This window comes from Capsicum annuum, chromosome 9 (genome assembly GCF_002878395.1).
Source record: "Capsicum annuum cultivar UCD-10X-F1 chromosome 9, UCD10Xv1.1, whole genome shotgun sequence".
Classification (NCBI taxonomy): Eukaryota; Viridiplantae; Streptophyta; class Magnoliopsida; order Solanales; family Solanaceae; genus Capsicum; species Capsicum annuum.
In genome coordinates this window covers 132,315,844-132,447,933 of record NC_061119.1, presented here as the reverse complement: position 1 = coordinate 132,447,933, position 132,090 = coordinate 132,315,844, and the positions used below count along the sequence as shown (strand labels likewise).

The 132,090-nt window shown below is 35.0% G+C and overlaps 1 protein-coding gene and 2 long non-coding RNA genes across 3 annotated transcripts; 2 read left to right on the top strand and 1 right to left on the bottom strand.

Annotated features, from left to right (window-relative positions):
- The first annotated feature begins 47,028 nt into the window (after positions 1 to 47,028).
- Positions 47,029 to 101,808, top strand: LOC124887378. Its single transcript, XR_007044994.1, has 6 exons — positions 47,029 to 47,285; positions 47,507 to 47,546; positions 47,640 to 47,683; positions 97,799 to 97,939; positions 98,782 to 98,838; positions 100,829 to 101,808. It is a non-coding gene; the product is annotated as an uncharacterized LOC124887378 (long non-coding RNA).
- LOC124887379 lies at positions 57,237 to 70,935 on the top strand. The gene is made up of 3 exons (XR_007044995.1): positions 57,237 to 58,603; positions 58,803 to 58,876; positions 70,895 to 70,935. It is a non-coding gene; the product is annotated as an uncharacterized LOC124887379 (long non-coding RNA).
- An 11,742-nt stretch (positions 101,809 to 113,550) lies between the features above and the next one.
- Positions 113,551 to 116,186, bottom strand: LOC107842625 (U-box domain-containing protein 9-like). The gene is made up of 3 exons (XM_016686567.2): positions 115,761 to 116,186; positions 115,398 to 115,686; positions 113,551 to 114,838 (listed from the first exon to the last, which is right to left on the bottom strand). The coding sequence occupies exons 2-3, from the start codon at positions 115,674 to 115,676 to the stop codon at positions 113,759 to 113,761; spliced, it is 1,359 nt and encodes a 452-aa protein (XP_016542053.2). The 5' UTR covers positions 115,677 to 115,686; positions 115,761 to 116,186; the 3' UTR covers positions 113,551 to 113,758.
- Between the last annotated feature and the right edge of the window lie 15,904 nt (positions 116,187 to 132,090).

Here is a 132,090-nt window from a genome sequence, read left to right as displayed (position 1 = left end):
ATCATGCAATTGCAATGACTCAATTGAAATTGTAGTTGACCCTATGAACTCATCCCTAGTTCTAGAAAAATAAATTTAGATATTTCAAACAATGGCTTGATATGAATTATTTCAACTAAGATTAATCGATTGATGACTCGAGCACATTATGCAATTACAATGACTTAACTGAAATTGTAGTTGACCTCATGAACTCATCCCTAGTTTTAGCAAAATAAATTTAGGTATGAAGTTGAACCTATGAACTCAATTGAAATTATATTAAAAATAGAAGTTTAACCTATTGCAACAGATGAATTATCTGTTAGAAATTTTCAAATAGATAAAGAAATATGTTGTAATAGATGACTTATCTGTTTTAAGATCTTTTTTTATTTTAAAGCTATTTTCTGTCCGAAATAAAAAAGATAAATACTAAGGCGGTAAAAAATATTTCTTGGATAACACAAAAATCTCCTCCTTGAATTGTCATATCTTGCTTTTTCAATGTCACCCATCTCTCATGCCCCACAAAATTAGTAATGAATATTTAAACCCATCTCTAGAATTATCTCTCTTTTATCTATAAATTAATTTATCTTTCTTCTTTTTCTTTCTCTCCTCTTTAGGGTAGTCACAACCGTCTCCCTTTTTTCTCTCTTTTCTCTACTCTTTTGCATGAGGATACTTTCGGATCTCAACTGATCTATATCTTTTATCAATTGAAAATTGGTGTTTTGCTCTCCTTGCTTTTGACATTGTAAGTATGGTTCACAATTGCTCTTTTCTTTTCATATTCTTCTTTGCATGTTATTTAAATTAGATATTTACATCTGTTGTTTTTATTTATTTACCTATTACCCATATCCTATTTATTGAGGAAATTGAAAGAAAAGTGACTTTTAAGTCTTGAATAAACAAACCATTGTTTCTATAAAAATATGCAAAAAAGTCATCTGTTGGGAGAACATAAAAAGCCTTGTTGGCAGTGTTATTTTTTGGCAAATGGTTTTATGGACCCTTGTACTACGTCGGTTTGGTAAGTTGGACATTTCTACTTACATGTTTGTCATCTAGACCCCTGAACCCATTAAAAAGCAACATTTTAAATACCTTTTCGGTGAGTGTAACACACTCGCCCCACGCCAGCCGCCACATCAGTTACCACGTTATTTTTCTATATAAATAATATTAAATATTAAAATAAATAAATAAACAAGCCCCCCTCTTTTCTCTCTCTTCCCTTTTTTCTTTCTTTTCCCGTTCTTCTTTTTTCTTTATGCCTTTCTTCTTCTTTTTTTCTTATTCTTCTTTCTCCTCTTCTCAGTCTTCTTTTCCTTTATGATCTTTATCTTCTTATTTTTCTTGCTCTATGAAAAATTAAAAAGTGAGGGGAAAAAATTTAAGAAGTATGAAAAGAAGAGATTTTTGGAGATTTTTGTGATTCAAGAAACTTGAAATTCAATGTAAAAGCTCAATTTTTATGCTTTCTTCAAACTTTTTGTGATTTGGGTAATCCAATAAAGTTCAAAATTCTTGAAATTCAATGTAAAAACTCATTTTTTATGGATTTTTTGTGATTTGGGTAATTCAAGAAAGTTGAAAATTCTTGAAATTCCAAGTAAAGATTCAATTTTTTATTTTTCTTGGGATTTCTTGTGATTTGGGTAATTCAAGAATGTTGGGAATTCTTGAAGTTCAATGTGAATATTTTGTGAATTGGTTGAATGAAGGTTTCTTTGTCGGGGAAATGGTGGGGGCAGCGGGGAAAAGAAGGTTGCAGAAATGGTGGGGGGCAGCGAGGGTGAAGGCTAAGGTGGGGTAGGGGGCCTGGATAGGGGCTAGGGTGGGGTAGGGAGGGGCTGAACGGGGGGGGGGGGGGGGGAAATTTTTTTTTTTTTAAAAAAAGATTATTATTTTTAAAAATATTTTTAAACTAAAAAAATAGAGGAAAAAAAGACCTTTTTTATTTTTTCAATTTTAATATTATTTTTAATATTTTTTAAAATTATTTTAATATAAAATTGATCAAAAATTGACCCCGCTCGCAGCCTAGGCACGTGCCTACACGTGCCTCATCCTAGTCAGTACTTTTGATGCAACATAAGCCCGATCAACGGTCAAAGGGCTTGAAATATTGCTTTTTAATGGGTTCAGGGGTCCAAATGTCAAACATGTAAGTAGAAGTGTCCAACTTATAAAACCGACATAGTACAAGGGTCTATCGAACAATTTTGCCTCATTTTTTTGTATCTCTTTTGTTTGTTTCTCTGTTCTTGATGGTATATTAATGTTATTGGTGGGGTTGGTGTTATTGGAACGTGTGGTATTGGTTTTGTTGATGGTGTTGGAATATATAGTGTTGTTTTTTGTTGTTGATGTTGTTGTTAGAGGTGTTGCAAGAAATTCTCCAACTGTTGCTACTAATGAATCAGCTATTGGAATAAATCCAACAGCTCTTCCAAGAGATGACCCATCTATTACTATTGCAACAGAAGGATCAACCGTTGGAATAAATCAAATCACTATCAAGGCTAGTTTGATTTATTCAAATAGATGACCCATATGTTGCAACATGTCGAACATCTGTTGCAACAGATACATAGCCTATTACATTAGATTGCTCATTTCTTGATCAGAATGGGTAATCTATTGCGACAGATAGGTCATTTATTGAACGTTTGTTGTAATATGTTGTATTTATTCAATTTTGTGTTACCCTTTTTAAAAATATGTAGACATCAATTGTAATGTTCTTTTTGTTCTTCTCTTAGACATCAATTATTTTTCTCTTATTTATAGATATAAGGAAGTAAAAGTTGATCAACTTTTGCCCGACCTACACAAAAGGCTAGAGTAAAGATGGGCTCAGAGGAATAAGCTACTTGCAGATGGAACCACTTCATATATGGAAGGTATGTATTACTAATCATATTATCATGAAAACACACACAGAGTACACTGATTTTATGAATGTTGTTTTTTACTGATTAGGCATTGATCATTCAAATAAGATATCTGTAAATTTATAGTTAGGTTTGATGGGTCCGAATTGATAAGGATGAGGGACCTTGTAGGTGGTGTCGATATCCTGTTACGATTTAATGATAGGTTTGATAATGTTTATGTGTCAAGTTTGGTGAATAAATCAAGTTTTGTTGGCATTTTAAAATGATTCAATAGTGATTGGACTGATTTTTAGGGTTCAATGGACTTTTGAAAGGCCTTTGAAGCATCACACTGCTGCAACCAAGAATGTAAATCAATGTAGTTATTATCTTAGCCCAAATTTATATGGTTGGGTTGCTAGGGGTAATGATTATACAATAGAAGGTGCGGAAGGAGAATAAATGCGAGAGAAAGGGGAGTTGATAAATATTATTTCATCTAAGACCTTACTAAAGAAGAATCTCAGGGTAAAGAAACGTGTAGAGAATCTGGCCGATGAAATTTACTTAAAACATGGAAGTGTATCAAAAAATGAAAATCCGTCAGTCATTTTTCTGAAAAAAAAATAGTGCAACTGGCCACTTTGCTAGATAACTGCAATTGGCGTTCTATTATTTTCTCTGTAAGTGATTCTTTTTATCACGCTAACTAGTTGCAGTTCCCTAGAAAAGTTTCCAGCTGTAGTATTTTTCTTTGAGAGAGACGACTGACAGATTTTTATTTCTGGATATACTTTGATATTTTCACTTGATTCAAATTTCTCATGTTTTAAGTCAATTTAATTGGCCAGATTTGCTAGAAGTTCTTTGCTTGCTACCTTATGTTTTCTCTTCAATTAGGTCTCAGATGATATAGTTGATCTTGGGCGTATTTATATGTCTAATCACCAATATTCACCCGTGCTAGGACTTTTTTGAGGGGCTAAAATGTGTCAATGCATAAGAAATGTATTGTAGATCTTTCACTTATGTTTCCTATTGAGAAGATTGATGTGAAGGATTCCTTATTATATGAAGAAGAACCCATTTCTATACTAGATCGGTAGGTTAGGAAGTTGATAAGTAAGGATATAGCTTTGGTTAAAGTGTTGTAGAAGAATCATAGAGTTTAGGAAGCTACTTGGAACTCAGAGCATGATATACATGCAAGATACCTATCACTCTTTGAATTTGAGGATGATGATATGAAAGGTATTATCATATCTTACTCTTTTCTAGTGCATGTAATTCTTTAAATCATACTTAACATGTCTCGAACTATCATTCGGGGATGAATGATCTCAAGGGGGATATTCATATTTAACATATTTGGGGATGAATGATCTCAAGGGGGATATTCATATAGAGAGGGTGTTTTCTTATTTGTAAAATGTTAAATATGATGAGAATTGCATGAGTTTTCTTTGTCCCTGGAAAAAGAATCTTCCTATGTTGCCTAATTTCTCTTAGGGGAAATTGATATGATCTTGAATAAGAAAGGGGTATTATAAGTTACGATATGATATGGCTTGCAAGTCTTGGTATAATGATTCCTAATTATGAAGTTCCTTCAATATGAAACAAAGGTATATTCTAAGCATATAATATGATCATGATTTTTCAAAATTAAAAATAGGCTCAAGAGAGTTAGGTGGTTACTCGAAGAAAGCATGAGTCCAAGTAACTCATAGCTGGAAATCATATTTTATCAAAGCAGTTTTTTATGATATGATATGCTAGTAAGGAGGTATATCTCTTTATATAATGGTGCATGAGTAAGGAGGCACACTCTTCAATAACCTAGTTTCTCAGTAAGGAGATATGCTTTGTCTTATTACGTACTCTAATCCTTGTAGAAAACTTGGATTGGAGGCTTGGTCGCCGAGTTAAGGACGGATCTCATATAGCCCACAAGATTACAGACATATAGGGTGTACCATCTAGCTCGGGACTATAACACAGAATGGTGATTTACAAGTTACATGCATAGTTTTGAACTCTTCATATTATTTCCATGTGTTTTCAACTACTTTATGCTAAACTATTTATAAAATGCTCTCACTTATGTTTTATAATTATATGTTATTTTGGATTGTTATACGTACCAGTACCTTGTGTATTGACCCTCCCAGTCCCATGGTCTCGCTTATTGGTAGATCGTTATCAGACATTTAGAGTTGGCGAGCCTCCCTTATTTTAGAAGGCCTTCTTCTCATGTGTTGATTTCATTTGATTTTAGTTCATGGTTTGACTGGGGGCCTTGTCCCGGATTCAGATAGATTATTGTTTTCAGTTTAGTAGAGACTTCGTAGACTTGTTATAGATGGTTATAGGTTTTCTTATGGACTAATGTCCCGCATTGCTAAGTTGAAATAAATAAACCACCATGTTTCCAGTTTACTTTCGCATTATTATAATAGATGGGTTATGCTTATGATGACAAGCTAAGGAATCTCTCGGTCCTTCATGGTTTAGGATGTCCATTGCAGCCAGGGCCTCAGCTTGGGTTATGACACTATCATAGTTTATTATTAGATTATCGTTTGGGTTGTTCTTAATATTTTGTGTTTACATTTTGATGAATGGCCACCATTAGAATAAACCTATATTCCTATGTGAATTTGGGAGGGAATCATAGGATAGAACGAAGAGATTAAGGAGCAAGGTTCTCATTCTTTATAAAATAAGGGATGTGAATTAGTATCTAGGATAGGGATATACCTAGAAGCCTTGTTTGATTCGCTTGCAGGAAGATAGCTTCATACATCTAGTTAGATTATTGCATCCCCGCTCAATGATTTAGTTATAATGTCCAATTTAGGTAGAAGATTAGAGGTTGGGAGACCATGATCATACTATAAACCCTGCAAATCAATGACCCGGTAATTAACTAAACTACAATAAGACTAAAGATTTGTAAGATTGTCAAAAGTGTCTCAACCCTGGAATTCTCATCAATATTGTTTACAACACCTGCTTACATTGTTGTTTTCACATATTATTATTTCCTAATTATATTTTACTTTGAATTTTCACAATCATCTTGATACCTTTAAACACTTAATACATTTTTCTGAAAAACTAAAGTTGGTTGAATTGCTAGTTGCATAGTCCTCGTGGGTATGATATCTGACTATTCTCGTCTCTATATTACTTGCATGATCACATACACTTGTGTTTGCATTAGAACACAACAATTTTTTGGCGTCGTTGCTAAGGACTATTATAGTTAGAAATTCGATAATTTTTTGGTTTTTGATAATTAGTTTAAGTGTTAATGACTTGATCTTAGTGGATGACTTTTGCAGGATTAGCTGAATACAGGACTGGCGAGAGATAGAGAGTAGAGCCTTATTCAAAACCAGAACTGGTATTTCAATAGAGACAAAGAGCTTATTGTCCAATTCAACATGTTCAAATGGAATAACAAAGAGATCCTAATCTTGTTGATCCAATTGATCCAACTGTCGGACATGTTACAGCTTCGATAATTCTAGTTGCTTCTATTCAAGCAACTGCCAGACCTATTTGTGAAGTGGAAATCTCACTTACGAACCATGCTACTAATAGCATCCGCAAGATAGAGCCTGGTGGTCGATTTGAATTAAAGAAAAATATGGTGCAGTTGATGAATTCGACTGGGCAATTTGATAGATTTTCATATGAAGACCCACAACAGCACATACAGACCTTCTTAGAAATTAGCAATACCTATATTTCTGTAGGGGGTGTCTACTAATTATGTCATACTGGCTCTCTTCCCCTTTTTTAATAGGGGAAGCAAAAAGACAGTTACATGCTGAACCACCACTCTTTATTACTTCCTAGGATGATCTAGCTTGGAAGTTTTTGATTTGATTCTTTTTATTAGGGAAGACCATGTATTTTGAGTTTCAGACAGAAAAAAGAAGAAAATCTCTACCAAGCTTGGAGAGATTCAAGTGGATGATATGAAATTGCCCTCACCATCATCAGTCTAATGATGTTCTTATTCATACTTTCATGGAGGGGTTGGATCCAAATACCAAGATTATCATAGATTTAGTAGCTTGGGGGCTAGCTATTGAGAAAACATATAATGAAATATATACACTTCTGAATCGAATTTCACAAGGGAATCCTGAATGGCATGCTGACTCAAAAATTTCTCCTAAGAAGGTTGTAGGTATATTAGATATAGATCAGTTCACTATGTTATCAACTCAATATTCTGTACTACAAAATCAGATTACTATCAGTTTAGCAGCATAAAGTTAGGGGTTGCACAGCCTGCAGCAACAACAAATGTAGTTCAATAGGCAAATGCGTGGTGTGAAGTTTGTGGTAGTAGTGAGCATAAAACAAATTCATGTGTGGTTAATCCAGATTCTGTTAATTATATGGGGAATGATAATCGTTAGGGATAACAAAACTCTGGTAACACCTATAATCCAAACTGGAGAACCATCCTAATTTATCATGGGGTAGAAATCAAGCATAAAACAACAATCAATATAAGAGACTGGTACAACAAAATCAATAATAAGTTCAAAGTAATTAGGCCATAACTCAAATGAGCAACTTAAAGGAGATGATGACGCAGCTTCTAGCATCTCATGCATAGTTGCCAGTAGATATGAAGAATCATCAGTTGATTATGAAGAATCTGGAGCTGTAAATTGGTCAGATTGTAGAAGCGCAAAACACTAGACCTCAAGGAAGTCTACCTAGTGATACTGAGGTAAATCCAACATAGGTAAATACAGTTACTACTAGGAGTGATTTGCAACTAAAGGAGTAGGAACCTGAGTATAAGTACAGCGACTACCAATGATGATACTAAAAAGACTGAGAAGAAAATGGTTGAAGAAAAAGCTACAGGTAATGAAACTAAAATGGAAAAGAAGATTCTGCCTCTACCTTTTCCTCAAAGTCTTCTTAATCACCAAGAGGAGACCAATTACAAGAAGTTTTTAGAGATTTGATGTAGGTTCATGTTAATCTCCCTCTTGTTGATATTTTTCAAAGTGTGTCGAAGTATGCAAAGTATGTGAAAACATAGTGGCAAACAAGAATTATTTGATCGAATATGCTACAGTAGAACTTATTGAGGAGTGCACATCTATGATTCAGAACAAGTTGAACACAAAGATAAAATATCCAGGTAGTTTTACTCAACAGATCACCATCAGGAAAGCTATCAGTTCTCGGTGGTTATGTGACTTAGGGATGAGTATAAATCTCATGCGCACATCTTAGTTCTGGAAGATGGGTCTTAGCAATCCCAAACCCGCTACTATTGTTTTACAGTTAGCTGATAGATCCCTTTCTAGGCCTAACAGAATCATTGAAGATATATTGGTACAAGTATGAACACCTACCTTCCTAGTGGATTTTGTGATTCTTGATTTTAGAGCTGATCTGGTTGTTCAATTTATTTTGGGATGCCCATTTCTAGCAACAGAACAGTCACTTATTAATGTAGCTGTAGGAAAGATGACTATAAGAGCTCATGATAAGGTCGAGGTATTCGATGTGTACAAGGTAATGGAGTTACCTACTATATATGAAGAATTGTCTTCTATATTAGTTATTGACCTGGAGTCTGAGCTCTATCTCTTATTGGATGATGACCCAATCGAGCGAGCTTTGATGGAACATGATCTTTATGGTAATGTAGAGGAGCTCGAATTAGTTCAAGTCATAGATTTAGTCGTGACTGATTCTACAGTGGTCCCTTTTAAGCCATTAAATAGACTAGTTGGCCCATCTCCCAAAGCATCTATTGATGAAGCATCGAAACTAGAACTCAAGGATTTTTCTCCTTATTTAAAAGATGTCTTCCTTGGTGAAAATGATACTTTGCCTGTGATTTTGTCTGTAGGTTTGTCTGATATACAAGTGAGAGAAGCATTGGCAGTTTTGAAAAGAAGAAAGAAGGCAATTGGATGATAGATGTCGGATATCACAGAGATTAATCCAACTTTTTATATACACAATATATATATATATGAAAGACGTCTACAAATCAAGTGTGAAGTAAGAATGAAGATAGAATCCTATAATGAAGGAAGTGGTACGAAAAAAAATTATTAAGTGGCTTAATACTGGGATTTTCTATCCCATATCCGATAACAAATAGGTCAGCCCTGTGCACTGCATCCGAAAGAAAGGTGAGATGACTGTGGTGACCAACAAATCTAATGAGATGATTCCTACTCGCATGGTAACTGGTTAAAGGATTTGCATTGATTACTAAAAGCTAAATGAAGCTAACAGAAAAGATCATTATCCTATCCCGTTCATTGGTTAAATGCTAGATAGGTTGGCAGGGCAGGAATACTATTTCTTTTTGGATGGATACTCAGGGTATAATTAGATCACAATAGTTCTAGAAGATCAAGAAAAGACCATCTTTACCTTTCCATATAACACATATGCGTTCAGATGAATGACTTTTGGCCTTTACAATGCACCCTCAACGTTTTAGATATGCATGATGTCAATTTTCTACAACATAGTGGAAGAATTTATCGAGGTATTTATGGATGAATTCTCTGTTTATGGTAACTTGTTTGATGTTTGCTTACAAAATCTAGATTGAGTCTTAGCTCATTATGAGGAGACAAACCTTATACTTAACTGGGAGAAATGCCACTTTTTGGTTAAGAAAGAAATAGTCCTCAGTCATAAGATGTCATGTAGAGGACTTGAAGTAGATAGAGCCAAAGTTGAAGTCATTAAAAAGCTACCATATCCTATAATAGTGAAGGGAGTGAGAAGTTTTCTCGGGCATACAGGATTTTATAGGTAGTTTATCAAAGACTTTTCAAAGATAGAAGGTTCAATGTGTAAGATGTTAGAAAATAATCTAAATTTGATTTTAGGGATGAGTGTTAGGAATCTTTTGAGTTCCTGAAGAAAAGACTGACAGAAGCACCCATCTTGATTTCTCCTAATTAGACATTACCATTTGATTGATGTGTGATGCTATGTGACGGTTGGAGCATTTTTGGGGAAGCAAAAAGACAAGGTATTTCATTCTATTTATTATGCAAGTATAGTCTTGAATGATGCCTGGATGAATTACATAGTCATAGAAAATAAGATGCTAGCACTCATCTATGTGTTTGACAAATTCAAATCATACTTGGTGGGCACCATGGTAATTTTTCACGCAAACCATACTGCCATCAGGTATTTGTTCAACAAAAAAATGCAAAGACACGGTTGATCAGGTGGATTCTATTAATCCAAGAATTTGATCTAAAAGTGTGTGATAGAAAAGGAGCAGAAAATCAAGCGGCGGATCATCTATCGAGGATAGAGAATTGTGATCACATTACTAATGATATACTTTGCATCCGGGAAGAGTTTCCAGATGAGAAATTATTGGATCTCAATGTGTGTGAGATTCCTTAGTATGTAGACATTGTAACTTTGTTAGTGTGTGGATTTTACACTCCCAAAGCTATCAGTCAACAGAGGAAGAAATTGTTACATGATTCTCGCGCATACATATGGGATGTGACCTATCTCTTCAAATAGGGTACTGATGGGATTATGTACAGATATGTTTCTAAAGCTGAACCTAAACAGGTGCTATAAAAGTGCTATTCATCTCCTTATGAAGGCCATCATAGGGGTGAACGAACAGCTAGAAAGGTGTTATAATCAGGTTTCTTTTGGCCAACATTGTTCAAAGATGAAGTTGCCTTTATCAGAAGGTGTAATCAATGTCAGCGATTGGGTACAATATCAAAGCTCCATGAGATATCCCTGAACAACATTCTTGAGGTTGAGGTATTTAATATTTGGGGGATAGATTCTATGGGACCATTTCCACCATTTTATGACAATTTGTATATCTTAGTGGCAGTCGATTATGTATCTAAGTAGTTAGAAGTTTCTGCCTTCCCCATGAATGATGCGAGAGTTGTGATGAGTTTATGAAGAAACACATCTTCTCTCATTTTGGCATACCTAGAGCTATTATTAGTGATGGAGTTACGCATTTTGTTAACACTTAGTTTAAAAATATGTTGGCTAAATATGGTGTTAGGCAAAAGGTGGCCACCACGTACTACCCACAAATGAGTTGCTAAGTAGAGGTATCTAATAGAGAGATCACGCAGACATGCAAAAGACAATAAAAGGATCAACATAAGGATTGGTCAAAAAAACTAGATAATGCACTGTGGGTATATAAGATAGCCTACAACTTTCCCATTGGCACCTTTCCTTACTTGGTTTATGGGAAAGCTTTCCACTTGCTTATGGAGCTTGAGCATCAAGCTTATTATACTGTGAAGAAATTGAATCTCGATATGAAGGCTGCCAGTGAGAGGAGGTTGTTGAAACTGCATTAACTTAATGATTTTCGTCTCCATGCTTACAAGAATGCTAAATTGTACAAATAGAAGACAAAACAATTGAATGATAAGGAAGTTCTAAATTGAGTTTTTGAACCTAGACAACTTGTTTTGCTATTCAATTTAAGATTTAAGTTTTTTCCAGGTAATGTAAGATCTAAGTGGTCTGGGCCATTTGTAGTGAGGATGACATCTCATGGAGCTGTTGAGCTGTGGAACAAGGAGAAAACTAAAAAATTTATGGTGAATGGACAGAGAGTGAAGCATTATTGGGAAGATCACAGGGATCAGCATAATACGTCCATCACCTTTGCAAATGAATGAATTGAGTTATGTCGTGCCATGATGTTAACTAAGGCACTGTCCGGGAGGCAACCCACGAATTTAATGTAATAGGGTAGTTTGTTTCTTAATTGTTGAAATAAAAATAAAAAAATATAGAAAAAAAATTAAAAAATACAAAAAGATGTGTTGTGCCACGACCAAAACTAAGGCGTTAAGTGGAAGGAAACCCATTTTTTCTTATGTTATTTTTGTTTAGTGTGTAGGACTGAGAGACTTCAAGGAAAAATGGTGAGAATTAAAAGCAAGTGAATTTCACGCAAAAGGAAGCAATCAGGTTTGTAAAAGATACATGCAAGTGAGGGATGGAAAAAAGGTAAGAAAAGAGGGATAGAATTTATCCCAGGTGTGGTTTCCAGTGGATAATCGAGATTAGACCGCGTCTTAGAGCTAGATGCAAAAAACTAGCCCCGCATTATGGTGACAGTAATCTTTTAGAAAAATTTAGTTAGAATGTCGAGTTTAACCTGACCCGACCCTATTTGTTTATACACCTTTATTAATACCCCCTCCCTAATTTTACCTAATCCTCATTTGCAAACCCTAGTGTGCCACCCCCCACTTCTCTTAAAATCTATTTTTTTTATTTCTTTACACGTAAATGATTTGCACGACAAGGTCCTTTCCCTACTCCAATTTAATTCAGGTAAGTGTTTAACTTTTTGTCCATTCTTTTTAGTTTGTTGGTAACTTTGAAATTATTATCATGCTTTTGGTGTGAATTTGAATAGATTGAAATATTGTCATGCTTGGGTTAAACATGTGAAGTAATTTCTATGTATTTAATGTTATGAACATATGTGTAGGTTTGTGTTTTGTGTGGCCGGACGAATGTGCTTCCCTCATTTGATAGTGGTTGAACTAGATTAATAATTGTGCTTTAGGGCGTAAATTAAACTGTTATTAATAATATCAGCTAAATTGAATTTTGATCATAATTTAGTGTGCATTGTTAAATCTTACTAAATATAGGGGGTGTGAGTACCTTTCTTGGAAAATATGCATGCCTTAGTTAGCAACTAAGTTTGGGGTAGTCTTAAACCTTGTTGCCACTAAGTTATTGTTGACTTCCTTATGGATGTGAGAGTATGGACCAAATGATATGCATACTGGGGTGAATAGTTATAATTGGGTATTGTCTGGAATGCTAACTCAAGTGATTTATATGGTGTAAAGTACAATGTGTTTCACTAATGAACTTGATTGTGGATAATCATTATCATACTCGATTCGAGTAGATGAGTGCTTAAAGCCCGAGTGAACTCCTATGTCTTTGGTTTATTATATCTATAAGGTGCTTACACTGAAAATAAGTAAATTTTGAACAAGGGCAAGTCTGAGTACCGCATTCGTATATGTGTGTACCTATTCTAGCAATTAAGTATGGGGTGTCCTTAACACTTGTCTGAACTTAGTATAAGCTAGTACATTCAAGGACCATGTATTACTAGTTTGCTGTATATTCTGACTAACAGGTACTATGGATCATCATCAGCAGAAAGGCAAAGATAAAACTGGGCCATCTGAGCCCCCAAAGAAAAGAAACAGGTAGGCTGACAGGGTACCGAGAGCTCCGGCATCCTTGTGGTTAGGTACGGTGATATGGATATAGGTGGATCACCAAAGCTGGAAAGAAATAGTACTCAAAACATATTGAAACAAAGTACATCCTAGAAATATTTATCAACAAGGAAAGCTTATAGCATGAGTATATCCAAGCATGGTTAACCAGTTGGAGCAATTGCACATGACCTTTGTGTTCGAGCAGCCCACAGAGTGCAACTTGTACCTCGTAAGGTAATTTTATGCTAACTGGGATCCCAAGGACCCAGACCATTAGGTGAAGATTTGTGTAAAAGTGGTGACCTTTATAGCTAAGGACTTGAATAAATTGTTAAGTGTTCTCGAGGATGATGCAGAGCCATTAAGGCAGCTGAATATTACCCTTCCATATGCCCACGTTCAACATATATTATGTGGAACCATATCAGCTGCTAGATAGACTCGACAATGAGACACTGTCCTCCATTCAATATTTTCTTATGCTCAAATAAACTGAGAGGCACGCATGTGGGGGAGGAATGTCTATTATTGCCTCATTCAAGGCAAACATATGGCTGATGTCACACGTGATAGGGTATGTTTCATTTATTCTCTTATGCATAATGATATTGATATCAATGTAGGTGCTGCCATTTTTTCTATGATGAAAAAGTTGTGATACCATGAGGGATGCCAATATGGGTTTGGTGGATTTCTTACTAAATTCTTGAGAAAGCCTAGGGTTAAAGAAGAAGGCCTGGATTACAAGCCTATTGTGGATACACATCCAATTGATATGATAAGAGTTAGGAGTTTAGATGTGGATCATATGCTGATACTCACCATGATAGAGAGTCAGGCTCAAAATAATAAGATTACAGCTAAGATGTATAGATGTAGATACTAAAACTACCAGTAAGGGCAGACCAACAACAGAATAGAAAACTTATGCAGTGAATCTGGATTACCCGTTGGGTTACCATACCAGGACTTTATTGAGGATAGGCCCAGAATTTGTTGAGCCTATTAATGATGATGTGCCCACTGATAAGGAGAGACAGTTGCGAGATTTTGACATTGAGTCCAAGGACGAAGACCATCCTGATATAGAAGCTGAGGAGCATGGTCCAGATGATAAAACAAATGATGATGACATGGATGAGGCCTGATCAAGGAGTTATACGCCACTTCATTACTTGGTCTTATTTATAAGCAATGGGATAGTGCTTCAGATTAAGTGTGGGGTTGTGGTATCCTCATATCTCATTCTCATTCCTTGTACTTTGTTTTTATTTTGTTGGATATTTTTATTTGGATGTTTTTATTTTTTTTTTGTTCTGGATTCATTCTAACTATTTGGAATGATACAGTCTGTAATAGTTAGATTAAAGGGATTTTAGTAGTTGTGTTTCTTAGTATTTATAAATTCTATTTTTGCCCTCAAGAAAATTCTTAATAATTCGTCATAGTTAGGTTCCCTCCCTTATGATGGATGGATGACGACTGTTTTAAGGGGAGTTGGTTATAGGAAATTTGGAAGTGATGAGACCCAAATCATAACTTATGGAGAAATGCTTTGTGTTGGGCCATTAGGACAGTGACTTAAACATTTTTTTCTCGAAACAAAAACTTGTGATTGACTGAAAAGGGAAGATATTTTAGATAATCTCAATAAGTCTAATTTTTTATTTGTTGGCTTAAAATTTGAATTTGATCTAAAAGTGTGAGATTGTAAACCATAATGATCCGAATTGAATCTAGGATTCACCAAGAGTGAGAGAGTTGTTTTAGTTATTCTACATGTATAGTGATGTCTAGAACTTGCCCGGTGTGTTTACAAAGTAAAATAAAGGATGCCCGTTATGAAAAGTTGATGTGTTGTGGTTGGGAGTGAGAAATTTCTGCTCAAAATTGAATCATGAATTAATAGAAAATACTCCCACCATATTGTCTATTAATGAACTTAGTGAGGTGGGGTAAAGTGAAAGATGTGTGAAGGTAGTAAAGGTGAAAGCTGGTTGCTAGAGAATGATCTTAATTGTAAAATGCAATATATTAAAGCGCTTAGGAAGATTAGCCACTATTTCTTAAATATTTCCTACCCGTCCCTTAGCCTATATTAAAACCATAAATACCTAGCTTATCCTTCATCCCAACATCCGACTATTAGTCGAGTAGTACACTAAAGGAAAGCTTATGGGTCATTATCTACCATGTATGAATTCTTTGTTGAGACTAAGTGATTTGATTCTGATAATCCCATTCCATTGTGTACTATAATATTGTTAGTGAATATGGGAAACTCTCTTGTTGTGTGGGGTCATGTATATAATGGTCGAGTGACTTATAATATTTTTGGATTGAGTGCTTGGATTATGTTTGCCAACAAATTGAAAGTTGACTTTTGAGGTAAAGATGTTTGAAGGGAGTAATCCCATTTTGATTTTAGAGTTGAATTGACATGTTTTGAGCTAAAAATTCATTGTCAGAGTTGATAGTGCTCAACACAAGTATTTCACTTAGGTTGTGATGTTAAGCTTAATTGGGTATGGTGTTGACTGAAATTGTTCGAGGACAATTAAGATTTTAAGTGTGGGGCGGTAGGGTGTATTTATATGTCTAATCACCAATATTCACCCATACTAGGACTTGTTTGATGGGATAAAATGTGTTATTCTCATTGTATTTGAGCTTTAATTGCATTCTGTATCTAGTGGACATGATTAGTCTATATAGGGCTGAATTATGATAAACTTGGATAATATTAGACGCATGAATGAGAAGTTGAAGATGAATGGAGCAATGGGATTAATGTGATGAGATAAGAATACTGGAAGTTTGCTTGGAAAGTAAAGAATGAAGAAAAGGAAGAATAAGTCAAATGGCAAAATCCAGTGGCTTATCACGATAAGATCGCCTCGCGCAGTTAGAAGCGGAAAACTAGCCTCGCATTGTGACGAAAGGATTTTCTTAGATGTCCAATTCCATTATCTCATCGTGATTAGACCGCATCATGGTGCTAGATGCGGAAAACTAGCCCCGCGTCACGGTGAGATACCAAAATTGGGAAATATTGTCCAACTATAAAAGGAACAATTCAACTACAATTTCTCTCTTAGGGTTCTTTGAACTTCATTATTTCAAGATTACTACTTGCTAGGATTAATTATTTATTTTTGATGTTGCATTCAAACATGAGTGGCTAAACACCTTTTCTGGGGTTGAGGCCAAGAATATGATTGCACTTTGATATTCTTTATATGTTATACCCTATGCTAATCTTAGTTCAGTGTTGCTTTTAGTTCCATGCATGAGGGGCTTAAGGCCTGAAAACTTTACCAAGTGTCTAGAACTTAGTCATTTTCAAAACCTCAAGACTTTATGGATTTTTAAATCGACCTTCTCGATCGTAAAATGTTGGTTTATAAGTTGATTCATGATTAGGCAGGTCAAAAGTACATGTCAGGTAAGTTTCAGAACTTTCAGACAAGCATAGGGTCATGTTTGAAAAAAATAGTAGTACCACTAGGATAGGCCCGTGATGCTTGATTGAGTCCGTCGAGATAGAACCCGTGGTGTGGGGCTTACCCCACCAGTCTAAATCCCACATTGCCCGGTGCCTTCATGTGTAGCCTTTGATTTTAAATACCCAAGGAGCTTTTGGTTCATTTCCCCTCATCCAATTTCATCCATAACACGAATTGAGGATTCCAAAAGGGTATTATTTGCCTTTTTTTACTCAAATTACACCCAAAGAAACCCTTCTTCTTCCCCAAGAGAAAATTTGAACTCTTCTTCAAGAAAACTAGGGATTCAAGCTTTCTTTACCAATCAAGAAGCTTAAGGTACGTCGGACTATCCTAAACTTCATGGTCATAGGCTCATTGTTTTACTAAGATTTGAAGGTATATAATTATGTTTATAAAAAAGGGGTTTGAAAGATCATTTTGAAAAGTCGAATCATGAACCCATTTCAATGATATAGTGTTTTGGTCTTGAGGTCTTTTTCATAGAATTGAATTATGTTCGGGTATATATATGTGTCTTCAGTTTTGAAATTTGATTTGAGAGCATGAATAATGGAACTCTCTCTCTTACATTATGATACCACTTGATTTAACATGTTGTGGGTTATTTTATTTTATTTCTTAAAGCATGAGCCAAAGGTTTTACTATTATTTATGAACTTGATGTTGGTTATGAATTGAAGAGAGGGTGTTTTCTTGTTTGTAAAATGTTAAATATGATGATTAAAAGAATTGCATGAGTTTTCTATGTCGCTGGAATAAGAATCGTTTTATGTTGCCTAATTTCTGTTCGGGGAAATTGATGTGATCTTGAATAAGAAAGGGGTATGATAAGTTAAAATATAATATGGCTTGCAAGTCTAGGTATGACAATTTCTAATTACAAAGTGCCCTCAATATGAAAGAAAGGTATGTTCTAAGCATGTTATATGTTCATGATTTTTCAGAATTAAAAAAGGGTTCAAGAGAGTTAGATGGTTACCCAAAGAAAGCGTGAGTCCAAGTAACTCATAGCTAGAAATCGTATTTTATCGATGCGGGTTTTTATGAAATGATATGTTAGTAAGGAGGCATATGTCATCATAGTATAGTGTGTTTGTAAGAAGGCACTCTCTTCAATGAGCTAGTATTTTAGTAAGGAGCATGCTTCATCTTATTACGTGCTCCAATCCTTACGGCAAACTTGGATTGGGGGCTTGTCCGTCGAGTTAAGGGCGGATCTCATATAGCCTGTGGGATTACAGAAATATAGGATGTACCATCTAGTTCAGGACTATAACATAGAGCAGTGTTTTACAAGTTACATGCATAGTTTTGAACTCTTCATATTGTGCCCATGTGTTTTCAGCTACTTTAAGCTAAACTATTTTATAAATTCTCTCACTTATGTTTTATAATTATATGTTATTTTGGATTATTCTACATACCATTACCTTATGTATTGATATTTCAGGTTCTGATTCCCAGTCTCGTGGTCCCACTAATCAGTAGATCGTTATTTGATATTTGGAGTTGGTGAGCCTCTCTTATTTCGGAAGGCCTTTTCCCATTTGTTGATTTTATTTGATTTTAGTTCATGGTTCGACTGTGAGCCTTGTCCCGGATTTAGACAGATTATTGTTTTCAGTTTAATAGAGACTTTAAAAACTTGTTATAGATGGTCATAGGTTTCCTTATGGACTTATGTCCTTCATCGTTAAGTTGAAATAAATGAACTACTACATTTCCAGTTTACTTCTGCATTATTATAATAGATGGGTTATACTTATGATGACAAGCTAAGGAGTCTCTCGGGCCATCATGGTTTGGTATACCCATCGTGGCTAGGTCCTTTGCTCAAGTTGTGACAAACCTGGTATCAGAGCATGGTTCATGGTCCCAGGGTGTCTACAAAGTCGCGTCGGGTAAAGTCCTTTTATGGTTGTGTAGCGCGCCACACTTATAGGAGGGAAGCTACTAGGCATTAAGGAATATTTCTCTTTTTTCATGTTCTAGTTTGTGCTATAGAGTATGAATGTACCCTGACTTATGATTTCCTACTTTCTAAAGATTGATCATGCGTCCCCGTAGGTCCAACGAGCAGAATACCCATGTTGATGATGTCTGCCCTACTCATAGAATGCAGACTCGTAATAGAATTCGCACTCCAGAATTTGTTGCTACTGCAGTCTAAACTAGTCCTCCTAGGGCTCCTTGGTCTAGTGTTAACCGTACCCAGCCTTCCTAAAGTGAAGTCTCAAATGCTAAGTACCTTCAGTCTATCGACTTGATTACTCAGCTTGTGGCTTCTCAGTCCTTTCGATCTAGAGATGCGAATTATGTGTCGGGTTTATCCGAAACAACTCGGGTTTGCCAGTTCATGAGGCTGAACCCACCTACATTTACTGGCACAAAGGTTAAGAAGGACCCCCAAGGGTTTATGACCCGAAGCGACCCCGGTCCTTGTCACAATGGGCATCCCAAGGGACCGGGGACCACCCCCTGTTACCCAACCCAACCACCTATGTCCAGCCTTAGATAGGCTGAATTTCAAACATATAAAAAGATAGCATTATTGTTCTCATTAAAACTCTGGGATAGGGTCACAACTGTGACCGACCTAATTGAGTCCAATCGTACCGCACCAACCGCCCAACTATACCAAACCAAATGATAGACCATAAACCAAAGGGAATACCAAAACATAATATGAAAATCAATCCCAAAACATAATATATGCGAAAAGGGAGAAATCATGTCTGATAATGCTAGCCTCAATGACAATACCAATGCTATGGCTGATACCTCTACCAATCCTGCCCATACCAACCCTATAAGTACCCCAAAGCCTCTATCTAAAAGAGTAAACAAATTCAGTTGGGACATGCCCCCAACTATGAATAAAAATAATATCCAAAATAAAAGAAAAATGTCTAAAGAAATTCATAACATGAAATGATGCCTTTCGAAAGGATGGAATCTCATCACTTTAGTCCAAATGCTGATACTAAATCCGCGTGCTAAAAGAAAGAAGTAGAATAGTCGGTTTCTACATAGCATGGGTATACAGCTTCCTAACTACCCACGGCCTATATGGGATCAGCTCCCCCTTATGAAAGGGCCCCAGTGCGTATAGCCGTATGACCGGGAAATATCCCCTAATATAAAATATGACACATGCACATGGTCATAAAAACCCCTCATATCGACAAATATGAGTTTCTGATTTTGGTCCCCTCTGAGATCGCCACCTTCCACGGCTTAGCTACACACCCCGCTATTAATGCCCAATTAAAACCATGTCCAAACAATCCATTTACCATTTATTAACCAAGTCTAATTTTAGTGGTATCATCATACCACCCCTTACTTGCAAGTAATATCCATAGCCAAAACATTTAGGTTAAGAGGACCTTAGGTGCTCTTCTATATACCATATTAAATCCACTTGGGAGACTTCTATGTTCTCCAAAAGCATAACTATTTATCCTTTAGACTTTTAAAACTATTTAAACCATGTATAAATAATTTATCAAGTTTAAAACATGTAAGAGTTCTATTAAAAGAAGTCAATGTAATGAACATATCTTTATAAGCATTTTATCAAACACCTCAGGGGCATAATATAACCAAAATCAATTCCAAAGACCATTAAACCATTACCATGCAATCCAGTTGTCCAAATCCACCATCAATGCATTTGAAAGCATAATTAAAACCATAGGAAACCATAACCAATCATTCAATAACAAAACCCCCAAATAATAATTGAAAACCATGATCATGAAATAGTAAAACCATGAAATCAATCATATAAACCATGCCTTTAGTTGAAATTACAATGAAGAAAGAGAATTATGCCTTATATTGAAGAACTGATGGAAAAAAATTACTAAGATAAGCCCTAAAATAATTCGTAAGATGAAACCCTAGCCTTCTTGCCATAAAAGCTCTTGAGAGAATAATGGGATGTTTTGTAATAGTTTCTAAGTGTTAATGAATATAATAATAGGATAAATAACCTCCTAAGTGTATTAGAAGTTGTGGGTCCTAATTAGGTTAAGTGGCTAAATATCCAGAATACCCCCACTTAAATCTCTTTAAAAACTCGACACTGGGATACGATTGAGCCATATGATTCGTTCCCTCTTATATGATTGGTATCCACTACTCGTATCCAAGCCTCAACCCTTCGATCAAACATTTTTCAGTATACAACTCATCAAACCAAGTCGTAACCACAGCATATGATCCGTACCCATAACCCATATCCCTAGCAAAATAAGATACCAGTAGGATCAAACACTGCCCACCATATGAGTCCCTGATACAACTCATACCAAACCTTTATGACTCACACCTCTAAGTTGTACCTATTCCAATGACAAAAACCATCCCACTAACTAATATTGGTCAGAATAAGATAGGACCATACCACTCGTATCCAAGCATACGGCTCGTACCCATTAGTTGTATTCGATTTGGAGAACAAATTTTTAAGAAATTTTCTAAGGGTCAAAACCCCGAATGTTTTAATTTATTAATGAGATGGAGAAAACTTTTATAGTTTTGCATGCTAGTGAGGTTGAATGGGTTGAATTGGAAGACTATCAGTTGAAGGACGTAGCTAACCAGTGGTACAATGAGTGAAAAGATTTGAGGGGTGGATATGGTGAACCTTCTGTGTGGGGTGACTTTGTAGAGGCCTTCTTGGATAGTTTCTTTCCCAAAGAACTGAGAGAAGCATAAGCTGAAGAATTTATTAATCCGAAAAAATGAAAGATAAGTGTCAAATAATATGCATTGAAGTTTACCCAGCTATCCCACTATGCTCCAGAGTTGGTAGGCAATATAAGGGCTCGTATGAGAAAGTTCACATCTGGTCTCTCGAATGATTTGGTGTTGGAATTTAAGGAGGAAATACTAAATAAGGACATGGATTTATCTAGGGTATCAGTACAGATGCAGTAGGTAGATGAGGAAAAAAAGAGGCAAACAGAGGTAAGGGAAAAAGAAAGGCAAGCTAAGAGAGCTAGGTCTGTAGATCTGAATATCAGTAACAATTAAGGTATCAATCAGGATGGGAAATGGTCTAAGAAGAAATTTTAGAGCATTTCTCAATCTTCAGGTAGTGTGCCTACCCCGAGACCTCCAGTTGATTAGCGCTTCCAAAGTTTCCAACCCAACAGCGGGTCGAGGATATAGGCAACCTAATCTCAAGGAAGTATGGTGCAGACTATGAAACCATACCCTCGCTGTAACTCTTATGGAAAGAACCACCTAGGAATGTATTATTTTTGACGAATTGTGTGTTATAATTATGGCCAGGAAGGCCTTGTTCAGAAGGAGTATCCCATGGCCAAGGGGAATTTTGGGGGCACTAGGTCTCAAAATAATTCCATAGCTCCTCCATCTAAGGGTTTTATTTCTGCTACTAGAGAAGGTCATAACTGGTTATATGATTTATCTACCCACCAAGATTTAAAGACTTTACCAGATATTATTACGGGTATGTTACAGATTTTCTCCTGTGATGTGTATGTGTTACTTGATCCTGGGTCTACCTTGTCTTATATGACCCCTTACGTGGAAGTTAGTTTTGGTTTTGAGCATGAAAATATTTTGGAACCCTTTTTAGTTTCCACTCTTGTTGGTGATTCTATTGTGGCTAGGAGAGTTTATTATTTGATGGTAAAGGAGATTGATATTCCCAAAACTGCTTTTCAAACTCAATATGGTCACTATGAATTTCTAGTCATCTGTTTCGGACTAACTAATACCCCCACTATTTTTATAGACCTAATGAATAGGGTGTTAGTTTTTAGATCTGTTCATCATAGTCTTTATTGACAACATCTTAATTTACTCTAAGAGTGAGGAGGAACATACCAATCACCTCTGAATCGTCCTTCAAACTCTTAAGGATCATGAGTTGTATGTAGATTTTTCCAAGTGTGAATTCTGGATTAGTGCTATTGCTTTTCTGCTGAATATTATTTCTAGTGAAGGGATTAAGTTTGACCCCCAAAAGGTTGAGGCGGTGAGAAAATGGCACAAGCCCATGACTCCAACTGACATCCGAAGTTTCTTAGGTTTGGAAGGATATTGCAGAAGATTTGTGGAGAGTTTTCATCCATAGTTGAACCACTTACTAGATTGACTCAAAAAAAGGTAAAATTTTTATGGTTTGACTCTTGTGAGAATAGTTTTGAAAAACTGAAAGACAAGTTTACTACTGCACTGATTTTGAACCTTCCCAAGAGTATAGAGGGTTTTGTTGTGTACTGTGATACGTCTTGGGTAGGACTTGGGTATGTACTTATGCAATATAGTAAGGTGGTGGCTTATGCATCTAGGCAGTTAAAGGTGCATGATAAGAATTATCCTACCCAAGATCTAGAGTTAGCAGCTGTGGTATTTGCACTGAAGATTTGGCGCTATTAACTTTATGGGGTACATGTTGATATATTTACTTATCACAAAAGTTTATGGTATATTTTCATGCAGAAAGAACTGAATCTCAGATAGAGGCGATGGTTGGAGTTATTGAAAGATTATGACATGAGCCCGCATTATCACCCAGGTAAGGCCAATATAGTAGCTAACACTCTTAGCAGGTTGTCTATGGATATTATTTCTCATATGGATGAAAGAATGAGTAATTTGGTGAAGGATATTTATCGGCTTACTAATTTAGGAGTTTGAGTCCTAGATTTTGAAAATGGAGGAGTGTTCGTACAAGAGGTAGCTAAATCATCCTTATGCATTGAGGTTAAGAAAATAAAAACTAGGGACCCCATTTTAATGCAAATCAAGGAAGATGTTGGTCAACTAAAAGTATTGGCATTTGAAATTGAAAGTGATGAGGTTTTGAGGTATTAAGGTAGACTATGTATGTCGGATGTGGATGGGTTGCAAGGGAGACTTCTTGACGAAGCTTACACTTTCAGGTATGTTGTTCACCCTAGCTCTACTAAAATGTATCCTCATGGAGATTTATTGGTGGAATAACATGCAGAGAGATATTGCTAACTTTATGGCTAAGTGTGTGAATTGTCAACAAGTTAAGGTGGAGTATTTGAGGCCAGGTAGCACTTCCCAAGAGATATCCTTTCCTCTTTAGAAATAGGAGATGACCAACATGGACTTATTACAGGACTTTTAAGATCTCAAAACCAATATGACTCTATTTAGGTGATTGAAGACAGGATGACCAAGGCAACCCATTTTCTTCTAGTGTGGACAAGTTATTCGAGGGATGATTATGCTAAGCTGTACATTCAAGAAATATTTTGTTTGCATGATCCTTCAGTATCTATTATATCTTATCGAGGTACACAATTTTCTTCTTAGTTTTAGCAGTCTTTTCAGAGGGGTTTAGGTAACCAAGTAAACCTTAGTACCATCTTCCACCCTCAAACAGATGGGCAAGAAAAGTGCACCATTCAAACCTTAGAAGATATGTTGAGGGATTGCGTCACAGACTTTAAGGGTAGTGGGGCAGATCATTTGTCGTTGATAGAGTTAGCCTAAAACAATAGCTTCCACTCTAGTATCCAAATGGATTATTTTGAAGACCTTTGTAGGAGAAGATGTAGGTCACCAATTGGTTGGTATGAATTAGGTGAGACCCATTTATTTGGGCCTAACCTTGTTCATCAGGCGATGGAGAAAGTAAAAGTCACTAGGGAACGACTTAAGATAACCCAAAGTGGCCAAAAGTCTTACGTCGATGTTAGAAGAAGGGAGTTAGATTTTGAGGTTGATGATTGGGTATTTCTAAAAGTCTCTCCCATGAAGGGAGTCATGTGATTCAAAAAGAAATAAAAACTCAGTCCTCATTATATAGGCCCTTATTGGATTTCAAAAAGGGTTATGGAGTTGCTTACGAGTTAGAATTACCCAGAAGATTAGCTTTAATCCCATATTTCATGTTTTAATGCTTAAGAAATATATTGGAGATCTTTCACTTGTCTTTCCTGTTGAGGAGATTGATGTGAAAGATTTCTTATCGTATGAAGAAGAACCCATTGCTATACTAGATCGGTAGGTTAGGAAGTTGAGAAGTAAGGATATAGCTTCAGTTAAAGTGTTGTGGAAGAATCATAGAGTTGAGGAAGCTACTTGGGAGTCGAAGCATGATATGCATTCAAGATACCCATCACTCTTTGAATTTGTGGATAATGATATGAAAGGTATTGATCATATCTTACTCATTTTAAGTTCATGTAATTCTTTAAATCATACTTAATGTATCTCGAGCTATCATTCAGGGATGAATGATCCCAAGGGTGGATAATGTAATACCCCGTGCTAATCTTAGCTCAGTTTAGCTTTTAGTTGTATGCATAAAGGGGGTTAAGGCCTGAAAACTTTACTAAGTATCTAGGACTTAGTCATTTTCAAGACATCTAGAATTTATGATTTTAAATCGACCTTCCCGACCCCAAAATATTAGTTTTTAAGTTGATTCATGATTAGGGAGGTCAAAAGTATATGTCAAGTGAGTTTCAGAACTTTCGAACGGGTGTAGGGTCATGTTTGGAAAATAAAAATAGTAGCACCACCGAGATAGGCTCGCTGCGCCCGGTTGAGTCCACTGGGATAGAGCCCGCAGCATGGGGTTTACCCCACCAGTCTAAAACCTATGGCGCGGGGCTTACCCCACCGATCTAAATCCCGCATCGCCCGGTTCCTTTATGTATAACCTTTGATTTTAAATGCCCAAGGGGCTTTAGGTTCATTTCCCCTAATCCTATTTCATCCATAACATGAATTGAGGCTACCAAAAGGGCTTTATTTGCCTTTATTACTCAAATTGCTCCCAAGAAAACCCTTTTTCTTCCTAAAGAACAAACCTAAACTCTCCTTCAAGAAAACTAGGGATTCAAGCTTTCTCCACCAATCAAGAAGCTTAAGGTATGTGGGAATATCCTAAACTCCATGGGCATAGGTTAATTATTTTACTAAGCTTTGAAGGTATATAATTATGTATATAAAAAAAGGGGTTTGAATAACCAAACCATGAACCCATTTCAATGATATAGTGTTTTGGTCTTGAGGTCCTTTTCATGGAATTGAATTATGTTCACGTATATATATGTGTGTTCAGTATTGAAATTTAAATTAAGAGCATGAATAACAAAACTCTCTCTCTCATTATGATACCTTTTGACTTAACATGTTATGGGTTATTCGATTTCATGTCTTAAAGCGTGAGCCAAAGGTCTTATTATCATTTATGAACTTGATGTTGGTTATGACTTGAAGAAAGAGTTTTTTTCTTATTTGTAAAATGTTAAATGTGATGAGAATTGCATGAGTTTTCTATGTCCTTGGAATAAGAATCTTCCTATGTTTCCTAATTTCTCTTGGGGGAAATTGATGTGATCTTGAATAAGAAAAGGGTATGATAAGTTATGATATGATATGGCTTGCAAGTCTAGGTATGATGATTCCTAATTATGAAGTACCCTCAATATGAAACAAAGGTATATTCTAAGCATGAAATATGATCATGGTTTTTAAGAATTAAAAATGGGCTCAAGAGAGTTAGATGGTTACTCGAAGAAAGCATGAGTCCAAGTAACTCATAGTTGGAAATCATATTTTGCCGATACGGGTTTTTATGAAATGATATGCTAGTAAGGAGGCATGTCTCTTTATATAATAGTGTATTAGTAAGGAGGCACACTCTTCAATGACCTAGTATATCAATAAGAAGGCATGTTTCATCTTATTGTGTACTCCAATCCTTAAGGCAAACTTGGATTAGGGGATTGGCTGTCGAGTTAAGGGCGGATATCATATAGCCCGTGGGATTACAGAAATGTAGGGTGTACCATCTAGCTCGGGACTATAACATAGAATGGTGATTTACAAGTTATATGCATAGTTTTGAACTCTTCGTATTATGCCCATGTGTTTTCAGATACTTTATGCTAAAATATTTATAAAATACTCTCACTTATGTTTTATAATTATATGTTATTTTGGATTGTTCTGCATACCAGTACCTTGTGTATTGACCCCCTATATTTCAGGTTTTAAGGCCCAGTCCCATGGTCCTGCTAATTGGTAGATCGTTATCAGACACTTGGAGTTGGTGAGCCTCCCTTATTTCAGAAGGACCTTTTCCCATGTGTTGATTTCATTAGATTTTAGTTCATGGTCTGACTGGGGCCCTTGTCCCAGATTCAAATAGATTATTGTTTTCAGTTTAGTAGAGACTTCATAGACTTGTTATAGATGGTTATGGGTTTTCTTATGGACTTATGTCCCGCATTGTTAAGTTGAAATAAATGACCTACCATGGTTCCAGTTTACTTCCACATTATTATAATAGTTGGGTTATGCTTAAGATGACAAGATAAGGAGTCTCTTGAGCCTTCATGGTTCGAGATGCCCATCACGGCTAGGGCCGCAGCTCGGGTCGTGACATTATCGTAGTTTATTATTGGATTATCATATGGGTTGTTCTTAATCTCTTATGCTTACTATTTTGATGAATGACCACCATTAGAATAAAACTATATTCCTATATGAATCCGGGAGGGAATCATAGGATAGAACGAAGAGATTAAGGAGAAAGGTTCTCATTCTTTATAAAATAAGGGATGTGAATTAGCATCTAGGATAGGGATACACCTTGAAGCCTTGTTTAATTCAGTTGTAGGAAGATAGCTTCATGCATCTAGTTGGATTATTGCATCCCCGCTCAATGATGTAGTTTTAATATCCAATTTAGGTAGAAGATTGGAGGTTAGGAGACCATGATCATACTATAAACCTTGTGAATCAATGGCCCGATAATTAACTAAACTATGATAAGAATAGACATTTATAAGATTGTCAAAAGTGTCTCAACCCTGGAATTCTCTTCAATATTATTTACAACACCTGCTTATGTTGCTGTTATTACATATTATTATTTCTTAATTATATTTTACATTGAATCTTCACAATCATCTTGATACCTTTAAAAACTTAATACATTCTTGTCAAAAACTAAAGTTGATTAAATTGTTAGTTGCATAGTCCTCATGGGTATGATATCCAGCTATTCTAGTCTCTATATTACTTGTACGATCACATGCACTTGCGTGTGCATTAGAACGCAACAATAGACTTTCATCAACTCCCCTTTCCCTTGCAAGTATTCTCCTACGGCTTCTTCTGGCGTATAATCATCTTCTCGAATAGCCCATCCGTATAAATTTAAGCCAAGGAAATTTCAATTGGTTTTCCGTTTTTGTTTACTGTAGTGGGAGGCTTTGAAGGCCTTTTCAAAGTCCAGTGCACCCTTAAAGTCAGTCCAATCACTATTGGATCTCTGCCATGATATCAAATATTGATCCCTTCTCAAAACTTGACACGTATATACATGACCAACAACCGTCATTAAATCATAATGGGGTATCGGCTCCATCTTTATGGTCTCTTGGCCTTATTAATTCAAACCTATCAAACTTAATTGTACAATGCAGGATCTTATTTGAATGATCAATGCCTAATCAGTTAAAAATTGCACTCACAAATTCATTGTACTTTATGCGTGTTGTCGGGATGACCTTATCAGTAATACATAACTTCCACCCATGAAAGTAGATCCATCCATTTGCATGTACCTTATTCTTCCTATCCCATCTATGGCTTAATTTGAATAAACAGATAACTAACCCATTGCAACATATGACATATCTATTAAAATTATCACATAATTATAAATATCTGTTATAACATATGATAAATATGTTGCAACAGATGACTTATCTGTTGGAAATAATCAAACAGATATAAATACATCTGTTGCAAAAGATTGTCAATATATTGTAAATTATCAAACAGATAGAATATATTTTGCAATAGATTACCCATCTGTTGGATTTATTTTAAAGCAATTTTCTTTTTAAAATAAAATAAAGATAAAATATTGTATTTAAATTTATTTTTTTAATTTACATAATCAAAAAGTCACCAGTTTTATTTAATTAAGGAATGTAATTATTAAAAAAGAGGTGAATAGTCATGACTTTTTGACTAACCCATTAAAATTCAATCCTCTATAAATTGGTCTCTCCTTACTCCTTCAGTCTACTCCCCTTCTAGATATGGCTGATCCGAATTTGTACAAGGTGATTCTGCGCAACTCCTTACGGAAACTTGAAAGGCAGATTCATGAACACCGGTGGGAGTTGGGCGCAATGATTACAAGGATGAGGAGGGCCCTGCAGCTGCCGCATGACAATTGGCCGGTTGACAATAATAATAATAATAATTATTAGGTTATGTTTTTTCTTTTAGTGTATGTATTTTGTTTTATTATATCGGATCTACCTAAGGGAGGAACCTAATGTATGTTTTGTTTTTAATTGTATATTTGTATATAATGAATTCAAAAATTTATGTGTGTTTGGTCGACTTTGGCTTTTTAATTTTTATTTATTTTTTATTCTGTCTATTTCTTATTCTCAACATTTTGATTATTGGAGGTAGGAATTGAGCATTGTTACAATAGATGGACCATATGTTACAACAGAGGATATATTTATTGCAATAGGTGGATCATATATTGCAACAAATGGTTAATATATTGCGACAGATGGACCATATGTTGCAACAGATAGATGCAAGAGTTGCAACAATTCAATAAAAATGGTTATATTGTTGCAAAGCTTAATAGACATGACTTTTCACAATAATCAAAAAGTCATTAGTTAGATTTAATTATGACTTTCACAATAATCGAAACATCACTAGTTATATTTAATGAAGGAGTTGAACAGTCATGACTTTTTGCCTACCACATTCAGATTCAATCCTCTATAAATAGGTCTCTCCATACTCGTTCATTCTACTCCACTTTATTTATTTCTTGCATTTTGTCTTTCTTATTACATCTTCAACCAAGTCTCTTCAAAGACTAGATTCCTTTCTCATTTTAGGTAAGTTTTTTTTGTGTGTATAAATCTACTAGTTGGTAGTATACGTTGTATTACATTTGGACTCCTTTCTCTACGTTTGTGTCTACATTTTTTGTCAATTCATGCGTATTTCAAATATGGTTGATCCTATTTGGGATATTGCTATTTTGCACGACACTTTGCGGGAACTTCAGAGGCTGGTTAATGAACTCTAGGAGGAGTTGGCTGCCGTGAGAGAAAGGATGCTCTGAGAGATTCACAGGATGAGGAGTGCCCTGCTACTACCGGTTGACGATTGACCCACCGAGAATAATAATAATAATAATAATAATAACAATAATAATAATAATAAGGCTATGCATCTTCTTTTAGCGTATGTGTTTTCTTTTATTGTATCGGATCTACCTAAGGGTGGAACCTATTGTATGTTTTATTTTTATTGTATATTTGTATACAATGGATTCAAAAATCTATCATGTTTGATCGACTTTGGCTTTTTAATTCTTATTTAATTTTTATTTTGTCTGTTCCTTATTCTCAACATGTCGACGGTTGGAGGTAGGGATTGAGCATTTAAGACAACAAATGGTTAATCTGTTGCAACAAATGGATCATATGTTGTAACAAGCGGTTATTAATAAAAAATATAATTATTGTTATTGAAAGGGTGAAAATTCATGACTTTTCAGTTATTTAATATGAAAATTGATTCGTAAATAAATAATAAGGAAATAAATGATAAGCACAATTTATAACCGTAAAAATTGATTATTTAATTTTAATAATTTATGTTAATATTAAATAGGCGACAAGTTGTTACTTTTCACCATTTTTATTTTTAAATCTATTTTTTAATTTATATAATAAAAAAGTCACCAATTTGGATTAATTAAGGTATATGATGATTATTAAAAAAGAGGTGAACAATCGTGACTTTTTATCTAATACATCCAAAACAGCCAATGAATTAAATTCAACATCTGTTATGACTGATAAACCAACTATTAGAAAAAATAAAAAAAATCTTTCAATAGATGGTCCATTTATCGTAATAGATATTCCGTATGTTGTAACAGATAGTAAATCTGTCATAGCAGATGGGTTATCTGTTGCAATAGATGGACCATCTGTTGCAGAAGGTAAATAAAATGGTTATTATTTAAATAAATGGTTATTGAAAAGGTGAGAGGTCTTTCATTATTTAATTAAGAAAAATGGTTATTTAATTTTAAGAACTAATTAATATTAGGAAGTTGAAAAGTCATGACTTGTCACAATAATCAAAAGGTCACCCAGCTTGATTTAATTAAGTCATTTCTTTTCACAGAAAATAAAAATTCAGCAGTTTGAATGTAATTAATAAAATGAAGGAGAGCAATAGTGCCTTTTTGCCTACCACATTGAAATTCTATCCTCTATAAATAGGTTCATCCTTACTCTTCCTTCTACTCCACTTTATTTATTTATTGCATCTGATCTTTCATATTACATCTTCAACCACTTTCCTTCAAAGCGCATATTCCTTTCTCATTGAGGTAAGTTTTTTTGTGTGTAAATCTATCAGTTGGTAGTATACGTTGTATTACATTCAAACTCTTTTCTTTACTTTTGTGTTTATGGCTTTTATCAATTTATGCTTGTTCTAAATATGGATGATCTTGTTTGGGACATTGCTATTCTGCGCAACACCGTGCGAGAACTTCAGAGGTAGGTTAATGACCTACAGTGGGAGTTGGGCGCCGTGAGAGCAAGGATGCTCCGAGAGATTCGCTGGCTGAGGAGGGCCTTGCTACTGCCGATTGCTAATTGGCTAGCTGACAATAATAATAATAATAATAATGTTATAATTAATAATAATAATAATAATAATAATTAGGTGATGTTTTTTCTTTTAGCGTATGTATTTTTATTTTTCTATACCGGATCTACGTACAAAATATATTTTATTTTTGTTTAATGAAAAATTTATATTTGGTCGACTTTTACTTTTTAATTCTTATTTAATTTTCATTATTTCTATTTCTTCTACTCAACAAATATGTCGATAGTTGGATGTAAGGAACAATTTTGAATCTAGTAACAATAGCAAGAGTTTTGAGATTGGTTATCTGTTAGGTTTGTGGCAGGAGTTATATTGTGTTGTTCTAAACAAATTACCTATCTATTGCAATAGGTGACTATCTAGTTCAACATATATCTCTTCTGTTGTAACAGATAACTCATCTGTTGCAACAGACTCTTCTGTCGCAACAGATAACTCATCTATTGCAACAAATAACTTATCTGTTATAACAGATGATCCATCTTTTTGATTCATATTGGGATAGATGTTATATTACTAAAGAACCTTTGAAGCTAATTTCAACAGATGAGTGATATGTTGCAACATATAACTAACTTATTACAATAGATGACGCGTCTGTTATAATCAACTTCAGCTTCTGTTGCAACAAGTGAGTAATCTAGTTCAATAAATGACTCCTCTATTGCAACAGATAACTCGTATGTTGTAACGATGGCCCATCTGTTTGATTCATGTTACAGCACTACAGAACCATAAACATAAATTCAAAATATGAGTCTTCTGTTGCAACAGGTGATTCACCTGTCGCAATAGATGAGTGATCTATTTAAATAGATGGATTTTATGTTGGATTCATGTTCAGGTTCTATCCATTGTTGACAAAACAACAGTAGCAGTGTACCCAGATGACAAATTCAACTAAAAATCATAATTTTACTTACCAAAGTCACATATGAAGTAATGCCAAAGTAATGTATGAAATAAAATTTGACCTAAAAAATTGGTCAAGTAGCAGCAGTAGCGGTAAAAACAATAACAATGATCAACAAAAAGAAGATGAAGATGATAATGAAGAAGAAAATTATGATAATGAAGCAAAAGATAATGAATAAAGCAGCAGTAACAGTGAACAACAAAAATCGCAAAGAGAGAGAAAACAACAATAAATGGAAAGAGGGGGAAATATGCCTTTTCCCCTCCATTTCCTGTTATAGTAGGTTAACATTTGGATCAAAGTGTAAATTTAAAAACTTGTGGGCTATTCTCAAACTTCCCCAACTTTTTTAATCCATAAAAAATTAATTGTCACCTATACTCAATTATTATAACTTGAGTCACCTACACCTTATTTTGAAACTCTTTTGTCACTTTTAATTAAATTGCCCAACTTACTAAACATATTAAAAAATAAGAAAAAAAATATCATGATTTTAAAGAGATAAAGAAAAAATAAAGATTAATAGTGTAAAATAGGTATTTAAAAACAAAAAATAGTAAAAAAAGAAGGAAAATATTTATTGTTAAAATTAAGGAGGAAGTTTAATTTTTAAAATAAATTAATGAAGGAATTGATTTTCTTACTTTAAAATTTTATATAGAAAAAGGAAAAAGAAGAAGATATATGGTGAGATAAACCGCAAGGCCAAGCGGCCAACTCCAAAAACTCTTTTGCCTTGACTTCTTTTCCTCTTTTCAGCCGTCACGCCCCTCTGCCCCTTTCCTTTGCTAGTTTAAATTTTCTATCTTCAATTTTCATTTTCTATTGCTTAATTTTTAATTTTCTTTCATCTTTATTATTCTTCCGGAATATTTTTATCTTTTTCTTTAAGTTATTATGATCGTAGATATTGAAATATTTTTGTTATTTATTTATGTAGATTGATTTTTATCGATCTATGGTGAACAATGGTGACTCCATTTTATATTCTGAGTGAAATCAAAGATAAAGTAAGTTGGACCTTTGCTTTTTAAATGTTTTTCTTTTTGAGTAAAATTGATGTCTTTTTACTGTATCCACCACTAGAATAAAATATTTGTTATTGTACATTTTAATATTGGTAGATTTTCAAAGCGTTGTTAAAAAAAATTCATGAAAAACATTGAATTTTTTGGATCTTGCGATTCCTTTGTAGATTATTGAATTTCACTATCTGATACAAACATGAAGAGCACAAAAGAATACAAGGCATGGTCAAAGGCTCAAGCTTCAGAATTGGCAAGTGTTTGGAGCTTTTTAAAGTCTTGTCAAGTTGAAGGAGGAGAAGGGAATCAATACACTCAATAGGCGCCTCACTTAAAGGGAAAGAAGGACTTTTAACTTTATAATCCAACACTCAAAAGGCACACCTTTTCTTTAAATCATTAAGGGTAGTTTTGTCATTTGGCATGTAATAGTATAAATAGATAATTTCTTCACTCTTTTCATTATCTTTGATTAATATTGAAAGGATACTCTTTAGTTTGTAACTTAGTTTTCTAGTTGTAGCTTAGAAACCAAAATTTAAACCTTGAATTCATTTGAAATTGTTTTTCCACATGTGTTGGGTTATTTGGCAAGAAAGGTGTGCTTGAGGATGTGTGAGTCCTTTGGATCACCTAAGAGAGTGGTTTGAACTTTAAATTGTGAGGTGTGATTGGAGATTTGATACATTTTATTTTGTTAATCATCTAGTGGAAGTAAGGATCACTCTACTATATTTATATTCATGCAATTTTTCTCCCTTTTCTCATTTCTAAGTGTTGTTTTCTCTTTGTGTGCTTGCTGATTTTTACACCTTTAGAGAACCTCTTTCATACAAAGTGCCTTGTTAAAGGAAGTTTAAGTTCAATGATCACAGATAGTTGGAGTTGTGTGAATATTGCTAGTGTCACCTTGGTTGACCACTTGAAACTATCCACTATCCTTCACCCGAATCCATACAAGCTTCAATGGTTAAATAAGTGTGGTGAATTGAAGGTCAAACGACAATGTGTGATTAGATTCAAGATAGGGAATTAGCATGATGAAGTTTTATGTGATGTAATCCCTATGTAAGCATGTCACCTATTATTGGGAAGGCCTTGGCAATTTGATAGGCACATTATACATGATGGAAGATCTAATAGGTACACCTTTGTGCATGGTGGCCGAAAGTTCACTCTTCTCCCTCTTATACTCTCCAGTGTGAATGAAATCAAAGAGAAAACCAAGAATCTGGGTGAAAAAAAAAAAGGATTGGGAGATCTCGGATTGTGAAATTGGAAGGGGAAAAGTAAATTTAATTGTGGGACTTTCCCACAAGTGTACCTTGTCACCCCCAACTCAAAGGGTAGCATTTTTCCTAACTTTGATCTTTCTTATTTGCAGGTTCAAGCTCATAAGTTTTCAAAGAAGGATCAACAAGGAGTTTTAAATAAAAGTGGTCTCAAGACACCCTTGGCCGAGAGGTTCAAAATAGTAGACTGTCCTAGCCTAAACCGAGGTGATGATGCTACACCTTACCTTCCATTAAGCTTAAATTATTGCCATGTGATTCCTTGTGAAGTGGTCTCAGTTTTTCTTGATATAGATGTGTATATTTCTTCCCTTGTTAATTCTCTTAACGTGTTTAATGAACCATGTACTCTTAAGGTTAGATCACTACTTGAATATGAGAAGAGTGTGGTTAAAAACTTTCAAGTTAGTGTAGATGCTTACAATGTAGATCTTGATGATGAATATGATCTTTTCAGTTTGTTTGATGAAGACCTTGATAGTAGAATTCTTCATAGCGATCATGTTCATAGAAATGTGGAGAGTAATAGGATTTGTATTGTTAAGGGAACTTTCTTAAGCCATAAATGTTAAATTTTGAAAGTTTGTCTTCCCTTAAAAACAAGTGGCATTTGTGTTAGTTTTGGATTGTATCCTTCACTCATTTATGCTTGCTTTAGGTGTGTCATTTGTGATGTTAGTGGTCAGATTTTCTTACTCCTCACAAAGGATGGTTGGTTGTATTCTAAGAGTGTACCCTCTTGGCATGTTTACCTCACTTATGGTACTAATTCTAACCCTCCTATCATGAGGATTGTGTGTTTGTTTTCCCTCCCTTTTGGTTTTGCAAGGTGAAAATTTTAGGACAAATTCCTTTTAAGATGGAGAGGATGATACAAACATGAAGAGCACAAAAGAATACAACGCATGGTCAAAGGCTCAAGCTTCGGAATTGGCAAGTGCTTGGATCTTTTTAAAGTCTTGTCAAGTTGAAGGAGGAGAAGAGAATCAATACACTCAAGAGGCGCCTCACTTGAAGGGCTAGAAGGACTTTTCACTTTATAATCCAACACTCAAGTGGCGCCCCTTTTCTTTAAATCATTAAGGGTAGTTTTGTCATTTGACATGTAATAGTATAAATAGACAATCTCTTCACTCTTTTCATTACCTTTGATGAGTATTGAAAGGATACTCTTTAGTTTATAACTTAGTCTTCTAGTTGTAGCTTAGAAACTGAAATTTAAACCTTGAATGCATTTGAAATTAGTTTTTCACTTGTGTTGGGTTATTGGGCAAGAAAGGTGTGCTTGAGGATGTATGAGTCCTTTGGGTCACCTAAGAGAGTGGTTTGAACTTTCAATTGTGAGGTGTGATTGAATATTTGATACATCTCCTTCTGTTAATCTTCTAGTGAAAGCAAGGGTCACTCTACTATCTTTACATTCATGCAATTCTTCTCCTTCATCTCCTAAGTGTTGTTTTCCCTTTGTGTGCTTGGTGATTTTTACACCTTTAGTGTCAATTTCGTGTGTTTGATAGTCTTTAGGCTATCACTATCTCACGAAATTGGTCATATAAGAATGTTATAGGAGATTTTGGTAAAAATATTTTATGTAAAATATATTATTACAATATCTTTTGAATTATATATATGGTACAATTGGTTTTGCTTTTTGGTTTTAATTTATTTTATCAAAAATTTGCAGGTGAACTTGTGATATTTGAGCATCTTCGAGACAACAACATGAGAAAAAGAAGAGACTATATCGTTTAGGATCTTAAGAAAGATCATGCTCTTGTAATTTCTCTCATAGAAGAATTATGTATTGTGATTATCCTGAATGTAATTATATGCTTCTTGAAATTTATTTTGTAATTTATATATTTTTTTAATTTTAGCTATATTATAAATTCTTGTAATTAAATGCTTATGACAAGATTCTTTAATTTGTAGCAATGATTTTTATAGTTGTGATAAAACCATATATTTAATTACCCAAAATATGGCTATACATTTTAACTTTTCGTAGAAAATCTTTTTAATATAAATATAATTTATATTTTTCGTGCCAAAAATAATGAATTTTTAGCCATATATAAAAATGTTTGTGGCACATATTTCAATTCATAACTATAGATTTTCTAACTCATAGATAAATACAATTATTTATGCCACAACACTAAAATATAATATAGCCACAAAATTTGAATTTTCATAGCAAACAAATCAAGCCTTTTGCCACAATAGAAAATATTGTGTCTACAAAATAAAAATTGCTACAGATTTTATTTATTGTGACAGAAGATTAAAATTATTTGTTATAAGTATATATTTTGTAGTAAATTGTTTATACCATCACAGCTACAACACAATTTGTTTTGTAGCTATATCGGTTAGTCCTTAGCCACGGATCATGTAAAGTCTGTAGCTAACTATTAGTTATGCCACTTCTTGCTACGAATGTTACGAAAAAAATTGTGGCTAAAGTGTTTAGCTACAAAACTTTTCATATTTAGCTACGATATATTTTATAGTTGTATATGTATTTTGATGTAGTATAGCCCAATAGAAATTGAACTGTTAAATTCATATTTGTTTGGACTTAAATAATTATATTAATTCTAGATATTTATTTTGGGACTAATATATTTTGAATTTAATATAATTTGAATTTTGTACAAATTAAAATTTAATAAAATTTTGTTGCACACAATATATTCTTTTAAGTTTTAAAATAATTGATCAAACTAAATCAAACACGTGTAAGTATTACTGTTAGTTGTTAAGCAATTCTTTTTATTTCAACAACATGCGAATATATGTTATATTTTGTTTCAATTTACGTGACACAAATAAAATCAGATAATCAATCATATTTTTAATATATTTTTAGATATTTTAAGCTGTTAACTATCGTAATTTATAATATTTATTTATGTAATTTTTAAATAATACATATTACTCTCCTTGTTCAAACTTTTGTGGCATTGTTAGTTAATTATATTTTAAAAATAATTTAATTTTTTAGTATTGAGATTTATAATACTTTTTTTATCCCAGTTTAAGTAGCACTGATGTAATTTCGAGAATTCAACCAAATATTTTATATCTTTACAAAAATTTAAGTTGTTAATTATTTTATTTTATAATTTTTAATGTATTTTTTTGAAATACATAACAAAATAAATTCTTGCTTTATATATTTTAAGTTGTTAACTATTGTACTTCATAATACTTTTTATATAATTTTCAAATAATACATATCACTCTCCTTGTCCAAACGTTTTTGTCATTGATAGTCAATTATATTTTTAACTATTCCAATTTAAGTGGCATTGATACAATTTTGAGAGTCAGCCAAATATTTTATGACTTTTAAATTTTCAATTTGTTAATTATTATGATCTATAGCTTTTTTGACGTATTTTTTTTAAATATATAATAATTTTTTTTAGATATTATAGACTGTTAAGTATTAATATTTATAATATTTTTTATGTAATTTTAATATGTGTTACTCTCCTTGTCCAAACTTTTGTGGCATTGCTAGTCAATTATATTTTAAAAATAAATTAAGTTTTTAATTACTGTGATTTATAATACAATTTTTTCTATTCCAATTTAAGAGTCACTGGTATAATTTCAAGTGTCAGTCAAATGTTTTATATCTTTTAAATTTGTTAAGTTACTAATTATTTTGATTTAAAAATTTTTTTCATTTTGAAATATATAACAGATTAAGAAAATAAGAAACAAATTAAAATGGATGACAAATGGAGGCAATGGAAAAGATCATTGAAGTTGTGGCAAAGCAGACCAATTGACCATTAAATTTTTTAAGTTGTTAATTATTGTGATTAATAATATTTTTTCTTAAATGACTTATAATAGCTAATTAAAAGTGATATAGCAAAACTAATATAAAAAAATAAGTGGGCCTCATATAATAGGCCAAGTTAATTTAGCATTAAATATTATTAATTTTTTAATATTTAGATGACTTATAATAATTAATTAAGGGTGATATAGTCAAGTTATGATTGAAACAACTGAAACAAACATGTCATAAATATCTATTTTATTTTTTATTAAATATTACTAATTTTTTAATGTGTAAATAACATATAATAGTCAATTAGAAGTGATATGATAAATTACAAATCAAGGACGATCGAAAACTACTGACCCCTCTTATAATATAAGAGAAAAAAGAGGAGCACATGGACTGCACGTATAAGTACGGGATCCCTAGGCTGCAAGTTTAAGAACTGAGTGCTAAAAAAAAACTATTAGTGTTATAAAATATAAAGTAAGAACAACAATAATAAATAGAGAGAGAAAAAGAGAGAGTTCTTTATTTCTCATGAGGGATGAGAGATTATAAGATTGAGAATATAATTAACAAAACCCATCTATTTATAGGGGAAAATATTCCTAGTTTTTAACTAAAATACAGATACTTCAAATCTTAATAAATATCAACTAGATCTTATTAGATCTTGATAGATCTTATTATATTCTTGATAGACATTCATTATAATGTAATACATTTATAACACTCCCCCTTGAATATCCAATTGATAGATAATGTGCCTCGTTAAAACCTTACTAGAAAAAAAATCCAGTGGAAAAAAATCTAGCGAAGGAAAAAGAGTACACATCTCTAATAATACGCATTTTGGATGTCTCATTAAAAAGCTTACAAGAAACACCCAGTGGGACAAAAACTTGAAAGGGAAAAAGAGTACAGGGCATATTTGCTCCCCTGATGAGAACATCAATGAACTTTTACATCTCAATCTTGTGCACCATCTTCTTGAAAGTTGCAATTGGAGGAGACTTGGTGAATAAATCAGCCACATTGTCACTTAAAGGAATCTATTGCACGTTAATATCACCATTCTTTTGTAGATCATGTATATAGAAAAACTTTGGCGAAATGTGCTTCGTTCTATCTCCGTGAGTCCTCCCTTAAGTTGTGTTGTGTGTTGACACCTAATTTTTGCCCTCCACGACTAAATTTAATCTTGAGTTTCTTTAGTTTTTAATAAAATTGAAATGTTTATTTCATCTGAATAAAAAAATTTCAAAATATTTTTTGTACGTGATTTTGTCATTTAAGTAGCGATTATATATTATCGTGTTCAGTTATACGAGATTATCTAATTTGATTACTTAAATATTTATTCTATGAAATATTGGATTTTAATTAAAGATTATTTTGAAAATAGATATAATGATTAAAATCTTGATTTTAATATAATTTATTATCAAAATAATTTATTTGGATAAATATGCATTTGATTTTATTAAATCAAGAAGCTCGGGATTAAAAGAAGTATTAATTCGTATTGAATTTCAATTTAAGTTAGCCAATCTATTAGATTTGGCCATAATTGCAATGCAATCCGCCAATTAATTTTTAATTTGGTCAAAATAAATAAATTTGGCTAAAGTTTAAATCCCAATTGGGGTTATATTTTAAGTTACCCCAAAATTCTCAAAAACTCTCATAACTTCTACCCAATTCCAACCAAAAAATAATTTCAAATTGTACTACATTGTACTATTTCCCCTCAACTTTGTCCTTTTCCAATTTTAAAATTTAAAAATTGTACTACATTGTATAATTTCACTCACATTATCTTCCACCTCACCTTATCTTTAATTTTTTAAAATTCCAAAATACCCTTAAATGATTTTTCTCCCACATTGATGGACGAAAAGAATGGAATTCTCATTCTTTCCTATAAATACTACCATTATTTTGGTAGAAAAATCAAGTCTCAAAGCCTTAAAGAATTGAAAAGCATTTGAGCAAATAGTTGAATTTTTTTAGTGAAAGTAAAAGGAAGTTTTAAGGTTGAAAAATAAAATCTTTGAGCAAAGAAGAATTTTTATTTTAGTAAAAAAATTTCTTTTTTTCTAAAATTCGTGGGCTAATCGAAGTTCTCCAAAAATTGCTTTTCGGTTATGATCAAAACTCCGAAGAAAGCTTGAAGTCCCATATTCCTGCTCCAAAAAAGGTAAACACACCTTTCCCCCTTTTTTTTAATCATTTTTCTTCTTCATCTTTTTTCTTCTTCATAGTTCGTAGTTATAATTTTGTTTGTTGGGATTGTTTGTTGTAGACGGCCTTGAAAGCCATAGGACATTGTGGTATTGATATTACGGTTATTTTCATGTTTATGGTATAAAAAATGAGCTAGCAATAGTTGTATGTGCCTTTTTTACTTTATTCTTTGACTATTATAGATAAAGTTTCAATCTTTGCTTAAAAGATGTACTTATGCGTTGTTTAAATTCATTGTTGGCGGATATTTTTTTTTTTAGTATGTAAAGTTGTTTTTTTTTATGTTGAAGAGAATAGTTAATAGTGATTGTTTCTCCTTTTTGACTTTATTCTTTGACTATTATCGATAAAGTTTCTATCTTTGCTTAAAAGATGTACTTATGCGTTGTTTAAACTTATTGTTGGTGGATATGTTTGTTTTAGCATGTAAAGTTGTTTCCTTTATATTGAAAAGAATAGTTAATATTGATTGTTTTGCCTTTTAGTTTTATTCTTTGATTATTTTGTATAAAGTTTTGATCTTTGCTTAAAAGAGGTACTCATGTCATGTTTAAATTCATTGTTGGCAGATATATTTGTTTTTAGCATGAAAAGTTATTTATTTTATGTTGGAAAAATAATTATTATTGTTTGTTTTGCCTTAATAAAAATAGTAATTGATTAAATAAATAATTTTTCATTTACTTGTTAATTATTTTAAGGGATTTCCAAAAAATCCTCATATAAGAGATGAAGTGCTAGCTTTATTTTTCGTCCACAATGTTTGTTCCTATTTTTTTTCTCATATTTTTAAATTTGTCAAAATGATGAGAAAGTTCGGATTGTTGTGGCTAAATAGAATTATTTAGATATTTTTGAGTCATGCATAGTATGATTGTGAAACGATATTTCACTTTTAGAAATACTAAACTTTTATTCTAATTTTCTTTTTCCCTTTGGATTGTTATATGTGTTCTTTGTGAGTGTAAAGACTTGATTCGTGTCTCTCCTTGATTCATATTATCAAAAGAGAATCAACGATGTCTTAGAAAGATAAATCATAGGTCGTTACATGTTTTTTCCTAGAATGTTGATTGTAATTTAGATGTATGAATCTTTATTAATGTCGCCTTAATTGAAATTTAAGGATTCCCTTTCTTGAAAAATTAGCCTTTATTTTATTTTGTTATATGAATTAGTGTCTATGTTTGTTCAATTTTAGAAGTTATGGTTATTTTTATTATTACCTTATCACTTTACTTTTGCAAGATTGCGTTGTTTGTTCTCGCATTAATTCATTGAATACGACCTTCTTCCTTTTACCTTTATTCATTCTTAATATGAACATAAATCATGAGGCATGTAAGTGGGTCTCTTTTCTTTGCATTTTATCTGTTGACTCTCATTCATGTTATACGTGTGCAAGTGTGCTTATCATTGTCATTCAAAAATTGGTTCTTGATATTTTCTCTTGCTTTGAAATATGTCACTTTTATGTCTTGGACGTATATTAATTTCTTTATCTTTTCTTTGCATGCAAAAATGTCTTGAGTCCAAATACACTCCTCTCCTCTTGCATTTCGCAATAGGACAATGAGGTCCACCTCTTCGAGCCAAGTTCGAAGTTTAAACCCAAGGTTGACTTCATGGCGCCCGGGTGCTAGAAGATAGATGAAGAAAGAAAATGGGTCAAAACCCATTGATGAGGTCTCTAAAATACTTGAAAAGACTTAATTTTTATTATTGTCTTCGTTTTACTTAGTCATTTATTTATTCATTTATTTAGGGCCTCGAAGACAAGGTTGTATTCTAATACAGGTGAAGAAAATTGTGGGCCAAAAAGGGCTCAAAAATATAGATTAGGACAGGTGATGATGGTCTGAAAGCCCAAATTCGTTTAGGATAGGTTTATTGGTTTAGGCCTAACAGCTTAAATCTTATAATCTCTCCCTTTCCCCTTTTATGTGCTTACTTTGCTTTTCATTTTCTTAGACTTGGTTAAATCCCCTACTAAGTTGTCAAAATTTATTTTTTATACAAATTTTTTCCTAAAATCCTTTCTTTCAAAAATAAACTACAAAGTTAGTCAAAGATAGTTTTCAAACAGTTCGAATAACCGCAAGTTAGCAGACATTTTAGGTGCATTAAAAACCTTTCTAAAATGTTAATAGGAACCGCTTTCCTAGAATTTCAAAACTTAAATGATTTTTCTATTTTGGATTTTTTAAAGTAATTTATAAAGGTTTTCTTAATTCCTTTTTAAAAAATTAAGTGACGACTCTCAAAAGTCAAAATTTCTATAAAACAGAAATGACGACTCTGTTGGGGATTTCCAAAACTAGGTTCTAACCAAATGTTTGATTTCATCTTTTGATTAACTGTTTACGTGTTTATATGTTTCAATTATAAGGTAATTAATTATTGCATCTCATAGCATAATCCTTCATTGATTTATTAAATTGTTTTGGGTTTTTGTGGATGTCCCATCCCCTACTGTTCAATTCCAAATAAGGTGTTGGAAATACGATGGTTTTTTAGCACGTGAGTCATCTGATGGATTTTTGTATTTCCAAACCCAATTCGTCCGCTTGGTAACCTGGTTCAAACCCATTCTAGATACCTAGGATAGAGCGAAACAAAAACCTTATTTTAGGTATGATCCTAGGACGACCCAATACTCGAGGGGGTATTGGGCCCATTAAAAAACTTGCCCAGCGTTTATTGACCCCGAGTCAATTACAGATGAATAATATTTATGTGTTGAAGTAATATATGTTTGTTTAATCCAATCCATTATCCTCTGGGGGTCGGGAGAAGGCTTGTTTTGCTTACTTTCGTGTAAGGACACCTCAATCATACACCAATTGAGAGAGGAATTGAAGCAAGCCAAGTAAGAAAATAATTGATTTTGATGGTTGAATTTAGAGAATAGTTATATAGGAATTACTTTATCATCAATGGATGTTTCCAATGAAAAGAAGTGGACAAATCTAAGAGGGCAAAAGCCAATAGAAAAGTATTCAGGAACTAGTATTTTCTATCCCCTGTGTGGGACATTGTTCTTTTTCTCATGTTATTCCTTTTCCCTAAAAGGTTATATCCCCTTTTGTGCAACTTTAGTAAGCATTTATGTCATTTATGTATACCTATGAAGGTTTTGGGGATAATGGATTGGCTTTAAAAAGGTGTATATTTTCTTCAAAATTCGTTAGGCCTAAACTCTTTGCACAAAAAGGGTCACCCACTTAGGATGCACGTTTATTACAATATGCTTGTGTAATATAACTATTTATGTGCTTATACGTGCTATGTTGATTCGAATCAAAGGAGAATTGATCCAATCCCACATTCCATAGAACATCTCTAGGCAAAAATATACCCCACTATACAAACGTCCGACCAAACGTACTCCAAGTCTCCCAAGTTTCTCAAAAAGTTCCACAGTCATTCTTAAAACTTAAAAAATGATCACTACCATTTTAGGAAAGTTGACTTTAGAATTAGAAAAAGCCATTAAAGTCTTGAACAATGTTGGACCTGATTTCTCCTCTGTGAGATACGTAGGCAGCCTTTCGGCCTGGCCCAATCTTCAAAAACTCTGTTGACTTTCTCTTTCTTGAACGAAGAGATAAGATTGAAAAGAAGAAAATTTGAGCCTTCCTGATGAATTCCACCCATCCATATCATTGAGCAAAATTCGTTTCATTGAAATTCTCGAGTCATCATTATTTCATGGATTAATTCGCATGAGATGAGAAACAACTCTATGTGTTTACTTCCTACCTAATCATTTTGCTTTGATTATTACTAACGGAATCTAACACATCAGTCTTTGAGTTTTTTTTACTTTGCAGGTAATAGAAACTACTCTGTGTTGGCACAAAATCGCCCTACTTCACTAGATCAAAACGAACAAGAGATCCCCTTCTTGACTATAGCTTGTTACAGGAAAAGAAAAATGACTAGTAGTAAAACTAGACTCTACTAATTATTTTTCAAACCTGTAAATGATGGTATCAGGGATGGCATAAGAAAATGCGAGGGAAGAATTTTCCAAGACAACCGGGATCATGGAAGATTAATTGAAGGAAACATTATTAAATTGGACCTCCACTTTACCCATGACTCATCGCCCGCCATACAACAATAACTTAAAACCTGCCATTGTTATGTCATGTGAAGAAGTAGGATAATAACGAATGAGAGACAATAGCCTTAGAATGGCCAACAGAAGAGTCAAGGATTTCGAGAATCAAAGAAGCCTAATCTAGAGGAAACTGAGGTAGTTAACTAGGAGGGCAATGACTAAGGGAATTGGACAATTGATCCTTCGTTCTATCAAGACAAAGGCAATGAAAAAACCATGTTATCTGTAGAAGTGCTTATTTCTATCCTAGTATGATAGATAATAGTATTCAGGGCCATTTAACCCTAAAAATTCTTTTTATGTATGAATTACGTGATGACCTGTATTTCTAAAAAGGGATACGTAGGTGGCCTATGTCGGCTTGGGTCAACCCATTAGATTTTACTACGAACTACATTTGACGGAAAACACAAATGCTGGCATCGAGGATATCATCAATATTTAATATTTGTTGACACGTAAGACATAAATGCTGGCATTGAGGATATCATTAAAGGTGCACATTGGATGGATCACGGAAACAAGGCCATTGAATATGGACACATTATATTTCGTAACATTAATTAATTGTTCCTTCTTCTAAGGACAAGTAAATGGATATGGATTATGGAGCATAAAAAATCTTTAAACAAGAAGGGGATGTAAGTTTTTACAACCCACTAAATTTAATTTATTTTAATTTAATAATTAAAAAAGTTAAATCCTAAATTTCTATGGAAAAGTTACCTAGTGGATTAAAATTACTACCTACTATTCTTTGATGGAGTGTTAGTAAGATTAAAACTACTATATCGACAACTCACGTTGATGGAATGTGCACCCCGTATTATAAAAGGGGTCCTCTCTCTGCCAAAAAGAGGAATAAGTTCCATCGAAAACGTAAGGTAAAGAAAGAAACAACACTTGTGTTCTTGGTTTAAAAACAGAAGAAAATAAGTGCTTCCGCTAATATCAGTCAAGAAGAAAAACAATAGAGAATTCAGGTATTATTCTTCAGTGAATTACTGTAATTTTACTTATGTGAAAATCATGTAGTTTCATATTCCTGAATAATTGATAGAATTTCATGCTAGTTTGTTTATGTTTTAGAAATCTATTAAATGCCAACAAAGGAGCAAGGCATAGCATATTAATTTTTTTATTAAAGCTGTTGACCGTACCAACATTGTATTCTATATCCTTTTTATACATACATAATGAAAAGAATAACATGATTACCCACTTGCTTCTTTATTAATAAATCTAACAAGAGCGTGAATTAAGGAACAATGGTTAATTACTTGGATGTTTCGCCACCAATATATTGTACTCCCTCAGTTTTAAAGAATGATCTACTTTCCAGTTCATTTAAAAAAGAATGACTTCTTTCCCTTTTTTGTAATAATTTAATTTCAACTTTCCACATGGCATGTTTAGGACCACAAGATTAAAAGGCATTTTGGTACATTTGACACAACTTTAGTTTAAGGCCACAAAATTCCAAAGTCTTATTTATTTTCTTAAACTTTATGTCAAGTTAAAGTAAGTTATTCTTTTTTAAACGGAGGGAGTACATTATTTTACTTTCACTAATTTTGCATGCATATACTAATTAATATCGGTGCTCTGGATTAAAGTTTGAATAGTGGGTTCAATAGTGGGTTAAGTTATACCCCGATAACGCAGAAATTGTTACATAATCATTAAATTATTTTGATTTCTTTTATGATATAGCATTTCCTAATTAATATCGGTGCTCTGGATTAAAGTTTGATTATGATATGGTAACCCTTCTAGGATCGATCTAAATATTAGATTTTTGTTTTTCGATAAAATTTGAATCCAAGTACATATTACAATCTATTTAAGACACTTTAATATCTTATTTACATATCGAAGAAACATTGAAAAGTGATTTTACGGTGAAATTGTCTAGTCATCTAAATGCTCTTTTGTCATGCACTTCACTTCACGAAAGAAGAGTAAAAAAGATATCCCCTCACAAACTATTATAACTATAAAATGGTGAAACCATTATAAAAAAGGTGGTTGGGTGGTTCATTAGAATGAAATACTTTGTAACCACAAAAAGGTGCACATTGGATGGATCACGGAAACAAGGCCATTGAATATGGACACATTATTCCCATTCGGTATTCTCTAACTAACTACACTAGAAGAGAACCATTCATTCAATTTATCCATTACCTTGATATAGTACAAGATACTGTTATAAGAATCTGGATAGATTCTTTTTTTAAGAAAAACTTAAATCGGGTTGATGCCCATTTCATAAACAAAAAACATAATAGAGTTTGGTCAGGACCAAAAGTGACCTGACTCGGATCCACAAATAGAAAATATCTAATACAACAATTTCAGACCACTAGATCAATTTGGAAAGTGCAAACTTTATCATTTGTTGCCTCTTCATCTTCTCCGACATCAAGCCATTTCTATGGTGCTCTGACCATCATCATCTTTCTCTCCATCACCTCAAGTAAGTTTTAAATCTTAATATTACCTTTTTCTCTTTTCTAGCTCGATGGATTGAGCTTCATTTGAAGCAAATACCACCATCATAACTATAGTTAAGTTTCCACTAATCTTTGACTTGAGCTAGTGTATAAGGTTATTCCTAATCATCTTACGAGAATCTTGTTAGAGCTAACATATCTGGTGTTTGATTATTTAAACCCCTCATATCTAAAAGCTCACTAGATGTAGGTTTTATACTCAAGGAAATCACTTCTAACACCAGGTATCATCAGCTCCTTAAATAATCCCCTATTTGATAAGTTTTAGCCCTACTATACTTTTTTCACTTGAGGTTAATCAATTAATTTCTATCCAGATTTGAAGAAAGATAGAAGTTCCTCTACCTTCTGCAAGTTCCAGGTTCCTTCATCTCTAAAACTTGTATGAATGTCTGAATATTAGCATATTAAATATTCATTCTTGGTTTTCTGTCTGTACACATTTTGTGTAAGCTGATCATTAACTTTCTGATAGCCTACCTGATATTAAATGTTCTATACTTTTATACGAATTACTGATGTTGTTTCTTTAAATCTCTTGCGTGATTTTTCATATATTAGGAGTTCTATTTTTGTCGAGCTTAATAATTACATGTCCTTCCCATGGCACCTGTTCTAGGTTTTTATATTGAAAATCACCTGGAAAATCAAAAGCTAAATTAGCAAAAAAATCAACTAGAGCGTTACCTCCCTGAAGGGAATGTACCGTTCTAACTGATATAGTTTCCATTATAGCTTTAATGGATGTGACCACCATTGCCACACTCCATGGAACCTCCTAAAGTAGATTGAGTATCTGCACCATTGCCCAAAAACCACTTTTTATAATAATATACTGAATTGAATTAGCTTTGCAAAACTGTAAGAATTCCCTGATGGTTATATCTTCAACTACCAAATCGGTAGTGTCTTTAATACTAGATCTTTTAGCAATAACTAATCACTATGTTAATCTCTAACACAAAAACCAAATGAACTAGGGCCTGGATTGCCCTTGGAAACACCATCAGTGTTACCCTTTAGCCATCTAGTTTTAGGGGAAACCATTTCACTAGTTTAAAATAAGATTGGTTGTTGTAGCATCAAAGCTCATCAATGATATTGTGATATTTTCAACTGTAACCTCCATTTTGAATATTATTTTCATGAACTGTAACACCTCAAATTTTTGATCTCTAAAAAATTTTAGCTATCCAGGGTACGACTTAGGTGATGAGTCGTGAAGACTCCCCATGAGTCATATGGCTCCAATCATTGTCTCACTAGTAAGTTGCCCATGGTTTTTTATCACTCCCCAAAATGATATATAATGACAAACAAGAATCATATACACTTACTTTACCAGCACTAAGTGACATACTCAAGATTATGGGACAATAACGAGCAAGATACCTAATATAAGTTATATACATACACAAGGGAGTTATATTAACAAAATTGTACAATAAAATACTACATGATGTTCATGAAGCATCTAGTCAGTTTAAAATGCTATATCATAAGTGACTAGTTGGCATAGGGACCGTCATGTCCAACTAGAGACCTGTACATATAATAAAAAATATTAGACATAGACTAGCTCTAGAGAAAGATGGAGCTCACTAAAATATTAGTTGAAAATGGCAATAAGGATTAATGTGGACATCTTCTATCCTAAGGATCTAAGCATGCATTAGTAATATTTGGTACCCTAGGAGGTAAGTACATGAACAACAAGCACATGTATAAAAGTTGATAGAATAATAGTTGTACAAGTATAGAAGCTCATATGAGTCAAATATCAAAGTGAAAAACGTATGAGCCAACAAGTAACACATAAATGATATGAACTAGTAACCTATGCACTGACCTTATTAGCATCTTATATAATATTTAGAAAAACAGTCACTACAATATTAGTCCTATAATTTGCGTAGGTGGTGTATTTATCATATAAGTCATACAAATGATCACAAGATGGAATATAGAAGGCAATCTAAGGCAAGTATAAATCATATGTTGCTCACATACTAATTGCTATGATCCCATATGTATAACTATAATCATAGTCTGTAACTAGGTAGGACCCACTTAGGGGCTCACTATGAGGGGTTGCCCGCGTTCCATATATGTCATATGTTGTCTTGAGTCAGGGAAAACCAATTCATAATGTTCTAGCTGACTCTAATTATAAATGACGCCACAAAGGCGGGATGCCTAATGGTTAGGCCCACTATAATGGTCTGGTCTTGACCTTGCGCACAAAATCATGTCAAGCGATATGCCAAGCCAAACCTCTGTACCTTGTCATCGTTAATGTTTATCAAATAATGCTTTGAAGGCCTATAATATATGAATTATGATAATGATCGTTTAGCTAACATATACAAGTGTAACTATGCTATTACTATTTACTTACACACATACACACACATATATATATATTATGTCCTAAGGGTTTTAAGTAGAGAAACTTATGATAATATGGAAGTATCAAGGAAACTCAACATAAAGAGGGAAAGATGGATACTTATAAGTGTGATAGTAGAACGAGGGAATGATATGTAAGGAAATATAAATACTATACTCTCGTATTTCATGAGAATTGTATTAATATTAATAGGAATAAGCACGTGACATAGGATGGTACCTTAGCGGCTAGGGAAGTTTTATCTTTACATACCTTATTGCTTAACTAGCTACGATAGCGTTCCGATCCTCAAACAATTAAACTCACGAAAGTATAGCTTTTATCTTTCCAACAACCAACTTTTGCTATCCAATAGGCAATTCACTAGCTACAAGGATAACATATGTGCCCATTAGTAACCCATAGGTGCATTCAATAACTTATTTTGATAATCTTTACTTATGCCCGAAATCAATCAAATTCCTTAACAAAAATCTGGAATAATTCTTTAGTTTCCAATTTATAAGTCCAACCATAAGTTTACCCAATTTCGAGGAATTCCTAATAACTCCACTTTCATCAATATTTCACATTTTCCCCATTATTCTCAAGAATCCTAAATAAGCAAACCCCTTTCAAGATTTTGTACCAAAATTCAAATTAACTATCCCTAAATGCGTATTAATACTTAAATTCAAGAAAAGGGTAGAAAATTTACCTCTTGGGATCCAATCCCAACTCTAAATTTGAAATTGATTTCTTGATGTGGAAAGAAAAGAAGGACATAAAACAACGAAAATACTAGTAATACCACTTCTTCTCATTCTGCAACTACAAGCAAGAACCCAATCAATTGCTCACTTTTTGTAATTGTTGCAAGGAGAAAGTGATGAATAAGTAGAGCAAAATACCACCTTTGTTCATTTTTTTGTTTTTTGGCAAGATTTCTAGTGAACTCTACTCTTAAATCTTTCCATTTTTACTTTACTTTTTCAACTAATACTTAAATAAATTTTCTCCCCTTTTTCTTTTTCTTTCCCTTTTTGTCACGAACTAGTACTACTATACGTAACTTTCCCAAACCAAAAATCATTTTTTTGTTTGTTCCCTTATCACTTATTTTAATACATTCTAGGAACTAAAGTGAGCCCCACTTGAAAGTACCAAGTTAAAGTTTAAAATTTTCAATACTCTTTTTACCTTACTAGTAGCAACCATATAAATTATATACACTATAGTTATAGGTATTCATTGTAATTCTTCGTAAAATACACTCACCATGTAACTCTTTATAAATTCATGGTCATACTTTCTTAAATATTAAACTTGGATTCCAAAATTTTTCAAGGCAATACAATCTCCCCTACTTAGGATTATTCATCCTCGAATGATGCTGGTGATTTACTTTTTAATCCACAACTATCAAATACACATCCATAAGATCACTTAATCAACTTTGATATCACTTGACCCCATCATAAGATTTTAAAATTTGGCTAGCTCTCTAAATATCTAAAATTTTACTAGAGTTTTCTTTGTAAATAGGCCTATCGGATACTTTTCAGCTAGCCAGAATACGCCCATATATGCTTCACACAACGTCATAACACATATAATACTTAACAGATAATATACGAGGCTCCACTCTACCTTAAGCTAAAAAAAGTACACCAGGATACTCTTAGCCTTAAATTCAATTTAAAGTCATAACAAACCATGTAACTTACCTTACATTCTGCATCCGCCCGTTGTTTCCATGTAGATCTCAAGATTCATAGGCACAAATCATATACCTAAATATATCAATTAAGAATCAGATGTCAACATAAAAAAATATTATAGAAACTAATGATCATATAAAGGGACAAGTTGTTTATAAACCTTTCTATGATTTTTGGAATAAATATGGGTATTTATCTTTCATATCCATTTATGCTTCCCAAGTGGCTTCTTTTACATTTTGGTTCCTCCAAAGTACCTTTACCGAAGATATATCTTTAGTTCTCAAATTTCTGACTTGCGGATCCAAAATAGCTACGGGGTCTTCCTTAAATCATAGGTCTCCCGCAAGCTTTATACCCTCTAAAAAAATAACGTGTGAAGGCTCTCTTAAGCATTTACGTAGCATAGTCACGTGGAAGATAGGATGTACTGCCACTAACTCTGGAGGTAATCCTAGCTCATAGGCTACCTGACCAATTTTGTGAATAACTCTATAGGGCCTAATATATCTAGGACTCAGCTTACCCTTCTTTACGAATCTCATAACGCTTTTCAAATGCGACACCTTCAAGAATACCAAATCAGCAATTTGAAACTCTACATTTCTACGTCATACATCTGCATATGATTTTTCCTACTCTAAGTATCTTTAAAGTCCAGTACACATCCTCTCAATATGTCTTCGAGTGTCTGAATAGTGCATTCATCTTAGCCATCTGTCTGTGGATAAATGTAGTACTAAGGTTCACCTGCATACCCAAGATCCTATGAAAAGATTTCCAAAACTGAGCATTAAACGGTGAACCTCTATCTTAAATAATGTACATTGGGGTCCTATGTAGGCAAACAATCTATTTTACATATAACTTGGCATAATCTTCAATCGTGTTGGTAGACTTTACAGGAAGGAAATGGGTTGACTTCGTCAATCGATCAACTATTACCCAAATGGAGTCATGTTTTTGAGAATAAAAAGGTAAGCCTACAATTAAATCCATATTAATGGAATCCTATTTCCATACCGGAATACTAAAGGTTTGAGCTAGATCACCATGATTCTGATGTTCTGCTTTCATTTTCTGACAATTAGAGCACTGTGCCACATATTCTGCTATATCTTTCTTCATCTCATTCCACCAGTAGATCTTTTTAATATCATGATACATTTTTATAGAGATAGGATGGATTGAATAATGGAAATAATATGCCTTATCCATAATCTGTTGTCGTAACCCATCTACATCTGTTATATATAATCTACCTCGATACCTCAAAGTACCATCATCCGCTAGCTCAAATACTGAGACTCGATATTGTTAAATCCCCTTTTTGTATTGGGATAATAAGGGGTTATAATACTTCATCTACTTAATTGATGCCATGAGCTATGAATCGGCTGAATTGAGTACAAAAACACTACTATCTTCAAAATCCACAAGTCAAACTCTAAGATTGGATAATTTGTGAATATCTCTAGATACTTTATACTGAAAGAGTGACAAATGTGCTAGAATACCCATTGATAGTTGACTAAGAGCATCAACTACAATGTTACCTTTGCCTGGATAATAGAGAATATTGACGTCATAGTCTTTCAAAAACTCTAGCCACTACCTCAGTCTCAGATTTAACTCATTTTATCTTGAATAGATATTAAAGACTCTTATGATCTATAACAATATCAACATGCACTCTATATAAGTAATAGTGTCATATTTTAAGCGTGAGTACCACTGCTACAAGCTCTAAGTCATGAGAGGGATAACTTTGTTCATGTTTCTTCAACTGCCAATAAACATATACTATGACTCTTCCATACTGCATTAGGACATAACCCAAACCAATGCTCAAAGTATCACAGTACACCACATATCTTCTTGTGCCCTCTAGTAAGTCTAATACTAGTGTTGTAGTCAATCTATGTTTCAATTCCTGGAAATTTCTTTCACGAGCATCTGACAACTGGTACTTAACTACTTTCTTTGTCAATTTAGTAAATAGGACAGTAATAGAGGAAATCCCTTTACGAATCTCCTATAGTAACCGGCTAGCCCCAAGAAACTACACACCTTAATAGTAGTGGTTAGTTGAGGTCAATTCTTCACAGCTTCTACCTTCTAAAATATACTCTAATGCCTTCTCTAGATACCATGTGACCAAGGAAAGATATAGAGGTAAACAAAAATTCAGACTTAAAGAACTTGACAAACAATTGATGCTCTTTGAGCCTCTGTATACTGACCTTAAATAATCTTCATGCTCAGCTTCATTACGTGAATATATCAAAATTTCAACTATAAATACAATCATGTACATATCAATAAAAATTTTGAAAATTCTATTCATCATGTCCATGAAGGCCGTTGGAGCGCTCGTTAGTCTAAACGACATGACAGGGAACTCATAGTGCCTATTTCTTATCCAAAAGGCTATCTTGGGGATATCTGCTTCATGAATCCTTAACTGATGGTAACAGGACCTCAAATAGATCTTTGAAAAGCATATAGCTCCCTACAATTGATCAAATAAATTATCTATTCGGGGAATAGGGTACTTATTCCTTATTTTTACTTTGTTCAGCTGTCTGTAATCTATACACATCTGTAACATGCCATCTTTCTTGCATACAAAAAGAGCTGGTCCATCTCAAGGTGACATAATAGGTTAAATTAAGCGTTTATCAAGTAAGTCTTTTAGCTGCTCTTACAGCTCTTTCATTTCTATAGGCATCATTTTATAAGGTGGAATTGATATTGACTGAGTATCGAGATCTAAATCAATATCAGAATCAATCTCTCTAATGGGGGTAGTCTAGGAAGTTCATCGGGAAACATATCTGAGTACTCATTTGCCACTAGTATAGATTGGAGAATTGGTGCTTGTTTTTAAGCTTTAACACCTTTTACTTGGACTAAGTGATACAAACACCCCTTCGCAATAAGCTTTTGTGCCTTAAAACAGGAAATAAACCTCACTTTGGCTTCATAGAATCACCCCTCTACTCTAAAATTGGCTCTCTTAGGAAGTGGAAATGGGCCATCTTGGATCAGTAATCAACTGTAGCATAACAGGAGAATATCCAACCTATACCCAAAATAACATATAAATCAACCAATTTAAGTTCAATCATTTTAGACAATATAGTACGACCGCATACTGTCACCACACAATCATAATAGTCCCATCTAGCTATCATAGAATCTCCTGCTGGGGTCAATACTGCAAATATTTCATGTAACAACTCTAGCTCTATTCCAAACTTCTTAGTAACAAATGGGGTAACATATGACAAGGATGATCCTAGGTCTATCAAGGCACATACATTATCTTGAAAGATACCTAAGGTACCTGTGACCACATCTGGAGATACCTATGAATCTTTTCGACCAGCTAGTGCATATATATAGTTTAATCCAACGCTCAAATTGGGGCCTCTGCCCCTACGAGATCCTCTACCTGCTGATGCCTAAGGACTATGAAAAGAAGAGGAAACTGATGATAATGAGGCTGATGCAGACCCTATAGGCTGTGATCAATCACCTCTACCTTTATCTCTGAGCTATAGACGATCACATACCAGATGGCCCTCTATACCATACCAATAACACAAAGTTAAAACACAATGACACTCCTCTCTATATGCTTGGACATACTACCTACATATAGGTCAAGGGGATAACCCTCGACTGGTGCCCCTTTGAGGTCGTAAGTATGGTGCTCTAGAAGTCTGACCCTTCCCATACCTGCACCTCAAATACTAAGCTGGAGCATTATATATAGAGCGCACAGCTGAGGGTTCTACCTAGGTGTCTCTCTATTAGTAGAAGCTCCACTGCTTCCCTAATACTGGCTGCCCATCCTAGCTTTCTTACTATGTTCCCTCTCGCTATCTACTTTATGATTACACTGATCCTCCTCTAAATACTGAGGATGAACCATGATCCTTTCTATATCCAAATCATTATTCATAGAATTAACTAAAAAAAGGTCCTTCAAGAAACCCACAAGGCCATTCACAAAGCGATGAATCCATGATGTTTGTATGCTAACCACCTCTGGAGAAAATCTGGACAACTGTGTAAACTGCAAATAGTAATCTTTGATGCTAAGATTACCCTAATTTAAAGATATAAATTCATCCACCCTTGCCTCTCTCCGCTCAAATGTCATGAAATAATTTATGAAGGCTTTTACAAAGTCTGTCCAAACTACTGAGGGAGCTTCCTGACCTCTTGAGGCAACCCATATATAATACCAATCAACAATAATATTTTTAAGTCAATAGGTGGCCAATAAAATGCATCTATATCTAATACCCGCATTACTTTACAAATTCTATAAGACTCATCAATGAATTATTGAGGGTCCTCTACAAGCTTAGGACCTGTGAATTCTGGTAGATTCATACGAAGGAAATATTTTATCTTAGATTTAGTTATCCCTCCCTAAGTATAAATAGGTACATCTATATTTTGTCTCTGGGCCTGAGCAGCCATCAATTGTGTAAGCAATTGTATCACTCCTTTGAGTTCCTAGGCAGAGGTATTTAGTGGAGGAATAGGACTACTATTGGTACCAATGGAGGTCCTGAAATCCCTGTAGGTCCTTCCATCCTGAGAATTTGAGAACCTAAAAGTATAGAACACATCAAACTTTCTTGAGTCCTATTCAAATCCACCAGTATGGGAGATTTCCTTGTAGTAGTTTCCTCTTGAGTGGTGCTAATAGTGGCTTACTGGGCTGCTTTATTCTTTTCTGTGATAGACATTATCTGTATCATAAATAAGTAGAATAGGAGATAGAAGTAACTTTCTATGACTTAGCTCTGATCCACGATTTAAATTACAAATGAAGGTGAAATTCCTAAATATCCATGTAGTCCCTTAATTATAAATGTGGCACGCAATACATTGATAAGTAAGATCCTACTAAACACATCTTCATAGATTCCTTGAGACACCTGAACCTAGGCTCTGATACTATGTTTTCCACTTCCCAAAATGATAATGATGGATTAAGAACCGTATACACTTACTTTACCTGGACTAGATGACTATGCAAGATTATGGGACAATAACGAGCAAGATACCTAAGATAAGTTATATACATACACAAGGCAGTTATATCAACAAAACTGTACAATACAATACTACATAATGTCCATGAAGCCCTTAGTAAATTTAACACGCTATATTGCAAGTTACTAGTCAGTATAGGGCCCATCATGCCCAATTAGAGACCTGTACTTATAATAAAAAATACTAAACATACATAGGCTCCCGAGAGATATAGAGCTCACTAAAATATTAACTAAAAATGGCAATAGGGCCTAACGTTGATGTCTGCTATCTTGAGGATCTGAGCCTACATTAATAAAATATGGTACCCCGAGGAGCCTACACTTACTTTACTTTTCAACTAATATTTAACTAAATTATCTCCCTATTTTTCTTTTCTTTCCCTTTTTGTTATGTATTAGTACTACTATATGTAACTTTGCAAAACCAAAAATCTTTTTTTTATTTGTTCCCTTATCACTTATTTTAATACATTCAAGGAACTAAATTGACCCCCCACTTGAAAGTAGCAAGTTAAAGTTTAAAACTTTTTAATCCTCTTTTTTCCTTACTAGTAGGAACCATATAAATTATATAAACTATACTTATATGTATGCACTATAACACTTTATAAAATACGCTCACCATGTAACTCTTTATAAATTTAGGGTCATACTTGCTTAACTATTAAAGTTGGATTCCAAATTTTGTTGAGATATTACATTTCTGCTGAGCTCATGACTTGGACCTCACGAGTTGTACGGTGAGGTCATGAGTCATAGGTTTGGACTCGTGACCAAACTAGTGTGATGGCCCAAGGTAGTTTTCTTGGTAACAACTAAAACACTACGAGTCATAGGGTCCACTCACGAGTCATAGAATGTGACTCATGACCATACCAGTAAGGATGCCTTGAGCCACTTCCCAGACTACGAGTCTAAGCAATGACTCGTACCCAGTCGTCATGTGTCGTGACATGACCCATAATGATTGATGACCATTTTTCTAGTGTTTTATTTATGGGCACTTTGGTTATTTCTCTCTTTTCCTAATTGTAACCCACGACCTAAAATACCCTAAGGGACCCTATAACTTCCCATTTATCAATCTTAAAATATGCTAAAACTCTCTCAAATCCCTAAGTCAAAAAAATCTAGGGTTTCAAAGGATTTGACATCTAGAACTCTAATGGGTGATTTCCCTCCATAATTATCAATACTTTTAGGTATGTATCTATTTCCATAAACTTATTTTGTGAATAGCATATGTTTAAAATTGTTATTTATATGATTAATTGCTGGTTTTGAAAATTGGGTTGAGGGCCTTTGAATATTATTGATGGAAGTGTTTTCCCATGGTTTTTGTGAACCAATCATATTTTGAATTGATAGTTTTTAAACTCATTGGGTGAATGGGCATGGTAAATGAGAATGGGGGTCATGGATTCTCCTAAATATATGGATTTGAAATTGAAATTAGTAATAACCTCAACCCACATTATGAAATTAACTTTGAAACATGAGTATATATATAATGTAATTATTTTTGGAACTGTCGCACTACCTAAAAGTCTAATGGAACATTAATGGTTTTAAATTGAATATTGGGGATCATGGATTCCCCCAGTTAATGGATAATTAACATTAAACCTTGGGGGTCATGGATTCCCCCACATGGATGGATGATTGGAGCTTGTTGGGTCGTGGATTCCCCCAAGTTATGATAATTGGAACATCAAGTTGATAATAGCTTGCAAGCATAGTTGGTATGATGATACCACTAGGTTATCCTTAATGGATGATTATTATTTCAATGAATAAGAATGTGTAAATATTTTAATTGGGCTTAAAGAGGGTGGTTTAGCTAAGCCATAAAAGTGGAGGTCCCGAGGAACTAATACTAGGAACTCATATTTTCCAATATAAGGGTTGGTCTTGATGATCATGTGCTTGTGTCACACATTATATATTTGTATCTTGGATTGGTGAAGGGTCTTGGGTTCCCCGACCTTCCTTCATTTGGCAAACATGCATAGGGACCATTTTAGCAGGGTAAGAGATGGACCCATATAGCCCGTTAGAGTTTAGATGACGATTTAAGCAATACAGTCCAGGTTAATGTTTAACTCTCATGCTAAGTCTTGTTCCCTGTCCTAGGATATTATATACATATATACATATATATATATATATGAATGTGTGCATATAATTTTGGCATGATTGATCATGGCATTATTTTGTCTCTTTCCTTAGATAAATGCTATCACTCACCCTACTAACCATCCTCGTATGACTTATTTCCACATGATGTAGGATCCAAAGACACTTTTATTTTCTTATGCAGTGGTATATGATTTCTAGATTGTCCGAGATCCATCTTTAAAGTGGTGAGATTCCATTCTCTAGAAGGCCCTCATTTTATGGTTTTGTCTTTATTCATGTCTTAGACTATTTTGGTTGGTTTTTGGCTATAGTCAGGGGCATGTCTCGACTTTGGCTAATATTTGGTTTCTTAGAGAATCTTGTGGATAGGATATAGGTGGATTTGGTATTATGGATTCTTAGATCCTGTTCAGTTGATTTATCCATCTTATTATATGTTTAGAACTGAGCTCTATCTTGTTATATGGTCAGAATTCATCTGTTGCTAGTTGTTTTATATTTTAGTTGGCTAGGTTAATGGGGGTGGTCTTCGGTCCTTGGCAAACTTGAGATACTTATCATGATTAGGCCCTGGTTTGGGTCGTGATAAGCTTGGTATCAGAGTCTAGGTTTAGGATCATTAGGTGTCCATAAAGTCATGTCAAGTAGAGTCTCTTTTATGGGTATGTAGCAGTCCATACTTATAAGGGAGAGGCTATAAGGCATTTTAGAATATTTCTCTTTCTTGTGTTCTATTTTGGGCTATAAAGTCTAGGGCATTGAAATCTCCTCTAATTCCATTTGTTCATATTTTAAATCATGCCTTCCTGAAGATCTGATGCTCCTTGAAACTCATATGGACCACTTGAGGACAATGTGGATGTAACTTATTCTATTTATGGAGTCTAGACCCGATCAAGGGTCCTTTCTTCTGACTTCCCACGTGGAGTTCCACAGGTTTCTACTAGTCCTCCTCGGGCTTCTTAGGATGATAATGTTCATGCCCCACCACCCCAAGAAGATATTTCTAATGCTAAGTTTAGTCAATCTATTTATTTGATAACCTAATTGGTTTTGTTGCTCCATCTTCTTAGGTCACTAGAGTTGGCAAGTTTATGAGATTAAAGTCTCCAACCTTTACTGGCTCTAAGGTTGACAAAGATCCTTAAAGTTTTGTGGATAAAATGGAAAAGATATTTAGGGTGACGCATACCACTAACTTAGAAGGTATGGAATTTGCTGCATATCAATTAAAAGTTGTGGTATATTAGTGGTATGAGGATTGGGAGCTGTTGAGAGGGGATGATGCTAATCTAGTTGAGTGGGGTAAGTTTTTGAGTGCCTTTCTTAATCGTTTATTACCTCAGGAGTTAAAAGAGGCTAAAGATAAGGAGTTTGTAAATATGAACTAGGGAAGGATGACTGTAAAGTAGTATGAATTGAAATTCCACCAGCTATCTCATTATGCCTTAGAGATTGTGTCTAGTATGAGGGTGAGAATGAGTAAGTTTGATTTGGGTTTATCTTAGGATTTGGTACTAGAGTGTAAGTTAGTGATGTTGAATAATGACATGGATATTTGTAGAATGGTGGTGTATATATAATAGGTTAAAGATGAAAATAATAAACAAATAAAAATATAAAAAAGGCAGAATATGAAGTTTAGATATTCAAAGTAGGGTGGAGGCCAGTAGAATAGCGTTAAAGATGGTAAGCACTAGGGAAAGAAGAGGAAATAGGGAAACTATGGTTCATATTATCATTTGGTGATCGTCACTTTCAGACTCATAGTGGGTTTAAGGCATGAGCTGCCCAGTCTCAGGTTAGTGAAGTCCAGCCAACCCAATCTTATCCTCCTTATCATTTTTATGGACAGCTTCATCATGGTCAGTGTGATGAGTAGAGGAATAAGTGCTATAATTGGGGTCAGTTGGGCATCTATAGCGATACTATCAAGCTAAGGTTTTTTTATGGAGCTAATAAGGTTTCGATTTCTACTTCATTAGCTTTTGCACCAAAGAGTGCTACCTCTATTATCGATACTGGTTAGAACCGTCTTTATGCTCTTGCCACCTGTCAAGAATTCAAGGAATTTTTTGATATTATTATTATTGGTACATTAAAACTTTTCTCTTGAGATGTATACTGTCTTCTTGACCCAAGGTCCACCTTTTCTTATCTGACCCTTATATGGTTGTTCATTTTGGTTTTGGTCTTGAGAGTATCTCCAATCCCTTCTTTGTGTCTACCCCAGTAGGTGATTCTTATGGCTATGAAGGTTTATAGAGGTTGTGTGGTATTTATCTATGGTAGGGAGATATTGTTGGATCTGATAAAACTGGATATAGTAGAATTTAATATGATATTGGGGATGGATTAGCTCCATTTGTGTTACGCTTATCTAGATTATCGAACCCATAAGGTCAATTTCTAATTCCCAAATAAACCCTTGATTGAGTGGGAAAGGAGTTCTATAGTACCTAAGGAAAGATTTATTTCTTATCTTAGAGCTCAAAAGTTGATTTCCAAGGGGTGTCTATATCATCTAATTTAGGTTAAGGATTTTGGTTCTGAAAGTCCTTCCTTGCAATCTGCCCCGGTGGATAACAAATTTCCTAAAGTGTTTCCTGATGACCTTTCTAGTATTTCTCCTGATTAGGAAATAGACTTTGGGATTGATTTTTTACAGGATACCTATCCTATCTATATCCCTCTATATAGACTGGCTCCAGCTGAGTTGAAAGAACTTAAAGAGTAATTAAAGAATCTTCTTAATAAGGGTTCACCTATCCTAGTGTATCTCTATGGGGTGCTCCTATGCTTTTTGTGCTTAACAAGGATAGGTCTTTTCAGATATGCATAGACTATCAGTAGCTGAATAAGGTAAAAGTGAAGAATAAGTATCCTCTTTCTAGGATTGATGATCTCTTTGACTAGCTTTAGGATGCTAGATGTTTCTCTAAGATTGATCTTCAGATTAGGGAGGCAGATATCCCTAAGAATACTTTTCAAAATTGATATGGTCATTATGAGTTTCTTCTTATGTCTTTTGAGTTGACAATTTTTGGATTGTTCATGATAGTATTTATTGATGACATCTTAGTGTATTATAAGGGTGAGGGGGATCATGCCAATAACCTCAAAGTAATATTGTAGACTCTTAATGATCAGTGATTGTATACCAAGTTTTTGAAGTATGAGTTCTGGTTGAATGTTATGACCTTTTTGGTCATGTTGTTTTGAGTGACGGGATCATTATAGATGCACAGAAAGTTGAGAAGGCTAAGAAATGATCTAGACCTATGATAAAACTGACATTCAGAGCTTCTTAGGTCTGGCTGGGTATTATAGGATATTTGTGGAGAGCTTCTCTTCTATTGTTGTTCTATTGACTAAGTTGACTCAGAAAAAGATGAAGTTTCTATGGTCCGATGCTTGTTAAGGTAGTTTGAGAAGTTGAAGAATAAGTTGACTTCCACACCAGTTTTGACCTTGCCCAAGGGAACTGATGGTTTGGTTGTTTATTGTGATAAATCTCGTGAGGGACTAGATTGTGTCTTAATACAACATGGTAAGGTTGTGGCTTATACTTCTAGGCAGCTGAAGTCCATGAAAGGAATTATTCGACTCATGATTTGAAGTTGGCGATTATGGTATGTTCTTTGAATATTTGGTGTCATTATCTATATAGGGTGTATGTTGATATATATTCAGACCATAAGAGCTTGCAGTATGTGTTCATCCAGAAGGAGTAGAATCTCATGCAAAGGAGATGGCTTGAGTTGCTTAAGGACAATGATATGAGTCTTTATTACTACCCAGGTAAAGCTAATATGGTTATTGATGCTCTTAGCAGGTTGTCTATGGGTAGCTTTTCTCATGTGGATGAGGAGAAGCTAGGATTGATAAAGGATATTTATAATAATCTTAAATTTCGTCTTTTAGATTATGAGGATAGAGGTGTGATTGTTCAAGAGGTGGTGAAGTCATTTCTTGGTGTTGAAGTGAAGGAGAAATAGGTTTTGGATCCTACCTTGATGCAGATTAAGAATGATATGGGCTAGCAGAAGGTTATGGATTTTGAGATTGGTGGTGATAGTATCCTGAGGTACAAAAGTAGATTGTGTGTTTCAAATGTTGATAGGCTGCGAGAAAGAATTTTAGTTGAGGCTCATGAGTCAAGATATACAGTCATCCTTGTTTGATGAATATGTATCATAATTTAAAGGAGATTTATTGGTGGAACAACATGAAAAGAGATGTAACCAATTTTGTAGCTAAGTCATGGTCTGTCAGTAAGTTAGGGTTGAGCACTTGAGGACCGGTAGTATGTCTTAAGAGGTTGAGTTGACCATATGGAAGTGGGAGTTAATTAATATGTATTTCATTACTGGTTTTCTACGATCTCAGAATTAACATGATTTGATTTGTGTCATCATGGATGGATGACTAAGTCTGGTCACTTTTTGCCTATGGGAACTACTTACTCTGGAGAGAATTATGTTAAATTGTTTATTCAGGATATCATCAAGTTGCATGGTGCTCTATTTTCAATCATTTTTATCGAGGAATATAATTATCTTCTTAATTTTAGGATTCATTTCAGAAAGGCTTGGGCATACGGGTGAACCTTAGCACCATATTCTACCCTCAAATGGATGGACAAGCAGAGAGGACCATTTAGACTTTAAAGGATATACTAAGGGCCTGTATGATTGATTTTGGAGGTAGTTGGGTGGATCATTGCCTCTGATTAAGTTTACATACAATAACAGTTATCACTCTAGTATTGGGATGGCTTCATTTAAGACTCTTTATGGTAGGAGGTGTAGATCTCCTATTTGGTGGTTTGACATTAGTGAAACTAGATTCTTTGGTCTGTTCTTGGATCACCAAGCTATGAAGAAGGTGAAGGTGGTCAGGAATAGGCTTAAGATTGCTCAGAGTCATAAATATACCTCTATAGATATGAGACGAAGAAAGTTAAGGTTTAATGTTGGTGATTGGGCATTTATAAAGGTATTTCCTATGAAGGGAGTGATGATATTTGGAAGAAAGAGAAAGCTCAGTCCCCATTATATGGGTCCGTACTTGATTTTGAGAAGAGTGGGCAACGTCGCTTATGAATTGGATTTGGGCTCTATTCACCCAGTTTTTATATGTCAATATGGAGGAAGTGCGTGGGTGATGCCTCTTTGGTGGTACCTATTTAGAATATTGGTATTTTGAATTCCTTGTCCTATGAGGAAGTTCCTGTTGAGATTTTGGATAGGAAAGTCTGTCATTAAAGGACTAAAGATGTATCTTTGGTGAAGGTTCTTTGGAGGAACCATAAGGTGGGAGAAACTGAAACCATAAAGCCTGTGGGTAGTTTAGGACAGCAAAGCTACACAGCCCAGGTAAAGGTTTTAAAGGCATGTTAAATTTGATCCCTTTTCCCAGCATGGTTATATATATATATGTATGGTTGTATAAATTATGGATGGTTTTACTTGGTTTTATAAATGGCATTATTTTATCCTTATCCTGAGATCATACTAGTGGTCACTCGCTAACCCCGTCTAGTGACGACTATATACCCATATTATGCAGGAACCAGCTGTTTTACTCCTCCTACATAGTGATTAATTTGGAGACAGAATTTGGACTGAAGTAGTGAGCTTCCATCCTTTTGGAAGGCTCCATTTTATGTTATGGATACTTTTAGACATTTTGACTTTATTTTGGATATTGGTTTTAGCTATGGTTGAGGCATGTCCCAACCAAATTTTGTTACTCTTTTGGATAGAGGCTTTATGGTGCTTTTATGGGTTGGTATGGTTGGGATCGATATTAGTTTCGGCCTTGGCATTGGAATAAGCTGAAGGGCTTACTCATTGGACGATATTGTTGGTTGTTCCATCTTATTACATTTTGGGATTAATTATATTATGTTTTGAAAAGTCTTTAGTTATGGCCTAGTTTGTGGCCTTATTTGGTGTGGTTTTATATGGTTGGATTATTGGTATAAGATAGTTGGACTCACTTGGGTTGGTCATGGTTATGATCTATTCCTAGGGTCTTTGTGTGAGCAGTTACACTATTATGTTTTATGCTCAAAATTCAGCCAACTCAGAGCAGGCAGCTGGAGGTTGTGTTGGGAAATATGGATGGTCTCTGATCCTGGTTGGACTTGGGATTCCAATTATAATATGGAACTAGGGTGGGTTGTGTCAATGCATTTGGTGGTCGAGTTAGGTAATGGGGGCAGTTCCTAGTCCTGGTTGGTGTTGGGATTGCCCATTACGATAAGGCCCTGGTTTGGGTCATGTTAACTTGGTATTAGAGCTTTAGGTTTTAGTATCATAGGGTGTATATAAAGTCGTGTCCAGTAGAGTCTTTCTTATGGGTATGTCATCCACCATACTTTTAATCAGAAGGCTATGAGGTATTCAGGAATGTTTCACTTTCTTGGTTATTCTACTTACGGGCTATAGAGTCTAAGGTTTTGACCTCTTCTTTGAATGTTCTTTGGTTTACTCTTGGATCATGTCTTTTCAATGATCTAAAGTCTGTGGAAACTCACCTGTCCCACTTGAGGAAAACATGGATGGACCTAGTATAACTCATTGGGTACAGACCTTATTAAGGGTCACAACTTTTGTTTTTTCCTGTAGAGTCCCATCGGTCTCCACTAATCCTATTCGGAAGATATAACTTATTTTAGTGATCTCAAAGAAAGGTTACCAATGTCGAGTTCTTGCATTCTGTTAATTAATTAACCAAGATATTGGTATGGGGAGGAATAAGGTGAGATTGGAAATAAGCAAGGTAAGGAGTTACCATTTCTTGTATAAATGATAGTGTCTCACAAGGGTTGTCATTTGGGCAAATGGGATATCGGTTGCTACTTTTCTAGCTTTTACAATAAGGAGTGCTACCTTGGGTTTTGGTATTGGTCGGGTTTGTCTCAATGTTCTTACTATTCATCGAGAGTTCGAGGCATCTTTGATGCCAACACATGTATGTCAAGAACTCCTTTCTTTGTGGTGTTTATGGTTTACTTGGTTTGGGGTCCTCTATCTTTTGTGGCCATATCTATGGTTGTGTATTCTGTATGTGGTCCCAAGGTTATTTTGGACTCTTTTCTTTTCTCATTTTTTCCCTCGATAGATGACTCTTCAGTTGCCAATAGAGTTTATGGGGGTGTATGGTACCTGTTGGTAGTAAAGTGGTCTTGGTGGATTTTTGTGACTTGAATATGGTGGATTTTGATGTCATTAGGGGGAATGGATTAGTTACACTCGTGCTATGTGTCATTGGGCTGTTGGATCCATATAAAGATTATCTTTATGCTTTATGGTAAGTCGATTATAGGATGGGAGGATGTTTTATTCCCTAGCTATTAAGGGAAACGGTTATATTATATCTAAGAACTCGAAGGTTGGTTTCAAAAGGGACGTCTTTATTATTTAGCTCAGGTTAAAGATTTTAACTCAGAAGGTGTTTCTTTGCATTTGATTTCGGTGGTGATTGAATTTCCTGGGGTCCTTTCTGGCGACTTTCATGGTGTCTTTCTAATGGGAAGGTTGGTTTGGGGTTGGTCTTGTTTCAAATATTTTTCCAAATTTCTATTCCTTCTTTATAGAATGGTTTTGGTGGAGTTAAAAGATCTTCGGAGAAATTAAGGGATCTCTTAGATGAAGGTCTCATTATTCTTAATGTTCCCCTGTGGAGTGTTTTGTTCTTTCATGCATAAGGGGAATAGTTTTCCCTGGAAATAAATAGGTTGTCAGTGGATGACTAAGGAATTTAGAGTGTCCTCCTTGTGGGGTGGACCATGCTTATGTATTTTCTGTATGGGTACTTTTACTGGTAGTACATAGTGGTTGGTAAATCCTAGGCTTGAATCAAAATGCTTGATTTTGATAAAAGAGAGTATGATATGCTCGGAAATAGTAATGCGAGAGTTGTAGAGGTAAACCGGTAGGTTGATGAGGTTGATGATTTGGGAAATACAATAGTGGGAAAGGTTGTAACCTCTAGGTGGAAGGTTTAGGGTAAACAGATGGATATGAATGTGGGTCAAGTCATTAGATAGGTTAGATCATAGAGCTTGCATGTATCCTTGTCCCTATACTTGTACTATATTGTTGGCATGAAATTTATTATTAAATTCATAGTTTTGAAGTTGGGTTTTAGAAAAATTGAAGGCTTTGACATGATTACTCACTTTAATTGATTTTTAATGGATTATGATGCTTTATTCATGCTTTATTAAATGCTTTTGAACATTATGGGATGCATGAGATGTTAAATGGATTTTGGGGTACTATGGATTCCCCAATTATGTGGTTTTGGTCTTGAAAATTATATGCCCTTAAAATGTTTGTGAGATTTCCATTGAATATAATTTTGTCATGTGGTTTGACTATTCTTAAATCTTTGCATTGCATAAATGATTAAAGTAACATAAATTGGTTTTGGTTGGATTCAAATGATTTTGAAATGGGCCTTGGTTGCAATGGTTTGATTTTAAATGGTTTTGGTTTAATTGGAAACCTTGGAGTCAATTTGGTCTCATTGTTTTTGCATGTCTATATTGGGCTCTAGGTAGCACTGGGATGAATAAGGTTTTGGGTATAGCAGAACCAAGCGTCCCTGGTATACATCTTCGGTGACTCCTATTAGAGCGGAGTATTGTGCTTGTAGGAGTAATGGGGAGGAGATTGGTGGTTAATCTAGAATTCTCTTTTAGCGTTGGACTTCAAGGGAAGGGCTGGTTGTATATTCTAGTTATACTTTTCTCTCTCGGTTAAGAGATTACTCTACTAGTATTGCATGCATTCTTATAGTATTTATGCCTAAGGTTCGTATTTGGTATTCGCCTTGTTCCCTAAATATGAATTTTGACTTACATTGCATTAATTATGGTATAGGTAGTTGCATTTTTTTCGGTGTCTGTGTCTAAGGACTCCTTTTTAGTGGTATGGTTTGGATGGTATGATTCTCCATTATGGTCCAGATGGTTGTTGTGAAGTACTTCGTGCCAATAGTGATGTGTCTTATTTTGGGGGTCTTTGTATTGCCTTGGGAGGCATGGATGATTCTTGTACTTTGATTCCTTAATGATTCTTCTTAGGTTAGGATGGTAATGGCATTGGAGGTGTGCCGATGTTGTGAAATAGGGAATGTAGAAGTCCCTAAGTGGGGAAGAGTATGGGAGGCTGCTAGAATTAAGGCTTCAGAAAGTAAGGTAAGGTTGTTGTCATGAGAAATAGTTAGAAAAGGAATTGGTGGTGAAAATCCTTGTGGAGACAATAGAGGGTGCTAGATCTTTTGGTGGATAAATCATACCGCGGGTATATAAGTGGTAGGCTTGAATGTGTGGTTGGTAGATATACCGATAAATTGTGTTTGGTACTAAAGAGGTTTGGTAAGGCATAGTCTTATACATTGTCTTCATGGAATAGTAGTTGTATCGCTTTTATAGATTGGGTGTTTTGGTTACAATGGTTAGATATGGTTTGTTCGTGTCCTTTACTCATGGTTTCCATAGTATAATAGTGATAAAAGCGGGGTAGTATTTTCGGATAGAAGTAAGGAGCTGAACCCGGTGTCCTAAGTTAACTCCTTTTTAGATTTGGATAGCCTTAAACATAAAAGTGGTGGTTTATATCTAGACTCAAACTTTTGTAGTGGTGTGTCCTGGTAAATTCTAAGTTAAATTAGACTTTCCCTTGCATGAGTCCATTCAGCCGGTACTCCATGAGTTTTCATTGGGATAAGGTGTGGATAGTCCTTGGTTAGTTGGTTCCTTTGGGTGGTATTGGTATCTCGGGTTCTTTATTCTTTTCGAGAGCTCCCGATGAGGATCTTGGATTGGTAAGTTCGTCGATCGCGAACAAATAAGGTATGGCTTTGCTAAAGGTTCCATGGTGGAACTAAAGGTCTAAGAAAGTTATTTGGGATGCGGAGGAGGACATGGGGTCCAAGTATCCGCGTTGGTTCTTTATTATAGAAACTCGTGCAGAGGGTATATTTTCTTTATAATATCTTGGTTTCTAACTTAGTTAAAGGTGAGGAATGGTCCATCTTACATCTTTGTTTTCTAAGTTAGTTAGAGGTCGAAATGAAGGTGTTGGGGTGTAGATCATTCTTGGGGAATATGATGACCTTCTCATCTCTGTCTATGTTCTTGTCCTCTATTTTGGTCGGAGGAAAAGTTTGTTGGGTGTTATTACCCTTATCCATCATTCAAGGATGAATTATCCTAGTGAGGGAGACTGAAACACCCCAAGTCTTGGACCCTTGCAAAATTTCTCAAGTTTTTGACCTTTTTGACTTGATATGACTCAAGGGTACCAATCATACCCTTGTATACGACTCGTAGGCTGTCTTGAGGTTTCACTCGTACCCCAGGCAATATGGCTGTTTTAGATACTACCCAAGATATGACTCACTAGGGTACGAATTGTATAGGAGCAGACGAGTAGTGTAGTGCAAGTCGTATGGTGCATGATCATCTTGGTCTTGTGGAGTCTTCCCTAGATTCGGTTGGTGGGTATGATTGGGGGTGTCACTCGCACCCTTAAGGTACGACTAGAGAAGTATGAGTCATATAGAAACGTAACACCCCGCATTTCGGGCTAAATAAAAACCATGATTTTGGTGCATTGATAATCCCAAAGCCAAAAATCCTATTCCAATATGGCATGTTAATTAATTGCATAGTATGTGAATCCATTCAAGCTTGAATTTAGACAATAAAGGCCCTTCAACTCAAGGACGAGTTGAAACTATTTCAATCGACTAAGTTTTAGTGGACGTTGTAAAGTGTGTCATCTTCTATCGACCATAACTCTCTATATATGTCAAATTAGAGAGCCTACTATGTGTCAAATGATAGGTCTTCGAGATAGCTTTCCAACGATACCAATATTGCTAAAATCTGACACCCGAGCAAGAAGTTATGGCCTTTCAAAGTAGTAGGCAGCGCCTATGTAAACATAGGCGATAGCATAGGAACCGCCTATGTAAAACATAGGCGATAGCATAGGCACCGCCTATATAAACATAGGCAATAGCATAGGCACCGCCTATGCAAGGTTTCAGGTGACTTAAACAATCCTTTTTTGGGGCAAAATGGTCTTTTTCCACCCTTATTTAGCCATAAACATGAAATTCAGTTCCCAAAGACCCCAAAATACACCTTCATTCATTCAAATTATTCAAGAACTCTCTCTAAGATTTCAAAATAAAAAATCCAAAAAGTTCAAGATTCAACCATGGGTTTTCAAAACAAATTGAAGATTTGGAATCTTCGCAACGTAGGCTTCAAGAAGCACCGCATATAGAGGTACGTGGGGTTATCCAAAAATCTCATGGGTGTAGTTTTTATGAACATGCATGCTTTTAAATAGGGGTTTTCAATCAAATGTTAATATCTTGCTTTCAATACGATTTCTATGTCATGGGAATTGTTTGCCTATATACTTCAATGGTTGAAACCATACATATGTGATTTGAGATTTTCCATGGAATTTTGATAAATATGAATGATAAATTGTTTTCAAATTCCCATGAAAATGTTTCAATACTCCATATTAAATTATGATCAACAAAAGAGAGCATGAATTTGAAATAAATATTGTTTACCACTTGTAAATGATGAAGCACCTTGGTTTTTACATAATTATGCATATATGGATGTGATATTTATGACTTGCAAGTTGGGTATGACGATTTCCTTCAGAATATGATATGTGATTGAATAAGATGAAATTTGAATGCATTGATTTTACATAAGAAAGGTGGATGCCCAAAGATGGCGTTTGAGACACAAGGGCTCATCGCTGGAAAAACGTGTTTGCCGTCATGGAATATTGGTACCAGGCTAAGTGATCTTGTGTACTTGACTTTATTTCATTCCCAAAATAGGACTATAGGTAGGAGCCCGGGCTAAGTGATCTTGGGCACTACCATTGGGTCGAGACACCATACTATGTGATCTTGTGTGTCTCTTCCTCACTTATTCTCTAATCTCAGCGGCAATCGAGGTTTGACAGTTGGTGTAAATTATGTAGGGTATTCCACCTACCTTAGTTGCATTTCATTATTATTGAGAAAAACTATTGCATTACACCCATGTGCTTTCAAATTATTTGATACGAAATGTCTTTAAAATGGCTCTCAACTATATTTTGTAAAAATATTATGTTTTGTTTTGATATCTCTGCTGCCAGTACTTTTGTGATGACCCCCTCCCCTCTCCAACCTAACAGGTTCAGAGGCCCAGTCTAGGGGTCAAGAGAATCAGTAGATCATTTAGAAAAAGTTGCAGAGACAAGTGGTGAGCCTTCTATGTTTTGGAAGGTCTTATGTCCTGCAGTCCTTTTATCTTATATTCAGTTTTGGGGGTCTACTGGGGGCCTTGTCCCAGTTTTCAGATAGACATTATTTCAGTCATGTAGTAGAGATTTCGCAGACGGTTTTAGAGATGTTGATTTAGATTGTGGGACACTATTCCCCATTTTTTTTCATATGATTCTTGACCATGTTTCTGTTATATTGTGTTTCTTCCGCATTACTTTGATCATATGAACTAGGTGCATGATTACCAGACAGATAAGGGTGTTTCGGGCCTCCATGGTTTGAAATGCTCATCACGGCCAGGCCCTGGTTTGGGTCATGACAAACTTGGTATCAAAGCACGGTTCATGGTCCCAGGGTGTCTGCGAAATCACATCGAGTAGGATGCTACAAGATATTTAGGAATGTCTCTCTTTCTTCATGTTCTAGTTCGTGTAACAGAGTCCAAATGTTCCTCCTTCATACTCTAATTTGTGCTATGGTGACGTCCATAAGAAAGTAAAATCATCCAAAATTCTTTCCTTACTCGGATGTTCTCAGACCCGTCATGTTACTGGGGTGATTCAAGTGCAGAAGTTTAGAGTCTAAATGGTATTGTCCCTTTGGATCGTGTCATATAAGATCTTAAAATTGTGCAAGGACTTGAGAAGAGTCCGTTATTACTTCAGAGTGTATGGGCGCTAGTGTGAACCTTGATCTTGACAAAATCGTGCTTTTCAGCCTTCTATATTGAGTATATTCCGCCCTTTTCAGAAATTTATGTTACAAATGTCATGCTTAAGGGGAAAGATGTGTAGTAGGAGTATTGGAATTGTATTTCCACCCAAATAGTAGTATAAGTTAAAGTGTCAGTGTCATGACCTGTTGGTAGCTAGTAACGTGTGTGTATAATGTATCATAATCTGTGGGGGAAATATTTGACTCAGATTTTTATCTATACAAAGTAAGATGTGTATTCTCAAATTATGGAATATTGTGTGACAAGTTTCTATCTCTTGAAAATATTTTATCATTGTGTTGATGAAACTAAAAAGTCTAGTGAAGCCGTGTGGGGCTCTTTCGATTCACTAGCATAGTTGACTTGTCATTCATCCCATTTTATTATTCAAAATACAAAACCAAAGTCTAGTGAAGTCGTGTGAGGCCTATTTCGATTCACTAGCAATTTGTCGTTCAACGTGTTGTTCTTGTGTTGGTTTAATATATGTATGGCTAAATCTGTTTGCATGATATTGAGTTGGTGAAGAGGCAATTCGTCCTTGTGAGTTAGTTTAGTATAAGGTAGAGAAGGAGTTGTTATTCAGGGTGATTTGTTGGTTTCTTAAACGTGAAAATGGCTATATTAGCGAGTAAGTTATGATTATAGACTCATGGTTGTTTGAGGAATTTGAAGGCAGTCTAAACGTATGATTGAGTGAGTAAGTATGAGGTGAGAAATCCGTATAAGTAGAAAAAATTATATGGGGTTATAATATAAGACTAAGATTGATCATGTCTATTATGTGACCTTACCCCCTTGACCCTCTTTTCATTGGTAGTTGTAAATTAGTGCTACTTGTGAGAAGGTATGTAGTAGATTTTTGAGATATTTGGGTAGAATGTCCCAATTTGATGGATTAGTATATTTATATTATGTTGCATTCTTCATTGGTGGTAGATGATTGATACTAAACTATAGGCTTGAATTTAAATGGTGTGGTGGTAAATAGTGGCAAGAGTTTGATGATGCATGTTATGAGGGATTAAATTAGTAGGCTTGAGATGCTGAAATAGTACATGCTAACGGATTATGATAAGGAAAATCGTTAGGTCATGATCGATTATTGTGGTTATGAAATTCTAGTGTACTAGTGTTTCGTGATGTTTATTTATAGTTTCCAAGTGAAAATTTTGTGTAAGGTTGGGTTGTAAATCATGCATAGCACTAGACATTAAGTTTGAACAGTTGAAGTTCATAAAGGTGGATGTGATGATTTCTTGATCAATGATGTTAGTTATATGAAAGTGATCTAATAGGCTTGAACGGTGTATGAAATGCCTTAAGTTTAAATTGATTCGTAATGAGGTATAATATTATAGGTATGGTGTAGAAGTATGCCAAGGTGATATGAGGTTGCGGCATATTTTTCTAAGACTATTACATAATTTGTGTGGCTAGTGGTACCACTGAATTGTTAAGTGGAGAAAGACTAGTTAGATGGTATATGGTGATCTAAATAGCCATGTTAAGTGTTAGAATCTAAGTTTGAGTTTTAAAGGTTGAACCGATATAAATAAGTGTGCAAGCATTATACTATGACTATTGGTGGCTATAAAAGATAGAGTGTATCCTTGAAGGTAGTCATTCGGGTTAAGTATACGATATGCATGTACTGTCATTTTTTTTTCTTTCAGACCCTAGAGTGCAGTAAGTGTAGTTCAGTTAGAATCTGGTAACGAATCTCCCAAACTCTAGATGATGACTTAAAGCTAAGGGAGAGATGATAGAACGAATGACCAAATAAGGCTCTCAGATTTTAGTAGTGATGCAGTATGATATAGAACATCAGAAAGTGAGAGTGAATCTCAACCCATTCCTATCTCAGTTTTTTTTATTATTCGGATGCTTACTCATGCCTTACGATTCAGTTCCATGATAATAGTTCATGATTTCGGTATGTGATAGAGAGTCACGTACTCTTCCAGTTCCAAGATAATGAGTTCTAGTTCATTCAAGTAGTCGGAATCACATTCCTTATGTTATGAACTCTAGTTGAGGTCATGCAACTCATGACGTATGTACTCACTCTTTATAGTGTGCTTAGTCCCGTATAAAGATCTTTTCACGCTTAAGGGTCTTATGTTTTAACATTTTAGTGACCCTTCCTATGCAATGATAGTGGTGATGATGTAAATGTTCTTGTTGATGGAAGATCATAGTATGCTTGTTTAGATAAGGCCATAAGTATGAAGTAAGATTTGGGGCCAAGTCTTTGATACATGTGATGGTTAGTGGAAAAGTTTGTGTGTGTACGTCTTAGGGTAGCGCGTGGGAGTTAAATTGACAATAGCTTAGAAACTATGTGAAGTACGTATTTATGCGTGGTTGCCTTGAAGTTAACATGTGGTTATAAATTAGGCTTGAATAACATTTTGAGATTGTACAGGAAGATCGCAATATGCATTAGCAACTTCATATTAAGAGTTCAGAGTAGTCATTGAAGTGGTAAGGCATGTTATACTTAGGATGTGATCTTTAAAGGAGATATAGAAGGTGGCATCATATAGTTTAGAATAATAGTGTGGTCTGGCATGTTGTATTTTTTTTGTGACTTAGAGTTAGGCTTGATCACGGCGAAGGGATTAAGTTATTTCCGACATTAGTAGAAAGATTTGTCAATGCTCATATGAGAATTTTAAGCTGAGTTGAATGAATATGATATTTATAGGGAATAGTATAGTTAAGGGATATTCGGGAAGTGCTCTAAGCCTAAAAGTAAGAAGTTGTATTGCCAAAGGTCTGAAAATTCTATCCTAATTTAGGAGTTATATGTCTACATTCCAGACTGCAGAGTAGTGTCAATGTTGTGATTTCCTCAGTTGGATGTCTTGTGTAATCCGTACCCAAGATGCATGGCTCCCTATTACTGCTAGAGCTTCCTTAAAGAGAGTGTTAAAGAGAATACTCTAGTTAAGTATGAGGGTGTAGTATAATTCAGTCTGTATGGCCAATAAGTCAGTTTAGCAGTCAGATTCGCATAACTTGTTTTCTCGTCTTTGTACTTATTCATGCTACTCGAAATCTCAGACATGCTACTATTCCAAGATAGAGTATACCAGTAGTTATGAGTATAGCCCAGTTCATGCATCATACATTAAATTTAGATTCCAACTATTCAGTTATGATTCAATTCGTAGGTGCCCTGTGCATCGTCTCAGTTTTCCGAGTATCTTAGTGAATTGAACATTCATAGAGAGACATAAGGTCCCAAGGGGAAGATACCCCATTCAGCTACATGCATAGATTCTTATTACAAGCTCCGCACCAGTTGTCATTGCATATTTAGTCATACATTCATACATCAGTTCAGTCAGATATACATGTATTAGAAATGCATGTTCAATAGAAAAAGTTCAGGTTATCAGTGTATTTAGTCCTACGTTCATGAGAACAACTCAGTAACAAATCCATGCATCAGGTATGCATGTTCATTACGAGAATTCAGCTTATGAGTAGCTTCAGTCGTGTTCCATGCATCAGATATGCATGTTGGGTATAAGAATTCAGAACATCAGTAGTTCCAGCCATATGGTCATGCTTTAGATCAGTGTATTCTTTATTAGAGGACATGTCGTGTCCGCGTTATTCCATACCTCTAAACTTCAATATGTTCTTACCCATCATTCGAGGACGAATGATCCCAAGGGGAAGATAATGTAACACCCCGCATTTAGGGCTAGATAAAAACCATGATTTTGATGCGTTGATAATCCCGAAGCCATAAATCCTATGCCAATATGGCATGTTAATTAATTATGTAGTATGTGAATCCATTCAAGCTTGAATTTAGACCATAGAGGTCCTTCAACTCAAGGACGAGCTGAAACTATTTCGATTGACTAAGTTTTAGTGGATGTTGTAAAGTGTGTCAGCTTCCATCGACCATAACTCTCTGTATATGTCAAATTAGAGAGCCTACTATATGTTAAATGATAGGTCTTTGAGTTATCTTTCCAATGATACCAATTTTGCTAAAATCCGACACCCGAGTAAGAAGTTATGGCCTTTGAAAGTAGTAGGCGGCGCCTATGTAAACATAGGCGATAGCATAGGCACCGCCTATGTAAAACATAGGCGATAGTATGGGCACCGCCTATGTAAACATAGGAGATAGCATAGGTACCGCCTATGTAAGGGTTTCAGGTGACTTAAACACTCCGTTTTTGGGGCAAAATAGTCCTTTTCCACCCTTATTTAGCCATAAACACGAAATTTAGTTCCCAAAGACCTCAAAATACACCTTTATTCATCCAAATTGTTCAAGAACTCTCTCTATGGTTTCAAAATAAAAAATCCAAATAGTTCAAGATTCAACCATGGATTTTCAAAACAAATTGAAGATTTCAAATCTCTGCAACGTAGGCTTCAAGAAGCACCTATTATATTCGCATATAGAGGTATGTGGGGTTATCCAAAAATCTCATGGGTGTAGTTTTTATGAACATGCATGCTTTTAAATGGGGGTTTTCAATCAAATACTAATATCTTTCTTTCAATACGATTTCTAAGTCATTTTCTTTATGTCATGGGAATTGTTGGCCTATATACTTCAATGGTTGAAACCATGCATATGTGATTTGAGATTTTCCATGGAAGTTTGATAAATATGAATGATAAATTGTTTTCAAATTCCCATGAAAATATTTTGATACTCCATATTAAATTGTGATCAACAAAAGAGAGCATGAATTTGAAATAAATATTGTTTACCACTTGTAAATGATGAAGCACCTTGGTTTTTACATGATTATGCATATGTGGATGTGATATTGATGACTTACAATTCGGGTATGACGATACCCTTCAGAATATGATATGTGATTGAATAAGATGAAATTTGAATGCATTGATTTTACATGGAAAGGTGGATGCCCGAAGAAGGCGTTTGAGACACAAGGGCTCATCGCTGGAAAAACATGTTTGCCGACACAAAATATTGGTACCAGGCTAAGTGATCTTGTGTACTTGACTTTATGTCATTCCTAAATTGGGACTATAGGTAGGAGCCCGGGCTAAGTGATCTTGGGCACTACCATTGGGTCGACACACCATGCTATGTGACCTTGTGTGTCTCTCCCTCACTTATACTATAATATCGGCGGCAACCGAGGTTTGACAGTTGGAGTAAATTATGTAGGGTATTCCACCTAGCTCAGTTGTATTTCATTATTGTTGAGAAAAACTATTGCATTACACCCATGTGCTTTCAAATGATTTGATACGAAATTGCTTTATAATGGCTCTCAACGATATTTTGTGAAAATATTATATTTTGTTTTGATATCTCTATGTGCCAGTACTTTTGTGCTGACCTCCTCCCCTTTCCAACCTCACAGGTTCAGAGGCCCAGTCTAGGGGTCAAGAGAATCAGTAGATCGTTCAGACAGAGTTTTAGAGACAAGTGGTGAGCCTTCTATATTTTGAAAGGTCTTATGTCCTGCAGTCCTTTTATCTTATATTCAGTTTTGGGGGTCTGCTGGGGGCCTTGTCCCAGTTTTCAGATAGACATTATTTCAATCATGTAGTAGAGATTTTGCAGACGGTTTTAGAGATGTTTATTTAGATTGTGGGACACTATTCCCCATTTTTACTTTCATATGATTCTTGACCATGTTTCTGTTATATTGTGTTTCTTCCATATTACTTTGATCATATGAATTGGTTGCATGATTACCAAACAGATAGGGGTGTTTCGGGCCTCCATGGTTCAAAATGCTCATCACGGCCAGGCCCTGGTTCGGGTCGTGACAAAAAACCAGTAGGCAGGGTCTTGGTATGGTCTTAGGAATGAGTTGGGGTACCATTCATATCCTAGGATACGGATGGTGGGGAGATTGTACCCCTGGACGTGTCTTGCTTTAATATTTAAGTCAAGGGTAATTTGGACATTTCCTACTCCTAAACCCTTATGTCGCATGTTAAATAGATCTTGGTGGAATTCCATAACACTTGTTAAGGGGATTAAAACACTTTAATTACTCACTCAAACTCGTTCTTGAAGATTGGAGGCTAGGGTTTCTTCTTGTGTTCTTCAAAGGACTCGAAGGTCGAGATTTCTTTAATGAATCTTCTTGTATAAGGCATGTACTCCTTCCCTCATTGTTATTTACAACTAAAGACATGTTTATTGTGTTTTAAACATTGATTTATAAATCATGATGTTGGTTTATGAAATATATGTTGAGGGTCTTAATGCATATGGTTTGGTATTAGTTTAAACTATATTTTTATATATTTTTGGTAATGGTTTGCATATGTGGTTATTTGTTGGTTATGGTTTAACAAAGGGGTATTGATTAACCCTAATAATGGTGGTTTATGCATTGGTTTTGGTCTTGGTCACTATATGACTTCAACATGTTTGATAAAATGTGTCAAAGAATGTTTTTACTCTATTGTTGAACTTTCATTGGAACTCTTGCATGGTTTGATCTGGTAATGGAACCTTAATTGAATTTGGATGATTTTGCATGGTTTAAAAGATATAAATGCTTTAAATGTTTGATATGGTATAAAATGGTTTGAAATGCTTTAAAGGGTAAAGGTTTTGGTGATCATGGTTAATCTATTTTGAAAACCTTGCGGGATATATGGACATCCCTCAAGTGAATACATTAATGAATAGGTTTAAATAGTTTTGAAAGGTAAAAAGGCTAATGGTTGTGCTTGTGGGTAACATGGAAGTCCCAAAAAGTGGTTTAATATGGAAAACGAAAGGGTACTTGAAAGTCCTTTGAAACCTATAAATGGTTGGCTATGGATGAAACTTGCAATTAAGGGTTGGTATGACGATACCAATATCAATGGCCTTGGTTAATAATTGATTAATGGTTTGGTTATTTGGGAAATGGCTTTAATTAGGCATTAATAGCTGGATGTGTAGCAGATTCATGGAAGGTGGAGGTCCCGAAGGGACCAAAGTTGAAAACTTAATTTGCCGATATGAGGTTGATCTTGGTGACCGTGTGCATGATGTCACACTCTATTTGGGGGATGTACTAGTCACTCATGTGATACTTCCCTGGTCGTGCGGCTATACACACTGGGGCCCTTTCAGCAGGGGGAGCAAACCCATATAGCCCATTGGTGGTTTAGGACGGCAAAGCTACACAACCAAGGTCAAGGTTTTAATGCATGCTAAACCTGGTTCCCTTTCCCGGCATGGTTATATAAATATATGTACGGTTGTATACATTATGGATGGTTTTACTTGGCTTTGTAAAGGGCATTATTTAATCCCTATCTTGAGTGCATGCTAGTGTTCACCCACTAACTCATCTTGGGCGGCTATATACCGACGCTATACAGGGACCAGCCATTCTACTTCTCCTACTTAGTGATCGGATTTGGGGATAGCTGATGTTGGATTAAAGTGGTGATCTTCTATATTTTCATGTCTTGGGTTACTTTACACATTTCTTGTCTTTCATAGACTTTGGTTTTCATCTATAGTCAGGGGCATGTCCCGACTAGGTACTCTTTGGATAGTCTAAAGGATTTGTATGGAAAACCATAGACTTGGGTATGGTATAGATAGGTTATGTTTTATATGTATATATACATACATACATTGTCTTATTATAATGATATTGGCTTATGATTTCCACATTAGTTTGGGTTGGTTATTGGGTGGTTGGACTTGGTTGGGTTGGTTTCGTATATAGACTTATCCCAGAGTCACCAATGGTTAGGTAACCTATCTTGTCATATGTTCGGACGTCAGCTGACTTAAGGTATGCATTTGATGGTCGGGATGGGTAACGGGGCTGGTTCTTGATCCTAGTTAGTCTTGGGATTGCCCATTAGGTAAGGACCTAGTTCGGGTCGTGTCACCCTGACCTTTCCTTATAACCCAGTTCGTATGGCTAACACGCACTGGGACCCTTTCAGCAGGGTGAGAGTTGGACCCATATAGCCCGTGGGTATTTAGATCACAATTTGAGCTACACAGTCTATGTTAATGTTAAACTCTCATGCTAAGTCTTGTTCCCTATCTCGTCATATTATACATATATATATATGTATATGAATGTGTGCATATGGTTTTGGAATAATTTTGGACTGATTGATCCGGATATTATTTTGTGCCTTCCCTGAATTACATGCTAGCGCTTACCTTGCTAACCATCCCTGGATGCTATATTCCTATGTGATGCAGGGACCGAAGATACTTCTGTTTCCTTATACAGTAGTAGATAATTTCTAGACTATCTGAGAGTCATCTTTGAAGTGGTGAATTTCCACTCTCTGAAAGGCCCTCATTTCATGGTTTTGTCCTTACTTACATCTTAGACTATTTTGGTGGGATTCTGGATATAGTTGGGGGCATGTCCCGACTTTTGTTAATATTTGGTTTCTTAGAGGCTTTTGTGGACAGGATATAGATGGATTTGGTATTGTGGATTCTTAGATCCTATTCAGTTGATTAACCTATCTTGTTATATGTTCTAAACCCAACTCTATCCTGTTATATGTTTAGAATTCATCCACTGCAAGTTGTATTTTGTTCTGGTTGGATAGGTTAATGGGGGTGGTCTCCGGTCCTTGGCGGACTTGAGATACTCTTCACGACTAGGCCTTGGTTCGACTTATGACATGAACTTAGCAATAGTATCGGCTACTTTCCAAATAATCTTTTTTTTTTTCTGAATAAGCATCCTCATGTAAAACAGTGTTTCTTCTTTTCAATAAAAACCAAAGAATAATTATAGCAACAACATTAAAGACAGATGTCAATCTATGATTACCTCCATAAGATCTCCACACTCTGACACATTATTTCACATTCATTCTTTGATCAATTAATCCAGTTGTTGTGCAATAATACTTCCATATCCTTTCAGCAATTTCTTCTTCAATAAAGAGGTGGTTAACTGTCTCCTTTTATGGGTAGTGCAGGAAATACAACTCTATGTAATCACAGGATTACAGTTATTCATCAAAGAAGCAATTGGAATTCGACCTCTCCAAATCCTCTAAGTTAAAAATGATAAATTTAAAAACTTGTCCTTTTTGCTAGATTACCCTTAAATCTTCATTATCATCAACTCTTTGTCTAAGAAGTTCCCTTGCACTTTTGATAGTAAACATTTCTGTACTATTCGTAATCCACCAAGGCTTATCCATAGTATCTTCATAGCATACAAAATTCATATTGTCTTTAACATGACTTACTACATGTCCTGGCTCTTTATCTTGCATTACCTCATAGTTCCAACCTTCTGCATCTAGGAATTTTGAAATATTAGTCAACGGATGGCAAGTTTGTACCTCATATTGTTGCATAAATAATGGTCCAGTATTTGTCCAATTATCAAACTAAGTAGTAAAAGTCCTACCTTTAGGCTTCCACCATAAATATTGTTCAACTTTGTCTCTGTTTTCAGCATAACTTTCCAAATTTTAGACCCACATCTCCATTGCACTAATGTAGGCTGTTGTTTATTGCAATACTTATTCCACAAATAATTTTTCCACAAGTTTCTCTAAGTCCTAAACCTCCACCGAAGTTTGGCATGCATAGCTTGAGACACATTTTCTATTTATCTAAATCCTAAACTACTTTCCTGTTTAGGTAGACAGAGTTTATTCGAAGCCATCCAGTGTTTACTTCTTCTTGTTTCTTTGTTTTTCCAAAAGAATTTTGCAAAGACTCTCTACACATCTTTTAAAACACTATTTGGTGGGACTACTGCTGACAACACATAAAGTGGTACACTTTGTAGCGCACTCTTAATCAAAACTTCTTCGGCACTATAAGATAGTAGTTGCCCTTCCAAGCTTGCAGCTTACCTCTAATCTTGTCTATCAAATCATCATAATTCTCTTTTCTTCTACTTGGTGTGTGATAAAGGACATCCAAGATTTTTCAATGGAAAGGAACCTCTATGCATCCCTATAATCTGCCTGAGTCATCAAATCAAAAGGAGTATTTTAATGCATATAAATAAAACTCTTTCCCTTGTTCACCTATTGACCGAACTGAATCTCATATTCCTGCAAAATCATCATTATATTTTTCATAGAATAAACATTAGAAGAAGAGAAAATAATTGTATCATATGTATAATCAAGGTGATTCAAGTTAGAACTCCACTTAGGCATAACATAACCTACATAAGAGGGGTCATTAAATAACTGATTTAGAGCTCTTGTCATCACTTCAACAAAAAGAATAAAAAATCCAGGAGACAAAGGGTCACCTTGTTTTGCTTCTCTTGTCGAATGAAAAAAATCCAACTGACTGACCATTTAATATAATAGAGTAATTGTTATTAGGAATCAGTCTCTAAATCATATGCACCACTTTATATAAAAAAATCCAGGTTTCCTCATCATTTTCATCAAGAAAAACCAAGATACCTATCATAGGCTTTATCCATATCCAACTTAAATACTATATTGGAAGGTTTTTCCTTTCTTCAATATCAGTAATTAGTTCTTGAGTAAGTAGAACATTTTTCACAATACTCCTTCCTTTAATAAAAATTGATTGATTAAAGGATATTAATCTATGCAAGAGATTTTCCAACCTATCATGCACAATCCTAGATAAGATTTTATTCACAAAATAACTCAAAATAATTGATCTCAAATTTGAAAAGGATTGTACATCATTCTTTCTAGGAATAAGAACCAAATTAGTATGGGTGATAGATTTAGGAAGAGTATTACCTATAAAGAAGTCCCGAACCATTCTCTAAATATCTTCACCAATAATGTCCCAAGAAACTTGATAAAACCTTTCTGTTAATCCATCTGGACCACTATTGTTGTTCCCATTTAATTTAAAAAAAACTACTTAATTTCTTCCTCATCTAGAATAACGTCAAGAACACTATTTTCTTCTTCAGAAATTGCCATAAAGATAATATCCCACAAAGGGAAAAATGTGGCACCTCTTTCCTGAGTGGATTGTTTTTGATAAAAAAATATAGCCTCGTTTACAATAGGAGATTCATCTTCTAACCAACAATCAACCATAATTATTAAGGATCATATTACTGTTCATCTGTTCCTCCTATCTTTGACAATGTTGTGGAAGAATTTTTTATTCCTGTCCCCATTATCAAACCAATCATACCCAGCCTTTTGTTGCTAGAAAATTTTCTCTAAATGAAGATACCTGATATATTCTGCCCTTGCTTTCTACATAAACACCCTATTCAGATGAGTAGGTGATTCTTCAAATAACTTTTTCATCATCTTAGCTATTTCCTCTTTGATTTTCAACTACTAAAAGATATCCCAATGGTTTATCTGCTCCACTCAGAAAGAGATTTTTTAACCTTCTTAATCCTTCTCTTAAAATCATAAAATGGGTTATCAAATTAATCAATATCCCAATTTCTTCGGATAACTTCTAAAAATTTAGCATGCTCAGTCCAGAAGTTTAGAAACTTAAAAACTTTCTAAAAGTTAATTTTAGAGTTATCACAACTTATAAATAAAGGAGTGTAATCCGAACCATCTCTATCCAAATACTTTACCTCTACTATATTAAATCTCTCATGAAAACTAGTATCACAAAATATTCTATCCATCTTCTTAAAAATACAACCTTCTCCTACTCTCCCATTCCACCAGGTAAAAGGACTACCCTTATGCTGAACTTTATTAAGACCACAAGACTCAACAAAGTCTCTGAAATCCTTTATATCAACAGAAGTAATAGGAAATTCTCCAATCTTATTTGAAGCATAAAGGACTGAATTAAAATCTCTTTTTATAAGACAAGGCTCAGAATTTCCATTGGCTATAGATTAGATAATATCCCACATGTCTAATCTTTGAGATCTATCACATTTAGAATAGACTAGAGTCAATAGAAAAGAGGACCCAAGAGACTAATCATGTAATTTTAGAGAGAGTAATTGCTCTGTGCCCTTTTTTATTGTCACACTGAAACCATAATTCACAAAACACTAGATTTTACCATTACAATTATGAAACATGAGAGGCATCTGTAATCTACCTCTATATTTATTGATGTACCTAGACTACTGAAAAGGTTCCAATAGTGATATAAAAGAAAAATTATTTAACCTATTCAATATCTAAACTCTCTGAAAAGCTTTTTGAGACTTGACCAACCTGATATTCCATACAAAACCTTTCATCATTGCTTAGAATTTTGACTTTGATTCCTTTTCTTAGGTTAAGACCTAGTAGGTAGGTTATTATCCCCATTAATTTGTTTTCCCCTTTCGTAGCTTGCTTCAAGTGTTTGATGGATCTTGGTGACATGTCAGCTTGCCTGGATATATGCTCCTCCTGATTTTTCTTCAAACCAGTGTTCTCCACCCCTACTAATATTTCACCAGCTTCGTCTATAGCATCCACTTGTTGAGTAAGTATTTCATGTAATACTTTATTGGGTGATTTTGAATAACCACTCTATATTTCCTCATCTATTGTGGTTGGAATATCAACTATGGCAACATGATTATTATCATGATGTTGATTATAACACTCTTTTTCTTAAGGTGGATTCTCAATCTGATCAATACTATTTTTTGTAGTAGAATTAATCCTTGCTTTCTTTAAATTCTATAAAGTTTGTAGCTAATTATTATAAATTAACTGCTCTATGTCATATGTGTTGCTGCTATCACTCTTTTCGGGAGGGTTATGGTTTTTTGTTGTATTCTCCTTCTGATCTTGAACTAAATTCATACCCTTTTGCCTTACAGATTTCTCATTTATTGGTTGGCACCTTATTAATGTTGACTTATATTATTATCGTTCAATCTCTAAGGTGGGTTTTCGTTGAGAACGGAATAGTGTTCGTGTCCAAAGATGAACAAATCCCTATCTACTCTTCTGGTAGTGGACGGCCTTAGAGACACATTATTTATTTGATATCTCCCCTTTCCCTTTTCCTACATCCTTAATGATTTGAGATGTATCTAGAGTACTAATATTATTTGGGATTTGATTGTTTTTCTCCTCTAATTTTGTTAGTGCATGAAATTAATTATCATTGCAGGTTTTTCATGTGTACTAGCCCTCTTATCTTGGTATCCTTTATTTAAAAATCTTCTTCTTGTAAGATTTTACTTATGATCTTGACCTTGACCATACCTTCCTCCACCATTTACCCTATTAATGTTAGATACCTCCCCTTTTGTTTTGTCATTACTATGTGAAGATTTATCTTGCTTGTTATTATTTTCATTCACTTGATTTAATTCTGGATGCAAAATCAAACAGTCTTACTCATTATGACCTTGAAGTATACATCGTTTACAATACTTGGGCAAGAAATCATATTGGATTTTTACCTTTTCTACTCTTGGTTCCTTTCTTATTAAATTCACAATCTCCACATTGACATATTTAGGAAGATCCGCATAATATCCACCTGTACCTTTACCCTAACACAACTAGCTAGGTTTTATCTAGTTTTTTGTAGCCATATCTAAATAGATAGATTTTCCAACTATAGAAGCTAGTGAGAACAAAGATTCTTTCACAAAGTATGTTCGCTTAAGATCAGGGAAAGAGATCCAAGTCATTGCCTGAGTTGTTTCCGCCTTAACATTGAACTTCGCATCATATATTAATAGTCTTATCTGATATGAATACCCATTCTTTACTTTAATATAATAGACAGTTTTTGATATTACATTAACAACATCTTCAACTCTATCAAATCTCATAAAAATGTGATGATTTCTCAATAAGCCAATGTTATATCCACTATTTAAATTGAGCTGCCTAGCTAGGGAGTTGAAGTCTAAGATCCTCCATGTATAGACACCACTATGAGAACTTCTCAATGACTGGATATTGAATTCCTTCAATTATGTTTATTTTATCCACCTCCTCCCCAGTCCACCTAACCCTATAAATTCCATTAATAAACTATGGATTCTTAATAGATATAGGTTTTATCTCACAACTCAAGGTATTACTACCTTCAATGTTATTTATGGGCTTTAGAAGGTTTGCATAGTTCAGAAGAGGTAAAGAGGATCTTAAATCTTATGGCCCCTTAGGTTATGTAGGCAATAAAGGAGAATTATTGCTATTATTAATAAGATAAGACTGGCCAGCCAAAAATATTGGCTAACCAGTTACCGTATTGGCCATTACAAAGAGATGAGTGATCTACATGATGGAAAACTAGGTTTTGAGAGAGAGCATTTTTTTCTAATCAATCTGGATAGACTAGTACGAGAGAATAATGACTTTTTGGATAGTTTTACTACTTTGTATTTCAGATCAATGTGAAATTCATACTAATAAATTAATATATTTTTATGTTCTCCTTAATAAATAAATAATTGTGATTACATTTTACTTACAAATATATAGAGAGAGTTATTTTTAATACAATCCATCTCTCTTTACGTATATTCTTAACCTCCTGAATAATTATCTACCTGAGCGATTTTCCCGCAGCAACCATATAGATGTCTGATTAGTAATCTGTCTCTTTCGACCCCATTCAGTTTTTGGCAACCCCATTTAGCTTTCGGCGACCCATCAGTTTCCGACGAGTAGCACCAGATTTTGGTCAAACTGATCATCATCTTTTTATCTCTCATTTTTAGTGTTGACCACTAAACATTAGCGGCTTCTTCAGTGACCCATGTATACGGCCAACGACTCCACCAGTTTCTAATAACGATAACTCTCTTCTCTGTTCTTTCTAACCCTTTGCAGTTTCTACAAGGCCAGATTCGACACCACTTTGCAAGCGGGGAGATCAAGCTCGTGGTGACCAGTACAGTCTTTGATGATAGTGCATTTTTAGCAAATAATAAAAGGGACATAATACCAGCAGTAGGATAAAGGCGGTGGTAACAAATTCTGGCGACCAATTTCGGCACCAATTTTCCAAAATCTAATGAAATGATTAAGAAAACGTCCTTCACTTCATCTTTTCCCAGGATCCTATGCACTCATTTCATTCTTCTCTAGTTTATTTTTTTTTAGTTATTTTGTTTAGGCTTCCTATCCCTTTTGTTATCTTTATTTCTTGTCTGGTTTTCTTGATTGTTCTTGTGGAATTACTAGTAGTATAGTGCTTGTTGTTACTGGTAAGTATCAAACCTGCTTGTTGATTTTTGTTTGCTTACTTATTTATTTAGTTGTCCTCGTTTGCTCATCGTGTTCTTTTCTTTAATTGTATCCTTTTGAGTGGTGGTTGGGGTAAAAGATGGTGGAAGATAATGGACTAGTGTTATCTCATAAGTTGGGGTCGAGGCTGGGGTCGGGGATGGTGTTTGGATTGGGGGTGGGGTTAGGGTTGAGACTAGGGTCGAGTCCAAAATTGAGGGTAATAGGTAGTAGGTCTAGGTGGGATAAGGGTGCTTCTAGGGTTAGAATTCGGTAATGGAACACTGGGATGCTACAAGGTAAGTCTATAGAGCTGGTGAAGATCCTTAGAAAGAGGAGGGTTAGTATAGTTTGTGTCCAGAAAACAAAATAGGTAGGCACTAAGGCGAGATATGTAGATGGATATAAGTTGTGGTACTCGGGTAGTGTGAGATGTAGAAATATGGTAGGAATCTTAATAGATGAAAAAATTAGGTTCTAGGTGGTAGAGGTTAAGAAGATCAATGATAAATTGATGTCTATTAAGTTGATCATTGGAGAGTGAATGTTATTAGTGCATATTCCCCTAAGTAGGCTTGTAAGAAGAGGAAATAAGGGTTTTGGGAGGTTTTGGATGAGGTGGTGATGGGCGTCGTGAGCACTAAGAATCTTCTTATGGGAGGAGATTTTAGTGGTCATATTGGGTCTTTTTTTTAGAAGGTATGATGATGTGCATGGCAGTTTCATTTTTGGGGAGAGAAATAAAGGAGGAGATTCTCTGTTCGATTTTGCTAGGGCGTTTAGATTGTGGGTGGCGAACTCGATCTTTCTGAAGAAAGATGAACACCTTATTATCTTTAATATTTCAGTGGCCAAGACTTAGATAGACTTTTTACTCCTTAGAAAGGATGATAGAGGGCTATGTATAGACTGTAAAATCACACATAGCGAGAATCTTTTGACCCAACATAAGATTTTAGTGATGGACTTGGTAATTAAGAAAGGTAAAAAGAAAAGGGGTGTGGAGGATCAACCCAGTATTAAGTAGGGTAGCTTGACATTGGCCAGTGCTTTGGAATTAGAAGGGAAGTTGTAAACTAGGGGGCTTCGGAGAGTAAAGGGGATGTGGATAGTATGTGGGAGATGACTGCCAGTTGTATTAGGGAGACCGCTAGAGAGGTATTGGTATCTCAAGAGGCCGATGTGGTCAACACTGGGGGGTACTAGTGGTAGAATGAAGGAGTTAACAAAAAGGTAGAGACTAAGAAGGTGGATTATGCTAAGTTGGTGAAGAGCAAGGATGATAAGGAGAAGCAGACTAATAGGGAGGAGTATAAGTTATCTAGGAAAGAGGCTAAGTTAGCGGTTACGATGGCTAAAATGACAACTTTTAAGAGTCTGTATGTGGCTTTAGAGGAGAAATACGAGGATAAAAAGTTGTATAGGCTTGCTAAGGATATGGACTAGAGGTCTCATGATCTTGACCAAATGAAATGTATCAAGGAGAGTGTGGCAAAGTGTTGGCCAAGGATGCTCCTATTAGGAGGAGGTGGCAGTCTTATTTTCATAGACTTCTGAATGACGATAGGGATACAAAATTTCTACTGGAGGACTTGGATAACTCAGAGAGGTGTTACGACTATGGTTATTATAGGCATATCATGGTGGAGGAGGTCAGGGGTGCGATTTAGCGGATGCATAGGGGTAGGGCAACTGGTCCAAATGAGATTTCAGTGGATTTTTAGAAGAGCATGGTGGGGCCGATTTGGTGTGGCTGACAAAGCTGTTTAACATCATCTTTAGGGTGGTAAAGATGCCCGAGGCTTGGAGATAGAGTAAGATGATTCCATTATATAAGAACAAAGGAGACATTCAGACTTGAAATAATTAAAAGGATATTAAATTATTGAGTCATACCATGAAGCTGTTGGAGAGGGTAGTAGAGTTAAGGCTGAGGAGAATTGTGACCATTTTTGAGAATCAGCTCAATTTCATGACAGGTCGTTCGAGTACTGAGTAGTATGACAAAGTTGCCAGAGAGATTTTGTAGAGGTGCTTGGAGGAAGATGTCTCCCAAAACTAACCTCCAAAAGAAGCATGTTGTGGTCAACGCCAAATATAGTAACCCAACTAGGTTGGGGCCGATCCCACAGGGAAGATGCTGAAAAATTTCTTGGTTTAATATAATTAACAAGCAATACAGAAAGTAAATGAGGGGAGTTTAGTATCAATCACAAGTAGTAACCAAATCTTGAGTGCTTTTGAGTTGAAAACATTAGAAGACGAACATTAGGCTTGTGTTCCCCCTGGCTTGTTAACTCCGTAAATTTCTCGTGATTAACCAATTATTTCAATGCTTTGCATGTAAAGTCTACAAGCGTTGTATTATCAACTGTTTTGAGAATGTGATGATAAATCTCACCCTTTACCGATTCAGTCTCAGGGTGTCACCTTGTTGCTTCTTGTTATGACCTCAATTCACTATCACCTATTGAGTTCAAGTTATTAGATGATATGGAGGGAATTATAAGGTGGATGTGCATCTCAAATTACTGTCTTAATATTCTCTTCCTAATCTCAAACTCTCTTGTGAAGACGTTTGAAAATACATGCTATCTAAAGATTCTGCAGCAGCTATGAGATTAATTACTGTGAAGAAGATTAAGATACATGCATAAACCCTAGAATAGATGAATATCACACTTTCTCTACGTAGATAATCCGCCAGGGTTCCCACAGCGCTAGTCAAGGAGATTAGCCACTCATGTTCATGCAAGAATCCATGATTATCAATGAAGAAGATATGTAACTAATTGCACAAGAATAAGATGAATAAACTCCAAAGTCTTTAATTGAATAAAAACCCAAAATCTAAAGAATGATTGTAAGGTATGTGAAAAGTAATACGAACAATGTCAAAGTACGTAACTTATTGTAAAAATGTTTAACCTAATAAAATATAAACCCTAGGGTATTTATAGTATCTCAAAATAACATAGAAATCCTAATAAAAATGGGAAAGGTAAAGTTAGGTCCACTCGTTATGACTCATTCTTCAAATAGTACCGGCATCATACGAGTCGTACTTGTGCCTCTCGTATCTGTTTTAGTGTCTCATCTCCCAAGACTATAAATTTCTATTCATCATACAACTTCTACTTACGAGTCGTACATAATCATATGACTCGTGCCCTTCACTCGTATCCACTTGGGACTTTTGTCTTTCCAAGCTTTGAACAATGGTCTTCTTATGGTTTCCCTATACAAGTCGTACTCAAACTTCTGACTCATACACTTCTGAGACTTCAACTTTAGATGGTAGCTTAAGATTCTGTTATGCTTACGACTTTATGGTATGACTCGTACCCTATCTTAAGACTCATATGCTCCAGTCGTATCTTGTCCATACTTAGATTGTATTTACAAGTCATCCTACAAGTCATATCGAGTATTGACGACTCATGGGGAAACTTGTATCTTGATCAAAATTGGTATTGCTAAGTATTTTTCTTCTATTTTTATTCCAACACTACTGTAGACCTGTTTTACTTGCAATAAACCCAAAAGTGCATCATATCTACTAAAACAACTAAAGTGCCAGCATAAATTCATGGTTTTAAGCATCGAAAGTGTTGTGTTTCCATGACACATCAACACCCTCAACTTAGAATTATGTGTGTCCTTGGGCTAGCAACAATTAAAGACTATAACTCAACACGATGCTTAAACAAGAAGATCATAAGCTACCCATGGCAACGATTTTGAATATAATTTTCTCATATATTGTTTCCCTCTCCTAATCTCACTTTTCAAAAATCAAACTGTGTTTAACAATTCTACACACAGTGTGAAATACAAGGGAATCCAATGATGGCATTACATTAGTTACAGACAATCGAGCATTAACATAAGCTATATCAACCAAACAGATTAGCAACCTAACAACATAATCCCCATGCGCTCACATTAAAAGAAATCCCTTTCACTCACCTAAGATTAGTTAATTAACTCAGGGATATAACAAACAATGCTCTTGCTCACAAAGAAGTATCACCGGTGCATACAGAATACCATAAGCTTTCCCATATACTCTCTTCCTAAGTTTTTGGATAGTCAAAGTAGTATAACTAAAGGACTTTCTTCGGCTTGTAACGTAGGTTAGGGAGTGGTATGGTATCCTTTTGGGATCTATTTTAGTGACTATGCCTCTTTGACATTACAAATTTTTTTGAGGTCCACTTATTTTTCACTTTTTGTCAACTTTATTTTCACCCTTATGTCTTTATTTTTACTTTTAAATCACATTCATACTTAGTCCAGGTACGGTTTCTCGCTTTATTTTTCCTTTTTCTCTTTTGTTTTCAATTTTCTTACCGCGCCTGTCCTCTTTCATCTTTATTTCTACACTTATTTCTTCATTCTCGTTCTTTCTATGCACCTCTATAATATCCACCCTTAACATAGGCAATTTGCCTGAGTTGAGGTGCACAGTGTCAAAGTAGGGCTAGGGCCAAAAACAGGTTCATTATAGAAACGAGAAGGTGAAATCGGTGTATTAAACCAAAAGAATGGTCACTAAAAGCTCAAATATTTGGATCAAAGGGAGTCATACTTAGTTTGTTGAACATTTAGGATCAAGTGGACTTACAATAAAAAGGCCCTATGATTATCTCCTACTTGACTATCTTAGAGCAAAGTAAAAGCAACCGAGCAAATTCTAGATTCCTCTAAACCAAAAACTCAGTAATACCTCACACACACTCGCACAGGGTTGTATTGCTAAGTACTGCTTATCCAGTTATGCAATATTTACCCTAATTGTTCTATCCCTAATCCTAATTCCATGATCAGAGTCACAACAGTCTCACACACATACACATATCACACAACACAAAATTTTAGGAGGGGTCTCAACTTTTCAACAGAATTTCATTAAACACAAATACTCAGCATAATCATTTCAAATCCACAAATATTCTAGATTTCTAAATCAATTCAAAAATCACAATTCATTAAAAATATTTTCAAAATCTCTCAAAAATTAATAAAAACAATCTTCTGACATAGGTGCCGATTTTCTCCCTATTTCAGCTCCTTGTCAGCACCAAACTTGCAAGTCATAATAGACTTTTAGCTACCTAAATTTTTCAGCTACTCCCAGAAATTTGAGATCAGATATACCCCCACCCCAATTGAAAATCCTAGTACTGTCCCTGGTGCTAAAAAATGTAAAGTATGGATGAAAGGTCATACCTCGGTGCTCAAGGTGTCGAATGAATAACATCAGTATGTGGGCCCTCAGTTTGGGTCCCACTATCATCAGTAATTGTCCTATTAGCTACTGGGATAGAATCAATAACTGTAGCACTGGGCGGGTCAACAAAATTGCCTCTCTCAGCATCAATAACTGGTGGTCTTACCACCTACTCCAGCGGCTATCTCACAGACCCTCGTTTCCCAGTCCTGATCATCTTGAATACTTTCTACCTTAGCTTTCTTCAAAGCCTCTTTCTCCTCGCACCTTCTTTTCTTCTTTGCTCTTCTTTCATCTCAGGTCTTCTCAGTTTCCAATTCTAGAATATCCCAAATATTAGGGACATAGACAATGTTCAATATTGTCTCAATCATGGGCACTGAAATTACCGGTCTATCATACAACTCTGTGACCATCCTCTTAATTTTAGCAACTTTGGCTTTTATCCTAGCAATATCAGACGCCTTCCCGCTGCTCAACTATCGAGTGATCCTCGACTCAAATGTATCAAATCTACCCTAAACCTGTCTATCCTGGCTCTCAAAATATGTATCAAGCCAGGGCTTCACACACTCTTCTATGTGACCAACCTTAGCCTCTAGTGTGGCCAGTCTGGTCATGGCCTCAGTTCATATAGCCTGCAAAATCATAATAAGTCTAGAAGGCATACCTCGTGGCCTAGGTATCATAGGCTAGACTAGAAGAGGAGCACTAAAAGTACCTACTGCATCAGTTTACATAGTCTCTATCTGCTGACCCATCTTAGTTGCCTCGTTAGTATCAGCCTGATCGCTCTCCCAAAATATATCAGCCATCAAATCTACTGCTTGCCTTTCCTTTCGGGCCAAAAGGTTGATTACATCTCAAATCAGGCCTAAGTTAGTCATGTTCATGGCCTCTAACATCCTATCGATACCCGGGAGTTCTCGTACTCCCACAGCCAAGCACATCTGTAGGATCATGCAAGGATATGCCAATAGAAACTTCTTACCTCCTATAACTCGGTCTCTCAATTCCCGAGCTAAGAATTCACCAATATCAAACTCATAACCAACCATGAACTCGGCTATCATAGCTGCCCGAATTGGGCACAAAACATTATCTCCCGTGGCTGGACAAAGCTTGTGTTGGGCCAATGTCCACCATGTCTTTCCCTCAAAGTTGAGGGTATTCTTCTTAATATTTTGTGAGACCACCCCTGGGCCACCCACTACCTACACAAATTTTTGTTTGTTCGAAGCTATTTGCTACGCAATCCATCAAAAAACTCCATCTTTTCCTTAGAACCTAGCATCCTCCGAGTGACCTTCCTCATTTTCTCTATCCGATAGCTCATATCTTCTGTGTTTACTAAAGCTTGATACTCCAGTCCATATAAAAATTGACCAATAGTATATGGGGAAATATCTACCTGCACTCCTCAAATAGTAAGTAAAGGGATGGGGTTACCACCTTTTCATAATTGACCTTGTTGATATTGCCTTTGAAGTTTTCCCTTGTATGTCGCATAAAATTCTCGCACTAATACTTCATTGTATTTCTCGGGCGCTCTTGTTATCCATTCAAAGCCATACTTCCTGAAGCACTCCTTGAACCTAGGTATCTCCTACATCCTAGTAGTCATAAACCTCCGCTCTAGATACAACACTTGTTTGATCTTTCTACCTTGAGGTTTTCTCAACCCACTGTTAAACGTCTCCTGCATACTGAGGTACCACCATTGTTTAATGATGGGCATTGGAGCAGTAGTAATTATAAATGGAGGGTCCTATCAATCAATGACGGTAGACTTGATTTTTTCTGTACTGTAGATATTCTCAGAACTAGTTTCCTCTAAACTCGATTTGGCATTATTATCAGTATCAGAAGGAAGTGGTGTATGAGGAGGAGAGGTAGTTGTATTCTTTCTCCTTGAACCTCGTAGAGGTATTTCCTCCAGGGATACAACCTTCTTCTCCTTGTCAGCCTTTTTTCCCTTTTGGGGCAGCCTTGCCAGTTGTGCCATCGTACAGGTCATCACTACTGTTGGATGACACAGAGAACTCAGAACTAGTTGATTCCAAACGGGTAGTCAATGCCTTCTTATTGCCCTTTTTAGCCCCTTTCTTAGCAGATGATGTGTTCCTAGAAGGCATAGTACCTACAAGTACACATTAGTTAGCAAACAAATAAATAAAAGACAATAAAAATAAGAAGCTAAAGTTTAGTGTGCATGTTCTATTTAGGGTACGGAGTGGGGAATACAGGTTGAATCGATTGGGTACGACTCATATGAACGATTCGTATCATACACAGTGCATGAACAATTACTCAATGGTCTGCTTATGACACCTCTTAACTAGTCGTACTGACAAGGTACAACTTGTTACCAATAATTGTAAGTAGATCAGAAATATTTTATAAAATATTATTCCTCCAAGGTCAGTACGATTTAATCATACGAGTTGTATGGATTAGGTACGACTCATTATACAAGTCATATCTATTCCAGGACTTTAAATTTGTTGGATTTCCATGTTTTTAGTGGGTAAAAATCCCATTACAACCCCGTTACCAGTTGGTATGAGTCATAAGGAGTCTCATATCCACTGCAACATAGAAGTCCAACTTCAACGTTTGGCTCCAAATCAAATTTCCCAAAATAATCACTAATTTATGCAATAATACTACTTATTTCCAGTCAAAATAACACACAAAATCAAAACCAAAATGCAAGTTTATCTCGTATTTCCAATTTCAACCTAAACCTAAGAATTAGGGATCTAAAATGCAGTACCCAAATAATCTCAACTTAAGGCAACTTATAATTAAATCACTTGCATGATTTTAACTTGAAAAATATTGAGTTTTGAGTTGGAAACTTACTTGAACAAGATCAATTTAGATTATTCGAATTTTCACTTATTCTTCTCCAATTTTTTGTGAAACTCAAGCAAGGTTAAGAATTTGAGCATATTGATATCTAATTCAAAGTGTTTTTGAATGAATTTATGAATTGGAAGCTTTTAAATCAAGCAGCAATGATAGTTTTGGCGTGTTTTAGGTATCGGGTACCCGACAGGTACCCATCATTCTTTTAAACCAAGCTCTGAACTGGGTTAGCCCACGACCCTGACCTAATATTTTTGGGTACGAGTTGTGTGTATGACTCATACCCAGTCTTAAGGGTCTTTCTTTAAACTGGTATAGACCTGAAATCTTACCAGGGTTTTGGAGTGGATATGACTCAATGTGATGAGTCGTACCTTAAGGGTACGACTCGTTTTAAGAGTCGTATCTACTCTAGAAAATTTTACCTAGTTTTGATTAGTTTTCCATGTCCTTACAACTCCTACTCATGAGTCGTCCCGCCTAGATACGACTCGTAAAGAGTCTATATGACCAAACTTCTTGAACTTTTTTGGATATTTTATGCACTGTTCAGTCCTGCACACTAAACAAACATATTAACCTATAACTAAATAAGTACAAAAACATGGGTTGCCTCCCACGCAACGCTTAATTTAATGTCGTGGCACGACGTAGCTAAGTTGGGTACTAAGATTTCAGCAAATAGCCCATGGGTTGCCTCCCATGCAGCTCTTGATTTAATGTCGCAGCACGACGTAATTGCCTTGGCTACTTAGTCTTCACCAATGTCAATCTCCACTAGTCTGCGGATAATAAGGTGTTGCCACCTTGTGTTTCACTCCATACTTCTCTAATAGACCTTTAAATAGATGATTACAAAAATGTGATCCACCATTACTAATTATAGAATGGGGCATGCCAAAATGAGAAAAAATATTATTTTTCAAGAATGCAGTGACACTACGCGCTTCATTGTTGGGAAGCGCAATTGTTTCCACCCATTTTGAAACATAATCCACAGCAATAAGTATATACTTCATGCCAAAAGAACTTACAGAAGGACCCATGAATTCTATATCCTATACATCAAACAATTCTAATTCTATGATAGGAGTCATAAAAAGTTCATGGTATCTAGAGATATTACCTTGTCGTTGACATTGATTGCAAGCATAAGCAAAATCATGTGCATCTTTGTAGATTGTTGGCTAATAGTACCCATATTGCAAGATCTTATATTTTGTGCGGGTTCCTCCATGATGACCCCCTACTGGTGAAGAGTGATATGCCTTAAATATGCTTATCACTTCTACCTCAGGTATGCATCTGCGAATAATTCCATTTGCACAAATTCTAAATAAATAAGGTTCATCCCAGAAATATTTCCTTACCTCATGCATGAACTTCTTTCATTGTTGGAAGGAAAGATCTTTTAGGAGTAGATCACTAGCTAAATAATTTGGATAATCTGCAAACCATGGAATTAGATCTTGGGAAGCTGCCAATAACTGCTTATCTGGAAAACTATCATCAATTTCTAGCCTATTTTAAACATTTTGCATAGCTTTCTCCTCTAGTCTTGACAAATGATATTCAACTTGATTATCAGTGCCTTGTCTGTCCGTGACCTCGAATCAAATTCTTGCAGCAATAGCGCTCATATAATCAGTCTAGGTTTCGCATCTTTTTTCGACATTAAGTACCGCAATACTGCATGATCAATGTGCACAATCACCTTAGTCCCAATCAAATAAGAACTAAACTTCTCAAAGGTAAAAACCACTTCCAACAACTTTTGTTTTGTGACGGTGTTGTTCTTTTGGGTAGGATTTAGTGCCTTGCTAGCATAGTATATGGGATGAAGTATCTTTTCTTTTCATTAATCTAGTACATCCCTTAAGGAAAAACCACTTGCGTCATTAACCTAGTACAGCCTTTAAGGGAAAACCACTCACGTCACACATAATTTCAAATGACAAGGACCAGTCTGGAGATACAATGATAAGATCAGTTAGTAACTTATTTTTTAGATATTCAAAAGCCTTCAACCATACTTTCGTAAACTAAAATTGCAACTCTTTCTCAAGAAGCCTACAATAAGGATTGGCTATCTTGTAGAAGTCCTTGATGAAACACCTATAAAATCTAGCATGTCCCGAAAAGCTACAAACACCCTTCATAGAAATTGGTGGAGGTAATTTCTCAATTACTTCAATCTTCGCTTTATCTACCTCAATACTATTTTTTAAAATTTTGTGCCCAAGCACTATACCTTCTTTGACCATAAACTGATACTTTTCCCAATTAAGTACCAAGCTATATTCTTTACACCTTCTAAGGGAATTAGCTAAGTAAACTAAACAGTCATCATAAGAATCACCTAACGACTTAAAAATGGTCTTCCCAAAATGATTGGGACTTGAAAGTCCACTTCACATTCCATCACAAAATCAATAGGAAAGATAAAAGAATACACCTTCACCAATATGTCATATAGAATACTAACTAGCTTCTTCACTATCCTATCCGCCATTACTAGTCTCATGGTACTTGGTTGGGGAGCTCTCAACCCTAACTATTTGAATACTACAAAGGTGATGAGGTTGATGCTAGCCCCCAAATCACATAATGCTCGAGTGAAGTTGAAAGATCCGATAGTGCAATGAATGGTGAAACCACCAGGATCCTTCTTATTCTCTACCAATGATCTAGTAACTATAGCACTACAATGATGAATATTATCGATTGTCTCATAACTCACTGACCTTTTCTTGGTGATTAAATCTTTCATGAATTTTGCATATCCTGGCATTTGCTCCAGTGCCTTTTCAAGTGGTATGTTGACTGATAATTCCTTTAACATAGATAAAAAATTTTAATACTTACCCTCTTTTTGTTTTTTTGCAGCCTTTGAGGAAAGGGAGGAAGAGGTCTCGGAATAGGCTTCAACACAGGATCCTCAACATTGTTTTTTTCTGTCCTCTTTACTACTGCTCTCTACATCAATTAGATCATCATCCATTTTATGCTCAGCTATAGTGGGGATAGGTAGGTCAGTGGTGGTTTTACCACTTTGAGTGGTAATGGCATGGTAATGGGCATCATTCTTCAGATTTTAAACTGTATTACTAGGAAGAGTACCAGGCTATCTCTAATTTACTGTGGCTGATATCTGACTGAATTATTGCTCCAACTATTTGATTTTTGTAGCATATGATTCAATTTTCTAATTTATCCCTGACAAATCTGCCTCAATCTCCTTAAGACAGCTTTCTTGACTTTCTTGTCCGTTGACTAATTTTGACAAAAGTGCCTTCATTCTAGATTCTAAATTATGACCCTCAGATGGAACATACTTATCACTCTTCTCTTTGTAGTCATATTTTTTATGTCAATCACTATCTATCTCTTAACTTCTATCTATTATTTATCATTATAATAGTTCTGACCTTGATTCCCTTGCACTTGGGATCAGAAATACACAAACCTATGATCAAAACCTTTGTTTCCTCTTCAAATTCAATCTCAAAAGTTTTTGAAGTAGATGTCTGAGTCCCAACTGCATTTACTTTCTTAGCACCTATTATTTCAAATTGCTTAGTAAAAAGCCCAATATTTGTCTAAAGTTGAGTAGAATCTTATGCGACCAAGTCATTCTTCACTCCATAATCTCCAGCATCTCCAATAGCATATGCACCACACCACATTCAGCATCTCTCATATGCCATCATCTATTGGTCACTGTAATATCATCTATTATTTTTTGTGCATAATCCCACCAAAGTCACATAAATGCACCTCCTAAAATAGTATCTTTCATTGCTCCCAAATTGAATTTAGTGATCTATAAAATATTTAAAGCAAATTTGACCCTCTGATTCTATGTTTAGGTACTATGCTCAGCTTCTTCTTGAATCTAAACCATGCCTCATACAAGGATTTTGCAGGTAACTATCAGAAATTATAAATTTTATCTTTCAACTATAATATCCTTACATGAGGGAAAAATCTATTAAAAAACTATTTCCACAACTCTTGCTAAGAAATGATTGAACCTCTCGAAAGTTCCCCCAACTATAGTGATGCTTCTCTAGTAAGCAAAAATAAGAACAACCTCAACCTCAAAGCTTCTTGGTCTACCCCCAAAATGTTATAAGATATGAAGATCCTATTAAAGTTACCAAGATGCAGTTCACATCTTCAGTTGTGGCTTCTAAAAACACACCCTTTAAGTTAAATAGTTGTACATCCTGGGTTTTGGCCTTAGAAATTTTTCCATGAAAATTATTCTATGGACCCAATACGACTCATGGATACAAGTTTTATGCTAAGGTATGAGTGATATGGTCTTTTTGTAAGCTGGTAGTGTTAGTTAGTGGGATGGTTTTAATCACTGGAATGGTTAAGAATTAAGGGTATGAGTCATAAGTCTTGGATACGAGTCATATTATGACTCGTAGGTGGACAGTGTTTGATCCTCTTGGTAATTTATTCTACCAAGGATACGAATCATAGGTATGGATCGTATGCTGAGGTTACGACTTGGTTGGATGAGTCGTATACTGCACAGTATCTAATATAAGGATAAGTCTTGGGTATGACTGGTAGGAACCAATCGTAAGGAAGGGTATGACTAGTAAGAAGGTCAGTCGTATCCCTGTGGTGAGATTTTAAGAAACTTAAGTGGGGGTATTCAAGACATTTTTCTACTTACCCTAATTATGACCCATGACTTCTAATAAACTTAGGAGGTCATTTACCCTATTATTTAATTCATTAACACATAGAAAACTATTCCAAAACATTCAACAATTCTCTCAAGAGCTTTTGGGGAAAGAGAGAGCTAGGGTTTCAACATAGGGATTTCTTTGGGTCTTGGTTTGGTGATTTTCTTCCATCATCTTTCTCAGTTTAAGCCCTGTGTATCTTTCCTACTTACTATTTCTAAAAATTCATTAATTTTATGGATGTTTTCATTGTTTCAATATTGCATCATTTATAGTTTTCAATGATTAATTGGGGGTTTTGTTTATAATGGATTGGTAATAGTTTTCTATGGTTTAATTATGTTTTTATATTCATCAATCGTGATTTTGGGAAATTGGATTACATGGTAATGGTTTAATGGTTTTTGGAATTGGTTTCGGTTATTTTATTTCCCTAAGGTGTTTGATAAAATGCTTGTAAAGATATGTCCATTGCATTGACTTCTTTAAATGGAACTCTTGCTTGTTTTCAGCTTATGCATGCAGCAATATATGGTTTAAATGATTTTAAAAGGTTAAAGGCTAATTGGTTATGCTTGTGGAGAATGTGGTAGTCTCTCAAGAGGTTAATATGGTAAAGAAAAAGGTCACTTGAGAGTCCCATTAACCTAAATAGTTTGGCTATGGATAAATCTTACAAGTATAGTTGGTATGACGATACCACTAATAAATGTCCTTGGTTAATAGATGTTAATTGGATTGGTTTGGACATGGTTTTAATTTGGACATTAATGTCGGGATGCGCAACTAAGCCATGGAAAGTGGAGGTTCCAGCGAGACCAAAATTGGAAACTCATATTTGCCGATGTGAGGGGTCTTCGATGACTACATATGAGTTTCATGTTTTATATTGGAGGGATGTTCTAGTCATCCCATAGGATATTTCCTGGTCATGCATCTACATGTACTGGAATTTGTTTCAGCAGGGGGATGAACCCATACAGCCCATGGGTGTGGTTAAATAGCAAGGTTACATAACCCATGTAAAGGTTTAAAATATATGTTAAACATGGATTCCCTTTCTCGACACTTATATATATGTATGGTTGTATGCATAATGGATGGTTTTGCTTGGTTGTTTCAATGGCATTACTTTATCCTTATCCTGAGATACATGCTAACGGTCACTCGTTAACCTGTCTACTGGTGTTTGTATACCCACGCTATGCAGGAACTGGTTGGTTGACTTCTCCTACATAATGATTGACTCGGGGATAGCATTTGGATTAAAGTGGTGAGCTTCCATCTTTTCGAAAGGCTCCATTTCATGATATGGATACTCTTAGACACTTTGTTTTTTTTTTGCATATTGGTTACAGCCATAGTTAGGGGTATGTACCAATCGGATATTTTTATTCTTTTGGATAGAGGCTTTGTGGTACTTTTAGGGGTTGGTATAGGCAGGATCGGTATTGGTATCAGCCTTAGCATTGGCATTTATGTTGGGGTTGACATCATTAAACGATATTATTAGTTGTTCCATCGTATTATATTTTAGGATTAATTATTATATTATGTTTTGATATTCTCTTTGGTTTGGTATGGTATGGATGGTTGGGTTTGATATAGTTAGACTTGAGTCATTCATGGTCGTGATCCTATCCTAGAGTCTCAACGTGAACAATATGCTACCATGTTATATGTTTGAAATTCAGCTTATCTAAGGTTGTGAAAGGTAGTTGGTTGGGTTAAGGAGGTGGTCCCCAATCCTGGTTTGACTTGGGATGCCCATTATGTCTAAGCCCTATTTTGGGTCATGACAAGTCGGTATTAGAGCTTTATGTTCATGGTCAACTGAGAGTCCACAAAGTCGTATCGAGTAGAGTCACTTTTAAGGGTATGAAGCACGCCACACTCATAAGAGAGAGGTTACGAGATATTTATGAATGGTTCACTTTCTTGAAATTCTTAGTCCTAGAATCCTCTCTATTCCTTGGTTATTTGTCTTTTAGATCATGTCTCCTAGATTTGGAACACAAGAACACTCTTTCATTCTATTTAGGGATAATGCTGAAGGGATACCTCCTACGTCTGGAGTACATCTTCGATCTCATGGTCCTATTTTTTATTGTATTGGAGTTCCTCCTATTTCTCCTAAAACTTCTCAGGTCCCTCAAGGCTACGTGATGAATGTGAAGTTTTGTCAGTCTATTCATGTTATTGCTCTAATAGTCGTTGCTCAAGTTGAGCAGGGTGAGGGTAGTGTTTTGTCTGCTGAGGCCACAAAGTTTGGCCAATTTATGAAGATGGGTCCTCCTGCTTTTATGGTAGTAAAGGTGGAGGGAGACCTATAGGGATTTTTGGATGAACTGGAAAAGATATTTTAGGTTATGCAGGCTTCTAATATGAAGGGAGTTAGCTTTGTAGTTTATCAGCTTAAAGATATTACTTATCAGTGGTATGAAGAGTGGGACAGAGATAAGGGTGATATGGAAGAGGAAGGGTTATGGAAGGCCTATTTTAATGCCTTCATGGATTGTTTCTTTCCTTAAAAGTTGAGGGAAGCTAAGATAGAGGAGTGTGAGAACCTCAAGCAAGAGAGGATGTCTGTAAGGTAATATTCCTAGAAGTTTCATCAGTTGTCAAGGTATGCTTTTGATTTAGTGGTTGATATAAGATCGAGAATGAGGAAGTTTGCTTTTGTATTGGATAGAGATCTGATTTTGGAGAGAAAAACTTACTTGATCATTAAGGATATGGATATCTCTAGGTTGATAGTTCATATAAAATGAGTTGAGGATGAGAAGAAAAGGCAGGCAAAATTTGGGGATAGGCAGGGAAAGTGGGCCAGGTTTTCTGATCAGGGAGGTGCACAGTATCAAGATGGTAGAGATGGTGGGAAGTGGCAAAAAAAAAGTGGGGGAGTTCTGGTTCCTTCTCTGCTACCAGTGCTTATTATCCACAGCAGTCGGGCGACAGACGTCACCAAGGTGGTGATAATTCTCAGGCTTAGGTTGCCTAATCTTAGGCGGACAGAGGTCAGTTAATTTTTTCATGCCCTACTTTTTAGTTTTATGGTCATCCTCATCGGGGATTTTGTAAGAAAGGGAGAGATAAGTGTTTTAAGTATGGTCAGGTAGGCCATTGACTCAAGGATTGTTTGGCTAATAAGGTTGCTACAGGGGCGAATAAGATTATGGTGGCTTAATATTCTACTCATACACCTGGTAGTGTGGCATATACTTCTGTTACTGCTCCTGATTCTAGTGTTGGTCAAAATAGGTTAATGCTTTGGCGTCCCGGCAGGACTTTGAGGCATCACTTGATGTTGTTACTGGTATGTTATAGCTCTTTTCTAATGATGTATATTATTTTCTTGATCTAGGCTTCACTCTTTCTTATGTGACTCTTTATATAGCTGTGTCTTTTGGTTTGTCTCCAGAAATTATTTCAGATCCTTTTTCTGTTTCTATCCTAATAGGAGACTCGATTATTACTGAACAGGTCTATAGTGGATATGTAGTATTTATTGGTGACAGAAAAACATTGGTAGATCTATTTAAGTTTGGGATGGTGGATTTTAATATGATTTTGGGTATGGAATGGTTGCATTCTTGTTATACGTCTTTAGACTGTCGAACTCATAAGGTCATCTTTAGGTTCCTCGACGATCCAAAAATAGAATGGGAAGGTTGTTTTTTAGCTTCTAGGGGAAGATTTATTTCTTATCTTAAAGCTCGAAGGTTAATATCTAAGGGGTATCTTTATAACTTGGTCTGGGCTAAAGATTCTAACTCGAAAGGTCCTTTTATTACAGTTAGTTTTGGTAGTTAATGAGTTTCTAGAGGTCTTTCTGAATAGTCTTCCTGGTGTTCCTCCGGATAGAGAAATAGAGTTTGATATTGATTTTCTTCCAGACACTCATCTAATATTTATTCCTCCATATAGAATGGCTCCGGCTGAGTTAAGGGAACTCAAGGAGCAAATTAAGGATCTTTTAGATAAGGGGTTTATTCATCCTAGTGTTTCTTCGTAGGGTGCATCATTGTTGTTCGTGCACAAGAAGAATGGTTCCCTTCGGATATGCATTTACTCCAGGCAGTTAAACAAGGTAACGATCAAGAACAAGTATTCTCTCCCAAGGATAGATAATTTGTTTAATTAGTTGTAGGGTGCCAAGTTCTTTTCCAAGATAGATCTTCGGTCTGGGTACCATCATCTTAAGATTAGGGAGGTGGATATCCCTAAGATGGCTCTCATACTTGATATAGGCATTTTAAGTTCTTAGTGATATTATTTAGATTGACAAATGCTATGATGGCGCGTATGAATTTGATGAATAGGGTGTTTAGGCAATTTTGGATCTCTTTGTTAATGTGTTTATTATTACATTCTGGTGTATTCAAGGAATGAGATGGATCATGCTAATCACATCTATGTGGTGTTGCGGACCTTAAAGGAACAATGATTGTTTTCTAAGTTCTCTAAGTATGAGTTTTGGTTGAATGATGTGACTTTTTATAGTCACATAATTTCTAGTGAGGGGATAATGGTTGATCCTCAAAAGGTTGTTGCAGTGAAGGGGTGGCCTAGGCTTACGACTCCATCTGATATTCGGATCTTCTTGGGTTTAGTCGGGTATTATAGGCAATTTGTAAAAAGCTTTTCGTTGATAGTTTCTCCTTTGACTAAGTTAACTCAGAAGAAGGTTAAGTTTTCTTGGTTGGGTGCTTGTGGAGGGGGTTTTGAGAAATTGAAGGATAGGTTGACTTTGGCTTTAATTTTGACTTAGCCTAAAGGTAATGATGGGTTTGTGGTTTATTGTGATGCATCTCGGGTAGGGCTTGGTTATATTTTAATGCAGCGTGGGAAGGTGATTGCCTATATTTCCAGGTAGTTAAAGGCACATGAGAGAAATTATCCTACTCATGATATAGAGCTGGTAGTGGTTGTGTTTGCTTTAAAAATATAGTGGTGTTATCTGTATGGTGTTCACATAGATATCTTTTATGATCACAAGAGTCTTCAGTACGTGTTCACGTAGAAGGAGCTTAAACTCAGGCAAAGGAGAAAGCTTGAGCTTCTCAAGGATTATGATATGATTCTTCACTATCACCCAGGTAAGGCTAATATGGTCGCTGATACTCTCAGCAGGTTGTCTATGGAGAGTTTGGCTCATATGGAGAAAGGCAAGCGGGAATTAGTTAAGGATAACCACTGTTTGGATAATCTTGGAGTTCGAGCTTTGGATTCCAAAGATAGTGGTTTGATGGTGTAAGAAGTGGTTCAATCATCTCTTGCTGCAGAGATTAATGAGAATCAAATGTTGGATTCGATCTTGATGAAAATCAAGAGTGATATTGGTGTACAAAAGGTGACGGTGTTTGAGATTAGTAGTGATGGTACTTTGTAGTATCAAGGAAGATTGTGTGTTTTAAATATCGACGGGTTGTGACAAAGGGTTTTGGATGAGGCGCATGAGTCCGCTATGTTGTCCACCTTGGTTCAACCAAGATGTATTATGATCTTAAAGAAATCTATTGGTGGAATGGTATGAAGAGGGATGTGGTTGACTTCGAGGCTAAGTGCATGGTGTGTCAACAGAAGGGATTGGGGACTAAGGTTAGTCTGAGTACTGTTTTCCATCGGCAGTCAGATGGGAAAGCAAAGAGAACTATTCATACATTGGAAGATATACTTCTGGCATGCGTGATTGATTATGGTGGCAGTTGGGTTGAGCATCTACCTTTGGTGGAGTTTGCTTACAATAATAGATATCATTCTAGTATTGGTATGGCTCCTTTTGAGGCGTTGTATGGCAGAAGGTGTAGATCTCCTATTGGATGGTTTGAGATTGGTGAGGCGGATATGTTTGGTCCCGATTTGGTCTATCAAGCTATAAAGAAGGTGAAGATGATTTAGGATAAACTTAAGGCTGCTCAGAGTCGCTAAAAGTCCTATGCAGATGTTAGGCGTAGAGACTTGGAGTTTGAAGTTGGGGACAGGGTATTCCTAAAGGTGTCTCCCATGAAGGGAGTAGTGCGGTTTGGCAAGAAGGGAAAGCTCAGCCCTTGGTTTATTGGTTCTTATGGGATTTTATGAAGAGTTAGCAATATTGTTTATGAGTTGGAGTTGCATGCAAGTTTGGGTTTGGTTCATCCAATCTTTCATGTTTCTATATTGAGGAAGTGTATCGGTGATCCTTATTTGGTTGTTCCTTTAGAAGGGTTGGATATCTCAAATTCTATGTCTTATGAAAAGGTCCCGATTGAAATACTGGAAAGTAAAGTTCGTCGGTTGTGGATCAAGGATGTGGCTTCGGTTAAGGTTCTGTAGCAGAACCATAAGGTAGAAGAAGTTCGTGGGAAGCGAAAGAGGACATGAAGTCCAAATATCCACATTTGTTTTTTGCTTCTAGTATTCATGCGGAAGGTATGTGTTCTTGAACACATCTTTATTTTCTGAGTTTATTAAAAGAAAGGTCAATATCTTTGCCTCTTTATTTTCAAACTTTGTTAAAGGGATGTTTGATAATGCAAATGATTCTGTGTGTGGTTACCCCTACCTTATCCGTTATTTGGGGATGAATGTTCCTTGAGGGGGAGAATGTTATATCCTAGGTTTCGTCCTTAGAAATTTTTCCTTGAAAATCATTCTCCTGACACAATAAGACTCATGGATATAAGTTGTATGCTGAGGTACAAGTGGTATGGTCTTGTCGTAAGATGACCAGTGTTAGTTGGTGGGATGGTTTTGATCACTGGAATGATCATGACTTAAGGGTATGAGTCGTAAGGATTGGATACAAGTCGTATCGGTGACTCGTATGGTGGTCAGTGTTTGATCCTCCTGGTAATTCATTCTGCCAGAGATACGGATCATAGGTATGAATCATATACTAAGGTTACGACTTGGTTGGATGAGTCATATACTGTCCAGTATCTCATCCAAGGATAAGGCATGGGTACTACTAGTGGGAAACAATCGTAAGGAAGGGTACGAGTCGTAAGAGAGTTAGTCGTATCCCTGTGATGGGTTTTTAAGGAACTTAAGTAGGGGTATTCTGGATATTTACCTACTTACCCTAATTATGACCCACGATTTCTAATACACTTAGGAGGTTATTTACCCTATTATTCTATTCATTACCACATAGAAAACTATTCCTAAACATTCAATAATTCTCTCAAGAGCTTTTGGGGTAAGAGAGCTAGGGTTTTAACTTGGGGATTGCTTTGGGCTTGCTTTGGTGATTTTCTTCCATCATCTTTCTCGGTTTAAGGCATGTGTCTCTTCCCTACTTACTATTTCTAAAAAGGCATGAATTTTATGGATGTTTTCATGGTTTCAATATTGCATGGTTTATGGTTTTCAACTATTAATTGGGGGTTTTGTTTATAATGGCTTGGTAATGGTTTCCTATGGTTTAGTTATGCTTTTATATGCATCAATGATGGTTTTGGGCAATTGGATTGCATGGTAATGGTTTAATGGTCTTTGGAATTGGTTTCGATTATGTTATGCCCCCAAGGTGTTTGATAAAATACTTATAAAGATATGTTCATTACATTGACTTTTTTAAATGGAACTCTTGCTTGTTTTCAGCTTATGCATAAAATTATATATGGTTTAAATGATTTACAAAGGTTAAAGGCTAATTGGTTATGCTTGTGGAGAATATGATAGTCTCCCAAGAGGTTAATATGGTAGACAGAAAGGGCACTTGAGAGTCCCCTTAACCTAAATACTTTGGCTATGGATAAATCTTGCAAGTATGGTTGGTATTACGATACCACTAATACTTGGCCTTGGTTAATAAATGTTAATTGGATTGGTTTGGAAATGTTCTTAATTTAGGAATTAATGGTGGGATGTGTAACTAAGCCGTGGAAGGTGGAGGTTCTAGAGGGACCGAAATTGAAAACTTATATTTGTCGATATGAGGGGTATTCGATGACCATGTGTGAGTTTCACGTTTTATATTGGAGGGATGTACTAGTCATCCCACAGGATATTTCCTTATTGTGCCGCTACCGCACTGGGACTCTTTTAGCAGGGGGAGTTAAACCCATACGGCCCATGGGTGTGGTTAGACGATAAGGTTATACATCCCAAGTAAAGGTTTTAAATGCATGTTAAACATAGATTCCCTTTCCCGACCCTTATATATATGTATGGTTGTATACATAATGGATGGTTTTACTTGGTTATTTAAATGGTATTACTTTATCCTTATCCTGAGATACATGCTAGCGGTCACTCACTAACCCATTTGCTGGCGGTTGTATACCCACGCTATGCAGGAATCGACCGTTCGACTCCTCCTACATAGGGATTGACTCGGTGACATTATTTGGATTGAAATGGTGAGCTTCCATCTTTCCGAAAGGCTCCATTTTATAATATGGATACTTGTAGACACTTTTCTTTTGTTTTGGATATTGGTTTTGGTCATAGTTAGGGGCATGTCCCAATCGGATATTTGTATTCTTTTGGATAGAGGCTTATGGTATTTCTGGGGGTTGGTATGGGCGGGATCGATATTTCTGTCGGCCTTACCATTGGCATAGTATTGGACCAATATCATTGGACAATATTGTTGGTTGTTCCATCTTATTACATTTTGGGACTGATTATTATATTATTTTTTAATATTTTCTTTGGTTTGGTATGGTATAAATGGTTGGGTTTGGTACGGTTTGACTCGATTGGGTAGGTCACGGTCGTGGTCCATCCCAAAGTCTTGATGTAAACAATAACGCTATCTAGTTATATGTTTGAAATTTAGCTCATTTAAGGCTGTGAAAGGTGGTTGGGTTGGGTTAAAGGGCAGTCCCCGATCCTTGTTGGACTTGGGATGCCCATTACGTCTAGGCCCTGGTTTGGGTCATGACAACAGCTGGGTTATAGCACTAGTAATGTCAAACTTCACATTGAGGGATAGAGGTGAAGGAATTATCACTTCTGTCTCAACTGGTTCAACATATCCCATATCCTCGTCGTTTTCCTCTTATGGTTGTAGAGGCTGATATGCAGGGATCACTAGAACTCTTTCTCTCTGAACTCTATCACTCACTTATCTTGGCTTGACTAGTTCTCTATTCTGAGCTCTCTAAGCCTCTTCAGCTAACCTAGCCTCTTCAATTTCTCGCCTCTCTCGTTCTAAAAGTTGTTGCGTTTGTATATATGCAACATTCTGTGGATCAAGTGGATTAAACGGGATTACCGTATTTGGATCAATAGGTGGAGGGTCTTAAACCCTAGCAGGAACACCATCACGAACTTGTTCTGTCATTTTCGTGGTGTTTGAAGAATTGTTTCTGGCTTTGGATCAAAATGGAGTAAGGGATTTTCTCTTCTCCTAGTGTTTGATATACATCGGCATATGCCAAATCAAAAATAGAAAATAAAACCTGTGAACTTCACCAAAATCAATCAATAAATTACACCATCTTCCCCAGCAATAGCGCCAAAATTTGATGTCTCCTAAAATTAACCTCCAAAAGAAGTATGTTGTGGTCGATGCCAAATATAATAACCCAACTAGGTTGGGGTCGATTCCACAGGGAAGATGCTGAACAGAGCTTGGTTTGATGTTATTCACGAGTAATACAGAAAAGTAAATGGGGTGATTTTAGTATCAATCTCAAGTAGTAACCAAATCTTGAGTGCTTTTGAGTTGTAAACAATAGAAGACGAACAATGCTTGTATTCCCCCTGGCTTCTTAACTTCATAAATTTCTCGTGATCAACCCAACTATTCTGATGCTTTGCATGTAAAGTCTACAATATATGTATTATCAACCGTCTTGTGAACGTGATGATAAATCTCACCCTTTACCGATTCTGTCTTAGGGCATCACCTTGTTGCTCCTTGTTACGACCTCAGTTCACTATCACCTTTTGAGTTTAAGTGATTAGATGAGATAGCGATAATTATAAGGTGGATGTGAATCTTAAATTACTGTCTTAATCTTCTTTTCCTAATCACAAACTTCCTTGTGAAGACATTTGCAAATACAAACTATCTCAAATGTCTGCAGCAGCTATGAGATTAATTATTGTGGAAAAGATTAAGATACATGCATAAACCCTAGAATAGATGAATATCACACTTCCTCTACGTAGATAATCCGCCAGGGTTCCTACAACCCTAGTCAAGGAGATTAGTCGCTCATGTTCATGCAAAAATCCATGATTGTCAATAAAGAAGACATATAATTAGTTGCATAAGAATAAGATGAATAAACTCCAAAGTCTTGAATTGAATAGAAACCCAAAATCTCAAGAATAATTGTAAAGTATGTGAAAAGTAATAAGATCAATGTCAAAGTATGTAATCTATTGTAAGAATGTGTAACCTAATAAAAGATAAATCCTAGGGTATTTATAGTATCTCAAAATAACATAGAAATCCTAATAAAAATAGGAAAGGTAAAGTCATGTCGGCACTCGATACGACTCGGTCTTCAACTCATACCGTCATCATACGAGTCGTACTTGTGCCTCTCGTATCCGTTCCAGTGTCTGATCTCCCAAGGTTTCAACTTTTTGATCATCATACGACTTCTGCTTATGAGTCGTACATGATCATATGACTCGTGTCCTTCACTCATATCCACCTGGGACTTTTGTCTTTTCAAGCTTTGAACACTGGTTTGCTTGTAGTTTCCTTATACGAGTCGTACTCAAACTTTCGACTCGTACACTTTTGAGACTTCAACTTCGGATGGCAGCTTCAAATTCTTTTATGCTTACGACTTCATGCTATGGCTAGTACCCTAGCTTACGACTCAGATGCTCTAGTCGTATCTTGTCCATACTCAGATTCTCAGCTTGGCTTTGGGTTCTATTGTACTTACGAGTCATCCTACGAGTTGTATCGAGTGTTGACAACTTGTGGGGTAACTCGTATCTTGATCAAAATTGGTCTTTCTAGGACCTTTTCTTCTCTTTTTATTCCAACACTACTATAGACCTATTTTACCTGCAATAAACCCAAAAGTACATCATATCTACTAAAATAACCTAAGTACCGACATAAATTCATGGTTTTAAGCATCAAAAGTATCATGTTTCCACAACACATTAGAGGCTAGAGGGATGCTCGTGGCTTACATTAGAGAGATCTACGATATGTATGATGGTGCGAAGACTCATGTGAGGACGGTGGGAAGATATTCAGAGCATTTTCTTGTTTTGACAGGTTTGCACCAGGGATCGACTCTTAGCCCATTTTTATTTTCATTGGTGATGGATATTTTGACGCGGCATATTCAAAGAGAGGTGTCATAGTGTATGTTATTTGCTGGTGATGTTGTACTAATTGACGAGACTCGAGGTGGAGTTAATGATAAGTTGGAGGTTTAGAGACAGACGCTTGAGCCTAAAGGTTTTAGGTTGAGAAGGACCAAATGAAGTATTTGGAATATAAGTTTGGTGATTTGCCGCATGAGGGGACGTGATTATGGAGTTGGATTCTCAAGCCATTCCGAAGAGGGAGAGTTTCAAATATCTTGGGTCTATGACTCAGAGGAATGGTGAGATTGACGAGGATGTCTCACATCATATTGGTGTAGTGTGGTTGAAATGGCGGCTCACCTCGGGAGTCTTGTGTGATAAGAAGGTGTCTCCAAATCTTAAAGGTATGTTCTACAGAGTGGCAGCTCGACCGGCTATGTTTAGCTACGTATAATAATAATGTTATGAAATTATTGTATGATTATAAGAGGGATAAAGAGATCATTAATAATACAATTGACATCTCGGATGAAGAATTACTTGAGTTACAGAAGAAGATTGAAGATATAACTAGTCAATTTGATGAATGTAGTATATTTAATGAAATTCCTAACTTAATCAAACTATTGATAAGAAAGGATCTTATAAACGCTAAATCTTATTTATATAAATATCTTCCTCGACGATATTTAGAATAGTACTATTAATCAGTTCGGTCAATATACGCTGGAGGCTATCATAATATATGTCTTAGGGTTGTTGTACAACTATACTCAAGACACCTCAGTTGTGAGGGTATCTACATTGTTGGACAAGTTAGATAGCACAGTTCGAATACAGGCCAATATAATCAATAAGAAAAATATGGTTAGTAGTACAGCAACAAGTAGTCGAGTTGATATCAAAGGTCATAAATATCAAATTGGTAAAGGATTGCTCGAGTTCATGATTGAAAGAAAGTTGATCAAAATTGAGACACTTTCAGCAGACGATAATAAAGCAGTAGTGAAAGAGAAAAGAAAGGGTTGAACAACAAGGACTATCTCTCGTAGCCGATATCCCACCCTTCTTCCGTAAGGATGGATTCGGGCTTAAGCCAACTCGACCAAGGGGGGAGGATAACTCCTTTTCAATAATAGGAGCGTAACCTACTACTAATGTATGTAGACCAAGGACTTTCCATTTCAACGGGATTCTCGTCTCCAGCTCTTTCCCACCAGCTCGTTCTTTACTAGGCATCTAGGCGAACCCGCCGGGTTAATTAACTCAACGTAAAGAAAGCTCATTAGATCAAAACTATGGCCAGTTAAGAATTTTCACATTCAAAAGTTGAAGGTGGCAGAGATGAGGATGTTACGGTGAATGTGTGGACTTACCAAGAGAATTAAGGTTAGAAATGAGATTATTCGGGAGAAAGTGAGAGTGGCTCCTGTAAAGGACAAGATGCAAGAAGTGAGGTTGCATTAGTTCGGACATGTGATGAGAAGGGACACAGATGCTCCAGTTCGGAGGTGTGAGAGGTTGGCTGTGGATAGTTTTAGGCGGGGAAGAGGTAGGCCGAAGAAATATTGGAGGGAGGTGATTAGGCAGGACATGGGGCAGTTACAGATTACGGAAGACATGACCCTTGATAGGAAGGTGTGGAGAATGCGGATTAGAGTAAAAGGTTAGTGGGTAGGAGTATGTTCGAAATAGTAGGAATAAGTGCTCTGTTTGTTTTGGTATCTGTAGTGTCTTGTAGCCTCTTGTTCATGGTATTTTGGTGATATGTATCATTTAGTATAACCAATTTATAAATATTACTTTGTGGGTGTCTTGTATTCTTTAGTATCTGGTAGTGTCACCCTTTGTTTGTTGTTTGCTTTTATGTTTTTGTAACATTTGTTATGTGTCCTGAGCCGAGGGTCTATCGAAAACAGTTTTGGTACTTCATATGAGATAGTGGTATGTACTGTGTACACTCTACCCTCTTTGTAAAAATATAGTGGGTATGTTGTTGTTGTTCTCTCTTTACGTCAATCATGGATCCTTTTTTGCAAAATTTAAAATTAACATTTTTCTTTTTGATAAAATATAAATTTATAGATCAAAGTTTTAAATTAAAAATCCCAAACTTGAAATTGTAAATGAAATCCTACCTTGTGAATTTGAAATTCAAATTTGATTGAAATTTTGTTTAATATCATAAACAAACATTGATTTCAATTCAAAACCTCAATTTAAGGTCCTAATAATGCTAGTTAGCCCTGTTACTGCTATTAATTTTTACTTGCGCCTGTATCAGATAAAGAGAGAATTACCTCAAATTCTGGCTTTTTCACGTAAAGCCAGAGGAATAACAGTAATATCATCCAAGAGGTAATACGTAGGAAGGAATCGAGCTTCTGTTTTTGCCATAAAGCCCAGTCCCAGTTGAGCCATGTGGTCAGTGGACCTTTTGTTTCCATTACTGAGGAGAAAAGAAAGAACATATCTGACCCCTCCACCGTAGAAATATCAGCCTTGCTTACAGACAAATCAGAGCAACCCACTTGCTGGCTGAGATGTTTTAAGCTAATATCCCACCAGGAGAACAATTATTTCACAAATCACAATCTTATTGCTTGTGTGCGCACGCTAGAGGAAGCGAACTCACAAAGCTCAAATTCTTAGTCTAGATATGACGCAAGCAATCACCTAAACCAACCATGTGCCACGTATTTTCAACCTATATCGAGACCAAAAGAGCATGGATATTATTTATACAAAAACTCCCCTCATAATAAATTATTCACAATGACTTAATTGTAAATCTCAGATAGAATGTACAAAATGGAAGGTTGCAAATGAACCACAACATGCCTCAAAACACTTCTCATGAAAGGAAAAGGCCAAGGTTGGACACCAGAATTTACAGATTTTGTGCTTGAAACTACTGCTTTTATGCAGTATGGGTAAGATTGACAGCCTTATTCAATCTATCAAGAATACTACTGGCCTTTCTCTTGGCTCTTGCTGTACCATTTTGAGCAAGTTCAGAGATTGTTCCATAGGTTTTCTCCTCGTCCCTTATTGTCTTCCATTTGGTTCGATCACAGCAACAGATTGTGTAAAGGACTGCAATACAATTCTCCTTGCTGCGAGCACATGAGCTCTCCCTTATTATATTAAGCAAACATGGAACTGCCCCAAGGTCTCCCATCTCTTCAACTGCCTTTTGATTATTTGATAGCATCGCTAGTATAGCTAGCAATTCATCAACGTGCACATTACTCATTATCTTTTTCAGGATAGCCCTCACAGCACCATCTCTAACCGCTCTTGCCTTATTGTCCTGGATAATGCACAGACTAAAAAGAGCTGAAGCAACATCCTTCATCGCGACAGGGTTCCCTTCATTTAGAAGTTCAACCAGTGGTTTTAGGGCACCAGATTTTCCAATAAGCTCTTTATTAGAATCAAGTGCAGATAGTGTGAAAAGTGCAGCTGCTGCATTGCTCCTTGTTTCAATTGTTCCTGATCTTAATGCATCCAAAAGAAGTGGAATAACTTGTGGAGTTTCTGCGACAAGCTTCTTGTTATTGTCATGGATGGAAAGATTTAGAAGTGTTGTGACTATGTCTTCTTGGAGATTGGGATGAACATTGCTGTTGCTTTGAGAGAGGGGACGAAGAAGTTGAGGAATTGCATCAGTAGATTCTCCAAATAGTGCCCGAAAAGAAGGCATTTTCTTAGTTAACAAACGCAGTTCTCTTGCAGCAACTTTTTGATCAGATAACGTAGAAGACATCCTCTCAAGCAAAGAAAAGAATAAATCCCGGTCAGCTTCAGTCAACCCTTCATCATTCAAATACTGAACAGAGTCTGGCAATTGAATCCCATTATTTTTACACCATTGCGAGATCATTTCCTGAATCAAGTGATTAGGTGTAAGAATTGTATGTGAAAGTACTTGATGTGTTCGAGGGCATGTCCTATTCCCAGCCTTTAACCATTTCTGAATAAAGGGTCTATCATAAGTCTGCAAAATTCCAACAATATATTATAAGCAATATGTCTCGAGACTAATTCACAACCTACAAATCAAAAAGCTCTTAAGGGAATATTACCAACTAAAAGACAGAGGTCAATAGGTGAATTTTGAAAATTACAAAAAACGCTTAAACTGAATTTTGTTCAAGTCCATTAAAATAATGAGGCAATCATCATCAACGAGACAGCATAATAGCATTTACATGAAAACTCAACTCTAATGACGCCGAATTTAGTAAACACAAAGCAACAAAACCAGGGAAGAAAGATCAATACACGCTGTTATACCTTATAATTAACATTCACAAGAACTATTAACTTTTCATCATAATTAACGGTAACCAATGTACAAACGACCACATTTCATTACAATAATGGAAAATTGAAAAAAAAAAAAAAAAGAAGTACGACTTCCAAGTTCAAGCTATGATATCAACCCCCACCAGAACAAAAATAAATCATGAATTAGAAAAAGAAATCACCAGAATTGTGGTGATGAACAACTAAACAAACATAACCGACAAAAAAGATAATCTTGATGTACTAACCTGACCGGTGGCAAGGATAACAGGATCCCTCATGAGTTCTTTGGAAAGTGGACAACGAAATTCATCAGGAAAAGGAAGCTGAGAGTTGAAGGAGGAGGGCCGTTGTTTAAGGTTTAAGTCCTTTAAGGCGAAAAGGGTTTGATGGGTTTTATCAATGGTATCGACATTGATGTCATCTTCAGACAGAATGGCCTTAACTAGTCTCTGTAACTCTCTTTTCAACTCCGCCGTTGCCGTAGCAGTGGGTGGATCGCCTTCAACAACACCATTCTTGGCCATTGGAACACCCCTACCAGAAATTAAATATGTCAGATCGATCTCTCTTAATTAACAGGTTTTACAAATAAAACAATGTGCGTTTACAAAGAGCGGCGACCCAGAATGTGAGACTCTCTTCCATTTTCCTTTTACCCTCCTTGCCACACCCGCATACCCGAGCGGCGACCCAGAATGTGAGACTCTCTTCCATTTTCCTTTTACCCTTCTTGCCACACCCGCATACCCTCTCTTACTTTCCCTCTCTACATACAGGCACTTAAGAGTATAGCGTAAGAATGATGGGGAAAACAGAAAATAGATACTATATTTGGGATTTTGGGTGTGAGTTATGTCATTCTAAGTGTGTGGGTTTGTGTGAGGTACGCGATCAGGGGAATCCATCGCCGGACAGCTGGCAGCTACGCGGAAGACTCTTAAGATGGACTCGTCATCATGCACTCCTCTTCTGGCTTCAGCTGCGGTGCTCTCTTTGCCTTTCCCACGTGAGAAAGATGAGTCAAAAATCTTCCAAGTTTCCAATAAAGAAAAGGGTATAAGTGGTTTCAACAAATTTATTTTAAAAAAATTAAATTTTTTTGAATAATTGAAATAGTTATTGGTCAATTATATTAGTTGTCTGAAAAATTTCGCACAGTTATTAAATAATTTTGATAGTTGTTAAATAACTTCGCAAAGTTATTGAATAACTATCAAAATTGTTCTACAACTGGAACAAGTTGTTGGGACGAAAAAACTTTAAAAGAAACTCAAAAAAAAGTTGTCCCTCCCACCTAATTTAAAAAACTTGAAGGACTCCACTTAATTGGATAACTTCTTTGTCCTTTTTAATCCAAAGTCCCTTCTCACGTCCTCTTTCGCAATAAAAATATAATTTTACCGAGTAAAAAATAAAGTTGAAATTAAAGTTAGAGTTAGATTTATGTTTGGTATATAAATTAAAATTATTTTTAAAATTTTGTGAGAAAAATAGAAGTGAAAACAAGTTTTTTTGTTTTTACTTCTAAATACAATTTCAAATTGTATTTGAAATTTTCATAACCAAACACTATTGTTTTCACTTTTTTCACTAAAGTGAAATAAAAAAAGTGAAAAAATACTCATATCCAAACGGTTACTTATTTTGCTTTTCCTATTTTCTTGAAAAATGAGTTTACATTATAGTGATATCTATCAAGAATACAGATAAGATCTATCAAGATTTAATTGATATCTATTACGATATAAAATGTCCTTTTAGAAAAACTAGAAATAATTTTTCCCCTATAAATACATGGGTTTTGTTCATTGTAAAATACCCTCTCATTGCTCAAGAGAAATAAGAATTGTTCTCTATTCTCTTTACTCTTGTTCCTCTCTACTTTATATTTCATAACAACTCTTGTTCCTCTCTATTTTATATTTCATAACGCATTATCAGTACGAGATTCTACCATCTCAAGAATATATTTTTGTGTGTAGCAAAAGTGAGATTATTAATCTCAATCAATTTCCAGTTTTATATGGTGCTGCACGTGAGTTCATAGAAACCAAGAGGAAAAGTAATTCTTCTTATATAATTTAAAATTCGTCAGCAAATCTGTAGCTCGAATAACTTATATTACATGACAAATAATAGATCATGCAAGGGTAAGTAACTTAAGCTTTGTATTCTTACTCTTGATTTAATATTTTTATTATTAGTTTTTCTTGGTAACATGTTTTAATAATTCTTGTTTCCACAACAATAATCTTTGTGAAAGGGATACAAATTGCCTCATTCGTCCATCTTGTCTTTTAAGAAATCATGTTTCAAAGTCAATTTAAATTATATTCACAACATTAGACAATTGGTATTTGGATATATATTTAGCCTATTATAATATTGATTGAGGTTAAGACGGTGGATTTAAGTTTTATCGCATTAAGAGAGTAATACATTAGGGTAGAGTTCTGATGTACCATAATGATAAAATGTTGGGTTCAAGTTCCGCCGATTTTTGCCTAAGACACTTTTATATAAATAACACGTTGAGTTTAAATCTCAATGCACCATATTATTGATATAATGATGGCTAAGACAAAATAATGCATTTTTTATGAAAAGTCATAAAACTTGTTCTACTGAATATGCTCCATTCTTGAAGTGAATGTGGTAGCAATATATAATATACTTTGAAAGATATGTATGCCTCGATGTTCTCCTGAAGTATCAATATCATGAGAGAGGTTATAAACTATCATAATTTGATATTCCTAAAGGACGATTATATTCTATTCTAGGGAAAAGAGAATTTTGATTGTTATGAGCACAGATTCATTCCTGGGGTGAATATGATAATATTTAGTAAAGCTTATTAATACAAACGTGCACTTGATTGTGATGGTAATACAACTCACCTCCGAAAGAGGCTGAATAATTGAGAAGAGTTATTTTGAAATCTACATCTAAAGTAGTATATCTGAAATTTATTCATGTAATAATAAATCTAAAATTTACTATAGTAAAAGGTACATGTCATGGTAAACTTGAAGTTTTCTAGAATAAAAGTTCATAAATTGATATAAACGACTACAACATACCAAAGATGTGCATACTGAGTATTGAACATATATTGAAGAATTAGAAAAATCTTCATTACTTTTAATGTTGCTTGTTTTTATGATAAGTTGGTTGGACCAATTAATTTTGGGATTGGATCCCTTAAAATTTGAAAAGTATAAAAGGTGAATAAGGGCCCGTTCACCTATCATGTGATCTATTTAGATGCATCGATATAAGATGTCACTTGTATGTTTATTGTCAACTTGCAGTTTGGCACTCATAGATTTGATTGCTCAATAAAATTAAGTTAAGAGCATAACTTTCAGATTGTGTAATCAAGACAATTCATCTTGATGGTGATGGTTTGGCATTGAATGTCTTCGATAAATATCTAAATCATTGCTAATGAGAACAAATCTTTATGTGTTGGTCTGAAATATGATATGTTGCATACAATAGCACTTGTATGCATTAGACCAATAAATAATAATTATTTCTTCCCTCTCAATTGGTTTAATTCAAGAACCAACTATTCTATCTAATAGTTGATGTGCGGTATACGATTAATGAATATACCATGATGCACAAAGATTATTTTCTCAAAGAAGATGGAGGATGTATGTTAGTTTTCCTAATATAATGGGTAGATTATAATAAGCTATGAAATGTGTTGGAATTATCATCAGATCCTTATTCAAAAGATAATCCAAGTCAAATACCGAAAGCATCCCATATTAAGCTGCAAGTGCTCCTAGTTTGTGTCCTTAAAGGATAAAGTCTATGTATGCGTAAAGTATGGTAGACCAATACATTCTAAATGAAATAATCCTTGAAAAGAATAAGGAACAAATAATCATAATAAGAAGGCAATGTGCTCTTAAAGAGCCTACGACCTAACACATCAGGAAACCTTATGAGAGGTTCAAGTACCTGAAAATAATGAAGTGATGAGATCTCAAAATATTATAGTGCATTGTGAATCGATACAAAATGATACATCATTAACTATATCTTTGATACAATATTAGCGCAATATTATGAAAGATTACAAGGATCTGAATCTTACGTTTATTTAAGTATGCTGACATAGAAACATTTATCAAGTGAGATGAAAGGATGCATATTGGTAAGCATAAAACTTATTTGATTTGAAGTCCAGACACTTATTTTTTTGGTTGAATTTTGGTATTTTATTAATCAGTCAACAAAATAAAATTACAAATGGACCAACCCATCCAAAACATAACAAGCCTAATACTATTCTACTGCCCTGGCCCAACCTGCATCCATTAAAAAACATATAACCGGAGTAGGGTTTCCAAAAGAAATGTTGAGTTTCCTAATCCTCTTCTTTTTCACGCCTTTCTATGAAATGAGGATCCCCTTCACCAACTTCAGCTTTCGTCGACTGATGCTCTGGATATTCAATGTTGTGCCTCTGTTATCATGGCCTCCTTATATTATCAGCTTGCAGAAGAAAGTAGCCCCTCATTTTCTTTATTTTGCTCTTAGTACCTCCAGCTGACCGATCTATTGATTCTTTTCTTACTTTAGTTGTGTTCTCCGGTGGATGGGAAAGTGAAATGCTTTTTGTACAACTATGAAGGATCTAGTCAGCTGAGATGTGCTGTTATAACTGAGTGAGCTGACCCTCTTCTCTCTTTCTCTGCTTTTTCATGATCTGGTATTATTGACTCTAAGGCTTTTACTTATTTGTGCTTCACAAATATGGTAGGGATGAAGATATTGGGATGCTTAGACCCACGAGGATTCGATTAACAGCCTCATTCCTAGGTTTATCAAGCTCAAATTGACCCAAAGACACTCCTATGATGCTAAGAGTCCCTTTTGTTGGCTGAAGTAGCTTAGGCTAGTTAGTACATGCACTTTTTTTGTTGTCTCCATGGATTGTAAATATGTTGCATGTGAACTATTCACCTTTAGCCTCCCCTGCCCCCTTATTCTCTTGATGGTGTAATTCTTAAGTATGGGTACTGTCATTTATCACTATTGATGATGCCTTTTCCTCTTTTCTCTAACTGATGAAAGCTTGTAATAGTAAATGCTCCTATATCTATTGCTAAATTAGAAAAATAGTCAGCTAATTGGTTGCCTTCTTTGTATATATGCTGATATTTCACTTATTTGTCTTGCATGAGTTGTTTTATCTGCTTGACTATATTAGCTATGTTCCATGGGCACTGTCATTCTTTTGTGAGTACCTTCTTCATGATGAGTGAATCCATCTAGATAATCACTTTACTATGATGTGTATATTTGCAATGTTTAGCTGCCTGTAGAATAGCATTTGCTTATGCCTTTATACTGTCTGCATACTGACGTGGTTCTCCTTTAGCATATAGTATATCCCCATTCACATCTCTTAGACAAAAGGCATATGAGCTTCCTTCTTCTTCCTCTCTGACTGCTTCATCTGTGTTGTACTTCACCCACCTCTCTGTAGGTGCCTCGCATATGACTTTAGTAACCTTTATCTTACCTTTCAGATTATGGAGCTCCTTTAGAATATCTGGCCATTCATTGGGAAACTCAATTGGTGGTTTTCTCGCCTTCAAAAGCATCCTCAAATTATTTGTTATATTATAGATAATCCTCAACCATGTGGTGTCCTTGTTGTCATGCTTCTTCTTATTTCTTTTTCTCTAAAGTTCCCATAGAATAATGATGGGTAAGGTAGAAAAATATGGTTGTTCTCTCTGCTTCACTTCAGCATTCCACCATCTAAGAATTATTCCTCTTAGGATCAAGTCCTGAATAGTGATACCTGCAAAAGAAGAAAAGTAGGACCAAGTCCTGTTAGCATAAAAAGATCTTCTGAAGACATAAACTAATGTCTCCACTGTAGGTTCTTCACAACACTAATATTTTTTTGGTCCCTGTGCCCCCCACCTTCTTATATTGCATCCACTGGTATTCTTCTTTTCCACAACCTCCATCTAAAAAAGTATATTTTAAAAGGTAAATCCTTAATCCAAATACTTTTATATATGGTATTTACATGCTCCTTATTTCTAATGTACTGACAAGCTGACTTTACAGTAAACTCTCCTTTTGAGTCAATGCTCCATATGGTGAGATCCGTATCTTCTTTTGTTGGAGGTCTTACTTTCCACAGAATACGCTCAGTAATATCTTTGATCACCTGATCATTCCATCTGCCTTCTATTACTAGTTTCCTTACTTGCTGAAACTCTCTATCTGCATTACAATTATTCTTTGGCAAAGAGTATAAATCACCTTGACCAATCCAGTTATCTAGCCAAATATCAGAATTCCCTTTTCTCAGTTGCCATACAATCAAGTGTTCCATCAATTCCCTAGCACTCAATAATTTTTTTTGCACTGGTGAGCCTCTTTCACCTGTTTTCCATATGACCAGTTTTGGATGCTCCTTTTTACAATATTTGTTATACATATATTCACTCCAATTGGATTTTGTAGCTTTAAATGTCCACCATAGTTTACAAAAGAGAGCCATAGAAATATCTATTATCATTCTAAAACCCAACCCTCCTTCCTCTTGTGGTAAGCACACTGTCTGCCAATTTACCCATTGTCTCTTATTTTCCCCTATTTTACTACTCTAAAAAGTTTGAGCTAAAACTCTTTGAATAGAATTCATCACATTAAGTGGTGGGTTCATCACTGATAAACAATGAATAGGGATACTTTGTAAGACATGCTTAATCAACACTGCTCTTCCCCCATATGACTAAAGTTTTCCTTTACACATTTGCAGTTTACTGGTTATTTTATTCATCAACTGCTAATAGTAGTCTTTCTTTTTCCTCATATAAAAAATAGGGCATCTAAGATAAGTGAAAGAGAATTTCTTCATCAATATACAAGTAGCTACCTCTGTCATTACTCTAACTCCATTTTAACACTTTTGTGCAAGTAGATTGCACTTTTTTCTTTGTTTATCTTCTGTCCTCACACCTCTTCATACCTATCCAGTGCTGCAGTCACTATCGGTAATGTTCTCACCTCAGTTTTACATAAGATAATCATATCATTAGCAAAATCTAGATAATTTAATTTAGGACTTCCTCTTGGTTTGCCAAACAACTTAAACTCTCTTTTATGCATCAAAGTCTTCAACGTCCTTGATAACACTTCTGTTGCTATTATGAACAAGGTAGGTGATAGAGGATCACCTTGTTTCAACCCTCTTGAGGATTTGAAGAAACCCTTAGATTGACCATTAAGTAGTATTGAGTACCAGTTATTCTCCAAGAGTCTGTACACCATGTCTATTAGAACTTCAGAAAAAAATTAACTTCCTCAATACCTTGGTTAGAAAAATTCATTTCATCATGTCATAAGCTTTCATCATCTCTAGCTTAATAACCATGTTTGGAGGTTTACCTCTTTTTCTTATTTCTGACACTATTTCATGTACTACCAATACATTTTCAGCAATTCTTCTCCCTTGCACAAATCCTTCCTGCTCTGGTGATATCAACGAGGAAGTAGACCCTTAATTCACTCATGAATAATTCTTGAAAAGATTTTATTCACAAAATTACTAAGTTATATAGGCCTTATATCAGATAAGTTGTTCACTACCAACGTTTTTAGTAATAATACCAAATTGGTATAACTAATGAACCTGGATAATTGAAATCCACAAAAGAATGTTGTGACCATCCTTTTAATGCCATTCTTAATAATCTCCCATGCATCCTGATAAAAAGCTCCTGTCATTCCATCAGGACCTCCTGCATTATTCCTATTCAATCCCATTACAGCTTCATTGATTTCATCTTTAGTTGGTATTCTCATAATTTCTTCATTCAGCTCATTATTTACCAGCTTAGTTAGTTCTTCTAAAAGAGAAAAGTCATTTGCATCTTTCTGCTTTGTAAACTGCTTCTGAAAAAAAATTATAGCTGAATCAGCTATGTCTTATGCGTCTTCAATCCATTCCCCTTCATCATTCTGAATTTTTTTGATCCTAAGTCTACTTCTTCTTTCTTTAATAATTGTATAGAAGAACTTGGTATTCCTCTCCGTATCTTTAAACCATTCAAATCCTGCCTTTTGCCTCCAAAAATCTTCTTTCCTTTTAAGTTGTAGATTTAGCTTAACATATGCCTTAAAAAAATTCTCTCTATTTGCTTTAGAAGGATTCTCTTCAAATTGTTTCTCCCTTACTTTGATAATATCTTCCAATGTTTTAATATCCTGGAATATATTGCCAAATTTCACTTTACTCCACCTTGTGAGAGTTGATTTTGTGTTTTTTAGTTTCTGATGAAACACTATAAATGGATTGCCCTCTATCTCTGTATTCCAATTATGCTTTATCATCTTTATACAAGATTCTTCCTTCAACCATAAATTAAGAAATCTAAAAGCTCTAACTATATGCTCCCTTTCCCTTTTGAATTGAATTAACAAAGGTGAGTGATCAGAACCACTCCTAGCTAAGTTTTCTACTTCTATCATCTTAAATAATTTTGCAATTCGTCATTACACAGTATTCTATCCATCCTTTTAAATATACAATCCTCATCAATTCTTTCATTCCACCATGTGTATTTTCTCCTCTTAAATTGAATTTCTTCCATATTACACAAACTAATACACTGATTAAAATCTTGTGTTTCATTAAGTGTAACAGGTAAGCCGCCCAATTTTTCCTCATCATTTCTTATCACATTAAAGTCTCCTCCTATCAACTATGGTTGTTAATGTGAATCAACCAATTCTGCTAAAGAATCCCATAACATCATTTTTTCACTTGGAGTGCATTTTACATAGACTAGTGTAACTATCAAAGAAATATCTACATATTGATTTTCCAGTTTTAATTATAATTGTTGTTCCTCATTCTTAATGATTCTGTACTCCACATTCTTATCCATAAAGGCCCATATCTTTCCTGATGCATTTACCACAACATGTTTCATACCCAGTCTCCTTCTATAATCTTCAATGTGCTGACTTTCTTGAAATGATTCCATAAGCCCAATGAAATACAACTGTTGTCTCCTTTGTAGGGTCATTAGTCTTGTTAAATCTTTTTGGGTATTGACTGACATGATATTCCATATCAATGCATTCATCTTGACTTTGTTTTATAGGTGTGACTCTTTGTCTGCATTGTGGCTGAACTGGTCCTCGTGTTATTTTTATTTGCTTTTTCCTTACTTTGCTTTCAATGGCTCTATTTTCTTTAGTGACAAATCAGCTGCTTTAGCCACTTGCTTGATATTATCTTCCAAGTTTGTCCCATCTAGGTCCTCCTTAGACTTATTACAACTTTTCAGTAAGTTCTCAATTTGGATTGCTAGGGGTAAAACCCCTTCTATCCCCATTAGTTTATTTGTTGCTTCATCGAGCTTTTGTATCTACCAATCCCCTATTGCCTATTGAGAACCTTTTTTGTTTTGGATTTAAGCCTTCTGATCTTCTATTCTTTGTTGTATATCAGTATCTTTTTGCACCATATTTTCCTGATTAACCTCCCTAGTATCTGTGTCTGTGTTCTTGCATGAGTCCTGTGATATTGATACATCATCAATTCCCTTTGAATATTGCATTACTTCTTTAGTTCTGTCAAATCTTTTATTTACCCCTGCCTCCACTTCTTTAGCAGTTTTTAACTTTCTCTGCCTCCATTTTATAAACGTTAGCATCTTCAGCTTCTTGAACATCAAAAGGATTAGATACCTCTACTTTCTTTTCATTCCCCTTGTCTATATCTCTTAGAATATGCTCATACTTATCTCTCTTGTATTGTTCCTCTTTATTAGCCATTGTTGGTTATTTGTGTTTTTTTCTTACCTTATTCTGTTTTTGTTGTTGCTGCCTTTGTTTATTTTGGTCTTTGTCCTCATTCTTGGTTGTTGATTCCCTGCTTTCTTTCTTCTTCTTATCATATAATTATGGGTGAATATTCCAACAACTATCTTCATTATGCCCTAGCAAACAATAATTTTTACAGTACTTTGGCATGTAGTCATATTGGATTTGTATCCACTTGGATTTGATTTCTCCCGTACTATTTTCTCTTCATTGATTCTAATCCGCTGAGGTAATTTTTTGACTAAATCTACCTCTACCTTAACTCTTGCACAACTGGGTCTAGTTTGGTTTTTAGTGGCCATGTCTACTGTCAAAGGCTTGCCTACTACTGAAGCAATAGAGAAGATTGTATCTCTAGCAATGAAGTTCGAATGTAAGTCTGGCATGGAGATCCAAGCTACTCCAATTATTATTTCTAAATTAGGCTCAAACCATGGATCCTACGTTAAAGTCCTCATATGCCTATACATATTTGTCGATTTAATATAATAGGCTGTTGTAGATAATAGTTACACATAATCCTCAGTATGTCCAACCTTATTAAAATATGCCTTGCATCCAATACTACTATTGTACAATGACCCTTGATCCAACATTAAGCTAGTATAGTTTTTCTCCACACATTAATATGAGGCTTGCCATAAGAGAATTTTTCGATAATAGCATATTGAAGTTTCTCCTGCATGATTAGATTACGTATTTATGATTACTTCCACGTTATCATAGGCTCTGCATGCAACATTATCATGGGATTATGTGGAGCCTTAATACTATTATTATCAACTACTTTAAGTTTCAAAAGATCTGTAAATTTTTTACTACAACTTCTCTCTTGAATCTCATTATTACTCTCCTTACTATTCGTTGATTACTTTCATCCAGTGGGATAGTCCCACCAGCCTTGTTGGCCATACTGGCTGGCAAATTGGCTAGGGTTTTAGGTGTGTAGTGGCTAGGGTTTTAGGCGAATTAAGTTGGTGTTGAGTTTGTGCCTAGTGAATGAATATGTCACACATATTAAATATTGTCACTTGACAAAAATCTATATAAAAATCCCTGAAGGATTTAAAATGTCTGAAGCATATAAAGTTTCTGGGAAACTTGTTTATTATCTTTATAAGGGATAAATTGATGGTTTGAATATTATTAAAACTCTTGTAGAGTTTTCAAAAGCAATAAATTATTTGCTGAAATGAGAAATATGAAGTACCATATCTTAGTGCAATTGGTGCACGACACTAATGTATCTTGCAAATACTACAAGACTTGATATAGCCTTTTCAGTTAATTTGTTAGCAAGGTATATTTATGCTTCTATTAGGAGAAATCGAAATGGGGTAAAAGATATGAGCTTATTTTATTTTAAAGATTCCAGTCCCGATCTTGTTTATTATGTTGATGTTGGGTATCTATCAAATCCGCATAAAGCTCGGTCTCAAACAGACTATGTGGTCATATGTAGGGGTACTGTCATATCTTGGAGATATACAAAGCAGTCTATTTATCACTTCATCGAATTATGCTGAGATAATAACTATTCATGAAGCAAGTCGAGAATGTGTATGGTTGAGGTCCTTGATACATCTCATTCGAGAAAAAATATGATTTGAAATGTGACAATATACCTATAATTTTATACAAAGATAATGCAGAATGCATAGCACAACTTAAGGGAGGATTTAGGAGAAAGAACGAAGCACACTTCATCAAAGCTTTTCTATATACATGAGCTCCAAAAGAATGGTGAAATTAACGTACAACAGATTCGTTCAAGTGACAATGTGACTGATTTATTCACCAAGTCTCTTCCAATTGCAACTTTTAAGAAGACGGTGCAAAAGATTGGGATGCAAAGGTTCAAGGATGATCTCATTAGGGGGAGTTAATACACGTTGTACTCTTTTTTCCTTACAAGATTTTGTCCTACTGAGTTTTCCTTGTGAGGTTTATAATGAGGCAGCCTACATGTGTACAGTTAAAGATATGTAATCTTTTTTGTAATGAGGCAGCCTACATGTGTATAGTTAAAGATATGTAATCTTTTTTATTCAGTAGATTTTTTTCCACTGGTTTTTTCCTAGTACGATTTTAACAAGGCATATTATCTATCAATTAGACATTAAGGGGGAGTGTTATAAATGTATTTACATTATAGTGAATGTCTATTAAAAATATTGATAAGAACTATTAAGATCTAGTTAATATTTATTAGGATATGAAATGTTCTTCTTTTAGAGAAACTAGGAGTAATTTCTCCCTTATAAATAGAGGAGTTTTGTTTATTGTAAAGTACCCTCTCATTCCTCAAGAGAAGCAAGAACTACTCTCTATTCTCTCTCTACTCTTATTCCTCTCTACTTTATATTTCATAACAGTTCACTTATTTTCTAAGTACAACTAGTTTTATTCCACTTGTGCATGTACTTTCTCTATTCTAACATAATTGAATTATTGAAGTATGACATATTTCTTAAAAAGAATCTTTTAGAACAAAAATGATAAGTTACTTTTCATTATTATCTTTTAATTGTTTTTAAATTATTTTCTTAAAAAATATAAAGTACTTAAGAAATTCATTAAATGAAAGGATAAAATTGAAAAAACTTTAATACATCTCTTGAAGAATAAATAATTTATTAATTTTAAATATTAAAAAATAGCTCAATAATTTATTTATTTTAAAATGGAGGGAATATATAACAAGTCATAGAGAATACGATGTTAGAAAATAACCTAAAAGAAGTAGACGAAGTGGTCCTTCATGAATAGGGTTGGGAATTGCATGGATTACAGTCCACAAATACAAGAAGAACCAATTTAGCTTTCGTTTGAATTAAAATATATGCGCTAAACTCTTCAATGCTAACAAGCTTCTACATGAAATTATTGTGTCGAATTATTGAATTCATCAACGGTGTATAAAGATTTATTAAATTAAAAATAGATGATCAGCTAGTAGAAATATAATTTATACTCGTATATCAAATAAAAATAAAATTATTTTCCGTATAAAATAGATAAAATCGTAACTATCATTCTCGTCTTTAACTCATTATGCTCAAGATATCCTGAAAATTAAAACAAATTATCTTTTTCTTACTTACAAATCAGATTGGATCTAAAAACAACCCAACTATATTTGACATGGAATAAATTCCTCATATTGTCACTTAACTTAGGAAAATATCTTAATAAAGTCATTTATCTTTTTTTTTTGTTTTAATAATGTCATTCAACTTTATGCATTTTTCTTAAAAATCAATAATTAATAAAAGTGACTCAAAAGATGAGAGAAAAATAAAAAAAAAGTCCCTTAAGTTTGAAATTTAAATTTAAATGAACCTTATTAATTAATAACTAATGAATTCACCCGCGCTTCACACAGTAAAAGAAATAATACAATCACCAACTGATATTCTTATTAATTAAGTTAAAATAGAAAACATATTTAAAAAATATTCAATATTTGCATGTGTTGCAAGTTGGGTCTAAGAGTGTTCAAATATATGGTAATCTCGTTATGTAAATTTGATAAGCATATCAATCAACTCTTTGATTATTCTTTAAGAAGGAAAATAAGTTTCAGCATAATATCTTATTTTTAGAATTAAAAGTGTCTAATATGTATTAATATATGCATGTTTTGAGTTCTATTTTTAAATTACTTATCAAAATTCATCATATACTTAAACAAAAAGGAAAAGGCCATGGAATAAGAAATTAAAAAAAGTTACACTTTGGGACAGGCCTTTTCGTTCTTCACTCTTGTTTTTATTTTATTTTGTTCAGTTAACAAATTAATTGTTAATATCAGTTTCTCATAGACATCCTATTGCCTATATGTAAGCTATCAAGAACGACTTTTTTGTAAGCCTGGCGTTTAAAAACGGATACATTATCCTAACTCATTTTCTATTATTCTTCTATTCAGTAGATCGTGAAAGTATTAAAAGTTACCACTGACATATTCTTATTTCTGGGATCAAACGGTCCGTCATACATGTCTATATAATATTTATGAGCAGACCATATGTATGAACAAATAGTAAAAACAATCTTGATCGATATGAATTTTCTATGCATGTATAATGTTAAAAAATATTTATTATGAAATTGAATTATAAAAGGAAATAACTTCATTGGAAGAAAGAAGAATTTTGTCTAAACCTCAACATGTATTATTGCATTTATTTTTCAGCAATACAAATTAAAAAAGACAATCCAGTGCTTTGTTCCCGTTATGCGCAAGGTCCCGGAAAAAGAGCCAATCACAAGGGTCTATTTGTTTCCAAGGCTTGAACTCGTGACCTCCTGGTCACATGACAACAACTTTATTAATTTCTTCGTGACTCCCCTTTAGACAATACAAATTAACTATTTCTAAACAAAAAAAATTATGAAAAAATGATGCAACAGATAAATGGCTAATTAACCATGGCTAATTAACGATGGCCGATAGTCACATGTTTAGATGAAAAACATGCACATTTATTCCCTACCTTTAACTGGACAAATTGAATAATGGAGAAGTAGAAGATCAATTGTGATTTTTAATGATTTATGAAAGAGGAAAGTGTATTTGCACAACCACAAATTGATTTTTCAGAAAATAGTTAACATGCATAACAGACAGCTTAAAAAACAAATAATTTGATAAAGAAAAATCGTTGAAACTGAAGTTAAACTCTACCTGCATGTTGCTACTATATAACATCATCTAATATATTTATATTAAACAAAAAAACCTGCAGAAGAATGCTAATTAGAGTACAAATAAAAGCATAAAAAAAAATATCACACTGCACCTATATAGATTCTGGTCCTATCCTCTTCAGACCCTTAATTAAATTTGTTTATAGATCAATCACATCTTTCCTCCTTTCAGCTTATATTACCTATAATTTGCGTTAAACAATTCACTATCAGCCTCCCCATCTCACTACTAAAAAAAAGGTGGTCGGTTTTCCCCAAAAACCGACCACAATGTGTGATCGGTAAAGTTATGGTAGTTTTTTAAAAATCGACCAGAAGTTGTTATTTTTTTTTAAATATATATTTTTAAAATTCATTATTATTTAATTAAAATTTGAAAAAATAATTTTAGGGAAAAAGTGGTCGGTTTTTTAATAAATTAATTATTTAATTTATTACAAAACCTACACTTATTATTATACTGGTTATCGACTACGTGTGATTAGTGTAATTTCAAAAATTTATATATAAATTATATTATATATATATAATTATTTTTAATGAAAATAATATATATATTTGATTGTAGACACGTGATTTTTGATCTTCCTCAAATTTTAACTTATTTTTGATATTAAATATTTATATTCGGTATAATATTATTTAAATTCTTATTTTTATTTTAATAAATTTTAGTTAAAAAGTAAATAACTAAATTAGTAAATTAGTAAATAACTAATAGCTAAAGTTTTAATAAATAAATTAGTAGTTTTAATATTATTTTATTATATTTATTTTGATTATTTATATTTTTCATAAATGTAAAATTAATTAGTTATTATTATATTTATTATTATTATTATTTTATTTGTTATTATTATTATTATTATTATCTTATATTTAAAAAAAAATTGATTGATTATTATATTTCAAAATTTAAAATATTCCTTATCCAGGGTAACTGTTCCCTTCATCAACTTTCACCCCCAAAGAATTCTATTATTTAACGATTCTCTTATCCCAGAACAAAGACGTACTTTTGCCTACATTGTATCAGACACTTTTTATACTTTGACAGAGAAAAACACACAGAGAGAAAAAAAGATCAGACATTGAGAAACGGAAAGATCAGTAAAAACGTCAAATAAAAGAGTGTGAAGTTGAATTCTGGTTCATGTTCAAGTTTCTGGTGATAACATTCGAGTTTCTACTTTAATTCATCAACAGGTTCTCATCCCATTTTGTACTGTTATTCAATAAATTTATTCAATATGCAAGAGTTGATTATTCATGTGAATTCATTATCATGAGTCATATTATATGCTTTGTTACCTAAATGTGTTTTATTGCGTAAAATAATGAATCAAAAAGTGGATTGCAGTTTAAATTTTATAAAGTGGATACTTAAAAGAACGGAGAAAGATTATGAATATGTTTGTACTGATATGTATGTACACACTGATATATGCACACACCTACTAGAAAACTCAAGCACGCGAATTCCATCATTTTCGGCCACTTGGTTCAAAATCCGGCGAAAATCGCCATAAAACCATCCAGATCCCGCCGGAAAACCCAAACCGCCGCCGCTTTCTTTTCCCTTTTTCCCTTTTCATTGGCGCCGAAATCGACAGTCGACAGGCGCGCCTTCATCGGCCACCATCGTCACTGCCTCCCTTTCCTTTTTTCCCTTTACTATCATCAAAGCCATGGCCGGCACCAATAACACCACCCCTTAGCCGAAAAAACGACACCACCAGTAATCACCGTCGTTGTTGCACCGAAAGGGACAGATCTGGCTGAATTTTGTGATTTAAGATGTTACTCTGGCGAAGTCCACCAAAAAAGGAGTCAGATCTTGATAATTTATGTATTTAATCTAATCTCAGATATCTTTATTAATATCATACGCAGATAAATTTTCATGGAAAGAATGAACAAAAAGATAATAATAGTTAATGATTCTTTTAGTCAAAATAGAACTCATTTGCATAATTTTGCTCTCTTTATATATGTCTTTTTAGTGTTAGTTGTCAGTTCTATTTGGTATAATATAATATAATAGGCAACACTTATTTATTGGATTATTTCTTTATTTAGTTTATAAAAATAAATATAAAAGAATTTCTGATACCTATTCATTAAATATTATTAATTCCTATGGGACCTAAATGATATTTTAGTATGGTAGATTACATATCTGCATCGTATGTTCATTATAAGAGATGTAATTTTTAATATAAGTTTTATCACTTTTATCATCCAAAGTAAAATATTTTAATATTACCTTAAGTTTTAGTTACTTAAGATTACATTTTTTATTTTTGTATCATAGATAGGTATGTTTTTCATGCTAGCTAATTTCTC

Coding starts and splice junctions, on each gene's coding strand:
- LOC107842625 (XM_016686567.2), bottom strand. CDS start 115,676: ATGGCCAAGAATGGTGTTGTTGAAGGCGATCCACCCACTGCTACGGCA. Junction 114,839..115,397: donor TTATCCTTGCCACCGGTCAG/GTTAGTACATCA, acceptor GGAATTTTGCAG/ACTTATGATAGACCCTTTAT.